This window comes from Mercurialis annua, linkage group LG4 (assembly GCF_937616625.2).
Source record: "Mercurialis annua linkage group LG4, ddMerAnnu1.2, whole genome shotgun sequence".
NCBI classification, from domain to species: Eukaryota; Viridiplantae; Streptophyta; class Magnoliopsida; order Malpighiales; family Euphorbiaceae; genus Mercurialis; species Mercurialis annua.
The window spans coordinates 34,969,225-35,076,342 of NC_065573.1; the positions used below are offsets into that span (position 1 = coordinate 34,969,225).

General features: G+C 33.6%; 12 protein-coding genes and 2 pseudogenes across 22 annotated transcripts; 6 read left to right on the top strand and 8 right to left on the bottom strand.

Annotated features, from left to right (window-relative positions):
• The first annotated feature begins 5,111 nt into the window (after positions 1-5,111).
• LOC126679513 (allene oxide cyclase, chloroplastic-like) lies at positions 5,112-7,066 on the top strand. The gene is made up of 3 exons (XM_050374560.1): positions 5,112-5,426; positions 5,522-5,646; positions 6,460-7,066. Exons 1-3 carry the CDS (start codon positions 5,189-5,191, stop codon positions 6,859-6,861), a joined length of 765 nt encoding a protein of 254 aa, XP_050230517.1. The 5' UTR covers positions 5,112-5,188; the 3' UTR covers positions 6,862-7,066.
• Positions 7,067-16,627: 9,561 nt separating this feature from the next.
• On the bottom strand, positions 16,628-20,951 carry LOC126677747 (uncharacterized). Of its 2 annotated transcripts, none has more exons than XM_050372513.1 (3): positions 20,821-20,951; positions 17,501-20,664; positions 16,628-17,419 (listed from the first exon to the last, which is right to left on the bottom strand). In XM_050372513.1, exons 2-3 carry the CDS (start codon positions 19,241-19,243, stop codon positions 16,763-16,765), a joined length of 2,400 nt encoding a protein of 799 aa, XP_050228470.1. In that variant the 5' UTR covers positions 19,244-20,664; positions 20,821-20,951; the 3' UTR covers positions 16,628-16,762. The 2 variants fall into 2 exon arrangements, with proteins under 2 accessions (XP_050228470.1, XP_050228473.1); XM_050372516.1 differs by having other exon boundaries at positions 17,501-19,134; positions 19,603-20,951.
• A 6,257-nt stretch (positions 20,952-27,208) lies between these two features.
• On the top strand, positions 27,209-33,823 carry LOC126677569 (uncharacterized). Of its 4 annotated transcripts, XM_056105435.1 has the most exons (8): positions 27,209-28,172; positions 30,658-30,936; positions 31,286-31,411; positions 31,726-31,806; positions 32,150-32,205; positions 32,288-32,359; positions 32,474-32,597; positions 33,375-33,823. In XM_056105435.1, the coding sequence occupies exons 1-5, from the start codon at positions 27,353-27,355 to the stop codon at positions 32,176-32,178; spliced, it is 1,335 nt and encodes a 444-aa protein (XP_055961410.1). In that variant the 5' UTR covers positions 27,209-27,352; the 3' UTR covers positions 32,179-32,205; positions 32,288-32,359; positions 32,474-32,597; positions 33,375-33,823. The 4 variants fall into 4 exon arrangements, with proteins under 4 accessions (XP_055961410.1, XP_050228209.1, XP_050228210.1 ...); XM_050372252.2 differs by lacking the exon at positions 33,375-33,823 and having other exon boundaries at positions 32,303-32,359; positions 32,474-33,361; XM_050372253.2 differs by lacking the exons at positions 31,726-31,806; positions 33,375-33,823 and having other exon boundaries at positions 32,474-33,362.
• Positions 33,824-38,837: 5,014 nt separating this feature from the next.
• Positions 38,838-42,902, top strand: LOC126679551 (uncharacterized). Of its 3 annotated transcripts, none has more exons than XM_050374600.2 (5): positions 38,838-39,155; positions 39,249-39,293; positions 39,451-39,747; positions 39,829-40,001; positions 42,556-42,902. In XM_050374600.2, exons 1-5 carry the CDS (start codon positions 38,855-38,857, stop codon positions 42,733-42,735), a joined length of 996 nt encoding a protein of 331 aa, XP_050230557.1. In that variant the 5' UTR covers positions 38,838-38,854; the 3' UTR covers positions 42,736-42,902. The 3 variants fall into 3 exon arrangements, with proteins under 3 accessions (XP_050230557.1, XP_050230558.1, XP_050230559.1); XM_050374601.2 differs by having other exon boundaries at positions 39,832-40,001; XM_050374602.2 differs by lacking the exon at positions 42,556-42,902 and adding an exon at positions 40,674-41,024.
• Positions 42,903-45,873: 2,971 nt separating this feature from the next.
• LOC126679552 (uncharacterized) lies at positions 45,874-49,941 on the bottom strand. The gene is made up of 9 exons (XM_050374603.2): positions 49,598-49,941; positions 49,476-49,522; positions 49,308-49,410; positions 49,064-49,150; positions 48,276-48,359; positions 47,044-47,097; positions 46,684-46,764; positions 46,288-46,333; positions 45,874-46,148 (listed from the first exon to the last, which is right to left on the bottom strand). Exons 1-9 carry the CDS (start codon positions 49,841-49,843, stop codon positions 46,078-46,080), a joined length of 819 nt encoding a protein of 272 aa, XP_050230560.1. The 5' UTR covers positions 49,844-49,941; the 3' UTR covers positions 45,874-46,077.
• A 4,230-nt stretch (positions 49,942-54,171) lies between these two features.
• On the bottom strand, positions 54,172-59,734 carry LOC126679550 (uncharacterized). The gene is made up of 12 exons (XM_050374599.1): positions 59,305-59,734; positions 58,492-58,589; positions 58,295-58,381; positions 58,047-58,212; positions 57,140-57,940; positions 56,271-56,413; positions 55,985-56,182; positions 55,788-55,878; positions 55,499-55,667; positions 54,925-55,035; positions 54,747-54,843; positions 54,172-54,457 (listed from the first exon to the last, which is right to left on the bottom strand). Exons 1-12 carry the CDS (start codon positions 59,449-59,451, stop codon positions 54,394-54,396), a joined length of 2,172 nt encoding a protein of 723 aa, XP_050230556.1. The 5' UTR covers positions 59,452-59,734; the 3' UTR covers positions 54,172-54,393.
• A 3,515-nt stretch (positions 59,735-63,249) lies between these two features.
• Positions 63,250-66,705, top strand: LOC126677983 (RHOMBOID-like protein 9, chloroplastic). 4 transcript variants are annotated; one of them, XM_050372810.2, is made up of 7 exons: positions 63,250-63,600; positions 64,344-64,779; positions 65,108-65,309; positions 65,412-65,577; positions 65,781-65,951; positions 66,048-66,202; positions 66,293-66,422. In XM_050372810.2, exons 2-7 carry the CDS (start codon positions 64,350-64,352, stop codon positions 66,300-66,302), a joined length of 1,134 nt encoding a protein of 377 aa, XP_050228767.1. In that variant the 5' UTR covers positions 63,250-63,600; positions 64,344-64,349; the 3' UTR covers positions 66,303-66,422. The 4 variants fall into 4 exon arrangements, with proteins under 4 accessions (XP_050228767.1, XP_050228765.1, XP_050228766.1 ...); XM_050372808.2 differs by having other exon boundaries at positions 63,253-63,600; positions 64,317-64,779; positions 66,320-66,705; XM_050372809.2 differs by having other exon boundaries at positions 63,253-63,600; positions 64,344-64,653; positions 66,320-66,705.
• A 639-nt stretch (positions 66,706-67,344) lies between these two features.
• Positions 67,345-71,236, bottom strand: LOC126677980 (putative disease resistance protein RGA4; annotated as a pseudogene).
• Positions 71,237-74,038: 2,802 nt separating this feature from the next.
• On the bottom strand, positions 74,039-78,030 carry LOC126677981 (putative disease resistance protein RGA1; annotated as a pseudogene).
• Positions 78,031-79,180: 1,150 nt separating this feature from the next.
• LOC126677984 (ultraviolet-B receptor UVR8-like) lies at positions 79,181-83,679 on the bottom strand. Of its 2 annotated transcripts, XM_050372811.1 has the most exons (11): positions 83,535-83,677; positions 83,303-83,447; positions 83,100-83,210; positions 82,945-83,005; positions 82,535-82,653; positions 82,174-82,259; positions 81,820-82,021; positions 81,106-81,159; positions 80,313-80,426; positions 79,728-79,784; positions 79,181-79,492 (listed from the first exon to the last, which is right to left on the bottom strand). In XM_050372811.1, exons 1-11 carry the CDS (start codon positions 83,561-83,563, stop codon positions 79,292-79,294), a joined length of 1,179 nt encoding a protein of 392 aa, XP_050228768.1. In that variant the 5' UTR covers positions 83,564-83,677; the 3' UTR covers positions 79,181-79,291. The 2 variants fall into 2 exon arrangements, with proteins under 2 accessions (XP_050228768.1, XP_050228769.1); XM_050372812.2 differs by lacking the exons at positions 79,181-79,492; positions 79,728-79,784 and adding an exon at positions 79,832-80,227 and having other exon boundaries at positions 83,535-83,679.
• Positions 83,680-88,147: 4,468 nt separating this feature from the next.
• LOC126677987 (14-3-3-like protein A) lies at positions 88,148-91,441 on the bottom strand. Its single transcript, XM_050372814.2, has 5 exons — positions 91,330-91,441; positions 89,943-90,433; positions 89,644-89,766; positions 89,036-89,152; positions 88,148-88,585 (listed from the first exon to the last, which is right to left on the bottom strand). The coding sequence occupies exons 2-5, from the start codon at positions 90,426-90,428 to the stop codon at positions 88,517-88,519; spliced, it is 795 nt and encodes a 264-aa protein (XP_050228771.1). The 5' UTR covers positions 90,429-90,433; positions 91,330-91,441; the 3' UTR covers positions 88,148-88,516.
• Positions 91,442-92,682: 1,241 nt separating this feature from the next.
• Positions 92,683-95,203, top strand: LOC126677988 (COX assembly mitochondrial protein 2). Its single transcript, XM_050372816.2, has 3 exons — positions 92,683-92,823; positions 92,906-93,053; positions 94,931-95,203. The coding sequence occupies exons 1-3, from the start codon at positions 92,769-92,771 to the stop codon at positions 94,995-94,997; spliced, it is 270 nt and encodes an 89-aa protein (XP_050228773.1). The 5' UTR covers positions 92,683-92,768; the 3' UTR covers positions 94,998-95,203.
• A 1,134-nt stretch (positions 95,204-96,337) lies between these two features.
• Positions 96,338-101,770, bottom strand: LOC126677982 (T-complex protein 1 subunit zeta 1). Its single transcript, XM_050372806.2, has 15 exons — positions 101,479-101,770; positions 101,336-101,399; positions 101,005-101,140; positions 100,600-100,751; positions 100,474-100,521; positions 100,258-100,350; positions 99,902-100,008; positions 99,649-99,763; positions 99,467-99,553; positions 98,422-98,626; positions 98,156-98,250; positions 97,304-97,372; positions 97,107-97,214; positions 96,894-97,012; positions 96,338-96,637 (listed from the first exon to the last, which is right to left on the bottom strand). The coding sequence occupies exons 1-15, from the start codon at positions 101,610-101,612 to the stop codon at positions 96,562-96,564; spliced, it is 1,608 nt and encodes a 535-aa protein (XP_050228763.1). The 5' UTR covers positions 101,613-101,770; the 3' UTR covers positions 96,338-96,561.
• Positions 101,771-103,147: 1,377 nt separating this feature from the next.
• LOC126678629 (polygalacturonase-like) lies at positions 103,148-104,601 on the top strand. Its single transcript, XM_050373523.1, has 3 exons — positions 103,148-103,606; positions 103,791-104,306; positions 104,380-104,601. Exons 1-3 carry the CDS (start codon positions 103,148-103,150, stop codon positions 104,599-104,601), a joined length of 1,197 nt encoding a protein of 398 aa, XP_050229480.1.
• The last annotated feature ends 2,517 nt before the right edge of the window (positions 104,602-107,118 follow it).

The window sequence follows — 107,118 nt, forward strand, 5'->3', positions numbered from 1 at the left end:
AAGTAAAATTAATCGAAAATGAGAAAAGTCAAGTAGTGAATTTCGTATTCATTTTTTGATTTATTTCATCTATTCCTTGATCGGAAAGCGCGCGCGGGGGGGAGGGGGAGGGGGATACACGTTACACCGCAATTTTGAACCAGAATTCCAACTTTGGTCACGAACGATGAATAAAGTCCCGTTGTTTGCGAGGTTTTGATTTTGAAACTCTTCCGATTGTACCTTCAAACCGCTGGATCCGTTGATGTTTAGTATTTCTAATCATCTTGTCAATGAAATTCTACGAAATTAGATATATAACCCTTCAAAATCTTACATCTACAAGAAATTGGCTTTAAAATCCGAACAATCGCTATAGATTCTTGATAAATTTAAGAAGACTAATTATAAATAAATATAAAACCATAAAAAATTAAATCAAGAAAATGATAATATACATGTTGAAAAACTATCTAGCGGAGAGCTTGTATTGAAATAAACAGTATATTTAAAAATTATTTATTATTTATAGGTGGGGAGGAGATAATTTCCACTGGATAATTACCTCCTCTTCCCCTTTAAAAGATAAAGATGAGAAGAAGATTTTTTAGAGAGAAGAGAGCAAAATTTTCACTTTTTAGTGATAGAATTCATTCTCTATAATCTCATGTACGTAGGAAGTTAATCCTTTGTATAGCGTAATTCACGTTATATTAAATTCCAATGAAAAATAAAAAAAGTATGCATCAATTTGTTTTTTTTTTTTGATAATTGGGGAAAAGAGAGCGCTTGTGTGAGAAAATGAATTCACAATTTTGACAATTTACTATCTAGCGCTTATGCTATTTGAGATACAGCTCGTAGGAAATGAATTCACAGTTTTTACAATTTACTATCTAGCGCTTATGCTATTTGAGATACAGCTCGTTGGTATGCCGCAGTTTGTTAGTTTTCTTTTTCACTTAAAATACACTCGTCATTAAAGGTGGACACTATTTCATCACATCCGAAATTACACATCAAATTAAATTAAATTTAAGTTTGTCAAAATTAATTTGCTTACGATTACTTTAAGAAAAAGTATGATTAATTAGGTTTCAGTTGGTTTTTAGTGTAACATTTTGAATTAATCGAATTGGCCACATTAACTGAATTTATATATCTAATTTTATTTTTATAATTTTTAGAAATATTAAGTATTCTAGCAATATTTAATAAACATAAATATCAATTTTCTCCTAAATTTATATGTAATAAGTAATAAACACCAATTAGTTTATTATTATCGGTAGGATTACAATAAATATTAGTAAAATTTATTTATTTAATTAATTAAAATAACCGATCAAACTACACAAAAGTTATAAAGAGATGGAAAACCAACTCCACCATGAAATGACAATTTTATAAAATTATGTGATAATAATTTCATAAAATATTTACTTCATATAAAATAATTATTTCAGTCCACATCTATTTTATGTACTAAACATAATTTTAATTTCGTGTTTTGCTAAATGCACAACAAATCGACAAGAATTTTAAAACTTTATAATTTAAAGTTATTGTTATTATATATCTCCATCTTTTACATCTTTTTCGATTTAAGTACAATTTGAAAAATGTAGCACCATATATTCCAACTTTTCATTGCGTGGAAATTATATTATTAATGTTTTATATGACATTATTTTGGTTATTCACATGGTAAAAAACGACATTATTTTTACAGAAAAACACATGAAATGCAAAATGGACGAAAAGTTTGAAAAGATTAAAATACGAGGGGAGATGTTTTTTAGATTGTACTTAAGTCGAATAAAATGCTAAAAAAGGGTGATATATAGTAAAATAACCCTATAATTTACTTTGATAAATTTCAATTAATTAGTCTATGTTCCATGTGATTCACAATTGGCCCACTGACTGCTAGTTTCAAAATCTTAAATAAATTTGTTTAAACTGCAAATATTTTAGAATAAGGTTTTATTGATACACTTTGTAATCACAAACAAGGTTCGCAACACTTATAATTTCTTTAAATTTGGTTAATTCATTTAATGTAGTCAATTAATTTAAATAGATATTAATTGACTAGTATTTAGTAACTCTGCTGGTTAAAGGTCAGCTGACGAAACTTGTAATAAGCATGTAAATCATTACAGAAAGAAGATAGCATATTTTTTTTTAAGGTAATCGGTTTATTTTTCCTACTTCAGTCAATGGCCGGTATCCTTATTTTTCGCATGTTATAGCATCTTTACGAAAATGGTATAGTCCAGTCAAATATTAGTCTTCAATTGTTTTGTCCACTTCCTTACCTAAAATTAGATGCAAGCTTTTGAGAACTATACTTTATCTTATTTTGTTTATAATTATCCATCGAACCAAAATTGCTAATTCTTATTATTTTTAGTTAGTCTCAATTTTTTGTTGTTTAAATTATAAATATAAAAATTAATATAACTTTATTTTCAAAAAAATAGGTTATCAATATTTTTTTAATTTATTATATGGAATATATAAACTTTGCTTTTTATAAATTGAAACACATATTTAAATTGTTAAAATTATCTAAAAACCTTAAAGATTAAAATATTTTTTTATTTAGATTAATAATTATAAAAATAGAAAGAGTAGTATTTTATTTATTTTTCTTTTATTTAAGCGGTTTAAATAGATATATTTAAAATAAATTGAGTATTAATCGAAGAGGTTTAATTGATTAGTTTATTTTATATTTTAGTATTATAGATTAGTCATTAGTGATCAATTCCATAGAAAATTACACTTCAAATTTTATGCTTAACAATTAGGAAAAACGTAAATTTTTTTTTTGGATAAATTGAAAAAAAAGAAAAAAAAAAGGAAAAACGTAAATTTACAAGACTAATTAAAATTAAAAGCAACTTTCAAATTTTTTCTCCTACTAAAAAAAATACTACTACTATTGAATTAACTTAATCAAAGCCGAATTAATAATTTATGTATGCTTTTCCGTTTACATTATGTTTGACTATTGACGGATAGATTGAGTAATGCCAAGGTTGTAAGAGCTGTTTCAAAATCAAAGACATTTTCTTCAATTTTCCGGCCATCCAAACAACAATCCACGTGTTGAAAATCAATGTTAAACAAATTTGTGCACACAAAATTACACGCGTTGACCAATCATAGACTTCGTGCTGCATCTCTCACACAGCACACGGGGTTTCACCGTCCATTAGTACACCACAAATTAGCACCATATGCTGAAATTATATATAATTGTATAATCTCTAACACGAAAATATTACACCTTCAATCTCGTTTTAAAAAGAATTATTGTTATAAAAATTAATCAATTTTATACGTTTTTTTATTTTAATTATGCAGTTTAAATTTTTTTATTTTCATGTACGAACTATCATTTTTTTCTCAAATTCATACACGGTGCTGAGATGACATTCATTTATTAGTGTAAAATGACCTCCACCTCAGCGAATTACACCAATAGAACCGTGACACCTCAGCACTGTGCATTAATTTGAGAAACAATAGTAGTTCGTGCATGAAAATGAGAAAATTTAAACTGCGTGATTAAAATAAAAAAATGTGTAAATGTCGTGATTTTTTGACGTTAACCCTTTTAAAAATCTCATTTGCTATTTTGAAATATTTTATTTTAAAAGTTCGGTATTGAACCTAAACTAAAGCCGGAAAAAATCATTCACAAAATATTTATTTTTCTAAAACGTACTTTTTTCGTTGACATGTGCATTCGTTTTGATATAGTACGGGTGGTAAGGGATTTATAAGTGTTGAAATCACCCGCAAGCAGTCAAGGCTTATCAATTTTACCTTCTGACCGTCACGTGAGAAGATCTGCAGGGATCAAGGATACGCCAGGACAAAGCTGCGGTCTAATTTAAGAATATTTTTATATTGAACTTTTTTTTAACTTTTCATTATATCATCTTAAAGAAGTGTTATAAAAAATTCCAACATCATTAATAAGAATAAAATATAAAAAATTACAAATAATAACTATTTTTTTAATTTTTATGTAAAAGTATATAGGATTTTTAAAATAAAACAAAAGAAGTATTTAAAAAAATTTATTGATTAGAAGAAAAGAAAATTACTCCTTCATCCTATAAAATTATTATCCACTTCATCATTTTCATACTGTTTAAAAAATTCATTTAATATTTTTTTTTTAAAAAAATTATTTTTATTTTTCATTACACATTAAATAATTAATCATCATTAGATATCATGAACAATTCTTTTTTTTAAATAATGGTAATAAATAGTAGACTTTAGATAGAAATAATATCTATAAAAATAGATTTGAACATTATAATTTTATTAAAAATGAGAAAATATTTGATAGAATAAAAAATGGATAGTTATTTTATTTATTTTATTTTAATTAATTTTTAGTTAATTTAAAAATATATTAAATAATACAAGATGTGTTTTTTTTATCATGTTAATACGAGGATGTGTTACATTAAAATATAACTTATAAAAAAGTATCAACTAAGCAATCTCATTACGAGTATGCTAACTAATCATTTAATATTAAACGAATAAAAGTAAAATTATAAAAAAATAACACACTCTAAAAAATATTAAAGCCGTATTAGATAACTGAATTTATAATTAAAATTAAATATTTATTTTACTAAGCAGTGTTAGATATTAAGTGATTCCCACATATCTATTTATATACATATCATATTTTAATACAAATAATATTTTAATTAATAATTCTATTTCTACTATTCATATTTCAGCGATTAAAACTAAAATGATAACTTTAAGTTTTTAAATATATTTAATAAAAAAATTAATGTTTATGTGGTTGAAATTATCTAACAGAATTTAAACTCAACATTTAAAAATGTAGTTTGTAACTTGAACTCAATTATGCTAATATTTTAATGACCATAACAAAAGTTTATCATCTTATTATTAAAAAAATTTGTCGTGAATCACATTATGGAGAAGAATTTTAAATTCAACTTTAATTAATAGTAGAAAAACTGAGCCAGAGACTAGAGACTAGCCCCACCCCACCCAGCAGTACTAGGTTCACGGCTACCCACATTGCGCCTTCTATATAAACAACTTTCTTTGGACTATCATCATCACCACTACTCACTAAATTCCCCTCACTTTCTTCCCTGCCAAACACCCCCCAACCTACCCATATCAAATTAACATGGCTTGCTCCACTTCTTCCTTGAGAACTTTCTCTTTGATGAGTCCGAGCGACTCATCTGCTAGATCATCCACTCCCACCACCAACTCACTCTTGCCTTTCAAGATTGCGAACCCATCAAATCCAAATCTCACCGCCATTTTTTCAAGAACTGCTCATTTTAACAAATTTTCTTCTCCTAACAGACCCTTCTCGTGCAAGAATCAAGCTGCTCCATCGGATGATGACTCGAGACTCAGTAAGTTGATCTTTCTCTTTGATTCTCTTTGTTGTTTTTGATTGATTTTTTTCAGTTTTCTTTAATTGGTTGAATTTGTACTTGAATTATTGCAGCAGCTAAAGTTCAAGAACTGTGTGTTTATGAGATCAATGAAAGGGATCGGGGAAGTCCAGCTTATCTCCGTTTGAGCCAGAAGCAAGTTAATTCACTTGGTGATCTTGTTCCTTTTAGCAACAAGGTATATTTCATTTCTTTTTCTTTCTTCTGTTTGTTTTCCCAGAAAATTTAGCTGTCTTGCTGTCTGTGATTCAAGATATTCCTTTTCAATGATTTTCTTGCTTTTACAAATTTTTCTTTCTTTTCTATGTAGTATTTTTTTTCCCGAAGGTCAAAACTTTCTAATTATAGAATTTGCTAGAAAACAAATGTTCATTCGCCATCTCTTATTAAAAGCAAATAAATATGAAATGTAGTAACAAAGCCTGATTTACTCTTAATTAGAAATCTCAATTTTGAGCCTTACACATAAATCAATTTAAAAAAATGGAAGAATTTTGTTGTTTTATGAAATCTTATCCGACTCAATCTCGATTAATCGGAGCATAACTCCGAAGATCATATGTTTATCAAGAAAAGTGGATAAAAATGAATGGATTATTAATTTGATAGTTCATTACTAAAATATACTCCCTCGGATCCTATTTTAAAACTCACATTTGTTTTTACATAGATTAAGAAAACATATATTATTTTTATCTTTTTTATATTTTTTTATGTTTTTTTGCTTCAATTAATGATAATAAAATTTTACATAAAGTTTATTTAAGAGACTAAAAAAAAGTAAAAAAAAAAGTGTAATGTAAAAATATTTCTAAAAAATAAAATAAAATATGAGACTTTTAAAATGTAAAACAGATAGTAGAAATTCTTATAGTGATGAAATATACAAATTGTGATGCAAGGCATGATACAGAAATATTTTAGAAAAATGTGACAATCATTTTCAATCCAACAATTAAAATAATCCTAACTTTATGTTAAATAATTACAGCTTTATTCGGCTGACCTGCAACAAAGGATAGGAATAACAGCAGGACTATGCATTTTGATCCAAAACAAACCGGGAATGAAAGGTGACCGGTACGAAGCAACCTACAGCTTCTACTTTGGAGACTACGGTCACATAGCTGTGCAGGGACCTTACTTGACTTATGAGGACACGTACCTTGCTGTGACTGGTGGGTCAGGGATTTTCGAAGGAGTGTATGGTCAAGTTAAACTCCAACAAATAATTTTTCCTTTCAAGCTTTTTTACACCTTTTATTTAAAGGGTATTAAAGATTTGCCCCAAGAGTTACTTAAAAAGCCAGTTGAGCCACACCCAGCTGTTGAGCCGCATCCTGATGCTAAGGCTTGTGAGCCTCATGCTATTGTTCCTAATTTCACCGATTAATTAGTTTTTTGGAGTCATTAGTCGGTGTTAATTATGGTTTATGAATTATGATTATGTGCGTTGTTAATGATGTTTAAAGAGTAAAGACAATGGGGTTTATTAGATCATTTTTTAGTTTAAGCCAATAATGTGGTACTTTTGGAGTACAATAATGTGGATTGCTGGCTGGCGGATTTGATAGTTTTGATTCTTTGGGTTTTGGAAATTCTTTTTTAATAATGGCATTTAGCATGTGGCACTATAATAAAAAAAAGGAAAAATTGCACTAATAGTATATGAATTTATTTTTTTCACTATGTTAAACCAGAAACTTGGACTGGAGTTTGATCTGGTCCGATTATAGGTCAAAATTTGAAAATTTTGCTAAAGAAGTTCAAATATTATTACATACAATATTTTGGGTTATTTAATATTAGATTAAAGAAGTTCAAATATTATTACATACAATTCCTTTGGTTTCTTTACTATTAGGTTAAAGAAGTTCAAATATTAATACATATTCAAAAAATAATAATAATGAAGTGGATTGTAGTTGAACCAGAATAAACTTTGAATTGTTAATAATATTTTCTTGTTCCTTAGTTTATGTTTTCTTTTTGTTGCTCTCATGTCTTTCGCTTTTTAGAGTGGGGAAGATGGTGATACTGATGCCGCACTATGAGTGGGGGATAATGCGGGTGTCATAACCAATAGTGAGTGCCGACATAATAAAAAATTAAAAATAGATTGTGTTTAGAAAGTGAAAAAAAAAGGTATTAAATCTTGTTGTTTTTCATATAAAATTATTTGATGTTGAATTATTATATTAGTTCTAGATTAGATAATGGAATATGTCGCTTTTAATTATAAAAAATGCAACCAAATATAATCTGTTCGATAATTCGGTTTCAATCATTTTGAATTAAATAAAACTAAAATATATTATTGATTCAATTTAATAAAAAAATAAATGGAATTTAGCTCGACTCAATTTTTTTATCAGAGTGGGAGAACGTTTATGAGAAAATCTGAACTTACGACATGATAGATTGTTGTCATGAGCTTATAAGTTCGACTTAATCTTTAATTTAAGTTCCATTGTATATAGTTTTATATAAATTCCAAGCCACTAAAAACGTGAGTTTTTGTAGCAATTATTTCCGTATAAATTCCAACCGTTCGTGTTTACAACAATTTAAGTACAACGTTAAAAATTTGACATGAAAATGCTCAATATTTGTCTTTTTGGCGTTTTATAGTTTAAAGTTATTATCTGATGTTGTTTTAGCTATTAAAAGGTGCCAAAACGACATTAAAAAATAAAAAATAAAAACTCAATCCCCTCAACTCAATTAAAAACCCGACAAACAACCGAGCAAATTTATAATAAAAATATCAAAATCACCTAAAATAGAGGACAGTAACTTTTAATAATTAATTGGTTTTTAATTTTTTAATTTTTAAAATTTTTTTAATTTTTTTTAATGGGTCATCGCCTTGATTTAGCGATGGACCCATAGGGCCATCGCCAAATGATGGCGATGGCCCATAGGGGCCATCTCCTTGATTTGGCGATGGCTCTTATGGGCCATCGCCATCTAAGGACGATGGCCCATTAAAAAAATTAAAAAAAATAAAAATTAAAAAATTAAATAAATAAAAATCGATTATTTACCGTAGGTTCCGTTCTCTATCTCTAGTCGATTTTGACATTTTTATTGTAAAATCGTTCGGATGTTCGTTGGGTTTTTAATTGAATTGAGAGGATTGAATTTTTTTAAAAAAAAACTGAAAATGGCTTAGAGGTATTTTGGTAAAAAGTGGGCGGTGGGTAGTAATTTATGGCGGTAAATAATAGTCCACTAATTTTATCCAATTTATCTTGAAAAACATGATTTCATTTTAATAATGTCCAACTATGTAATTTTACTCATGTCGCACCTACTTGGCGCTGATGTGGCAATACCACATATCGTTACCACATAAGCAAAATTTTTTAACTAGACATTATTAAAACGAAATCATGTATTTCAAGACAAATTGGATAAAATTGAAAGGTTTGGATTTTTTTGAAATTTTTATGAAATGATAACGTAGCACATCTAGTAGGGGCGAAGCAACCTCGCCAGGAATGAGCATCACTAAGTCAAGCATTTCACCGACCTGGTAACAATGTCCGACCTTCTTGAAATCATAGAGCACATGACTTGGGGGGTCACCGGATCGATGGGAATTCAAACATCATCCGAGACAATCACGCTTGCTAAGGTCGGACCAGGAATTCTATCCGGGCTCTGAGTCATATTCGACTCAAACCTAGGCCGAGCTCCGAGTTCATAAACCCGAAAGACCGAACCATCTGGTCCGAGCTCCGAGCCATTCTCAGATACAAGAACCATGATAACTTGACTCCCAAGTTACCCGGGCTTCAAGGCTTGACCGGGCTCCGAGGTCCTGCCCAGAAGCGCTCACTCGTGTACCAGATCCTGGGACCACAGAAGATCTTCTGACAGGTACGTGAGGAATGTTCCCTCTGACACACCTAACGAACCGCGCCACCTGCAGGGATATTCTCCCACGTGAGCATAACCGAATTCTGGGACCACTGGGCTCACAGCCTGCCAGCAAGGCAGGTTTGTCCTTAAACCCTAACTATAAATAGAGGGTTTAAGGACAAACCCTAGGTAATTCTCTTTTTCTCAACTGAAAACTCACTCTTTTCTCTTCTTCTTCTTCCTCTACTTCAATACCTTACTCGAGCGTCGGAGTGAACGTCCGGTGACCCCCACCGGAGTTCCTTCTGACCTCTGTTTGCTTGTGGTGTGCAGGTCGGAAAAGCTTGGATCCTGTTTGGTGATTTATCACTTGGCGCCGTCTGTGGGAAACGTTTTGTATTCCCTTGTTCTACTCTGGTTCTCTTGACGTTGCTGATCAGATCTTGACAAGAAACAATGGCTGATGATCCTGTTTTGGACAGGGTAGATCCTCTGGGAACTACGGTTGCCGACGCTAACTTGGTTGGTGGAGTCTCTGCTAGTGGTCGGACCTCTGTGATCACTGGCTTAACTCCTCCAGCGAATGCTCAGGTGGGAGGATCCAGGGCCTCCGGCAGTGGAGCTGGATTTGTGCCTCTATATGGGTTGGAAAACTATCCAAGGGCGAACCCTTTTGTTTCAGATCCAAGTCACACCCACTTATCAACCCCAGGAACCACCGTGCCTCAGAGTTTCCTCCACAATACCTTGTCTCCCACTCAACTCAACTTCCCGGTAGACGCTACACTGGTGGCTACGGGAACGGGAACAACTTCTGGGCAGGATATACCTCCGGCGGTCTTACAAGCTCAAGAATATTTAGAATACATGGCTCGCCAGCTACACCAGGCGCAGCAGATGCACTTTGCAGTCATGTCCCAGTATTACCCAAGTTACAATCCCTCGGCCACCCCTGTGGCCCCGCCACCCCGAGCTTCTGAGTTTCAGGATGGTCGTCTTCCGAGAGAAGAAGGTCGGAGCGATCACCCACGACCCAGACCTAGGGGTCCCACAGAGCATCAAGCACCAAGAGGCGAAGATCATCGTGACACTAATCTGCCGAGAGACGAAGGTCGGCATGATCGCCCTTTTCCGAGAGACGAAGGTCGGAATGATCCTCCTCCTCCTCGAAGGGAGGGGGTGCAAGACGAGAATCTACCACCGGGGACACAGCGCGGTGACGCTGGTTTGGGGAGGGGAGACCCAGACCCGGAGGCAGATCCTCTGCGGACCGCGAGGGCAGGAGTCCCACCGGTCAGGAGAAACGGGGCAGAGAGTGTTCACAGCTCGGGTGCAGCATCTCAGCATCAGAAAACTTTGCATGACGAGGTTACTCGTCTGGTCCAGGCCGAGCTGGATAGACACAAAGGGCACAAGGCAGAGTCTCGACCTTTTACTACCTGTGGCATTGCTAGCCCTTTATCAAAGGCTATATGGGATGACCCATTTCCAGATAAGTTTAAATATCCACCCATTGACAGATATAACGGTAAATCCGACCCGATGACTCATTTAAGTTGCTTTCAGGTTGCCATGGGAGTTCAAAGTGTCTCGGACGCCACGGTGTGCAAAGTTTTCCCTTCAACGTTGAGTGATGCGGCGCAAAAATGGTACCAGAACCTCAAGGAGGGCTCTATTACCAGTTTCAGGGAGCTCGCAATGGCTTTCAAAACTCATTTTGCCCCGAGCATCGAACGAAAGAAAAGATCCAGTGATTTGAAGAAGTGCTTTCAAAAGCCTGGAGAAAGTTTAAAAGCTTACATTGCTCGGTTCAATGCCGAGGCGATCATGATAGAAGATTTGAACGATGATACCGCCATCGATGCTATGAAAGATAACACCAGCATGCAAGTTTTCCGAGACAGCCTGATTACAAACCCGGTTGACACTTACACCGAGTTGATGGACAGGGCTTGGAATTATATCAATCTTGATGAGGAAAGGCAGAGGAAGTCTTATGGGACGGCTAGCCCGGTTCCCAGTAAAACGCAGAATACTCCGGGATCTAACCGTAACCAAGATCGGTACCGACCTCTGAACGAGACTTCGGGGTACAGAGGTAACAAGCCATTCAATGCTCAGACCAGTCCGCCAAGCACGGGGCCTGGTACTAAGCCAAGTTTCAGCATTGGAGGAGGAACGGAAGGATATGTGGATCGAGCAGGAGTACCGAGACAATACGTGCCACTTAACACACCAAGGGAGCAGATTCTATCCTGGATCAAGCACAACAACGAAGAGATTCGTTATCCACCGAGGCTAGTGAAAGATGGAGACCGATCCAAGTTCTGTGATTTTCATGATGGTTATGGCCACGAAACGGAGGAATGTGGACGTTTGCGAAGCGAGATAGACAAATTAGTCTGCCAGGGGCGTTTACAACATTTTGTTGTGGCCAAGGAGAGCCAAGACCGAGGAAATACGAGGGTCAACTCGGTCAGGTCGGAGCCCGGGGGGAGTAGGGAGGCCCAATCCCCCTCAAAGAAAACACAAGTCACGGGGGTAATTAACACAATCTCGGGAGGAACCTCAGAGTCCGAATACAGTCGCAAGCGCAGAAAGAAAAAGCAAAAGATGGTCATGTCGGTATCTACTGGGGCGCCATGGCCTAACATTATTTTCGGGCCAGAGGATGCGAAAGGAGTAGATTTTCCTCATGAAGACGCCTTGATCGTATCCGCCATCATTGGATCGAAATGGGTAAAACGATTGCTGGTAGACGATGGAAGCTCGGTTAACTTGTTGACTCTGTCAGTCTTTTTGACAATGGGAGGATCCAAGACCGACCTCAAGCCTGTGAACATTCCTCTCCTGGGGCTGGGGGGAGCTCCGGTTACCCCAGAGGGCATGGTCGAGCTGGATCTAGAGCTCGGCATCGAAATACCTCAGGAGGACGGAACAGAGGGAATCCTGGCGGAACCAACACGGAAGGTACGTTCACTGTTCATGATAGTTGACATGCCTCTTGCTTATAATGGTATTCTTGGTAGACCTATGTTGTATAGCACAGGTGCAGTGACTAGTATTCGTTACTTGATGATGAAAATCCCAGTGGAAAACGAGGTCATAACTATCAGGGGAAACCAAACCCTATCTAGGCAATGTTACATGGCCACTATGGGCAGCACGGTGGAAACGATGAACATCGATACGCCCGAGCTGCTCATCAGAGAGAAAAAAGCTCAGAAACCCCGAGAAAACTTAGAAACGATTGAACTTACAGAGGGATCCGAGATGTATGTAAAGCTGGGGGTAGATTGGCCAGACGAGCACCGGGAGGCTATCATAGCTCGGATAAAACAGTACGTGGAGGAGTTCACCAACAAGCCAGAGGATATTGGGGGGGTAGACCCTAAGATCATCTCGCATAAGTTAAATGTGGATGCGAAATGCAAACCTGTCAAGCAAAAGAAAAGAACTTTCTCTCTAGAGAAACAGATTGCCATCCGAGATGAAGTGGAGAAGCTCTTGAAAGCCGGGTTCATCAGGAAAGTGGACTACCCTGAATGGCTGGCTAACGTAGTCTTGATCAAGAAGTCCAACGGTAGATGGAGGCTTTGTATAGATTTCACTGATCTAAACAATGCCTGCCCAAAGGACAGTTTTCCTCTGCCAAACATTGACCAACTGGTGGACGCAACATGCGGGTTTGCGGTCTATGCCTTCTTAGATGCTTCGCAGGGATATCACCAGATCCCGATGAGTAAAGATGACGAAGAAAAAACAGCTTTCACAACGGATCTGGGGACCTATTGCTACAAGAAGATGCCTTTTGGTTTAAAAAATGCTGGGGCAACCTATCAAAGACTCATGAATCAGGTTTTTAAAGATCAACTGGGCAAGAATGTCGAGGTTTATGTGGATGACATAGTCGTGAAATCTAAAGGGATCGAGGAACATGCAGCGGATCTGGCAGAAACTTTTGAAAAGCTGAAGGGTTTTAACCTCAAGCTAAATCCAGAAAAATGTGTCTTCGCAGTCCGCTCTGGGAAATTTCTAGGGCACCTCATCTCGGAAAAGGGCATTGAGGCCAACCCGGAGAAAATCGAGGCAGTAATGAACATGAAAGCCCCCAGCTCGGTGAAGGAGGTACAAAAGTTGAACGGGAGAGTAACGGCATTGGGCAGATTCATGAGTTGCTCGGCCAAACGATGTTTGCCATTTTTCAAAATCCTGAAGAATACAAAGAATTTCAAGTGGACAGAGGAGTGTAACGCAGCTTTTGAAGAGCTGAAGGTTTACCTCAGCACACCCCCGGTGTTGGGTAGACCTGAGCCTGGGGAAATCTTATACTTGTATCTCTCGGTGAATGACGAGACAGCAGCGGCAGTCCTGGTGAAGGAGGATAAGGGTCTGCAAACCCCGGTTTATTATCTCAGCAGGGTCTTGAAAGGCCCGGAGGTCAGATACCCAAAAATTGAGAAATTTGCTTTGGCATTGAAGGTGGCGGCGGAAAAACTAAGGAGATATTTCGAGGCTCACATCATTGTAGTACGTACGAACCAACCTCTGAGAAAGGCGCTGCAGAGGCCAGAGATGTCGGGACGGCTAGTCAGCTGGTCGGTCCAGCTGGGAGGATATGACATCCGGTACGAACCAAGACCGGCTCTGAAAGCACAAGTACTGGCAGATTTCATAGCTGAGACCACTGCAAGCGACCAACCTGAAGAACCTGACGAACAACTCCTACGGTGGGTCTTAGAAGTCGACGGGGCATCAAATCTGGATGGATCGGGGGCAGGCGTAGTCTTGAAAGGCCCTCACGGAGTCACACTCCGAAGCTCGGTAAAATTTGATTTCCCGGCATCCAACAATGCCGCGGAATATGAGGCTCTGTTGATCGGATTGAGAATGGTAAACGTGGTCAAAGCCGAACACGTAACGATAAGGAGTGATTCTCAGTTAGTCGTTTGTCAAACTCTGGGTACTTTTGAAGCTCGGGATTCGGAAATGAGGAGATACGTGGACAGAGTCAAGTTCTTCTTGAACAAGATTCAGGAGCTCGGAGGAAAATGGGTAATAGAGCAAGTTCCTCGTTTGGAAAATCAAGAGGCCGATGTATTGGCCAAAGCAGCAACAGTGAACGAAAAGATACCAGGAGTCCATTTCTCTGTTCAAAAGCATTCCAGTATCGACAACTATGAAACCATTTTTCTAACTCAGCCTTTGGAAAACTGGATGCAAGGTATAGCCCACTACCTGATGGATGGAACTCTGCCAGAAAACAGAGATAAAGCCTACAAAATCTTGCGACAAGCTCCGTACTACGCGTTCCTCGACGGAGTCTTGTACAGAAAGTCATTCACCCACCCGTGGTCGAGATGCTTGACAGCGGAGGAAGGAGAGTATGTGTTGAGAGAGATACATGAGGGTATTTGCGGAGCACACATAGCTCCTCGCATGTTGGCCAAGAAAGCAGTGTTGCAGGGCTACTACTGGCCCCTGATGGTTAAGCAAGCAGAGGAGATAGTAAAGAAGTGTGAGAACTGCCAGAGACACCAGAATATCCGACATGCTCCTACTACAGAGCAGTGTCCTATTACAAGTCCTTGGCCATTTGCAACGTGGGGAATTGACATCCTGGGGCCTTTCACGCCAACCACGGGGCAGAAAAAGTTCTTGATAGTGGCAGTAGATCACTTTACTAAGTGGCTCGAGGTAGAGGCAGTGAGCACCATCACGGAAGCTCGGGTTCGGGATTTCTTCTGGAGACAAATTGTGTGTCGTTTCGGTATACCCAGAGCGTTGGTAACTGATAACGGAAAGCAGTTCAACTGCCGAGCCTTCAAGGAATTTTGCAACGACTTGCACATTGACCTGCGCTTCACATCAGTAGTTCACCCGCAGAGCAATGGGATGACCGAGGTGACCAACCGAACGATCCTAAAAGGGCTCAAGGCCAGGCTAGGGGAGTTCGATAGACAGTGGCTGGAAGAGCTACCAAAGGTCGTTTGGGCTTACAGAACCACGCCAAGGGCAGGCACAGGAGACACCCCGTTTTCTCTAACATATGGGTGCGAGGCCATGATACCAGTGGAAATCGGGATGCCAACTCTAAGGGTCCAGTTCTTCGATGAGGCAAAGAACGAGGAAGAACAAAAATTATGCTTAGACCTGCTGGAAGAGCGAAGAGAACAGGCAGCGCTAAGAATCGAAGCATACAAACAAAGAATGGCTAAGTATCATAACAAGAGAGTTAAACCCTTGAGTTTCCAAGTCGGCGATCTGGTCCTACGACGGGCAGACATTGCTAAGGGAAATGCTGGAGTGGGAAAGCTCGAACCTAACTGGGAAGGCCCCTATCAAGTCACGGAGGTCGGACGAGCAGGAGCTTATAAAATAGCACACATGTCGGGCAGGGTGCTCCCGAGAACTTGGAACTCCCAGGTTCTTCGGAAATACTATCAGTAGTCACTTGTTTTCATTTTCGAGGTACCTAGGGGTTTTTTCACTTATGTTTGAGTTAGGCTTTTGTAAAACTCAAACATAAGTTTTTCCCCTCAATGAATAAAAAAGATTAAAAAGAATTCATGTCTTTCTCAAAACCCGAGCACTTTACTCGGTAAAAAATCCACGGGCTATGTGCCATCCACGGGCTATGTGCCATCCACGGGCTATGTGCCATCTACGGGCTATGTGCCACCAGCGGGCTATGTGCCATCCACGGGCTATGTGCCATCTACGGGCTATGTGCCACCAGCGGGCTATGTGCCATCTACGGGCTATGTGCCACCAGCGGGCTATGTGCCATCCACGGGCTATGTGCCATCTACGGGCTATGTGCCACCAGCGGGCTATGTGCCATCCACGGGCTATGTGCCATACACGGGCTATGTGCCATCTACGGGCTTGGTGCCGCCAACGGGCTGTATGTCGCCTGCGAGCTATGACAATCCCGGGACATCCGGAGATAACAAGTTATCCACGCCGAGCAACTTGATCAAGCTCGACCTATGAACAACTAAGAACCTACCCTAGCATTTTTTAAACCAAGTCTAAGTCAAGAGCCCACGTATAAAAACAACATAGAAACTAGAAAATTTATACTACTAGAAGGAGCTCGGAAACTAAGCTAAGTTAGCCATGAAAAACTTCATTCAGAAAGATAACAGGCAAACCGGCAGGTAAAAAACAAGATATATATACTAAGGCCAAAGTGACCCAACTTTGCAAAAATATTCAAAGCATAACAAAGGAGCTCGGAGCTCAACATTACAAAAACAATGGAAAAATTCATTCAGAAAAAACAAGTATACGAAAGGAAATATTCAAACTAGCAAAAGAGCTCAAAGCTCAAACATCCCAAAAAATTTACAAAGACAAGGAAAATTGTTCAAAACTATAAAACAAAAAACTAAATTGTTCAACAATTACAAAAACAAATTGCCTCAGTTTGGGCCCTCGCCCTGATCATCGGCCAGATAATCTTCAATATCTGCCGGTATATCGTAATCTTCGGGCAGCTCTTTGGCACGGCGGTGCAAGTCAACCACGTCCAGCTTAAAATCTGAGACGTCGACATCAGCTCCAAACCGACCTCTTATGAACTCACCAACTTGGACCTCGCCCACATACAGCATCTTCCGAAAGTCCTCGTACAAATTCTCCTCCCGGGTGGCGCCCTCTGCGACTTGGACTTCGGCTTTATCAGCTCGCGCCACGGCCTCGGCCAGCTTTTTCTTCAGATCCTCCACCGAACTCCGGAGCCCCTGGGAAGCCAGCTCATTTCGACGAGTGACGTCGGCGAGTTGCTTCGAGAAATCCTCTTTCTCAGCAGCTTTCTCAGTCTCCAGACGACTGACGTCATTTCTCAGCTTTCCGAGCATCTCCAAGTCCTCCGACCTTCGATCCTCGGAATTCTTCAGTTGCAATTCCAGCTTAGCTACCAAGGCGGCCCCATCGGAGGCCTTCTTCTCGGCATCAGCAGCACGTTTCTCAGCACTTCGAACCTTCGCTTGCTCGGACAGAAGAAGGTTCTTGGCCAGCAATAGATCAACCTCGTTCTTATTGGCATTCTGGTCCGCCAAGTAAGATACTTGAGCCGCCTGAAACCAGAAATCAAACACTATAAGTACAGGGTAGAAAAAACATAAACACAAAATTTACTAAGTGGAAAATAAAAATACCTGGAGACAGAGCGAGGAGACAACTGCCAGCAAATTCTCAGGCCGGTGAGTTTTATAATGGGCTAAGTCGATGGGTAAAGTGGTTACCCGAGCAACGTCTCCGGCAATCGGAAGCTCGTTCAAGGTTGCCCGGGCACCATCATTATGGCGACTTACCCACTCGGCAAAGCTTGCCCGAGTTATTGTCTGGGGACCCGAAGCCGCCGTGCTTGAGTCCGAAGAAACAGGCGGCAGATCCGCCAAAGGTGCTCGGGGACCCTTAGAGCTCGGGCCAGCATCCTTAGGAACATCTCCTCGGGGAGCAGCTTCTTTTTGAACTGGACCATCTACAGTCCCGGTTGAGTCCAAGTTTATGAAAGGGATAGTCCCCACGGGCTCGGCGGAAACAGGGACCTCTATCCCGCCCGGCAGCTGAACCCGAAGAGGCACGGGGCTCACACCCACCGCGGGGGCAGCATTCTCAGGGACCTCGGGCCTCGGCACCCCGGAAGCCTCTGGAGTGGCTGCAGTTGCGGCAGCTCGGGCCATAGGAGCCGGCGCCGGAGCAGGAGCTCGGTTTGCTGGTCTTTTGCGTTTTTTGCCAGCAAGCCGGGATACATCAATACTGTTCACTGAAAGAAACATAGGACCAAGGTCAGTACGGATAAAACAGAAGATAAGAGCAAGTCGAGCAAGTCGTGACAAATAAAAAAAAGAGGGGACAACAACAACAAAACAATCACGAAACAAAAACACATAAATGTACAAGGATCTACCAGCAGGCATTGAAGACTTCCAAAAGTCAAAAATGACTTTTGGGCAAAGAACATCGGCGTGAGCCTTTTTCCCATCGGGCATGGCATCCCGAAGCTTAGCTATGTCAGCCGACTCGAAAGGGCTGGGGGTATGAAACCATTTATCCGGTTTATGACAATCCGAGCTCCAGGTGCTGATCATCCCCCGAAAGGCGGTCGGATGAGTAACTCGGAAATAGTCCTCTTTGAAATCCCTTAGAGAGTCGGTTATCCCAGTAAACAAACCCCCAGGCACATCTTTCCTCTCACCCCGGAACCTAATATACGCAAAATGGTTCTGGTCCTTCAAAGACAACAGATACAAACAGCAGAATAACCTCATGGAATCCACGACCCCAGTCCGCCGACAGAGCTTCAGAAAGCACGAGTAATGCCGAACTCCGTTGGGGTGGATCTGAGACAAAGGAACTTTGAAATAGGCGCTCAACCGCTGGTACTCCTCGGACAGAGGAAACCTTATCCCTGACTGCAAGTGCTCCAGAGTCAACATGATCGTATTCGCCGGAGGAGTGTTGTTCAATCTCTGACCCTCGGGAATAACGGAGAGCTCGTACTCCTCCGGGATACTGAAAGCTACGCGCACTGCGTCCAAAAAACCAACGGTACACCGAGACACTTTAATATCCCGATCATCCGGTCGACCACCGACATCCGCGGTTTTATCCTTTCCCTTTGCTTTCTTCGAAACTCGCGGTTGCGAGGTCCCCACCTCCTCCGCCTCCGAGAAGTTAGCTCGGCTAGAACGAACGACATGAAACTCAACAGAGGCCTCAGCCGTCCCTTGATCATCATCGTCGTAACCCCTCCCCTCCTCACGTTCTGATGATTCACCCGACATGCCTAAGGACAAAGAAACAAGCTCGGATGAGACAAGTTTCCAAAAAACAACAAAAAATAACGAAACACCGACAGTATGAATCAACAAGAGACTCCTAAGGGGTGAAATCATCAGAACACTAAGAACACCATGCTGAATCCCCAGTTTTCTGGAAATTCATCTCCCAGATTTTTACCAGAGCAACAACGTCACACACAAAATCGAAATTCTAGAAACCTACTCAGACATTTCAAACTCAAGCACAGTGAAATCATGAAACAGAGGCAGGCAAACATTGACTCAAATCAGAAAACACAGAATCCAGAGAACACAATATAATCTAAAAACTGAGAACAGAACATCTAAATAAAACAAGGCAAAACCTTCGTAAACAAAACAACAGTTCAGGAAATAAACATATAGCAAATGAAATTCACGTATTCGAAAACTGGAAAAACAAAGAACTAAAACGAAGATTAAGAAATACTCACTTGTAGAAAACGCAGCAAATCCTGGGAAGAAAGCAAACACGGCAACCGGAAGCACAAATCACGATCAAACAGCAAAATCTGGAAACCTCAGGAACAGTGGACAGATAATCCCCCAAAATAGCAGATAGCGAAGAAAGCTTTTGAGAAAGACGAAGAACACAGGTTTTTTCTTTTTCAAGAGCAGAGAGAAATAGAGAAACTGAGAAAGGAAACGAAAAGTTGATAAGTTTTGAAATATGAAATTTATAACGGAAGAAAAGAGAGGGAAAACGAAAAGGCACCTCTTAAATTTTCTCTTTCTTCCCACTAAGGGTAACTCCTAGAAAACCGCACCAGCAGTAACTGCTTGGCACGTGGCTCCTACTTAAGTAGAATCACAACCGTCATCAGAGACACCCACCCAAACAGCTGTCAGGCACAACAACTCGAAAGGACAGGTCCTTTCACATCACTGTATCCCTCCAGCTACTTCCTCTGGCATACGGCTCGGTGTCAGAAGTTGTTGACCATAAGATAATCACGTGACCTGCGACCTCGGTACACACCACCAGCTCGGACATAAATATCCGACATACTGAGGGGGGACTAGTGATAACGTAGCACATCTAGTAGGGGCGAAGCAACCTCGCCAGGAATGAGCATCACTAAGTCAAGCATTTCACCGACCTGGTAACAATGTCCGACCTTCTTGAAATCATAGAGCACATGACTTGGGGGGTCACCGGATCGATGGGAATTCAAACATCATCCGAGACAATCACGCTTGCTAAGGTCGGACCAGGAATTCTATCCGGGCTCTGAGTCATATTCGACTCAAACCTAGGCCGAGCTCCGAGTTCATAAACCCGAAAGACCGAACCATCTGGTCCGAGCTCCGAGCCATTCTCAGATACAAGAACCATGATAACTTGACTCCCAAGTTACCCGGGCTTCAAGGCTTGACCGGGCTCCGAGGTCCTGCCCAGAAGCGCTCACTCGTGTACCAGATCCTGGGACCACAGAAGATCTTCTGACAGGTACGTGAGGAATGTTCCCTCTGACACACCTAACGAACCGCGCCACCTGCAGGGATATTCTCCCACGTGAGCATAACCGAATTCTGGGACCACTGGGCTCACAGCCTGCCAGCAAGGCAGGTTTGTCCTTAAACCCTAACTATAAATAGAGGGTTTAAGGACAAACCCTAGGTAATTCTCTTTTTCTCAACTGAAAACTCACTCTTTTCTCTTCTTCTTCTTCCTCTACTTCAATACCTTACTCGAGCGTCGGAGTGAACGTCCGGTGACCCCCACCGGAGTTCCTTCTGACCTCTGTTTGCTTGTGGTGTGCAGGTCGGAAAAGCTTGGATCCTGTTTGGTGATTTATCATGAAAGATTTGACGTTTTTTATTCATTTGGCCTAAAGTTTAAATTTGTGTTTAAATCATTATTCATATAAAAAGGTTGAAATTTTATGTGAAAATAACACTTCTTATAATGACTTTTAAATTCACTTTCTTTTAAGTTTTATCACGTTGAGGCATGACATGTCGCTTACTATTTAGGATAATTTTCATGAACGATCTTCGAAATTTATTTCTTTCTCCGATTGTCTCTAAGATTTAATAAAATTTTCAAGTGTTTCCAATCTTTTATTTAATATTTCAGCCATCCATTAATTTTTTCTAACATTATAAATTTTTGTGATACGGTGATGTGACTTATTAGTTTACTAAGGACATAAGTAGCTGAAGTCCTATTTAAAAAAAAGTTATTTTTAATTCAATTTAAATTACCATTTAAAATATATATTGAAAAATAGGCTTAATTGTTTTAATAGTCACAAATTTTAACGTGTTTTGCAATTCCAACCGAAATTATATGTTTTGATTATTTTTTTTGCAATTGAAAACCTCGAGCAATATTTTGCCAAAAAATGTTGGCGTGGGCACCAAAACAAATATTGTTTCAGTGTTCACATCAATATTTTTTAACAGAAAATTACCCGGTGTTTGAAATTACAAAATTTTAAAAGTTAGTGCAATTACTAGTCACTATCCGAATTTTAAAAAGATATATCTGTCACACTGGGCGACGATTTCACATTCTTTGTGCTAATTAATTTCATATGATTACTATCATAATCGTTAAATTATGAAGTGCACATTTTTAATCCCGCTGCTCAACATGTGGTTTGGTTTGATTTTATTAGTTTAAATAATTAATTCTTAGTACGGTTGAACCATATTAAAATCACATAATCAAAAAACTTAACGTAACAGGTTTTTTGGGTCGTTTCCGGCACTGATAAACCCCCTATGGTATTGGAATTAGGCTTTTTTATTCAAGATAGCAAAAGAACCAACGAACTGTAATTTAAATATTATAAGCGCGAACACAAAATGTTAAGGTTGTAGATTCATTTCCTCCCACAAACGTTCCCCCTCCCTAATTGTCAAAAAAAAAGACAGCAAATGAACTTTGGTCGGTTTCCGAGATTTTTTTCACTCGTCACCCGGTTGAACACTTGATATAGTTCGATTTGATCGGTTCTGGTCAATTTTGGACAGAATCGAACCGAACCTCATAATACCAGTTGGATTGCAAATTGTTGTTTGTACAGGTTTTTACCCTCAAACTGGGGATTGAATCCCCAGATTGTTGGGCTCTATTGTTATTTTTAAGCCCACGAGGACAACATTAATAGAGTATCAGATAACATTTTTAATCGGCTTAATTATAAAAAAAACCCCACCTTTTAGCCCTTTTTCAAATACACCCTGACGTTGCAATTTTATTATTTGCACCCTAATTCGCACTTTTGGTTTTCAATTCCACTCTCAAGTACTAAATTGATCTCTTTTTCAATTGAAAAAAGTTAAAATAAGTCATCCATTTTTAACTTTTTATGTGGAAAAGAGTTCAAACGAGTATTTTATAAGGGTTTTTATGAATTTTTCCCGAATGAAAAAAGTCTAATTTGATTTTGAGGGTGGAATTGAAACCCAAAGGTGCGAATTAGAGTGTAACTGACAAAATTGCAACGTCAGAGTGCAATTGCAAAGGGCTAAAAGGTAAGGGTTTTTTTTGGTGATTAAACTTTTTAATCATAGTATTAAGTATTGGGTGATGCTATCCGGATAGAATCTATCCGGATAGAAACCCATTTTTTTAAAATTTAATTATTTAATTAAAAAACAATTACTTTTCTAACCTTACTGTCATTTTTTATTACCATTGTCAATTTTTAATTACTATTTACTTTTACATTTATTTTTAATAATTAATGTTTATCTCTAACTTATTTGAATTCAAAAAAAATCTATACTTTTTATATTTTAGTGATAAATTAATGGTAAATATAAAGATGATAAAACAAAATTATTTTTTTATTATTAATTACATTAGGGTCGTATATTTGTCCATTCTTTTAATAACTTGTTATGTGTTGCCTTTCATGGCACTTTGTTGCCACACTGATATAGTTCATATTCTAAGATTTTGTGATTACTAGATTATTCTGCTGATTTATTAAATTATAATTACTTTTTTTTGGCCTTGGACTGCCTTCAACTATCTTATAGCCATTTGATTGATTTCACTTTTCTGGGTGCTTCTAATTTAGCACTGCAGTTATTTTACTCTGTGTTGGTTAGGAAATTAGAGGTTTGGGAATGAAGAAACAATCTGAATATACTTCCAAAAAGTCCAAAGCATTGCACCTATTTACTGTGTTTTTGGAATTAATTTCATTAACAAAGCTTCAAAATACAATACCCATCGGATTAGCAGCAATATTTGAAATAAAATACAACTTTGGTTCTTATATTTTATTACAAGTGCTATTTTACTTATGTAGATAGCTTTTACTTTCTAAAAGGAAAATAAATACTTTGTTATGAAGTGAAAATTATATTGATAAAACTTAAAAAATATCAATAAAAAAATAATAATAGTTGTTAAAATTAGGGGTGGGCATGGATCGGTTAACCCGTCTATAAAAATAATATATAAACTGGTCCATAATAGTACTGTTTTTATACTTAAAAAACTAAACCTAAACTACTAGATTGAAAATCAATTGTCAACCGCAGTTATAAAAACTTCAAAACCTACATTAACCATAAAAATTAAAAATTAAAATCTAAACTTAAACTTTTGAACTGGTTCACCGTATTGTTTGATTTGGTTTTTAAACTTTTGCGATTGAGGTTAGTTATATTCAAACCTTTTAAAATCGTGTAAATTAGTCGGTTACAGCCACTTTTTTTAAAAAGGCCTAATGTCTTAAAAAAACTCTGACCTTTCCTCCCCTTTTCAATTCTACCCTGACGTTGCGAATCAGTCAATTTTACCCTATTTTTTATTTTTTTCATTTCAATTGTGCCCTAAAGCATAAAATTGACCTTTTTTATTTGGCAAAAAATTTCTAAATTGATCTTTTTTGCATTAGATTAACCTTTTATATTAAATTGATCATTTTTGAAATTTTTTTTTTGAACTTTTGTCAAATATATAAAGATCAATTTTATGCTTTAGGGTACAATTGAAATGAAAAAAATGAAAAATGGGGTGAAATTGACAAATTTTTAACGTCGGGGTAGGATTGAAAAGGGGATGAAAGGTCGGAATTTTTTTAAGGCATCAAGCCTTCTAAAAATAGCCAATTATGAGTTACTGATCCAAACTTTTAAAAATTGGATATAACCGACACATAAACACTCAAAATGAGGTAATTTAGTCGATTTCAAAAGATTTAGATATAACTGACCTCAAATATAAAGATTTTATATTTTTAAGTGATACATTTTAGTTTTAGCGAAATTTGAAGATTAAAAGGACTTTCTTAATTACTTCAAATTTTATACGCAAAATAATATATGTTTAATACAAAATATTATATATATTTTTGTGATAGCTATTTTCTAAATTCAAATATTTATGTTTTTTTATCAATTACGATTAAAAAATTACGATCAAATTTTTTAATTGCCTAAAAGATCAAAAAGATTCCTAACTTTAATTTACTAAATTAATTACCTACAAACAAATTTAAATAAAAAAACTTTTTAATTACTATATCTACATTTTAAGGTATTTTCCATAATTTATTAAAAGATTCCTTATTAATAATATACTTTAGTCTCGATATGTTATTTTATCAAATTTATATTTTCAAGTCGGTCCATAAAGTTTAACAGAAAAAATATCATATACGTGTAGAATAAAATGGGTGTTTTGATTCAACTTTTCAATGAAATCCCAACCGTTTACTTTCTAACAAACTCGATTTAATGGTTTAGTGAAATTTTTTTTCTAAAAATTGTTGGTAACTTTTTGAATTTCTAATAACTATTTTTAGAAAAGTCATATTTGAAATTTATCAATAGCTTGTAGCTATTTTAATAATGTTATTTTTTAGACAAAAATTCCATATTAATATTATATTTAACAAATCTCATCAAATTACCATTTTCTTTCAACTATCAGTTAAGATGTAGAAAAACTTCGATAAAGTTGCATGTCCCGTTTCGGACTAGTCTGATCAACCGAAAAAATAAGAATCAACCAACTATCTGACCTAACTAATATAGAGAACAACAAATCCGATCTAACCAGGTTTAATCAGATTGACTGGATAACTCAAATTGACTTGTAGTTGAACAAATGGATGAAGGCGGTTGAGCCTTCAACTTAGTCCTTATTTTTACTTTAAAATGAGTTTAGTCAATTAATTCAACCACTGGTTTAATCACTTGAGTCGAAAACTTCTGACAACAACGTTTGATTTTCATACGCCATCTTATTATTTGTAGTGTTTTAAACTATAAGCTACATTTTAATTTTAGTAAAATTTGAAGATTAAAACGACTATTTAATCTTTAATTTCTTTAAATTTTATATACAAAACAATATATGCGTAATACTAAATGCTATATATTATTTTGTAGTCTAGTATTTTGACCTAGCCATTTTTTAAATGGGCGATGTTAAATAAATTCGTAAACTATGTCTGTTTTTCAATTTAATTACAAATTTTAAAAACGTCTCAATTGTATGTAAAAGGTTTAATTTGTGCTTCCTGTGATGACGTGTCCCTCTATTCCATAAGCTGAACTGGCCTTTTATGTTATTTTAGTGTTTGGAGCGGGGACAACGCAGTGTATGTATGTTCTCTTGGAAGTTAAATTTTAAAATTGTTATTAAGAAGCTTTTTAAATACTATATCCAAATTTTAAGGTATTTTCCATAATTGTTTACAATATTCTTTAAAATTATTTTATCAAATTTATATTTTTAATTTAATTTTTCCAATACTTTACTTTTTTTTGGAGAATTTCCAAATCTCCTAGTATAATCCAACTCATGTCCTTTTTAAATCATTATCGGAATTTTAATAAAAAAAAAAATCTAGTGCGATTTAATTTCTAATTTCACTTTTCCGGTTAAAATTTAGCATACATGTAAAATAAACATTTAAAATTACAGAGTATTATAGTATATTTGATAATAATACAAAATAAATTGAACTAGACAATATATTTAACAAAAAAAGGCATCATATACATTATATGAAATAAAATCAATAATACTTTTAGAAGGGATCTCGAACCCAATTATGTAATCTGTCCAGCAAATCTGGCCCAGTACTGACGAATCCAGCTACTTCTATAAGCTATTCCAGATTCACCCAAATTTGATATTGACCCCGGTTTGAACCTGAAGAACTGTATCAATGAGACGAAGAACTAATTCCGTATTCTGCTCGAAAATTGAATCGGACATGAACCACCCGCAAATAAGTGATGAGTACAGACCATTCAAATCGACGAGTTTTAAAAGTATTCATAATCTTACATGTATATTCAATTACAAATGGTACTAGCACGACCAGGTGGCGACTCCACATATTTCAAAACCAATTCAGATCACGGGTCGACCATAAGCCTGGACGAGCGGGTCCCGTCGGAAACCGCTCCGGTCACAACTTTCATATTTGGACTCTTCCATAAAAGGATAATGCCGAGATTCTTGCTAAAAAAACTAATAAAAAAATTAATAACTATAATTTTTGAATATTTATCTTAATTTATTTTAACACATTCAAATATTTTATTTATAAATTAATATGTGAAAGACATTTAAAAAATATAGTAGCCCCCGAATAATAATTTTTTTTAAACTATAGGTTATGCCATAGTTGTCAAATGTTTGAATTGGGCTAACAAACATTGCTTATCTCTAACTAATTTTAAAAGATTGCACTTTGATGATATGAAAAAGAAACAAAAAAATTATCCTATAACTGCTATTCGAAATTGGCTAACAAAAAATATCTTTTATTGAAAAATAAAATATAACAGATGTAGAAAGATTTGAATTTTTCCTATCTATTTTTTACACGTAAATAGTTATTTATTTACTAAGGTTACAATTGTCTTTTTATTTTCAGTTTTACTTAATTAACCTTCAAATACTAAACCAAAAGACCAAAATAGGCCTTTCTATCCGGATAGATTCTATCCCGATAGCTTTTTCCTTAAGTATTAACATGAATAGTTTAATCTCTGTTAAGTTTTGATCTAGATCCTCTCTAAGAACTAGTTTAATGGTCTTATTAATCCAATTCAATCACTATTTGGATCCCCCAATACAATAGGACAGTCAAACAACTGCCAGAATCACATAAACCCCGAAACAACAAAAACCATCGTTGAATCAATGTCCTAAAACAACACCAAACAATCGAATTTTCAGGTAGTGTTCCTCTAATGGTTCTTGTCCAATCTTCAAAAATCTCCCTCCCTTCTTCTTCCACACCAACAAATTCTTTTCTCTTCGAACCCAATTCCCATTCTCTAGCTTTAATGCATTCTGATTCATCAGTTTCTGTCTTCCCCTCCCTTTCTTTTCCTTCACTTTCCTCTCTCCCAAACAAACCCCAACCAACCCTCGTCCCCTCTCCTTCATCTTCCTCATCTTTCATTCTCCTTCAGCAAGACAGCACCAACTTAAATAATCCTTCTGTTCTTTTTCTTACCGCTGGCCCTTACAAGGGTGGGTCTCAGATTCTTTTCAGGCTCTTTCTATTGCAAAAAGATCGTGTCTTTAGCAAAGTTAATGCTGTTTGCAACCAAAAAGGACTCGACTTTGATGCAAAGCTGGGTGTTTTGATGGATGTGAATCATGGGGTTTCGTTGAAGATTGTTGGGTCTGTTAATTTTTTTGTTATGTATTCTGTTTCCAGTAGGAAAGTTTGGGTTTTTTCTTTGAAGCTCATTGGTAATGGTGATGTTGTGAAATTGATGAGGTGTGCTGTTATTGAGTGTTGTGTTCCTGTTTGGTCTATTAGTGCTTCTTTTGGGTTCTTGATTTTGGGTGAGCATAATGGAGTTAGGGTTTTTAATTTGAGGCAGTTAGTGAAAGGAAATAGTAAGAAGATTAAGAGTTCGAATTCGGACTTGGTAATTGTAAAGCCGGAGAGTAAAGGTTTGAAGTTGCCTAATGGGATGATTGGGAGTGATCATCGTAGTGTTTCAGCTACTTGCAATGGTTTGTTGGATGAGAAGATTGACAAGCATTACATTTCAGGTAACCACACGGAGTTTATGGGTTCACATTTATGTTTGTTTTTTTTGCGTTGATTACTTACTGCTTATCACGCTATGCTTCTGCTAGTCATATGTGACAATGGACTTAACAGATATAATTGTTGAGCTTTATGATATGGAATATGTAGCTTAAGAACCTGCGATACAAACTCCTTTTAGTATTCTCCTGGTAATTGTATTTTGTTAATATTATTTATCTTCGTTTGCGTAGAGATGATTTAAAGTGCTTGAATGAGCTTTTCTGCAAAAGTTCATTAGATTTTATGAATGTAGATGGTATATCACCGGGATTGTTTGATATGTCTGGTCTTATATATACCTGTCCAGAGGGTATTGGATTTCCGTAGAGCTTAAATTGGATTCCTTGGTTCTAGATTTATTTTGCACGGTGTTAGGGGTATTCTTACTGATTTAAGGTGGTGTCTTGTCTAGCTGAAATGTCCCTGAATTAGCAGACAGTAATATGGTTTGAGTTATCGTGCCCTGGCTTGAACTTTAAGATTGACAGTTCATCACTGCTATAACTTTTGTCCATTTTGTCCCTGGACCCTGCAGAGCAGATTTCTCAATCTTTCTGTTTAACTTACACTTAGTTTCATAGAAATTGGTGATTTTACGTATAAGTTATTCAACAGATTTATCAGCATTACTGTGATCTTGGCTTTAAAGCATTAATAGACTTGTCAATGAATTGGTCCTTATGCGGCTAATCTTGAATGCTGAAACCCAGAGTCTCCTTGTGGCAAAGCATCATTTTGGTTTGGTAGTTTATTTTTGTAAGTATGTGATGCAACATTGCGCAAAATTGTGAATCAAATATTTAATGATTGGGAGAAAATATTACATGATCACATTATTCCCTAGAAAAAAGATGTCAAAAATGAGAGAAGGAACATCTGTATTTGGTAGCACCCCATATACTCATTTTGGCAAATTTGTTTTTCAAATTGTTACAAAGAGGTAGGAAAGAGGAAGATTTTTATCTAGGTAATCCTCGCGCATTTGATATGCATCACAAAAATCCTTTGTATGGTGCAATTTTAAAACCACAAGCTTATTGGAATGCTCAATGAATTAACAAAACCTTTAGGAGATGAAATTCTTATATGTTCCTACTTCCAATAAGTTTATTACGCTTGTGGTTGTTTGCTTCAAAAAGCAGCATCTTGTAATTCTTGTTATGTGAGGCCTTCTCGAAGAGATCTGTTTCAGCATTAGCTGCTTAAGGAAATACAATTAGTCAATAAGCAAATGTAATATAGCTGTCTCTTACTTGTCTATATTTAGTGTCATCTGGGCCAGGTCAGGCGAATAGAAGCTATCAAATTTTAGTTTCTATAAATTGAGCGCACTAACATAAGAAATTTCTAGGAAGCAGCATACTATTTTTTTTTTTGGCAAAAGAAGATGGGTTATGTGTTAGATTTGAGTGATTTGACGTGCCGGGAGAGGACCCTTTAGTTTGGCATGCTAAGAAAGAATCTCTGTTGACTCTTAAATTGTTATTTTGGATTCATAGTGAATATATGCGGACCAATCCCTTGCAATTTGCATTCCATATATTTGCGTCTCCCATATATGCTTATTATGTGATTTTGCAGAAGCGCAGTTAGTAGAAGGACTAAGAGAAATTGGATAAATCTGTCATACATTGCAGAATTCTCACTTTCCTGCAAATCAGGCTTAGTTATACTATGAACTTGTCACTTTCTGTAGTTACTTAATCTGAATTTTTCAGCTCTTATTCTTTGTAGTAGGAGAGTTTATTGCAGAATAAGGCCTAACCAGCCAATGTGCCATTAAAAATATATCTGAAGCAGTTTCATTTTGAGAGATCAAATCATTTCAAGGATCCATAAAGCTCACAAAGGAGCCAGTATTTAGTTCTTGTTTGACCTTCAGAATATAGTGACATTTCTTTACTTTCCCCTTTTTTCCCTCCATGGCTTTCGCTATTTTGCGAGTCTTTTCCAGTTTGAAATTTGTCCTCGCTGATACGGAAGTGCTTCATATATGAATGCCTTTATGGATGAGGGTGTCCTGTCTTGTAGGCATATTTGTCATATAATTCACTTTTGTGTTTTACGTATGCTCACATTACATACCAAGATTATCACTTCATTGGAGTGCATTCTGACAGATTGCTTTTAGGAATTTATTTTTGGCCAGGAAATGGTGCAAGGTGCTGTCCTTTGGCATAGTTCATATGGATGCCGCTTTACGGTAAATTGTTGATTATTGGATATATATATTGGTTTAAGTGTGTGTCGCTGCTCTTCTAGCTATTGCTGGCAGTTGAATCCCTGTTCTTTGTGCAGTAGTTATGTTTGATGATTTTGTGGTTTTTTATCAGTCTGAGTTGGCTATTTAAAAAAAGCTAGGAGCTTTGTTCCACACGTTTTAGATGCATAAAAAGATTTTGATTGTCATCGACACATGAAGCTAATTGTTATTGAAACTTGCAGTGAAAGAGAAGTATGTTAAATGCAGACAAGATTCTGATGATGGGGGTGCTTTTGTGGCATTTAAGAGCAAAGATGCTGTGGGTTTAAAATCCCCTGTGAAGGCAGTATCCATCCAGGCTCTGTTCCCCAAGAAGCTCATTATTTTGGATTCTAGTGGAGATTTGCATATCTTGTCCCTGCCTAACCCTGTTGGTGCATTAAACGTCAGGTTTCAAATGATGCATTTGCCTCACAGCATGAAAGTGCAAAAGCTGGCTATTCTTCCTGATGTTTCTTCAAGTAGGGAATTCTGATTTCCTTTCATATGCTTATTTTGCATTTACTTGCGTGTTTAAAACTGGCTGTGTGCCCAAGGGGCATATACAACCTCACAGGTGGTTGAAGAAAACTGTTTTTTTTTTTTTTTTTTTTATAATTCATGTGAAAAGATAGGGGAATGAAGCTTTATGTCAAGTTCGATGACAAAAAAATGAAAATTTTAGATAGCCGAATGGGAACGTTCAAGCTATTTATGTGAATATATAGGTCTTATTGGCTTCTATTTCATTGGAAAAACATGCGGCTGTTGTTTTTTTCCCTTTATGTATTTAATTGTACTTTACTTAGGCAACTTGCCATTATTCTGCAGAAATTCAAACTATCTGGATATCGGATAGACTTCATACAGTGCATATGATGATGGCATCTGAAATGGATGATGAAGTTAACAAAAATGATGGAGATGAAAATCAGGAAAAGCTAATGCAAATTTCAGGTTTCCATTATTCTCTTGTTTCTTTTAATTGTTTGAAGCCCTTGATCTTTGTTCATCAGCAGTAATAAATGCTTGTATATGACCATCTAATGTAAGAATTGCTTTGGATAGGAGCAACTGTGCATCACCGTCTGAATAATATTGAAATCTTGGTTGCATGAACACTTGGAAACTGTATTTACTGAATACTTTAGCCAGTGATGTGAACTGTTTTTTATTTGAGTTTTTTTGATGTGCTGGCTTGAATCATAGTTTTTATTCTTTCCTTTTTCTTAAATTTCAGACTCTTAATCTTTTTTTGTTCAATCTGCTAGTTAATCAATCAATTTTTGCTGGTGAAAAGATACAAGATCTTGTAGCCTTGGGTGCAAATGGTATTTTAATTCTTGGAGAAGGTAACATTTGTCTTTCTTCATTCTGTCACAGTACTAAAAGTCTAGAAGTAAAACGTTAGGAGAAACTGCCAGGTTTCCACTATACGAGCTTCTGAGAGTCTTGATGTATTTCTGCAAAACTAAGAATCTTTAGTTTTAAATAATATATGTAAGAGTGCTACATTTTTGTTTGTACTTCTCTGATGAATTCGTTGATGGATGCAGTGGGCATCTCTAAAATCTATATACATTTTATTTATAAATCGGCTGGAGTTAAATGAATTTGAATGGAAATTAATGTATTTCCTTATGTTGGTTTGTCAAAGTAATTTTATTTTTGACAATGTATTTTCCTGTTAATCAGGAAATATATATGCTTACGCAATGCCCTGAATTTACTTGCAGCATCTAATTTTAGAGGTGAGGATTTGACATTGTAGTTCTCCTCTCAAATATAAATCTTTCATCTTTAGTTCTGTGCTCTACTGATTTTACTTTGTAGGGGGTCATTTTCCAGGTCATATCATATTATTATCACAATGCTGAAGGATTACTAGATCAGTGCTCTCATACAGTGAGTAACTCTTCTACCTATAATTAAAGTATTCCCTCACTTTTCAATGAAAATTGACGAATTATATACATATGGGACTCTTGTATGTGACTCATCATTTATCTTGAATTTCAGTTGGCATATTCTCTCCAGTTAAAACGGTTTTGGTTGTTTTTGTGTTGCTGAACTCACGAGCTGTTACATTTTATTACTTATATTGACGGATGAGAGCTTGTGGTCATGTAGCTCGCTCTTGAAGGTATGCAATCTTTACTTTCCCTTTTGCTTCTGTAAGTGGTATTAGAATTTGAGTAATTGAATTGAAAAAGGAGAAGCGGCAGTAATAGTATGCTAGTAGATTGAGAATGGTTCGGATAAAGATGATAAGGCAGAGGGATTACTAATACTATAGGCAAGTACAGATAATAAAAGTTCCATCAGTTTCTAAATAGAAGTTGGGAATTTATAGAGTTTGGCATTCAGCATTTCTACATGATTATTCTTTTAACTTTGGAGATGAGTTAGAGATTCTTGGCTTGATTAATTGCTAAGCAACCAAGATAATCACTAAAGGGGGATTACCTAATACAGACATGAAATTATCTGTTGGTATATGAAAATAACAGCTGCTTTTAGAGGTGCCTTTCTTTTTTCTTTTTATCTAAGAAGATTGAAATGAGAAAACTAAAAACCAAGCTGTTCGAGGCACATAACATGCTATGTGGCTCGCATATGTAGTTATTGGATTTGTACCCGCTGAAGGTACCCTTATTTATTTTGGTTCCTTTCATTCTTGACTTTATAGGAGCTTTTAGTAGGTATGGCCATTGCAGGACTAATCATTACTACTGCACTTGATCTTCCTTTCCCCCTCCCCGTCTGTTCCTTCTACAACTTTCATGCTCCAGTTATGGCAGAGTAGGATTTGTGCGTGTCTCATCCTGAGTGCGGATATCAAGTTTTAATTTCCTTAGCATCTGCATGTCATAATTCGTTTTCCTTATTTTTTATTCAACTTCTCAAAACCTCTTTGAAGGTGAAACCCGCCGTTGAGTTTTTGGAGCTTTAATGGCGAGTTTATTCGACAAGTTGAAGCCGCCTTTGCTGCATGGCCAGGTTCCAGGAGCTGAATTACTTTTTTACCCTCATCGGAGTTTGTAGTCTCCTATATTCTTGATCAGAGGAACAAAACGAGTGTGGAGGTCATCAAGAAGGCAGACATTTTGGGTTGATTTTGTGTTACAAGATGCAGGATTTCAGTTCTATGACTAGCAATATCACCCAAAAAAACATGTAGCTCTATTTCTTATTTTCAATTTGAGTGTTTTTCAGCAAATTGGTCTTATCTTCTTTAAGTCAAGATGAGCGTTGATTTAGATTTGTGCAGTTGAAGCTATACAACCTATGAAACTAAACAGCTTTACGCATTCTCCATTACAGTTTACGCAGCATACTGACTGGTTATGAAATTAGCTTTTTTTTTAATTATTAAATTTTATTAATGATAAAATAAAACTTTAAAAAAAGATAATTAAAAAAAAAAAACTATAGTTCATAAATGAATTTATTTTTATTGTTTAAAATATAAAATATCTTAAATTCATCTTCATTTATGATTTGTGATTAATTGAATTTGAAATGTGCTCTGATTAATTTTAATCCATCAAAAAACAAAAGTAAAAAGGAGTTGATTATTTATTATATTTTATAAAATTAAAGCAAAATGAAAAAAGATGGCTACCGTTGATGGTAAAAATAAATCATTGGCAATATGTGTAAAAAAAAAGAGGCTTAATTCCTTAAAAAACCTTCACCTTGCATTTTTTCTTCGTTTATACCCTGACCTTGTAAAAACACCATTTGTACCCAATTTTGGGTTTTTATGTTTCATCTCTACCCAAAAGTATTAAATTGTACTTTTTTCATTTGAAAAAGAGTTTAAAACATACTTTTTTCTATTTTAAAATATACAAATAAATCCTTAAACTTAAAAAATAATTAAATACATCCAAATAATTAATTAATTTTTTTAATTTGATAAAATAATAAAAAATTAAAAAAAAATTATTATTTTTAATTTTTTTTGTCGGAAATATTTTTAAAAAAGTTGAAAAAATTAAAAAAAATCGAAATATTTTTTAAAAAAATTAAAAAAAATTATTATTATTTTTAATTTTTTGTAAAAGATGGTATTTTTGTACTATTAATAACATTAATATCTAATTCGTATATAAGCTAAAAATGAAGGATTGTTTTAAACTTTTTTTCAAATGAAAAGAGTACAATTTAATGCTTTTGGGTAGAGATGAAATATAAATACTCAAAATTGGGTACAAATGGTGTTTTTACAAGGTCAGGGTATAAACGAAAAAAAATGCAAGGTGGGGGTATTTTAAGAAATTAAGCCAAAAAAAAATTATAGAAGGCTAAGGTTTTTTATTTCATAAAGTATATTTATTTTGTAGAACATGGAATAATCTTCAATAAAACCATATATGTATATCTCTCACATAGATTTTTCTTTATCATTGGGAAGGGGAACGTTTGTGTGAAGAATTGAACCCAAAGCCTTAGCAGATTGTTGCCTGACCGTTATATCATTATTTTTTTTGATTCCTCGTATAGAATTTTATTATTCATAAATTGTGAAATTTACTGATTTATATATGGATATTCATGGAGAACCGGGTATAGACAAGAAATTAGAAAGTTATTGTGAAAGAAGGAGATTTAAATTAAACTAATTTTTTTTCATAATCGAATTAATTTTTTTATATAAAAACATACATTTTACAAATTGAACCGAGTCATTCAATTTGGTTCATTTTTTTGGTTTAGGTTTGGCTTTTCGGTTTAATTTGCATCAAATGTGAACTGAAATTTTTTCAATTTTCAAAATCAAACTAAACTAAAAAGTAAATTCAAACTCTAAATATCTAGTTGTATTCTTGCACATCTCTAAATATCTCTCTTTGGGTAAGAGTAACAACTTTAGATAATAAATGAAGCATAATAAAAAGAGAAAGACCAAAGCAAACCAAAATCAAAGAAGAAGAATCTGTTTGACATGAATCCTACATTGCATAAACACTTGAGACAAAAACAGATGGCTATGATCATTGGTGAAACCCTATCTATGGTTTTGGGGTTGGGGAATTGGACCCATATTATGACTTATGAGGAGGAAACCCTATCTCTCAATCATTTTCATGAAGATGATGAAAATGTTTATGACAATCACAACACATGCAAATTGCAAATTGCACATGCATACTACTCACCACAAACTAAGACACATATTCTTCCTTATGTATGGACCATTTTTATTATTGTCACCCTCCTATTAGATTCTTTTAAAGGAAGCACTAATAATGCATCCTTTTGCTCTCCTAAGTACAAAATAACCTAGCTACCATGTTGATAACACCCTAACCTTTTGATATCTAGCTATAATAAATTTATAAATATAGCTCTTCATTTTTGCTTCATTACAATGGAAAGAGGAGAATCGAATTGGAATTTGTTGATCCAATTATATATTGTCTTTAACACTTAGGTTATGCATGAGGGAACCATAAAATAGACTTGTTATTTAATGAAGGTATAATTGCTCAAAAATACTCCGCATTATTGACATTTTTCATTTGATTCTCAACCTTTTAAAACTTCAATTTTAACCTAACTCTAATAAGTACATAGAGGTGTTATTTTTACATTAAGGAAATCAAGAATTTTAGTTCATGTTTGATGAATTTATATAAATAGAAAAATCATATACTTATTTTCAAGATCGCTTTGTTTTTAATAAAATCCATCATATTTTAATGTTGGTTTAAGTTTATGCAGCTGAGATTCGATAGTTGAATTACAATATTGCTTACCTTGAGAAAGAAATAAGTCTAAATTTTAAAAAAAATCATCACATGTATTTCTCTACATCAAAGATAGTAAATTTGTTAGAACAGTTTGCATTCATATGCACGTAATTTAATTGTCATTACATTGTTGGTTCTCTACAATAAATTTAGTTGTCATTAATTATTATTTATATTTATATTTATTCTTTTAATTGTTTCTAGTTAATTTTTACAGATTAGATAATAAAAAATAGAGAAAATTAATGTGAGGCCTCCCATATATCATAATTCACAATTTGGTATCTATTGTTTGAAAATCAAACGATTCCGCACCTCACTTATATGATTAACAAATCGTCAATGGAATTGAAAATGAGGTATCAAATCGTTTGAAAATGAGATACTAAACTGTTAATGTAATTGAAAGTAATGTAGTAAATTGTTTGAAAGTGAATACCAATTTGTTATAACGGAACAAACATAAGTCATTATTGACAGAATTGAAAGTAAAATAGCAAATCGTTAAAATTTTAAATAAAAGATATCAAATTATATGTGGGAGGACTCACAATAATTTACGAATATCATTATATTCAGATAGCCACTGATACACCTGTCTAAATTAATATTCTTAATATAGTGTTTACGCGATGGAAAATTCTTATCTAATCCCGATCCATGAATCATATAATTGTTTAGTGAGGTGAACTATTGCAGGTTGCTAATTTGTTGGAAAATAAGAGTATAAATATAATATAATTATTTATCATTTTAGAATTTAAATTTGAGCGGAACACGCTATTTGAAATTATCAGATCTTAATGGTTTTCTATGTTTTGCCGTGAATAAATTAAAACCGTATATTTATCTCCTCAAAATGATTAAAGAGTGAATAAAAATTGATATTTAAAATTTAAAAGGAATAAGCTCATTTTTAATTGGTTCAGTTGTAAAATATAAATTCAAGTGGTTTATCCAAGAGCCGAGTTCGAACTACTGATTTTCTTTTTATGAAAATTACTGATTTTAATTGAGTGGATTTGAATTTAAAAATATGAAAACCAAATTCTTGACATGCAACACTAGAACAGGCGGCCCTAACCAAATTCATTTATGAATGGACGAACCAACTCATAAATAATTTAATTTTACAATCATTGATTCTGTGTGACACGAATAAATTTGCCATGTAAAGTGTGGCACTAGCAATCGGCCTGTGACGTGTATGTCTGACAATTACTAAGCAAGAAAATAAAGAAGAATGATTGAATTATAGTACTCAATTTCTGCAATAAATTATCCAATAGATACATCAACACACTCTTATAATCAAATGTCATCATTCTGTAACTTTGTAATCTACAAAAAAGGATGATGTCTTCTTCTTACAAAACTTAAGTTTTTAAATTCAAATTATAACAGTTTGCATGTAGATAATGATAATTTAATAAATGACATAAAATCAGATTTCAAATAAATAAAAATGTGAATGCTATATTCTTTAGTATTGAATCTTAATCCGATTTTAATATAGTGCTCTATTTAATGCTGAATTTAACATATATGTATGTGTTAAATTTAACACCAACGATAGCACATGCTAAAATTATAGCACCCAATACTAATTTATTATTAATTAAAATTATAGTATCCAATAACAATATCAATAGTAGATCATACACCAATATAATAAAAAATATGCAAAATAATTCATTTTATATCATTGATTCTTCTAATAATTTTGTTAAAAACTCTTTATTGTATCAAAAAATTAAAAAATTACAATATTAGAAAAATATATAACTAAAAGAAATTATCTGCTAAAAAGTATTAATTAAATTATTAATCATTATCATATTAAATAATTGTGTCACTTCTTTTTAATATTTTATATTTTACAAAATCAAAATAAAATGCTATAGCATTTTATTATTGTATGCTAAAATTTTCATAAATAGTAGTATTGCAATAGAAATGCTCTAAGTCTAAGTCTTAAAAAAAAGTTTTAAAAAAAAATTAAGAGTTAATTTTCATTTTAGGACTAAGTATATATGAAAAATAGCAAATTATTATGAGACTCCCATATTTGCCATAATTCACAATTTGATACCTATTATTTAAAAATCAAACCTCACTTTCAATTTCCTTATCAATTAAGTTAAAAATTTGTTCCTCATTCTGAAACGATTTGGCACCTCACTTTCAATTATGTTAACGATTTGATATTTTATTTTTAAACGATTTGATGCTCCACTTTTAATTCTGTTAATGATGTGGCACCCAAATTTATCAGAAAGTTGTAATAATTGTTTGTATAATTAAAAGTGAGGTACCAAATTGTTTACTTTTTAAATAAAATATAACAAATTGTGAATTATGATATATGCGGAGGGCTCATAGTAATTTGCTCTAAAATAAATGGTACTAAAATCGAAAAATAGAGAAAGTTTAGAATTATTTTGGCAATTAGACCTTAATTTTCCTATTAATTCAAACTTAGAACACTTGGGGAACTCTGTTCTAGAATGATGAATCAGAAACAAAATTTGGTAAAATGATGCCAAGTATCATCATACAAATGCTGACATGGCAAAAAGTAAATAAAATAATAAATTTAAAAACACATATAAAATCAGAATACAAAAGGCTAGAGCATCAAATGCAAAAGCAGAACTTGATTTCCTTCATGGCACCCACTGCTGCTACCAATATAACTGCTTCAATGGAACAATCTCAAATTTACGGTTCAAAAAGAAGAGAAAATCTTCAAGAACCAACTTCAGCAGGTGACTTCAGTCTGAGAGAATGGGGTTTAAAGGCTCAAATCAGTCGAGAAAATACAAGATCAAGAAGATTTTCAGGATCACATATCAGAAGTTTTAGAGAAGATGCTGCCAGGTCTTTTAGATCATCCATTACTATCTCCAGCACTGCTTCTTCTCCTGGTTACCCTCTTAAAGGTTAATATTCCTATTTGCTTCCTCCGTTTTTATATAGTTCAATCAAACCACAGTTTTATTTACTGTTAATTCCATGTTATTTTCATTTTTCAGATGAGATTGACCCGTCAACGTACTCCTTTACTACTGCTCTTAAAGGTATTATTCATTTAGAGTTTTAGAGTTTGAGAAGCGTTTTCGGAAATGGAAATGAAATGCAGAACGTAGGACTCGAGAAGTTTTCGTGCAACATAGTTTATGAAAGGTGGCTTTGTTTTATCATTGTTGATTTTGGTTTCATGAATGAAATGTGCAGCATTGCAGGCAAGAGCAGTAGGGTATAATAGTTGGGAATGTTCATCACCAGATGGTTTTGCATTGAATTCAAAATGGAATGAAGCAGAGAAATACATATGTAATCCTCTTTCAGGAGAAGTACCAATGGAATGTTTATCAGCTAAAACACTCAGTGGAAGATCGTTTCGTAGCTCGACGATAAACAGAATTACAATGTCTGCTCCTCTTGTTTACTCTTCTTCTAACCCATTGAGGCAAATCTATGCAAAGCAGCAGGCAGCAGATCATGAGTCTGCTCTTCATTTCCCAATTCAAGGTTCTTGAAATTCATATGTGCATTTAAAACAAAGCTTGTTAAAAGTTTGTTCATATAATTTACTGTTTGTTGTGTTGGAAGTAGAGAAGAAAATGGAGGGTATGAGTACTAGAGATGTTGGGACACAAAGCACACCTCCTGATCTTAGTTCAACTAGTTCTAGTCCTGCATCAACTCCTCCTATGACAGAAACATATTTCAAGAAATGTGAAAATTCTCCTAGTTGTAAGGGGAAATTGAAAGATGAAGAAAAGGTATGTTTTTCTTATATTTTGAGTATGATTAGAGTTTAAAACACATTTACCAAAATTTGCCTGAATTTTAGACAGACAATCTGAATCTAATAGTCCTAAGATTTTGTTGTCTAAGTAAGATTTTAGTGTATCTATCTAGTATAGGCATTTCTTTAATTAGAAGAAACTAAATGAACCCTATATTGCCTATTAAATCATAACTAAAGATTTTATATAGGACCACATGCATTAAATAGGATTAACATAATCTTATATGTACCCTTTGAACATTTCTTCTTGTTCTTTCTGCTAACTGAGGAAGAACATTGATACGAGAAGATTTTATTAGTACTTGCATAAGGCAAATTCGAGACCTGAAAAAGTTGAGTTCAAAGCTTTCTTGCCATTTTCTTGTTTCATTAAAGCTGTTCTGGACATTTGTCTTGATGCATTAATGTTTTGCATACCTCTCTCTCTTGCTGATTGGCTGGTCTCTATAGATTGGATAAAAATATAAGATTTGCCTCATTGATGTCATATTATTACACAGTATCCTAGGTGGGGGACTGGATAGTTATAGATTGGTCCCTGTAGGCCATTTAGCAATGGTTCAATGAAGTGTATATGTGTGACCCAAATGCATACAGATTTAACATACTAATATATCTAGTTATCTTTACCTTATCAATGTAGGGGACTAGCAGATGACTTGGGTCCTTTTTTTAACAACATGATGCATACATATTGGAAATATCTCATGTTCAGTGGAAGTACAATGAACTAATCTCGACTGTTAATTAGGATCGATTTTATTTGATCGAACTTGAAACTCTCCGGTCGAATTATACAGCCATTAATACATACAATGAAATGCATGGAATAATTATGTGATTTGTAGTGTCATCTAAAAGTAATTTTAATAAAAACAAAACTTCCATGCAATTATTGGCTTTCAGGCAGCCTGCTAAATAGAACAAACATTCATTTGTGTTTATCTATGTTCTTCAGTAACATTATTCTGACAACAAAAGCTTTATTTATGTATTTCTATCTCTCTTACTCCATTTCTTTTCTTTCTTTTACCTCTGAAGTAAAACTGTTAAAAGTGAAAACTCATCACGTTACTACTTTCAAACTTTCAAACCAAGTTATTACATTTCCATTCTTTTTAAAAAAATCCCACTTCCTCCAATCTTTTTCTTGATTCATTTATGGGCTGTTTTTCTGTTCTTGAAGTCACTTGTTTGTTTTATGTAATGATGTGTCAATTTCGCACCTCTTATCTTTTATATTTAGCTCGTTTGCTTCTGTGTTTTGTTTGATTCTTTTGTGGGCTGTTATTGACAACTGCAACACACTGTCCACTTTGCAGCTTCTTTCTTCTTTTTGGATAAATAGTCATGTGTTTCAGGAATATTAACAAAATTTATCATGGCATTCAAAGTTCTGCATTATCATTCACAATGAACTAGTTAAGGGTACATTTTTATACAAGTCTTGGAAATTTTGAGGTATTGCATTCAGTTCATCAAATTGGAATAGGTCAAAAAACAAAACTTCATGTACTTGAGAAATTTGAACCATATGTTTTTGACATTATTTGAACCAGAACTGCATGATCCTGAAAAAATTATAGCCCTTAATTATTGGAAGGTTGTCACTAGCCCTAGGAAACTTCATGTATATGGCAGAACACCTAACTAGTTGAAAAGGATGTTCATGCTAAAATGATGAACTAGCTTTTGAAATTTAAGTTTCATTATTTTAAGTGTTGGATTTTCCTAAGGACATGCTTAACTAAATTGCTTGAATCTCAATTATGAGTTTTTTTTGTCAATTCTACCATGTTTAAGTTTATTAATAGGGACAATTACTATAATTTTTTGACTTTAGGTAGTATCTATCAGTTTATACAATATCTTTTAGAGTGAATTACTTCTCTAGTGTTTAAGTTATTTGATTGTTTTTTCAGGTTAAATTTTAATGTCATCAAAGTGCATAATTGATAAAACGAATAAAAGTTTAATTTAACTTAACTTATTTTTAGTTTAAATTAGTTCAAGATTTAAAAAAAAATACTATATCACTATGCTAATTTTTCGATAAAAAATGATTGTTTTTTATTTATACTAGATTATTAAAAATTACTACAATTGCATAGCATAAATTTTGATTTAATTTATACTTAAAGTAAGTTGAGATGTTAAATGAAATTTTATTTTTACAAATTAAATTCTTCGATGACATCAATACTTTTATTATGTACCTTAGTTTCTAGATTCATTTTTTGTGGTGCATAATTGTCACAAATTCGAATATTAAAAAAACAAACTAACATCTACCTTCCAAAGATCAAAAGTATTTTGCATCGTACCACCAAAGGTTGACGAGTCAAAACACTTAGAAACAATAAGAAAAAGAATCTAGTTATATATTTATAGAAACAAAATTTGCAAGAATGAATAAGAATATTCCTAATGTAGCAAAACAATAAGAAGTAGAAATAAATGTAAATAGAACAATTCAAAAATGAATGGTAGCAAAAAGTAGTAGTGATGTGAATTGAATTGTGCAGGTTGAAGACAAAGAAACAAAAGAAAAAGAAGAAACTGAAAAAGTGGAAGTAAAGAAAAAAGAAATGAGAAAGTGCAGCAGCATGCAAGGTGGTTGCTTGTCATGGATGAGAAAAAGGCAAAGAGATAAACATAAATCAAGAAATAAAATTTTATTTCTTTTTAATCATCAAACATGCTAATTATCACTAAACTGTATCATAGAATAGTCAAGCATTATTAGTTTTTGAAGGCATTTCATGATAATTCTTGTTCTTTCCATGATAAAAAGGTGGGATATTTCCTCTCTACTAGTGAAATTAGGTCAAAATTGCTGTTTTTTTGTGTTATATATGTATACGTTAAAGATTATGGTTTCTCTTAGGTATTTAAGTATTAGATAATGGAAGCGATTTTATTTACTTGAGAATAAAACATTAAGGGTTTAATAATAATGTTTTAAATAAAAGAAAATACGATAATTTTGACCTAATTAACCGTGATAGTTGTTATGTGGTGTGCAAAACTCGAATCAAACCCAAATAATCGATACGAACCAGTAAATTCTATTTATTTGGTTTGATATATAAAAATTATTTGTTTGGTTTCATATTACACGAAAATTACTTATTCAATTTGGTTAGGTTGTGGATATAAAAAATTCAGTGAAAGTTTAACTGAAAAAATCAACCAAAACAATTAATTTGGTTCATTTTGGTTTGAAACACTTTTTATATTGTTAAAATTTCGGTAAAAATTATCTTAAAATTTCGGTAATGTTTAACTTTGAAAAATGAAGTAGGATTTGAACAGAAAGAAAATCCATAATAGTAGTTCTTGCTTAAAAGAAAAGGTTGCATATTATTTGGTATGCATGTATATGTGCTTATTGCATCTTAGATTGAGAAATTGAAGGACAGAGATGAAAGAAAGTGGTAATATAATGATGGGATTTAATTTAAGGATAATGCCATCAAAATTCACCAATTTTACACGTTTTTTCAATTTTGTCACATTTTTAAAAATTTCTCATAAACATACACCAACTTTCATTTTTTTCCAAATTCATAAATGGTGCTGACGTGTCACTCATTTATTGGTGCAATTTGTTGAGGTGTAAGTCATTTTTAATCAATAAATGAGTGACACATCAACACGTGTATGAATTTAAAAAAATAAAAATTAATGTATATTTATGAAAAATTTAAAAACGTAATTAAATTAAAAAAATATGTAAAGTTGGTGAATTTTTATGACATATTTAATGTTGTATTTTCTTTAATAAGTGATGATGTTAAGTTTTTGTAGGTTAGTTCACGTGCATATACTCCTTTTGTTTTTGGCTTTAGAATAGAAATCTTCTTCTATTTCTGCTTGTTTTTTTACACATAACAATTTAACAAGAAATTAAAGTTTTGTAGAAGATTATTATTAGCAATCACATGATATTCGAATATCTTGTAAAGGGAGACAATTTCAGACAATGAAAATGAAACTTTTGAGGGTCATTTATTTCATGTCTTGGTTTTTATGGAAACTGTCTACATTTTACACAACTCATGTGCTACATAAATTATGATGTATTTTAAAAAAAAATTATGATGTTAAAACCATATCCAAGGAGTGTATTTTTCACTATCCTAAAGACAATATTTATCTTATTAATCTACCTGGAAACAGCGACACGTAGGGCTGATAATTTTCAATATATATCGTTGACCCATTTAAATGATGATTAACATAATTAAAAGAAAGGAGAAGGTGCATTTCATATATTCCAAACTTCAAAAATGACCCTAATATTTTAATTAATTAAAAACACAAAAATTAGACAATGTTAAACAGTGTAAACAAAATTGAGCTTTTTAATGCGTTTTCAAGACGTTCGAATTATTTTTAAGATTTGAAATACATGAACTGTTTACAAGAGATGTGAACTATATATATTAGCGTCATTTTTTGCATCTTTCCCTTAAATGAATGCAGATCGAGTTTATGCTAATTTGAATCATAAATAGATTAATCTATTTAAAACTTTAGATAATAAACTAATCATATTTAATATGCTTAATCCGTAAATGACATGTTTAAATCTATTCAATTAATTATATTAATAGATTAACTTGTTATATTTAACTCGCATATATCATATAAACACATATGATAATATTCATAAATTTATATGTACATATTCATAAATTCATAAATATATACATCTAAATACATACATATTCGTAAATTCAAACATATTTTTATTTAATTAATCGTGTTAAAATTCAAACATGAATATGATGTGTTTATTTAACGGATTAACATGATAAAGATGAATGGATTTTTTTTCTAATAAATAGGTCAAATGATCATAGTTTATATGATAATTTATCAACCCTTTTGAAATAAATTATAATAAAGTAGTAAATTTATTAAATAATAGGTTCTACTTATTTTAATTGTAATTTATTTAATATCTAAAACTATTAAACAATTGAAACAAATTAAAAAAAAAATAAAAAAAAATAATAAATAGATAGAAGGCCTGCCTGCTTTAGGAAGGAAAATAATAAACTTTTGATGAGCAATTTTAAAACTCAATGATCTAACTTAAAAAAGTCTTTAACCTACACAGTCATATCGAACTTTTTATCGATTTTGAATTTGGAAAACATTTCGATTCATATTTGATAAAAGTTTAATTGACTCTTTATTATCTAAAATAGAAAGTGAATTTTTATCTTCATATTATATATTTTATTGATAACATTTCAAAATTTAAAATAAATTAAATATTTTTCAATACAAACATAAACAATAAGTTATTAAAAAGAAAATAAACTAATAGTTATAAAAATAAAATAATATAAGAATTATTATTAGGGAGTCAATAAAATTAAAATTAATTTTCTTTAAATATCCTTTATTTTATATAAATGAATACTCTTTAAAATAAAAAATAATATTGAAGATGTGATCTTTTGATGTTCTTGCGAAACTGTAAAAATTATATTAATTAATTAATGCAGAAAACTAAAACATATATTTATTGGGATAAAATAGTTTTCATCTACTTCTTTTGGTATGCTTGTTTGTTTATTTGACACCTCTATAAATAGAAATAGATGTCTTTCCTTTAGTTTCTAATCAAAAAACCATATCCATTTGAAACCTCTACTAATAAATATATATTTAACTTAAGAGATGTGTCTATTTAATGGCAATTTTACACCGTGGATGAATTATTATCTCCAATGGTGAAATTAATAAATAAAGTAGAGTAACCATAGGAAAAGCTTCATTGTAAATGCAGAAATTGTGAAATAGCTGTGTTAAGCAAAGTATACATATTAATTTAAATACTGTTGCTTGTTCGTTACGATTCTGTGCAGCGCTGTTCAATGTTAGCATCTCATTCATAATTATACAGCTGAGTTTGTATATGCTTTTGTTGCTTTTAACTATATTACAAGAATGCAGAACTTCCATAAACCTATATATGTTAATGAACAAAGGGCTTAAAACAGTAGAATTAGATGATACCATCATTTCCTTCATGAAGCTGATGCATTTGCATTTTTGTTTGCAATAAGTTTTACTTCATACAGGTTGTCTTCCCCCTTACCTGCAAATGAAAATGTAAATCAAAGTGCAAATTTTTCTAATTTACAAACATAAACATTTGCTAAGCTAGGACAAGATCCGATGACGGAAAAAAAATACACGTGTATGTATTGATTGCATGGTTGAAAAGTAAAGCTCACCTACTTCAGCTGTGATGTTCGGTCCAAAGAATGAAGCAAATTTTGCCTGCAAATCATTATTTCAGCATACGTATTGCATATCATTTGATTATGTAATGAATTTCACTACCAAGTTAGTTCTGTTGATTTTCAGTTCAATTGGTACCAAAATTAATTGAAGTTGTTTTTACTTTTAAAACCGGATTGAACTGAAAATTCAACCTTTTTCTATAATTTCAAACCACACTGAATCAAATTTATTGGTTTGGCTCGGTATTTTCTGTTTGGTTTAGTTTTTACACACTCCTAGCAATGCCGAGCCAAGAACAAGTGACAAGCTACGTACGCAACGTGAACCAAAGCATAAAATGTAACAAACACTTCAAAAGTGCACTGTCCAATCTCGTCATTGCTTACCTGTCTTTTCTCAAAATCTGACAACTGTAAAGCTTTTGCCATAAAGACCAGGACTAGGCAGTATCTACCATCCTCAGTGACCTGAGACAACGAAATGAGCAATATAGTAACTGAGGTTACAAATCTCAATAAGCTAAGAGGATTCCTAGAATGTCATTTTAGGAAGCAAGGTTCAGTTAAAATAATTTCCAAGTCAAGATCGCTACAATGGAGGTCTTTTGTATTGGTACCTAGAGACAAATGCAAAACAATAACAACAAGATGTTTCGCCCAACAACCAGCATTTATTCATTTCAGATAGTTCTAGGAGTTTAAGACATCAACATCTATTGTTTTTGAATGGAGATCAAGGAAATGTACCTCTTCGCGTATCGTCTGGAGAATAGGTGCATTCCTCCTTGAAACTCCTCCTCCCTGAATGTAAGATATTTATGACAGCAAATACAATTCACAAGCACGTACAATAAAAATCATCATCTAACAAATACACCAAAACACAGTCAGATAGATGCTATAATGAAGTTTACACCCTAAAGTATCAAAAGTGAAAAAAATAATCCTTGTTGCATTTTTCTGTTTAACAATTTCCATTCAATAGTGAAACAATGAGCGAGAAAAAACGTGTAATAAATGCCAAGTTGTAAATTAAATTTGCATATCGCATTCTGTTTAAGAGGTTGCAGGTAATGGTAGAACAATACATAGAAAAGCAAGTTATCCACCAGAAGCCAAATTAGTATGTGAAATTTTCTCTACCAATGGACATGAGAGCTAATTGTTTGAAGGAATCAATGAGGACACCGACATAGTATAAATTTATTGTCCTTCGCAAAATGAATTGTAAGAGAAAATTAGGCTACACTGCTTGGACCAATGCAATGGGTAGGGTTGGTCCATCATAGAACCTGAAATTTAAGGCTCTCAAGAAACTAAATTTGTTCATACCTATAGTTGTCTGGTCATCCAATTCCTAATCATTAGTAGGGATTTAGAATACATCCAATTCCTAATCATTAGTAGGGATTTAGAATAACAGCATCAGTCACGGGAAGTGTACAGTATTAGAGCCACACTGTAACATGCAATATAGAGTTCTCTAAAAATTTATCTAGATATGTAACAGACTGATCTTTGTAAGCCAAACATTACTACTCATCAGGAGATAAAATTGTAAGCAATAATATTATTACAAACAAATTATATTTAAGCACATATATGCTATGTAGCACGAAAACAGAACCGCTGATGGAATGGAGACAACGAAACAATATCTTTATACAAGATGACGGTATATATTTTCAAAAGCATTTATAGAAACGAAAACGAAATGCTGAAAAGCTCTAGAAGCTTCCATGTAGTATAGCAAGAAATGTATGATATGATGACAGCCAAAGGCAGATGCAATAGCCCACAGCTATGCATGACTCTGCTTTTAAAAGGATGGAAGCAGGACTTTAAATCTGACAATAGATGGAGGAATGCATGCATTTAAAACAAATACGGCTATCTTCATCAGATGATATAACAGATAATAGGAGGAAGAATGAAAAAAAAGGGAGAGGAGGGGAATGGAGTGGAAAAGACTAGCATACCTGACCATATTGGAAAATCCGTTGCAATGCCTCTTCCAAATGCTGCTCATCTCCATACCGGTATCTTATAACATCATTTCTGACCTAATTAAAGAATTAGGAGATATTTCACTTAGTAAACTGTCTATAGAAGATAAAAGCCAAGAATTGTGACATTCTTAAACCTAACTAGCATCACCACTATATTTCCAGATACTACCATTCCCACCCCTATAAACCAACAGAAGTACACCTTCACCACCAACCCGATGCCACCATTGCCGCCAACACCACCACAATAACAGCATTACTGATATAATAATGGACTGATGTCATTGCCACTTCTACCACAACATTCATCAACAGTAGCACTATTAACCAGCCTACCACCTCCATATTATCAGTGTAGCCATTAGACAATATTCAAATGAATATTTCTACAAACATAACTTCACATAGTAAATCTTCTTTTACTTAATTCTTATATCCTTAATTCAGTGACAGAAGGTATTGAAAATTAAACAATGAAATTAAAGGAATTTCTAAATTTCTAACAGAGGATCAAATAGTAAAGTTGAAATGAAGTAGAAATTGTACTTTTTTTCCTCTTTTTTTAAGTGAAAGATTATTTTTGAGATTTTCTATGCTTGCATAATCTCTCTTTATGTGAAGTCCAAGAATTTGTCTTGAACTGATATATGTTTGCAAGGACTTCCAAGTTGAATTACTCGCTCAGAAATATAAATCTTATGAATTAAATTACATAGCAACAACCTGCTGATAAATGAAAAGTGAGATGACAAAATGACCTGTTTAAGGATTGGAGTGGCACTTGTCTCCCTAATCATTTGAGCATCAGAATAAGTTAAGCATGGAACTGGCTTCAATTCCGCATACTGCATATCAGTCAAAAGGGATACAATACTATTTGTAGTCAGTGCTATCAAATTAAAGCAGTTGACACTTTGTATGGTTTCAAAGCACACACACAGCCCTTCAAATGTGAACTGTGTATGCTTTGAAATGGAGATGAGAAGTGAGAAAAAAGATTACCTTGAGAGCCATACCAATAATTGCAAGAGGAAAGCCATAAGTCAACATTAAAGCAGACCATTCAGAGCCTGGAAGAATATTAAAGTAAGCCCCAAAACCATACCTGCAGTTCATGCAAAAATCAGCTTCCTTTTTAACAAACAAAAAAAGTCAATTAAAAGTACTCACGACAAGAGTGAAACTCCAAGACCCAGTCCAATTACACCAAATGAGACCTGAAACACATAAGATACATAACACCATGAGACGAATTAAAAAAGAAAGCCCAGATGCAAGAAAAGGGAGAAAACCTTGGCAAGAGAGAATTCATCATCAGAAACAACAGGTTTAGCCGGAGAAGAGGCGGTAGAAGAAGGCTGAGTTGAATCGGCAGCTTTAGCAACAAACAGTAGCTTCACATGACGGTGTTGTTTAAGGGTCAAAGTTGAAGGAAGACGAGGTGGTGATGGAACTAGGAGCAGGGACGGTGACAGTGAGAATCGGTCATTGTTAAAGCTAAAGATTGTAGCTTTGGTTACTGCTGTCGCTGCCTTCATCTTCAAAGAAACTACTCAAATTTTATTCTTTTTCAGAGAGGGAAACCAACGAGAGGTTAGCAGATTACTTGCAAAACCAAATCCAACCGCCAAAACTATAATTCTACGTGGCACATTTCCACCGTTTTCTTTTTTATTTCCAAATTTGGGTTGGAAATTTAAAATATAGTATTAAAATGAACAATGTCAAATTTAAAATGGAGTATAATTTTATTTAATTAATTTATTGCTAATAATTTTAACTACATTTATCTGGTCTTAAAAAAATTCCTATATTTTTTATGTTCCATATAAAATGTTCTTATAAAAAAAATATTGAACTTTTTCTTAATTTTACCTTTCAATATTTTTTCAAAATTAATGAACACCATAATGAATAGGGGATAAGGTATAAAAATGACATTGATAGAAAAATATTGGTTCCTTTATATTTTCTGGATATCAATTAGGATTTGTATATTTTTTGTTAACTAACAAATAAACACTTTATGTTATATATAATTACCTTTTTTGGCAAAAAAAAAACACTTTATGTGATATTTTTATGGGTTTTTTACACAAATCCCTCAAAAGTGCTATAGTGTTTCACTTTTCCCTCACCATTTTGATTTTGGCAAAAATCTCCCAAAAAAAAAAAAGTTTTCAAGAATCCCTCATAACCAAAAATTAAAAAAAAAAGACAATATTGTCCTCACTATTTGGCAACATCTCATTGGTCTATATTTTAGTCAATAAAATGTTGACACGTGGCAAATATGGGTTTGGTTAGACCAACCAACCAACCACAACCGACAACCGGTCAAATTCCGGCCCGACCGACCGGTCAACAGAGGTCAACGCCCGGTCAACGCCCGGTCAACGCCCGGTCAACGGCGGTCAACGCCCGGTCAGCGGCGGTCAGCGGCGGTCAACGCCCGGTCAGCTCGGTCAGCGGCGGTCAACTCCCGGTCAGCGGCGGTCAACTGTAGTGGTGAGATTTTAAAAGAATTAATAAAATATAATTTTGCTCTTAGTGGGATTCGAACCCATGACCTCTCACTCTTTGTCCATGTGCCTAACCACCAAGGCAAGACATGCTTGTTGTCTTTATTTACTCTTTAATATTAATACATGTACTCTTTAATAATGTATAAAAAAGCATATAAACTAAATATAACCTACTAAAATGGTTGATTATAAATGATATATATTACAAAACACTAATAAAGTATTACTCTTGTCAAAATTTAAATTAAATTTACTCTAATTAAATTAATAGTAGTGTAAATTAAATATTAACTTAAAGTAAACTAAGTTAAATAGATTTTATATATTAATGTATTACAAACACAATTAATTTAATATCAACTCGACAAAAACTCAAAATAGATTATATAAGTTAATTGAGTTGATATTAAGTTAATTTTTAAAATTATAATAATTTATTAAAAATTTATCTTGCATTGACATGTAATTTACAATGAGTTGACATTGAGTTTACATTAGGTTGACATTGAGTCAGCGTTGAGTTACTAAGTTTATATTGAGTTGATATTAATTTACATTTCAAAATTAAAATAATTTTCTAAAAGATTACTTCAGATTGACAATAGGTTTACATTGAGTTAATATTATAATTATATTGAGTTGACATTAGGATTATATTGAATTGACGTTAGGTTTATATTGAGTCGTCATTAAGTAGACATTGAGTCGATCTTCAGTTGATATTAAGTTAATTTTTAAAAATATAATATTTTACTAAAAAAAATTACTTTGGATTGACATGTAGTTTATATCAAATTTACATTGAGTGAACATTGGGTTTACATTGAGTTGACATTTAGTGAACATTAGGTTCACATTGAGTTGACATTGATTCAACGTTGAGTTATTAAGTTTATATTGAGTTGGCATTGAGTGAACATTAGGTTCACATTGAGTTGAGATTGAGTTAACATTAGGTTCACATTGAGTTGACATTGATTCAACGTTGAGTTATTAAGTTTGCATTAAGTTGATATTATAATTATATTGAATTGACATTAGGATTATATTGAATTGACGTTAGGTTTACATTGAGTCGTCATTAAGTAGACATTGAGTCGACCTTCAGTTGATATTAAGTTAATTTTTAAAATTATAATATTTTACTAAAAAAATTACTTTGAATTGACACGTAGTTTATATCAAGTTTACATTGAGTTGACATTGAGTAGACATTAGGTTCACATTCAGTCAACATTGATTTATTAAGTTTACATTGAGTTAATATTAGTTTACATTTTAAAATTAAAACAATTTACTAAAAAATTACTTCATATTGATATTAATTTTACATTGAATTGACATTAGGTTTATATGGAGTTGACATTAGGTTTATATTGAGTTGACATTAGGTTTACATTGAGTTGACATTAATTAGGTTTACATTGAGATGACATTAGGTTTACATTGCGTTGACATTGAGTCGACGTTAAGTTAAAGTTAAATTTACATTGCGCTGATATTAAGTTGACATTAAATTTATATTGAGTTCAAATTAAGTTTATATTGAGTTCACATTAAGTTGATATTGAGTTGATATTCAGTTCACTTATTTTAAATTTATTTTTTGTTCATTTTAATAAAACCTTAGATAGTTTAATTCAAATTACTATTAATTTATCTCATTTCATAAATTATTTTTAGTAGTATAAATAATGAAGTTGACATTGAGTTGATATTGAGTTTACGCACACCACGACGGGTACCACTACCACGTATCCGACCATGACCACTTCGGTCCGACCACCGAACCACCATATTTATTAATTTTAACAAACAAAATATATTTTTCAATTTTAACAAGTGAAAAATCTTACTAGTTTTACTCATGTATGAATAAAAAGTGAAATATAAATATTTTTATTTTTTTATTATGTAATTTTTTAATAAATAAATTAAATCAGACTAATTTAATATTATATTTAATTTTTAATTATCTAACCAACATTGGTTCAACCATTAAAAATGGTTAGACCACAAACCATTGTTGGTCCGACCAGCAATGGTCCGACCTGATGTCAACCGGCCGTTGACCTGCGTTGACCTCCGTTGACCGGCGTTGACCGGCCGTTGACTTCCGTTGACCGGCCGTGACTCCCGTTGACCGGCCGTTGACCGGAAATGGTCCGGTCAATAATATTCCGACCAATGGTTTGATTTATAAAAAATGGGGAAATTATTGAGTGTAACAAAAACACAATAGGTAAAATACACTATAGGGATAAAATAGGAAGAGTAATTATAAAAAGGTAGGCATGGAAAGTTTTTTTAAAATTTGAGAGATTTTTGCAAAAAATGAAATCATAGGTCACTAACATAAACTTTTCAATTTTTGAGGGATTCCATGACATTTTCTCTATTTTTATTCACTTGGACATGTGGTTTAATAAAAAAGATACAAAATAACTAACACTCACTTACTCCAATTGTTGTTTAATTATTTTGTATTTTTTAAATCTCAATTATAATTTTAATATATTTGAATCGGATATCTCGGCTTAATAAATATGACGAGGTATCCACTTGAGAAATATGTGAATTTTGGTTTGATAAAAATTAGTGATATGAGATGGAAAATAAGTTAACGGGAATGAGAATTTGAAATATAAAAAGTAAAATGAAACTCGAAAAATTGATGTATTATTAACTTAATAGAATTATGAGAATGAGATTTTGAAATATGTGGGCGGCGTTACTTGAGATTTGGAAGGTTGAATGATCACGCGGTTGACTGCCATCGCCTTCTCTGTCAGCCTTCCTTCTCTGTGTCACAACCAATTTCAACTCCATCATCCAATTTGGGTATTTGCCGAATCAAATAGAAAATCTCACATCTCTTGCATTCTAGTTGGCTCTGGAAACTTCTAATCTATAATTTGTGTCAACTAATGATAACGCATATGATTTAGTTGAAGAATCTGAAGGTTAAAGTACTAAGTTAAAGACTTGATCACTAAAAAAACTCCATCTTTTAGCCCCTTTCAAATGCACCCGACGTTGCAATTTTATCAGTTCCACCTTCAAATACTAAATTGATTTCTTCTCCATTTAAAAAAAGTTAAAATAAAAGTCATTCATTTTTTACTTTTTGTGTGGAAAAGAGTTTAAACGAGTATTTTATAAGGGTGTTTATGAATTTTTCCCAAGTGAAAAGGAGTCCAATTTGATTTTGAGTAGAATTGAAACCCAAAGATGCAAATTTAGATGCAACCGATAAAATTGCAATATCATGGTGCAACTGAAAAATGGCTAAAAAGTGAGGTGTTTTTTGTGATTAAGCCTAAGTTAAAATGTTCGCAGAATGAAATAACACTGTTTCTCTTTGCAACACATTCAAACTTGACTGTAAGTAATTTGCTTTTGATATTACAGTCTTTTTTTTTTTCAAAAATAATGCACTAAATATAGTCTGTACATCCCATCAAGGAATGACAAGCTTTAGGTGCTTTACAGGATCATATAGACCCACAACGTAAACAAGTGTAACATAAACTAGCAGAAAATCCATTCAAATTGGAGTGGGATTACATGAAACAAGGTCCAAATGAAGGGATTTCACCAACTTTTTGAGCCCTAATCTTTTTAGTCCTGAAATCACAAATTCAAATGGTTAGGCATACAGGAAATTTATCTGATTTCTAGCATAACTCTTCTTCATAACAGTTCAAGAATGCACATGGTAATAGAGTATAGAGCCTGTGTGAGGCCAATAGGTGGGTATCCATATTCAATCATTTTCACAGCTTATGATAACTTGAATGATGATTGAATCTTCCTAATTAAATTCCTGACTAATGCTCATTTAGTAACTACTCTCAAGATAGTGCAAATTCAATCAATAGATTCATTCAAGTAAATGCTACAGCTTTCTGCATACCTTAAAGAGGATATGTATTTCTCAACCCCTTGCTTCTGTTCAGAATTATAAACAAACCATTTCTCCTCAGGATCAATCAAATCCCAGTTTCCTATATCTGTATACAAAATTGAACTATCAGCTCAAAACTTAAATGTTAAATCTTTTAATGAAATTCGAGTAAGCCAAGAAATCTAACCTTGGAGCAAGATATCTGGTTCGCCACTATAGCCTTTTAGTCTCCAGAAGACATGACCATTGGCATCCTGAAAAATAGGATCTGTTCTAACAGCATCGGATCTTTTTCTCTCTGACAACAGCATGCAGAGGCATATTAGTTGTGCATGCATGTCCAATTAAAAAAAGTACAAACCGCAAAGTCATACAGAATCCCACCAGCAAATGATTGAGATTTTCAGAATAAAATACTTATTCCTGGTTCATTTATTTAAGGTTTAGTTTGTATAAAACATTAAACCCCGCCAAACATGTCCCTTTTTGACTGGGCATAAAGCTGTTATGTACTGGCATTTATAATTTTCCTGTACTGTATGTGTTTTTTTTTCTTTTTAGAGAGAGAATCATGTACTGTATGTAGTGTTCAATAGAGAACACAATTTTTCTTTGCCTGTATACCCATCAGAGTTCTCAATTAGTTTAAATTCTATACAAACTGCGTAAACCCCAAAGAAATCAAACAAGTGAAGGTCAATACATTTTTGAAGATAAACACAAACATAACATAATTGATTTAAAAAATGAAAATTTCGTACTTTGGGGTACCATTCCCATGGCTGCAAGCATTTCTGCATGAGCTTGAGCAGCTTCTTTCTTTATTTGTGAAACTATAGCATCATGCTCAGAAATAGAGAAGGGAGCACCATTTTTGGCAATAATGGCTTTAGCCACCTCATCCTGCACTTTTTGTTTCAAACTTTTCTCCTGAACCAAATTCAAAAGGACGTGAGGAACATTGGGAAGAGTGGGTTCATTACAAAAAAAAATAAAAAATAACACAACGTTACTTCAGACAAAATTATGCAATGGGAATTACTTTAATACCTTATTTTTTGCAGCAAGAACCTTTTCTTTTGCTTCCTTCTCATTTTCAACAAATTTAGAATGTTGACCATCAATCCAACTCCTCAAATCACTAAAAATACCACCAAAACAAGCATAAAGATTAATTAATTTCTCATTCTACATAATCAAAGCAAAAAGAACCTCAAAATGCAAAATGAATTGTCAATCCAGCTTACTTGGTATTAAGAGCTTCATCGCATAAAAAGTTCAACAATTTAAGCTTTTGTGAGGTGCTCAACATATCATATCTTTCATTGCCCCCATCAAAGCAATCAGAAGGGAATTCCTTTGACATGAATTTACTGTTAGAGACACATCTATCAAGAGCTTTTAGCCATAAATGTTGACCATTTGATGAAGTTACTACCGGAGACCTGAACAAAAAAAAGCCATGGGTTCACTCTTTCATCTCCATAAAAGCAAATATATTTGAAAATTAAACACTCTGCAAACGTATCTTACTCTTCTCCCATATCCTCTAGTATCAGGGAGGATAATTTGATATGAAACTGTACTAGTAATGAGCTCTGTGATCGGCGCCCTCTTCGGCCAAATAGTATTTCTCGAATGACAGCTTCAACTTGCCCTTTTTTTATATCAAAAACCTAAAGGCAGGAGAAAATTTGACCAAAAATAAAGAACAGACAAACATATATAAAGATGAGAGAACATGATTAGGACTTGGGAGATGCCAATGTAATAGTGAAGATCTATGTTAGACTCGGATATGGGTGTCCAAAATGGATATGTATCCGCATACCCGACACGCTAATTTTCTTCACTTAAAATACGGGGATATGGATCCAATATAGGACTCGGGTACTTAGATACGGATATATATGTATAAACTAGACATAAAGTATTCATATGGTAGTTTTAAAAAATAAAACAAATAACTCAAATAAAAGTTTATAACAATAAATAAAGTCTTAGCTCTTAAGAACCGAAACATGACACCGAACCCCATACATGATATGGTCTTTTTACCACATGACATAAACTTCTCATGAATTCTATTTCTTGAAGTGTCCACCTGTCAATAAAAGAGTCGGACCCATGTCATGTGTCGTGTCAGTGCCATGTCATGTTCCACATGGGTATGGCAGGGCAAAATGAAGAGTCCGGGTAACATAGGTGAAGATTATATTTTTTTCTCTTTGCAACTTTGCAGCAAGTGACATAAAGTGCAAACAGACACAATTAGTCAACCAAACACATAGATAGAGATCATCATGGTATCCATAAACTTAACAAACAATATCCCAAACAACAAAAAGTAATGCATAGTACCACATTTCATCTAATATAAACTGAAACGGATTCACAAGTACCTCACCAAAAGCAGCACAAAACTCAACAAATTGTAGGGCATGGCCTGCATCTTCATGAGGTAACTCAATTCCTGCTACAGCAGTCAAGCAAGTACCTGAAGGCAATGGAACAGTCTCTTCAATGTGTTTGATCTGAAGATCTATAATCTTATTGTTAATTTTGCAATCCACATCATCCCTCGTTTCATTGACAGTCGGATCAGCAATATCCCTTGACATTTGTGTCTCCTCTTTCTTACTTTCATCCTTAACATTCTTTATTGTTTCTTTCTTAGAAACATCTTGAGACTGTTTCTTAGACTTCTTTTCCACTGCATTAACATCTACAAACTTCTCAAATTTCGTCATCTCTTTCTTTGGAATTTTTTCAGACTGTGTCTTAATCATGCTTTTGTTTACTGCATGCCTCTTTTCACTTGCAGCCAGACCAAAAATAACACCCTTTGACATTGATGTCTCAGTCTTCACCTTCTCACACTCAGCCTCTGCATTCTTTATTGCTTCTTTCTTAAGAACATCTTGTGAATGTTTCTTCTCATTTTTGCTTGCTTCTTGCTTCAACATGCTATTAGAATCTGTCTTATTTTCACTTTCATCCACCAAAGAACCTTCATTTTTTCCATTTACTTTTGCCTTTTTAGTAGAAATTTTCTCATCAACAGCAAGTCTAGACTTTTTTTTAATACTCACCCCTAAACTTACATTACTATCCTTCCTTTCACTATTGCCCTCGTCCTTACTATGTAGATCATTTGTAAAATTTTCTTTCCCTGATTTCCTTGGTGAAGCAACTAATTCCTCCTGTGGTAAACATCAAACGACATAATAATATACAGAATAAGAAATCTCATCAACCAAGTAGCCTAACCTCATTAACATCACATAGAGAATTCAAAACAATTCAAACCTCTACATGAGCCAATTTATCTGATGAAGCGTCATAAGCTTTTACAGTCCGATCATAACCAAAATTCTCAGGACCTTTAATCTGCAACATTTCTGAGACGGATGAAAACCCATTTACCTTGGCCGTGCGCACAAGTATACCTGTTGGTTTATGACCTCTTTTCTTCCTGAAAAAGAGTAAGAGCATCAGATATGCCCCTATGACAAGCTATATATATAATGCAATGATTCAGAATATCGTGCACTTACCTGCAGAAGCTGCAATTGCAAACTTCCTTACATTTAGGACATGTCCAGTTATCCAATAGAGCTACCTCTTCAGCTTTCTCTCCGTATCTAATATTGCAAATCAGCATTCATTGAAGACAGGCTTAAACTCAAAATGACAACAGTTTTGCACCATTGCTAGTCACATAATAAAGGTACCTAAAGCAACAAATACTAACCTGTTCAATAGGCATTTATGGCAATATTTAATGGTGCACCGGTTAACACCTTTCATATTCTTGCACTCGGCTGTAAAATCCCTTGTTTTTTGCCGGCACTGCAGAAATTAACTAAAAACATGAAAAAAGAAAGCAACAAAGAAGATAACGCCTAATAAGTAGACAGAGATCGTCAATTTATGGGAAAATAGCATTATTAATAGAGCCCTTGTTGTAATTAATTCCCACAAATTTATCTGAGACATACCCACTACACCGGTTAAAATTGAGATCCCAGAAATAATATCTTCTTTCAAGTAAGCCCAGCAAAAAAAGTGCATCTATAACAATGGCAAAGAAGATAAAACCTAACAAATCAACTGAGATTGTCAATTTCAGGGGATATAGAATTACTAATAGAACCCTTGTTGCAATTAATTCACATTAATTTATCTAAAACACATACACTATGCAAGTTAAAATTGAGATCCCAGCAGTAACATTTTCTTCCATGTTTCTCTCAATTATCAAAACTGAACTTGAAGAAATTTCATAGATTTCCCATTGATAGAATACAAATTCCAGGTTCTATTAAAGTCAGATTATGGGTCCATAGCAACAACAATTATCAAGAATCAAGAATCAAGAAATGGAGCTTGAATAATTAACAAGACGCTTAAGAACTTCCTAACAAATCAAGAACCAACAACACAGGAAAGAAAAGAATGTAAGGAATTGGAGCTTAAAGTTTTAAAACGACCAAAAAGATTACCAAGAAAAGGGCATTGACATTTCAATTCAAGAAAACTAAAAGAAAGAAAGAAAGTTAATTACTTGGTGACAAGTCTTGCCGTTATCAGAATCATAAATTCTGCCATGAAGAACACGAACACCAGGGCACTTTGACCGACTCTTCTTATTATCCTTCTCCACCTCAATAACTTCGCCTTCCAATTCTTGATCTGTGGAAGTAACCGCCATAACTGCTTTCTTTTTCCAGAACTGTTTCAAAACCAAAACAAAACAAAAAATTGTTCGGGATATGTCAAGCAAGAAATGAGCGAGAGATATTTGGAGAAAGAGAGTGTGGGTTTTGGGGATTCGGAGTTGAATTTTTTAAAATTTTGCTTTTCCCTCTCTCACTGTTTGGCGGGAGAGATTTGAGGAAACAAAAGTGAAAAATTTTGGGGGGAATTTAGATAAATTCGTTTGATTTTGGGGGTTTTTGGAATTTTTATGGATGAGCGCCAGTACAAATTTTAGGGTTTCCGTTCCTTTCTTTAATTTTGAATACATGACATCTTTTGAGTGGCCATATTCAATGCATTTAATATATTTGTAAAATTTCAACTTGAATTTTTATATTTTATTGAAAGTTATATTTTAATTATTTAGACTATTTTAATTTTTTATTTTTTCAACGATATTTCTTATTAACATTTTATCATGAATGAAAAATTAAATTAAGAAAACTTAATTCATATATTAATAATAATATGAATATTATAATTTATACCCATTACCTAAAATCATTTAACTATAACTTACTATAATTTTATAAAATAAAAACTAATGAAATATATGCTTAGCTAAAATAATGTATTGTTTCAAAAAAAACAATTAATAAAAAATATTAGTAGTTTAACTTATAAAAAAATTATTTGGTTAACTAATTTAATAATCTTTATTAATTTAATTTCAACAATCATTTTATTATCTACAACATTACCGTCTAAAATAACTACTAATATATAGAGAATGATTATAAATTGAAAATAAACGATTACCGGGTTGCAATTTTAGAAGCCGCAAATTGTGTGGGCATATGTAATGTGAAATATAGGAACTAAAGTTGAAATTTTGCAAATATATTAGATGTATTGAAGATAGCCACTAAAAAAATGTCATGAATGTATTGCGACGGAATTTTCCGTCGCAAAACAGCTGAAATGCAGTAGTGTCATGTCAATGGTTGTAGGAACATTTTATTCATTAATTTTTATGGATAAGGGTGAGCATGGTTCGGTTCGATTCATACATGATCAACATCAAACCAAACTATCTTTATAAATATAAAATATCAAAATCAAACTTCACTAGTTTGTTTTATGGTTATTTCAATTACGTGAATTCATAATTATTAGTGATGATTTATAGAATTTAATAAAAATATTAATGAATAATAAATTTGGTAATTTTAATTATAAATTTTTAAAAATATGTATATATTTATAAACCCAAAATAATTAGCGCCATATGAAAGTTTAATATTTTAATTTGGTTTGGTGAATCGAACTTTAAAATCAAACCATAATGGAAACTATAATTTTTGTAAATTTTAAATCAAGTCAAACAACACTAACCACTTTTGCCAATTCACTCCGAACTTTTATTCAGTTTGGCTTGATTTTCTGATTTTGTTCGGTTTTTGCTCACCTTGCTTACTTATGGGTGTTTGGTTGGATTTATGGTATTTCATGATTTTTAAAACTAAAATGTTTTCTTTTTTGGAATTATTTATATAATATCATATTTAAAAAAAATTATAGCATTTTCACCCATTTTTTTATAATTTCTGTCTGCCAATAGTATCATTTATGAATCTCCACATCGCGGCTTTTTGCCCGGTGAGAATTTCATAGCTAACTGACGGCTATATTTATTATTTACAAAGTAATTTCAAAAATGACGTTTTTTAAATTAGGTATCTCTTTTCATTTTTTCTCACTCTCTCAACATCACAGCCGTCTCTTTTAAAATTCTCTCATCCTTTCAAATTTTTCTTTCTTTTTTCATCTATTCTCAAATCTCTATTTAATAAGCCATCGCCTCTCAGATATACGAGCATAGTAGATTGGCGTTATTTCGGTGGATTTCCCGACGTCGTTTTTCTTCCAGTAGTTTTTTCGACGTCGTCTTTCTTTTTGTGGTTTTTCGACGCCGTCTCTCTTTCCGTGGTATTCTCGACGTCGTTTTTCTTCCGGAGGATTTCTCGGCATCATTTTTCTTCCAATAGTTTTTTCGACGTTGTCTTTCTTTATGTGGTTTTCTCGATGGCGTCTCTCCTCCCGTGATATTCTTAATGTCGCTTTTTTCCGGTGGTTTTCTCGATGCCGTCTCTCTTCCCGTGATATTCTCGATGTCGCTTTTTTCCGGTGTTTTCTCGATGCCGTCTTTCTTCCGGTGATATTCTTGACGTTTATTTTTTTGATGACGTTTTTCTTCCGCTGATTTTCTCGATGCCGTCTTTCCAATCCAATGATATTCGCAGCGTCGTCTTTTTTTGCCGATTTTCAGAACATCGTCTTTCTTCCACTAATATTCTCGACGTCGTCTTTTAAATTTTTCTATGATTGTTTATATTTTCAGGTTTTATGTACACGGATTAGTACAGATTTTTTGTTCTCTTGTTAATATAATTGTTCATATAATTGTTATCTAGTTTTAATGCTAATGATTTCGTACACAACAAATATAATGTATGTTTTTATGGTGTTTTGAGAAAAATCAAAAATCGAACTCCATACCTCATGCATATTGAAGGATTTGCCATTAGGCCGAGTCCTTTAAATACCCTAATGGTGTTAGAAAAGGAGATTTATTTAAGATATTCTTTTAAGAAATCAAGTTGTATTTGAAAACTTTTCGAGAAATAAAAGATCAACTTGATATTCTAACCAAATATGAAGGGTATATTTTATTTTGAGAAAATGATCGTTTATACTCCCAACGGGATCAAGTGAGCTTCTAATATCCAAAAATGTTTAAATATGCTCCTAACATCTTAAAAAGTGAACAAACAGATCTCAATTTTGACTCATAAATAAGACAGTAGGGGTTTGGTTGTCAAATTCAGGGGCCATGGTTGTTCACGTTTTAAGGGCTTACTTGATCTTCGAGTCAAACTTTAGGAATATAAATGACTCTTTTTCCTTTTATTTTTAAGGCTTAATTCCTTAAAAAACCTCCATCTTGTACTTTTTATTCGTTTATACCCTGACCTTGGAAAAACACCATTTGTACCCAATTTTGGGTTTTTATGTTTCATCCCTACCCAAAAGCATTAAATTGTACTTTTTTTATTTGGAAAAGAGTTTAAAACATACTTTTTTTATTTTAAAAAATACAAATAAATTCTTAAACTTAAAAAATAATCAAATACATCCAAATAATTAATTAATTTTTTTAATTTTATAAATAATAAAAAAATTATTATTATTTTTATTTGTTTTTGTCGGAAATATTAAAAAAATAAATAAAAAAAATTCGGAAATATTTTAAAAAAATTAAAAAAATTACGATTATTTTTAATTTTTTTTGAAGAAGATGATATTTTTGTACTATTAATAACATTAATATCTAATTAGTATATAAGTTAAAAATGAAGGATTGTTTTAAACTCTTTTTCAAATGAAAAGAGTACAATTTAATGCTTTTGGGTAGAGATGAAATATAAAAACTCAAAATTGGTTACAAATAGTGTTTTTACAAGGTCAGGGTATAAACGAAAAAAAAATGCAAGGTGTTTTTTTTTTTAAGGAATTAAGCCTATTTTTAAACTATAAACCAAAGTGTTTTTAGAAAAAATATCTTAAAACTTACGGGTTGGGATTCCCTCAACACCGTTCATTATAAAATGAACGGTGTAGATTAATTTGATTAAAATTATGCTTTTTTGATCTATACCGTTTATTTTGTAATGAACGGTGTAGATCGTGAACATGACCCCCTCAAGTTCAAAATGAACCTGAGGGAATCCCAATCCAAAACTTACAAAGTATCCGTCCCTTTCTATTTTCCGAGAAGTGTACCCGTTTGCACCAAATTTGTTGGGTCTCGAGCAAATCCAAAGTGGGGCTAACTTAATGCTAAAACAGTGGTTAACATTAGTTTTAATCATCCATAGCAACTCCTGATTGGCCCAACAAAGATAAGGTAAATATCACTAATTGCAAGATTCTTGATGTTGCTCTGCTTTCAATCCCACCCTCTATGCCGCCAGTAATTACCATAAAAATTCCTACAAAACTGAATATGTTCTTACAGTTTCCTACTTAAAAGAGTTTTTCACTTTTGCTGCAACTGAAGCCATTTGCTTACAACTTCTGCAAAATATTGTTCCCTTAATCGGTATGTATATTTATTTACGACACATGATTGTTCTTTTTCTTGTCAACTTCTTAATATCTGCTATTTTTGTGAATACCCAGATGCTAATTATTAACAACGTTAATATAAAGGCCTAAGGTCTTAAAAATCCCGGACTTTTTAGCCCTTTTTCAATACTACATTGACGTTGAAAACTTGTCAATTTTACCCTATTTTACATTTTTGTATTTTAATTGTACCCTGAGATATTAAATCAACGTCTTTTTTATTTGGAAAAAATTTAAAAACATTATCCATGTCTAGCATATATTAATTGTATGTTTTGAAAATTTATTTAAATTTAGTTAAATTAATTAAAAATTTAAACTAGTGTTAATTTAATTATGGTTTTTAGTTAGTTTGTAAGAATAAAAAAGAATTTAATTTAATCTTTAAACTTAATTAATTGAATGATTTCATCATTTAAGTAAAAAAATTAACGAAAATTAAAAAATTGGGGTACAATTTAAAACGGAAAATTCAAAAGTGGGTAAAACTGACAACATTTCGACATCGGGGTGGAATTGAAAAAAAAAATCTAAAGGTGAGGGTTTTTTGAGTGATTAGGCCTAAAATAATAGCCATAAATTGAATTGAATAATTTTATGCACAGTTGTTCATCGGTCCGATAAAGAATTGAATTTTTGTTACATTTGTATTCCTATATTATGCATTCATTTTTTTTCTTTCTTTTGCAGTTCCTGATAAAAACTTACAACTTTCAGGTGTCCATGGCTGCAGTACCGGTATGCTACAAGATTCCTATATCCAGAGACACATGGAAGAGGTGGCATGTGATGTATCCTGCCGCTGATATTTCAGTGAAGACACCGACAAGAAGAAGACTGAACGCCTCTAAAGGAGCGACTCTCAACCAAGGCGCTTTTCATTTCCAGAACATTACTGAAGTATCCGTCTTGCCTAGAGTCTACAGTGTGAAAGGTGAAAATTTCAGCATGGGATCATATGCATCAAAGACTAATACAAATGAGAAGCAGCTGAGTTTGCTAGATTCCTATTTCGGAAAACTCCAAGGTGATGCGAATCAGCCCTCATTAGAATCTTCTCCTGAAATAACCGAGTTTGTTGTTAAAAGCCGAGAAATTGACACAACAGAAGAACTGCAGTCTCTTAATTCTTATCTTGATAAACTCAGTAAAGGTTTGATATATTTTCTTAAGTACTCCCATCTTAGTCAATTCTTTTAAGTTCAAACATTGCTTGGTTCTAAATTGTATACTTTTCGGAAAGTTGATTACTCAGGAAATTTTTACTTATTTTTTTGAAAATAATTTACTTGGATAGTAGTAACTAAATTTGAGGATGTTTATATCTTTAGCTATGCATTTAACTAAAGTAGAATTTCTCTAAATTTTCTTAAGAAATTTATTTTCCAAGTCAAAGGTAAAAGCAAATGGAAAGAACATATTCTTTCAAGGAAATTCTCCTTGGAAAGATGCCTGATCAACAATTATCTTTTGGACTTCAGATGCAAACTTGAAAATTTCTGTATCATCAGCTTCTGATGATCAAACTACAGAAAAACTGTTATCAGTATATGAAGATTCTGCAAGAGGTAAAGAGGAGAAGCTGAAAGGTTTCACGCGGTCGAGAACAAAGGATCCAAATACTGGTTCGAGGAGGTATCAGGCTCTACATCAAAATAAGGAAACCTCTGACCTCTACATAATGTAAGCTAAATTCTGTCTGTCTCTGTGGATTGTTAATCTCGGTTTCTTGTTATTCTCATAGAATGCGGCTAACTCCAGTTTTTTACTCTATGTATCATGCAGAAATATATTAATTTCTATAAACATTGCCGTTGTCCTGTTCGAACTAGCCAGTCCAGTTAGAAATTCTGAATTTGAGCTCTTTACTCTCCCATTGTTGTACGGAGCAAAGATAAACGATTTGATCCTAGTGGGGGAATGGTGGAGGCTTGTGACGCCAATGTTTCTGGTACAAGATTGATGATTGGTTCGTCTTCCTATTCTGTTACTGTTTTTCCATGCGTCTTGATTGACAATAAAAGCCAAATATTGGTGATGGTGTTACGATGAAAGTAGTTTGTTTACTGACATTTGCAGATTTTTTCCACAAAATCTATTAGTTTTGTTCTGACATCTCAACCATGTTTTAAGTCAACTAAATGGAATATGCAGCACTCTGGAGTGTTTCATGTGGCTCTTGGATGCTGGTCACTTATTACCTTTGGACCTCAAGTTTGCAAAGGTTACGGTTCATTTACGTTTCTAATCATTTACATACTCGGAGGAATTTCTGGAAACTTAACGAGCTTCCTTCACACGCCAGATCCAACTGTTGGTGGAACAGTAAGCAACATGTCACCTTCTTTATTCTACATTTTATAAATTTATGTCAGAGCAGAGGGTTCGCGCATTCACACTTATAGTTGATTATGTCTGCAGGGACCTATATTTGCCATAATTGGAGCTTGGCTTGTCTATCAAATGCAAAATAAAGATGTTACTGCCAAAGATGTTTCAGAGAGTTTGTTCCACAAGGCAATAATCACAACTGGTCTCAGCTTCATATTGAGCCACTTTGGTCCGATCGATGACTGGTTAGTTTCACTTGCTGATTGAAATCTAGCTGCAAATTAACATCATCTAGATTACATAATTTGCTAATTGTATATAACTTAGTTGATTAGTATGGCGTAATTGCTAAAATTTCTCAGGGCGCACTTAGGAGCAATTCTGACAGGTATAATCTATGGTTTTTTCACATGCCCTACTCTGCAATTGGACAATGCATCTTCCAGAAGCGGTCAAGATGACGGGTTTGCGCTCGTTAAAGGATATACTAATCCTTGCAAAGCCCTGGCTTTATTTGCCATATTCATTCTGTTTTTAGCTTCTTTATTTTTCATTTTGGAACCTCCTCTAGACATGTTAGAGCCGGATGATTTAGCATGGTTTTGGAAACAGGACTCGATTATGTTTTAAACCTCATGCAGATGCCTGCCGGTCATCATTAGATTTATATAGGAAATAAAGGCAACCAGTGTATTATATACATAATAATACCTTTGCAAATACAGCATCCGTCATGCTTTTCATTTAATTTACTCTAAAAAAAGTCCTAGAAATTTCCATCCACTATCTCAATTCCATTAAAAGTGACAAAGGGGAAGGAGCAAAGTTGTTTCACTTTTAGACACACTACTATAAAATAAAGTCTGCATTTTAAACATTCAAATAAATGTAAATTACCTGCCGAAATGTAAGCTTTGGCGCACAACACCGAGGAATCACCCATATCTCTTCTAAATGGCTCACTGCTTCGTCACCACTCTGCCCATAGTCATTTAACTGAAGAAAAAACAATGGCATGGTAGCCTCCATAATACAGAGACGCACATAGCAAGTACAGAATTTATCAGCTTAACTAAAAATTTGAATTCCATTGCATTCTCCGGACAAGTATCATGAGTTGTCTCGCGTTTGCAAATGTTTTGTAGACTTTGTTCTGTTTTTATTCACTTGTCGATCTTAATCTGGGCGGTGTTTCATTAATGAATGGATTTTTCCTAACTTAGTCTTCAGATTCTTCAACTGCTAAACCAAATGCTTTACCTTTAGATGATGTAAAATAAATTACAGATTAGAACTTTGCAGAGATTTATCATTCATAAATGATATAATTACATCCATAAATTTACAATTTACTCCAAACCTAATTTTGCAGCAGGCCAAACCAATCCAAAACAAAGAATTTTTTATATACCCCCTTGCTTCTCTTCAGAATTATAGTGAGAAAACAAAGGATTTGTGTTTGAAACTAAAGGCTTTCAAACAATTAATATGCAGCAATTTTTTCAAGTCTGTTTATTTATTTCTTCTAAAAAATTTGATTTAATTTCATAGCTTAGTCTTCAGATTCTTCAACTGCTTAATCATATGCTTTATCTTTAGTTGAACTAATCACATAACATAATTGGCATATGTATTACATCAATAAATTTAGACCAATTTTTTGCAGCAGGCCAAAAAGTTGCTGATCTTTTACTCTTCTCGAATATGGCTAATGATCCACGATTCTAATATGAGGAATGTGAGCAATTTTTGGCCAATACTCTACTCTCTCTTTCTGGTATCGCTCCTTCAGTATTGGACAATCTCTAATTGACAACTCACTTAGCATCTTCAGGTTACTTATTCCATCCGGTAAACACATCACTTTACGACAACTCCGAATTTCCAAGCGTGAAAGAGATGTGAGATTTTCTATCTGCTTCGGCAGAGAACACAATTCTTCACAGTCCCAGATTCTGAGTTCTCGGAGAACAGTGAGATGTCCAATACTATCTGGCAGTGAATTCAGCTTTGGAAGTCCACAAAGCATCAAATCCTCTAATCCAGTCAGATGTCTCACTCCATCTAATAAACATGCAAATTCTCGGCAATTTATAAACGATAATCTGCGGAGAGAAGAATATTCACAGCATCCATTGATTGATGGGAATGATTTTATTCCACAGCTAGTCGCATCTAGTTCCTCCAAATAACTGAGACCTTCTGCTAAGCTTTCAAGTTCTGGACAGTCATAAATTTTTAACTTTGAAAGAGAGGTGAGATTTTCTAGCTCATTCGGCAGAGAAGACAATCCTTCACATCGTCGGATACTGAGAGTTTGGAGAGCAGTGAGATGTCCGATACTATTTGGCAGTGAATTCAGCTTTGGAAGTCTATCAAGCAACAAAACCTCTAGTCTAGTTAGATGTCTCACCCCATCTGATAAACATGAAAAATCTCCGCAATCACGAAACCATAATCTACGAAGTGAAGAATATCCAGAGCATCCATTGATTGTTGGGAAAGATTTTATCCCACAATCATCTACATCTAGTGTTTCCAAATAATTGAGACCTTCTGGTAAATAATGGATAGGACAATGACTGATGTGCAGACTTTGAAAAACTGGAGATGCTATAACTGGCAATTCCATCAATTTAGGACAGTGATAGATGTATAGACTTTCAAGGACTGGAAAAAGGTTTCTACCATCCACCATTTGCATTGACAATACCTCTAAACCACCCATATGGTTGAGACTCAAACGCTCCAATGATGGAAATGAACTGTCTCCATTTCCAATGCACTTCACACCATTTATTCCTTTTAACTGAAGAACTCTAAGAAACTGCAGATTTCCAAATTGTGGAAGACGTGTGCATCTGTCACCACCTACCAAATTGATTTCAACAAGATTTGGTAAAAGTAAGTTCATCATCCAATCTGGAAAATGGGAACCCTCATATCTGTCTATGCTTAACTTCTTTAAATTTGAATAGGGTTGAAGGCCATCGAGAACCTCTTCAAATATGTTGCTATCGTATTCTTCTTCACCTGACCAGAATAAGCTTAGTGAGCTGAGTTCTTTCTTTTGCATCAGATTAGCACTCTTAGCATCACTGCAACTTTTCACATATTCAATCTTCGTTATGCTTAAGTCTCCCCCAAGATTCAGTTCTTTCAACTCCCCAATCTGATGACCATTGTCCTTACCCACAATGAAGTCGCTGAGCTTTCTTAGACAAGTCAATTTTCCTATTTCACCAGGCAAATAGGTAAGCGAATGGCAACCGCGAATGTCAAGATGTATGAGATTTTTCATGTATTTCAAACCTCTTGGTAATTTGCAGAGCTCATTGCAATTTCTAAGATTCAGTGTCTGCAAGTTCTGGAGGGAGGTTAAAAGTTCCGACAGAGTTTTGATGCTTGAGTTTGAAAAATCTAGATACCTCAAATGTCTCAACCTGCTGATTGATATTGGCATTTTCTCCGATCCAGAACTAAATAAACCCAGGACTCTCAAATTCTTCTGTCCTGACAAGTAGAAAGACATTGCCTGATGCCAATCATCAGGATAACCAAGCGGTCCAAGCCAAAGGAATGAACGCAATGATTGACCTCTGAAGAGTTTGTTGCCTTGAGGAAAAGCTTGCTCTGAACTCAAAAAAATACTCATGTGACGAACTGTCTTTGGAACAACCAGTACTTTGTCAGACTTGATCAGTTTGCACTCATCTACCATAACAGATTGTGCAAGATCGTGGATGAGATCATGCATTTTAAAAGTTATGGTTCCTGTAAAATCTCTCTCCTTCACATCTTGAAAAAATGATCTCCACACTAATTCTTCAAAAATCTCCTGGCCTCTATCGTACAAATCCATTTGTGTGTCACAAGGAATGAATCCATTTGCCATCCATAGTTCAATCAACATGTCTTTCTCCATTTCATAATCTTTTGGAAATATTGAGCAAAGTGCAAAACATCTTTTCACATGTACTGCCAGATGATTATAACTTAACTTCAGAGCAGAGAGAATTGTGCTTCCTTCATTTAATAAATCCCAAATTTCACTATTCCTAACAGATAACCATTCATTTTCTTTTCTTTTCAAACGCATCATGCTTCCCATTGCCTTTACTGCTAAAGGTAGCCCTCCACACTTAATGACTATGTCTCTTCCTACGGTTTCCAAACGCGCAACTTCTTCTTTCCTTCCCAATCCAAATGCCCGTTGCTCAAACAAAGACCAAGATTCATCCTCCGATAATCTTTGGATGTAGCATATTGGTGATGTGGCCATCATAAGAGCAATGTTCTCATTGCGGGTGGTTACTACCACAGCACTACCTGTAGACCCGCAGCGTATTGTATGGTGCAGCCCATCCCACTTACCAGCGTCCTCATTCCACACATCATCCAAGATCAGCAAAAAATTCTTTCTACTCAGCTTTTCTCGAAGCAGCCGTTGCAAGGGATCCAACTCCTGGTAGTTAGGAGGGCAGCCTTCAATGGACTCTATAATGGCTCCTACTAATCTTCTCAAGTCAAAATCATCAGATACACATACCCAAATCCTCAAATCAAAATAACTCTGTATTGTTCGATCATTGTAGAGTAATTGAGCAAGTGTAGTTTTTCCAAGCCCCACCATTCCGCATATAGCATATATAGAAAGATGTTCTGAATTAGCCAACAGCATACTCATTAACTCTTGTTTTTCCTTTTCTCTTCCAATGATTTCTGATTCATTAACCAGTGAAGTGGTCTGTCTCCAGTCTAAGACACCAGCTTCTCTATCCCTCAAGATAATTTCCTCTCTCAGGTGGAACTTATGCTTCTCACTAGAAATAGCATCTAATTTCTCCCTAACACTCTTCAACTTATGGGACATTTTTAGTTTGAAAAGAAATGGGTTTTGATAAGAAAAGAAACATCTTACATGGGTTCTTAATGATTTTGGCAGCCTTTTCCTCTGCGCTTCGTATGCAATTTCATCAAGAAAATCATCTGCTTCGTAAGCAGCATCTTTGAGCTTTCTCAGCCAATTTTTGATAGCCTCGTTCTTCCATTGCTGTTGCTCTGCGTCATGGAGTACAGCTTGGATGGTAGTTAAAGTGCTTTCCAGATTTCGAGGTCAGATCGGAGTCCAGCAGAAATAGCAAACTCGCTATGAATCAAAGAGCTTAAATTGGTGACGATGGTACTTGCAAGTGCTGAAACAAGTGCATCCGCCATTATTTTATCACTGATTGGAGAAAATTAAAAGAATGGATGAAAGAAGAGTAAATAATTGGCTTATCCTCCCCACATTTTAACCCCAATTCATTTACACTCTCACACGTTGTAAAATCACCAAATATATCTATATTATCACCTTTCAATTTTAATTGCACCCTCAAATATTAAAATCCACACTTTTTAATTTTAATTACACCCTTAAGCATCAAATTGATCTTTTTGCCAATACTTTACATTTTAATGAATATTCTAAATAGTCCTTAATATTAAAATTAAAATAAAAAAGCTATCTTCCTAAAATTTTAAAAATTAATAGTAATTTTCATTTAATAAACATAAATATTACCACTGTCCAATTTAATCTGGACAAAAAAACGTAACTCAATCCAGCCTCAAATCACCAACATTTTCTTAACTGGGTTTCTTAATTTCGCCATTTTCTCAACCTTGGTCACTCTTTTTATTGTACTGAAAACTTCAATCTTGATTAATGAATGTCATTTGTTGTTTATTGGTGGCATTTTACAGAACATCATAATTACAATGTTTTAGGATCACTTTCTTTTCGTCCGAACTAAAACAGAAAGTTCTCTTCTTTTTCATGGAAAAAACCAACTTCCTCTTCATCGGCAGCTCGTTCGTTAGTTTATTTTCAGCAGCAGATTTATTTCCCTCTTCTTCTGGGTTGGTGGCTTCAGCTTCTCCGACAACAACACCAACAACTGGGTCTTCATCCTCTGTTGGTCAGCCTGTTCGTGCAGCTGGGTCTGTTTGTGTGGCTGGATCCGGCAACGACTTCATCTTCTCCGGCAACAAATAAGGATGGTGGTGGCTGGAGATAAAAGGCAGTGTGATTTGAACATTCATTTTTAGTCGGTAGTGAAATCTGATGATGGTGATGGATGAAGATGAGGAGACGGTGATAGCAGGTGGTTTCGAGATGGATGGCGGCTGGAGTTGCAAGGAAGAAGATGGATTTAGGGTTTTGTAAAATTATTTTTTAACTTTTTGATTTATTAATTTTTTAATTTTTTGAGTTTTTAATTTTTTTAATTTTTTTGTCATAATGTCCATTTGTCACTTATGTATTATTTTGTAATTTTTTTTTGAATTACCACATCATTAATTTATAACATGATAATTTTTATTTATATTAAATAAAAAAATTTATTAATTTTTTATTTTTTTTAAAAGGAGTTTTTTTATTAAATATAACATTAAGTAATATTTAAAATATATGTTAAAACTAAAGTATTGATTTGAACTCTTTTTAAATGAAAAGAGGTCAATTTGATATTTGAGGGTGCAACTGAAACCGAAAGGTGAAGATTTGGATAAAATTGGTAATTTTACAAGATTAGGGTGCAATTGAATTGGGGCTAAAAGGTAAGGGTTTTTCAGAGGATTAGCCATAAATAATTTGTATTAGGATTGGGATTGAACTTGAGGGATCATGTTGTCTTAAACCTCTATCTATTTTGTAATGAACAGTGTAAATTTATTGAATACTACGACCCCTCAAGTTACTGACCTAGCTGTAGTAACAAAAAACTATTAATTCGTACTAACTTGCACATAATAAGTTTAATTGTCAGAACTAAGTTTTTTCCGTAAAATTTGGAGTCGAGAAATAGGAAACGCCCCGAGCATCTCAACTAGGTTGACACCGTATACATCATTTTCCTTGCTACCAACAATAAATTAAAAATAAAAATATATGAAAAAACTAGAAACAACAAAATTAACACAAATCCTAAAAAGAAACTATGTGCTAATTAGAAACCAAACAAAGACAAGTTAATATCTATCAAACTTGAATACTAGCTGCAAACCCATGAATAACTTGTCCAATTGCCACAATCAACCAAATGACCAACTTGCAACCAAACCATCTCGCCTCAAGACCCTGATCCAAACTTCAAAAGGCTAAGAACACTTATAACTTATGCACCAACATGGATGTCCACTTTCTTGAAGACCAACAACTCCAAACTTCCACGAAGAAAATGAAGACTATCACTTGAGCAATGCAACCTCAGATTATTGCCCTCACTGCAGCTGCAAAAGCAAATACGAGCAGCCGCAAGAACACAACTTTAATGCTACCCCATCAAACAGCAAAGCGACCAGGCGAACCAGAAAATGCAGCACCCGCAAAAATAAAGATGCAGCAGAAACAGAAATGCAGCTGAAACGCAGCAGCATCAGCGACAACAACAACATATGCGAAGAAGCATAAACCAGAAAAATGTCATACAGAGAGTAAGAATCTAGCAGAATCTATAAGTATTCTGCCTACATAATTCACTTTGAATAGAAGAAATACAGAAAGTAGGAGCAGAATCCCACCAAATAACTAGAAGAGGCTCCGTGCTTCGCAATCTTATCAGCAACTTGATTACCTTCTCTGAATATGTGAGAGACTCTAAAAGACATGTTCGTAATCTAATGAAGACACTTAAGCCAACTTTGCAAGAACTCTCAAGGAACTTTCTTTGATCTTCTTCAAAAAGATTAACAACATACATCGAATCACATTCAAGCCATAAAGAGTGCCACCCTTTTGTCCAAGCAATATCGACCATTAATGAATGAAAAATAAGATCAATTCACGACACCACTCAACTTGCACATAATATAAATAAACGTCATTCTCAACAAAAAAGGTCAAAAAACCCGTACTTTTGCATTATCGGTTCAATTTCCTCACTTACCTCTGCCAATAACAAATGATGAAGTGCCACTGCAAGAAGAAAATTATTCCACTGAATTTATTTCCGTAACTTACACAGATTTATTTATTTCCGTAACTTACACAGATTTATTTATTTCCGTAACTTACACAGATTTATCGCCAATCGTAAGATAAATAGTGTAATATTGCATAATTACATACATCCATACAGTTACATTTTTATTCTAATACTAATTTTGCAGCAGGCCAAAGAATTACCCCTGGATCCAATAAATAATAGTAGAAGCAGGACCAGCAGATTTCAACAAAGCTCCTCCCTGCATCAGTTCAGCTACTGTAAATTTCTTGATGCTCCTTTATTCATATACTCACCCTATTACAAGATTATCTTTATCTTTTTGTTTGCTATAGACGGGATATATCAGCAAGTTCCTTCCAAACCAATAAAATAAACTACATTTGTTCTCACTGTTCATCAAATTAGCCTATAAATGAATCTAGGAAAATTACCTTGGCACAGTCCTAAAAGTGCTCGCATCTTTTCAACTATACTCTTCTCGTCGCTGATCCTTGATTCTAATAACAGGAATATGAGCTATCTTTGGCCAATCCTCTCCTGTCTCTCTCTGGCATCGCCTCTTCAGAACTGGGCAATTTATAATTCTCAGCACCCTTAGCATATCCAGATTACATATTCCATCCGGTAAACACATCAGTTTCGGGCAACTCTCAATTTCCAAGATTGAAAGAGATGTGAGACTTTCCATCTGATTCGGCAGAGAAGACAATCCTTCACAGTACCAGATTCTGAGTGTTCGGAGGGCAGTGAGATGTCTGATACTATCTGGCAGCGAATTCAGCTTGGGAAGTCCATTAAGCAGTAATGTCTCTAGTCTAGTCAGATGTCTCACTCTGTCTGATAGACATGCAAATTCTCCACAATTATGAAACGATAATGCACGAAGAGAAGCATAGGCACATAATTCGTAGTTTGGAGGGAAAGATTTTATTCCACAGTTAGCTGCATCTAGTACTTCTAGATAATTGAGACTTTCTGGTAAGCTTTCAAGTCCTTGGCATCCATAAAGCTGTAACGATTTTAGAGAAGCTAATTTATCCAGCTCATTCGTCAATGACTTTAAATTGCTAAGATCAGAAATCATCAGTTCCTCAAGATATGTATGGCTTTGCAGGAATCCATCAGGAAGAAGTGTCAACTCAGGATAGTCCTCAATGACTAGTTTAGTGATGAAGCTGAACTTCTCAACTGATCTTAATAACATTTCACTCCCTCCGCATATTTTTAATGTTTTGACAGATGCTATAATGGGTATTTCCACCAATTTAGGACAGTGATAGATGTATAAATTTTCAAGGACTGGAGATGGTATGATTGGCAATTCCACCAATTTAGGACACCGATAGATATTTAAACTTTCAAGGACCGGAAAAATGTTTCTACCACTCTCCGCTGGCATCTCCCATTCCTCTAACCCATCCAAATAATAGAGAGTCAAATTCTCCAATGATGGAAATGAACTTTCTCCGTTCCCGTATACCTCATTCCCAATGCACTTCACGCCATCCATTTCTCGTAAATCAAGAATCTTAAGAAACTTCAGTTTTCCAAATGGTGGAAGATGTTTGCATCTGTCACAACCTACCAAATTGATTTTAACCAGATTTGGTAAAAGTAAGTCCATCATCCAATTTGGAAATTGTGAACCTGGATATCTGTTTATGCTTAAGTTCTTCAAATTTGAATGAGGTTGGAGGCCATCAAGAACCTCCTCGGATATGTTGCTATTGTATTCTCCTCCTCCTGACCAAAATAGGCTTAGCAAGCTGAGTTCCTTCTTTTGCATTAGATTAGCACTCTTAGCAGCTCTCCTACTTTTAACATATTCAATCTTCTTTATGCTTAACTCTCCCCCAAGATTCAGATCTTTCAGCTCCCCAATGTGATGACCACTGTCCTCGCCCACAATGAAGTCGCTGAGCTTTCTTAGACAAGTCAGTTTTCCTATTTCGCCAGGCATATAGGTGAGTGAACAACAACTGAAAATGTCAAGATGTATGAGATTTTTCAGGTGCTTCAAACCTCTTGGCAATTTGTAGAGCACGTGGCAATGTCTAAGATTCAGTGTCTGCAAGTTCAGGAGGGAGGTTATATCTTCCGGCAGACTTTTTATGTTTGAGTTTGAAAAATCTAGATACCTCAAATGTTTCAACCTACTAATGGATATTGGCAATTTCCCCAATCCAGAACCGGATAAATCCAAGACTCTCAAATTCTTCTGTCCTGACAAGCTAAAAGACATTGGCTGTTGTGAATCATGATGGGCAAGCCAGAGGAATGAACGCAGTGATTGTCCACTGAAGAGGTTGTTGCCTTGATAAAAAGCTGCCAGTGAATTCAAATAAATACTCATGTGACGGACTGTCTTTGGAACAACAAATGCCTTATCAAACTTGACCAGTTTGCACTCATCTACCGTAATAGATTGTGCAACATCATGGATAAGATCATGCATATCACAAGTTATGGTTCCATCAAATTTTTTCTCTTTCACCTCTTGTAAAAATGATCTCCAAACCAATTCTTCAAAAATTTCCTGGCCGTTATCATACAAATCCATTTGTGTTTCACAAGGAATGAATCCATTTTCCATCCACAGTCCAATCAACTCGTCTTTCTTCATCAAGTAATCTTTTGGAAATATTGAGCAAAATGCAAAACATTGTTTCACATGTACTGCTAGATAATTATAACTTAACCTCAGAGCAGATAGAATCGCGGTTCCTTCATTTGATAAATCCCAAATTTCACTATCCTTGACTGATAACCACTCATTCTCTTTTCTTTTGAGATGCAGCAAGCTTCCCATTGCCTTTATTGCGAGAGGTACCCCTCCACATTTCTTGACTATGTGTCTTCCTATAGTCTCCAGATGTGAAAACTCTTCCTCCCTTTCCAATCCAAATGCCCGTTGTCGAAATAAAGACCAAGAATCACTATCCGACAGTCTCTCCATGGAATATATAGGTCCTGTGGCCATCATTTGAGCAATGTTCCCAATGCGTGTAGTTACTATGACAACGCTACCTGTACTGCCGCTCTGAATAGTATTTCGAAGACCATCCCACTTATCACGGTTCTCATTCCACACATCATCCAATACAAGCAAAAATTTCTTTCCACTCAGTTTTTCTCGAAGCTGTCTTTGCAAGGGATCTAACTCCTGAAAGGTAGGAAGACGACCTTCAATGGACTCTAGGACGGCTCTTGTCAGCCTTTTTAAGTCAAAATCATCGGATACACATACCCAAATACTCAAATCAAAATCACTCTTAATTCGTTCATCATTGAAGACTAATTGAGCAAGTGTAGTTTTTCCAAGTCCCCCCATTCCGCATATAGCATAAACAGACAGTTGTTCTGAATTAGCCAACAACTTATTCATTAACTCCTCTTTTTCCTTTTCTCTTCCAATGATTTCTGACTCATTAACCAGTGAAGTGGTCTGTCTCCAATCTAAGACACCGGCTTCTCTATCCCCTACTACAATAACTTCCTCTCTCAGGTGGAACTTATGCTTCTCACTGGCAATACCATCTAATTTCTCCCTAACACTCCTCAACTTATGGGACATCTTTAATTTGAAAACAAATTGGTTTTGATGAGAAAAGAAACATCTTACATGGGTTGTTGGCAGCCTTTTCCTTTGCGCTTCGAATGAAATTTCATCAAGAAGATCATCAGCTTCATAAGCAGCATCTTTGAGCTTTCTCAGCCAATTCTTGACAGCCTCATTCTTCGACTGCTTTTGCTCCGCATCAAGGAGCACAGCTTGGATGGTAGTTAAAAGTGCTTTCAAGATTTCGGAGCTGAGATCGGAATCCAGCAGTAATTGCAAGCTCCCCATGAATCAGAGATTCTAGGTTTGTCAAGATTGTAGTTGCAAGTGCTGAAAGAAGTGCATCGGCCATAATTGTATCACTGATCGGAGAGAGAATTTCTTGACTCAGTGCATGACATTTATTTGCTTCGGTTGTTGGCTTCACTCAATAAGTGAATTTCCTGATCAAAAGCGACAGAGAACGAAGAGCGGGAGAGTGAGGGGAGAAGCAATATGAGCCACATGATCGTATAATAGCATTCCAAATATAACCGTCTTATTTAATAATGTCTCCGTCACATTTTTAAAAGTCTCATTTTCATTTTAAATTTCAAAAATTTATTTCTAGTTCTAAAATAATTTTACATTAAACTTCTCTATGTTATTCTTCATTTAATCATCCAAAAATAATAATCTATACAAAATTTCACTATTATTAATGAAGGTAAAATAAAATAAAAAATTACAAAAAATTTAATGTATTTAATGAGGTTTTTAATGTACTATTTAATGAGATTTATAATTTTAGTTCTTAGAAAATGATTACTATGTTTCAATTTAAATCCGGTTTTACATAGTAGAGAGGGTAAAATAGAAAACTCTAGCCGTCAAGTGTTTCTCCTTTTGTTTTTCGCTTCGGCTGCCGTCAATGGTTTATTTTTGCCGTTGGCGGTAGCCATTTTTTTTTTATTGCTTTAGAATAAAATAAATGGCCGACTCCTTTTCATCTTTTTCATTTTGGTTGGTAAATCTATCGACGAGACGCATCAATTTCAATATATATGCAAACAAAAAATCAGAGATGGATCAAGACCTTTCAAGATTGAAGATGAAATCGTTATAGGTTATATTAGTTTTTTTGATAACTATTTTACAGCGATTGTCTTTCTTTTTTGAAAGTTTTGCTGTTCTTTCTATATGAAAGATCTGTTTTTTTTATGAAGAGTTTGTGAGTCTTCTGTTAGACAAAGGATTGGATCTTATTGTGTTAGTGCAGTTATGTAATTTTGATTTTATTTTGTAAGGTGATCTGCGAATCAAGGTTTATATCTTGTTCCATGTCAGGTCATTAGAAACGGTTATACCTTTTTTGAATTCTTATTAATGAAAGATTATTCGATTGTCAAAAAAAAACATAGTAGGGAGGGCGATATCCCACTCGGTTTGGATAGTTTTAATCCATTTTGTCAAGTTGTAGTTTTTTTTTACTCCGTTTCACCAACTTGGGCCATTTTGATCTTTTATGGCAAGTTGAAGGGGAGAATTGATCATTTGTTCCAACTTTTTTTCTCTTAAAATTAGTGTGATGTAACGGCTAGGGTAGGCATAGTTCCATTAATGGAGCAATAAAATAAATTTTAAGACCAATGATGATGGATTCAGGAACATAAACAGCGGGCAATAGTTCATAACAAAAGATAACCATCTAATTAATTTGCTGTATACTAACGTTCTGAAGAGTTTATCTTAGAATTGTCTAGTTATTATACTTATCACATTCAACATCTCCATCAGCATAATTATTCTGCTTCGTTAATCTTCCATTCTACTAATGCTAGAGTGTGTCGTCCTCCGCAAGCAACAAGTTTCGCGGTCCAATGTCCATCAGCTTCCGTTCCGCTAAAACCCTTAGGAGGAGGGTTGTCAATCGGAACTTCCATTGGTTGACCTGTTGTCACTTTCCTCCCATATCCAAGTCGACCATGGTCGCCCCGACCAAACTGCCAGAAAACAATTTTCAGCAGCAAAAATTAATTAATCAAGCAAAATTTTACAAAAGCAAGAATCCATATATGCAGCACGGAAACAACTGAGACGAAAAAGACAAAACGTGAAACGGCGAAATAAGTTTTTTTTTTAATAAAAATAGGTTGTACATATATAGAATTTTAGAGTTTTTGAAGCGTTTTTTGCAGGAATGTAGGACTCGTGAAGTTTTCGTGCAAAAGGTCTTACCGAAAACATTCTTCCATCGCGGGTCAATGCAACTGAATGCGTCCCACCACAAGATATCTGAATCATCAACAAATCAATCTACTCATAAACATGTTCATAAAAATGACGATATTAGGACACAGGAGCATATCTTGACATCAAATAACTTATTTTTATCTTTAGAAGGAATAGTCAGTAGCATGCAAAAAATTATTGCAGACACGTTTATAGCTCCAAAACATCAGGATCCTACACAAATAGATGTAGCTCCATGTGTTGTTGGATCCATGCACTGCATGCAAATGGCTATAACCTTCGTCCTCGACATGTAGGAGCGATCATATGCAATGTAAAACAGAATGGCTAAATTATTGCAAAACCGCAGCAAATGTCATGACTTATCTTCTATCTTAAAACAGTGACAACAGTATTTTGAACATATAACGTTTGGATCTTATCTTAAAATCATCTGAGAAGTACAGGTCAGACCAATGGAGCTGATAAGCTTAGATTAATGAAGCCTACAGCCAAACAAATTCCGTATTTGAAGAGTAAATAGAAATTTCGAAGAGACTCAAGTTGCAATTTAATAGCTGAAAAAAGTACCTGAATAATGTCTTCTCCTGCTAAAAGATTAACCCTTTGCGGCATCATTTTACTGCTCTTGTCATTATCTCCAAATCCAAGTCTCCCGTGTTCTCCTCTACCCCACCCATAAACCTGCCATAAATTCATATTATGGTAATATAAGGACTTGTTCTCAATCCTGTCAGAACTCAACACTCGATGATTTCTAAGACAATTCAAATTTAAGGATGCAAAGAAAGGCACATATCGCTAAATGCACAGCATAAGCCACAACAGAACGTCTGGCAATGCAATGGAAAACAATAATTGAAATAAAGAAATGAAAATACGCAAACAATAATATAGATAGTTGGATACTTGATCAAGTAAAAAGATAGATATGATTTTCATTTGCAAATCAATGTAATTCATGATTGTTGAATAAGCTGAAAACATTATTAATTCTGATAAGAGTTTTTCACCACACATGAGAAGCCATCAATTAGAACAATTATTAAGCTGAATGGAACAGAAGAAAATGTGGCAGGGAAACATGGTAGTCTACAACATAAGCCCTAATAAAATGAACAGAATTTCAAGACAATGAACATGTGAAAATGAGGCCTTAGAACTTCAGGAAAAAAAAGGTTTTATTTAAACTAAACTGCTTGTCTATAGTATGATTACTATAGAAGAAAAGTTATGGTATTTAGAAATGAAACAGGAAAAACTTGTCACATTCTTAGCAATTGTTTAAAACTGAATCTACTGAGTTACAAACTCAAGTAACTAAACCTAAAAGAGCCTCAAAAATACAAAAGATCATCAATACCTCTCCAGCGTCAGTTAACACAGTAGAATGCCATCCACCAGCAGCAATATCAACCTAGACAAGCACCCCAATATAAAATCTGTCAGGAAACTGAAAGATCAAGCAAACAATCTGAGAAATGCTAAAATAAATCACTTCGTTCTGATAACAAAATCAGTGATTTTGATTCCCAGTAACATATTTAAAGAAAATATTATCTGCAATTAAGGTATTAAGTATTAAAAATACTGGCTGCTTTACATTTCGATAACGAAATTCAGGAATTTTAACCCCTGTAATATTTCTGTATCCCTTTACCTTCAACTTTCTCACAGTTAAAACCACAAGTTATCTGAATTATGCAAAGAAGGGAATGATAACAGTAACATATGGAAACTCAGGACCGCGTTTCAAATTTGAAAGTATTTAACACGGCCAGGCAACATAGATGGACCAGACTCGTCCTTAATGCTTGACATAATTTTTACAACTTTCTAAAAACCCTATAGCAACAAAAAGAAATAGCATATTTAAAAGGTGACTTGTTAAGGATATAATCCAGAGCATAAGATCTCCAAAAAATGAAAAAGCAACTTAATCAGAAATTCAAAGTTTGCAAAGAATATTAATTTTTCAAAATTAAACATGCAGATCATGCTGCATTATGCCAACTAAGAATGTGTAGCAGATTGAAAGATAAAAGCACAACAGGGCACTAGACAATGTAATACATACCAAGGTGAGACCAGAAAGCCCTCGGACAGGAATAGGTTGTGATCTGGGTTGAGTATCCCCAGTTCCAAGTTGTCCATATTCATTGTTACCCCATGCCCACAAGTTTCCATCTTCTTGAAGAGCTAAGTTGTGAAATGCCCCAACTGCAATGAGCTTCACTTTTTCAAGGCCTTGGACCCGCACAGGAACAGATATCTGTTTTCTGTAAATAGAGGCGATCAAGTATTTACAATTACGATGGAACAGGAAAGTATCAAAACAAGTTTACACTCCTAAATATGTTAAAATAGATATATATAAGGCAGGCAACATTAATATGCGAAAAAAGTTGTACGACAGATTAAGGAACTTTACATGTCACCAGGAGGCCATGGTTGACCCCAAGTCCACACTTGTCCTTCACGTGTAAGCACTACAGAGTGAGTTCCCCCTGCAGCTACCTAATGTATTGGCAGTACTAAAACAGTTAAAACCAATTTAGAGCAAGATATTTCATTTAGCATGCAAATACCATGAACAATTATGCATGAGATCAGGGCGAGTCATGCTTGCTAGGACTACCAGTCTCATTGATGACCAAAAGTGACCAAAAACAAACATTTTATTTGAAATAACCAAGGTTTTGCTTTTAAAGGCACACTGCAGAAGGCTTAAGAATTGCTTTGGGAGGCTAATGTCATCATACCTACAAAATTCCATCAACTATTTCAATTACCTGCCGAACAGTAAGCTTTGTTGCACAGCGCTGAGGAATCACTATATCTCGTCTCAATGGCCTCCCAGTGTCATCCTTCCTCTCAGGTTCTTCACCACACTGCCCATACTCATTTCCACCTAGAAAATATCATGCACCGGAGCTTCAAATTAATCCCCCAGCATTAGTTCTTCCATAAACAAAAATACAACAAGAAAATCTGACTTCATGAATCATTATTAAAGGAAAAGAAAAAAACACAAATTTTTAAGTCACTATAAATCATGCACATCTTTCAATTTTCTGGCCACTGATAACTAATCATCCAAACTCATACAATTGAAGTAAACTATGTCATTGTCATCTCGGATTGATTGGCATGAATAACTGAGCTTGAACATAAAACAAAGAAAAAAACAGTAATAACACACCCCAAGCATAAGCACGGCCTTGATCATCAACAGCCAAGCAATGCCACCCACCAATAGCAGCCTAACAAAAAAAAACAATTTTCAACCAAAATTCATTCACATCCACAGAAATTTCACTAATACTTAAAAACCCAATTATAAAAACCATGAAGTACCTGAACAATGTTAACATTATTAAGAGCCTTAACTTGGCTAGGAACATTCTCAGTCTTGGTTTCAGGTGGGTGTCCAAGTGTACCTCTTTGGTTCCAGCCCCAAGTAAACAACTTTCAACACAAAAAACAAAAACCCACTTCAAAAACATACCCAAAAAACAATATTTTTCACTGTAACAGAGTAACAGTAACAGAAAAAAAACCTTGCCGTCATGGCAAATAGCAAGAGAGTTACGGCTACCAGCAACAACAGAGCGAACTTGACAAGGCTCTAAAGCTGTAACAGCACAAACCCGGTCTTTATCTTCATTGGTTCCAATTCCCAGTTGCCCATCTTCACCTGATCCCCTGTTACACCACATACAAAAGAAAAATTAAAAGTAAAACTCAGTACGAAGTTCGTTAAATGCAAAACTATGAGAAAATGATAGTAACCAAGAAATAAGAGAGGTGTGAGTGGCCATGGAGGTGAAGAGAAACAGAGGAGTGTTTAAGAAATGGGGATTGAATTGTATTTTATAGAGTTTTTTTAGTTCTTGTTTTGCTTTTGGGTTAAAGGTAAAGAGTGTTTATTTTATTTTATTTGGGGGGTTTAGTGATAAAAGCGGGGTTTTTGAGTCTTGGAGTTTTTGTGGCTTTTTAGTGGTTATGGGTAGGGAGTGTGCAACCGAACCGGACCGAATAAACAAACCGAATCGGATTAAAATTGTCAAAACTCCACTCTCGTCCATTTGGTTAACTAAAAATAATATTTTTATTTTTAAAGCAATTAAAAATAAAATAATATGATATGAACAAATTTAAAAATTAAAATGACTCAATTTTTAATCGTTCTAAAAGTAAAAAGAAAAATCATTTTTAATTGGCATAATGTCTTAAAAATATTCGACCATTTAGCCCCTTTTTAATTCTATAACTCGTCAATTTTAATCTATTTCGCATTTTCTCGTTTTAATTGTACCCTAAATATTAGATTAAACTTTTTTTATTTGACAAAAGTTCAATAAAATTCTTCAAGTTGACCCTTTTATATTAAATTGACATCTTTTCATCAAATTGACCTTTTTGAAGAATTTTATTGAATTTTTGCCAAATAAAAAAACTCGATTTGATGTTTAAGGATACAGTTGAAAAGAAAAAATGTGAAACACAATAAAATTGATAAATTTTTAACATTATAATAGGATTAAAAAAAGACTAAAAAGTCAAATGCTTTTAAATTATTAGCCTTTTTAATTTGATGACAAATTATTTGATTAGGAGTCACAAATTCACTAACCGAGTGGACCATTTACTCTTAAAACTACCAAGAATATTTATGAAAATCAGATCGAAAAAAAAATTGAAAAAATAGCAACATAGATGGTGGATTTTTCTGTTTGAGTTATTGTCACATCACATGCACTTCTCAAAGATTTATAATGAAGTTGCCAAGGTTTGGTGTCGGTGAATATAACTTTATGGTTTGAGCTAATAAACCGTAAACGACTTAAAGTACGTTAAGTTGAATAAATTGGTTTAACTGATTTATTTTAATTAAATTTGATATTAACAAATTCCAGTTAATTTGGTTAGTTTAATTTAGTTTATAATTTATTAAAAATTACAATAGTTAAGAATTCAAAATTTTAATTGATTTCATTATTATTTTATCGGTTCTTGAGAACAGAATTTTCTGGGAAGACGATCCAGCCGGTCGTCTTCTCACCTGAAAAGACGACCGGAGGGGACGGGTGGGTTTGGATCGGGTGGGTTAGGTCGGGTGGTGGTTTGGGTTCGAATAGATAGTTTAGATTTTGGTTAGATTTTTTTTTTCAAATATTAATTTGGGGTATTTTGGGTTTTCCAATTTTTTAGGGTGTTTTGGTGACGTGTCAGCTGACATGGCGCCGCCAATTTTTATTTTTTTTAAATGACAGCCGCCAAAAAATGACGGCGTTGAGGGGTATTTTCGTCTATAAGGACCATGAATGAGCGCCGTCATAAAAATTAGGTAGGGAAACTTTTGAAAGTATAGGAGGTTTAGGGAAGTTTAGGGTAAAAGTCGAGGATCGTCGGTGATTATTAGCCGCGTATTTGGGATAAAGTGTTAAATTATTTGGCAATCATCGAACTAATCATGTAACACTTTTTATAGTGCTAATTTCCTTAAATACATGTTCCGCCAAAACAATTACAACTTTACATTGCAAGTTTTGAGATTTGTTTTTTGACTTTTTGCCCTAATTTTATTTACCTGTTTTGTTTTTTTATTAACCAAAATACCTTTTTCGGTTTTTCAATTTCGGTTTTCGGTTTTTTCGGTTCGGTCAACTAAACCGACCGAACCGACCGACAGTTTTTTTATAGTGTAAGATTAGTGTATATATAGTGTTAATTTTTATTTTTTATAGATTTTTTCCTGGAATTTTTTATTTTTTTTGTTATAGTGTAATATTAGTGTATATATAGTGTAAAATTAGTGTATATATAGTGTATAAGTAGTGTATAAGTGGTGTATAAGTAGTGTATTTATAGCATTTTGTAGTGTTTTTATGGTTTAACCATGAAACACTGCAAATACACCATAAACACTGCAAATGCACCATAAACACTGTAAATACACCATAAATATACTAAAAACGGCAGAAATACACCATTAATACACCAAAAATACACTAAAACGTAAAGATATTATAAAATTATTACAAATGCACCATAAATCAATATTTTTTTGCAAAATCAGTAGCAATAAACAAATCTATAAATAAGAGAAGACGAAATAAATAATTATATGAACAATAGAACAATTTTATAAACAAAAAATTATAGATCTATAACAATTTGTTTACAAAATATTTAAATCATTAAAAAAAAACCTAAAAAATTACACAAATCTAAAAACAAGTAGAGAAATACATAGCGCGAACGGAAAAGACGAACGGACTAACGCGAACGGAAAAGACGAACGAAAAAACGACCGGAAACGACGAGAAATCTATCGGAAGTAGACGAACAGAAGCGCGACCGGAAAAACGAACGGAAAAGACGAACAGAAAAGTAATCGGAGGAGATAAACTGAAAATCAAACGAAAAAGAAGAAGAAAAGAAGAGAGAAGAAGAGAGAGAAGAGAGAGATAAAAAAGGTGGTTATGTAAAAGTTTAATCTAAAATGAGATAAGACTTCTTTATATAGTGGGTATTTTTGGTAAATAAGTTAGCTTATTAGTTAATGTAGGATAAGAGGAAAAGATGGGGCAAAATGGTGTAAATATTTTACCCAAAACAGGTAAAATAATCCCTTTTTTATAGGTATGCTTTTCAAATTTTATTTTAATAACTATTTTTTTTTTGTTGACAAAAGAACTCCAACTGAATCCGACCATCCTTTAAGGACGGAGTCCGACAACCTAGATAAACTCTCAGGAAGGCTAGTCTCGACATCTCATTTCTCGGACCTCCCACTTAATATGAGTTTAACAACTCATCCACAAATACTTCCAACAAGTCTCATCTTGTGGAGAAATATGTGATATTTTTTTAATCTCATTCTTATTATGCACACTTGAAACCAACTGAGGCAACCCGTGATGGGTAAATTTATATGAAAACTATTTTTTAGAAATAATTTTATATTATATAGTAGTGTAATTACATCTAATTTTAATTAATAAACTAAAACTTATGAAAATAAAAGTTAAAGGAGTCCATTGAATAAAATTAAAGTTGAGAAATCAACTTACAAATATTCTAGTCCATCTTTATTACATAATGGAGTTTTTTTTTTTTACCAGAGATAGAGAGATAATGGAGTTAAATGACTGGAATGCATGTCCTTGACTTTCTTTAGTCAGGATTCATGAATGATAAAATTTATAGTTTAGGGATTCTATTAAATAAAAGTGAAGTTGAATGACTGAATTATAAAAACAGTAAAAGTTTAGGAACCCCATAATGAGTTTTGCTTTTCTGTTTTAATTATTCTTTACAATGGTTTTGCCTATTTTCAACTCCTTTCACATGTAACGAATAAATCATATGAAATCATCCAATTCAATTTGACATAAAAAAAGCAAATTTCATCTCCCGATCCACTACTTTTTGTCAATCATATAGTTCTATTGTAAAACATGTTTATTTTTTAGCATCATAATAAAAAAAACGTTTGTATCATTAAATAAATGTTAAAAACTTAAAATCCACTAGAAAGAATAAAGAATTTCATATGTCAGCTAGACTTGGCCAATTGTCATGCACCATCAATTTCAGAAATTACATATTGAACAGAGTATATGCTTAGACAAAATAAAATAAAATTAGAGAATATGCCACATTCCCAGTTCCCACTCTCCACTCGAACTCAACAGCAAAAGTTAGGTCTATCGTGAATTCAAACCGACCAAAAGGAATCAAAACAATCAATACCCACAGGCCTTAGGATTCGGTCGGCTCAGACTTACAAAGGAAAAGAAATAACGAGAATGTAAGAAAATTTTAATTATTATAAAATCTGGTTATAGTTATATATTTATCTTTTATTCAATAAATTGATTAGAGTCTAATTTTAATTTCATAAAAAATGAAAAAAAAATGTTCTCAAGAGGAGATAAGTGGAGCAATTTTTTTTTCATTAATGTGATAATCCAATTTTTATTGTTAAGTAGTAATTGTCAATAAAACAATTATTAGTAAAAGCAATTATTCATTCTAGTTTTCATTCTCTTCTTACTCCAATTGAATCAAATGGCAGTTTTTTGAGAGAATAAATTCATTCAAACATGCATTCGAACATGACTGCTCTCGGCCATAAGTATCAACTAGCACTGCCAGAACCAGGGGAATTCCTTGGTTATTTTGTTTCATGTGTAATTTATTCATCTAAATATTAGACGAAAACGATAATTGTTCGTTCAAAGTAATGTTTACTTTGTAAAAAGTAAAAACATATGGATTATTACATATAACTAATTCTATTTTCCGAATGCATAAATTGTTAATTCTATTTTCCGAATGCACAAATTGTTAATTCTAATTTCCAACCAAACAAAGAAAATGCACAACACGAGACCTTTCCTGATTTTCTCATCAAGCACTTATTATCACTCAATATCTTAACATACAATATTTAAAAAAATAGATGACAATAAGACCCAACAATTTCTTGTACTTCTTTTAAGTAAACTGGAAAAATGGAATGCCCAGTTTCCACACAATCAGATGGTAAATGCAAATTAATATTAAGAATACCAACTTCCATTCTAAACATCAATAATAGAAGCACCGATGATCTGTTGCAGCATTTCAATCCCGAATGCTCTTTCAACACACTGAATTTACCAAATTCATTAAGCAACCAACCTACAACCACCACAATGGCATCTACGCAGACGTCACAAGATAAAAGTACAAAGTAGACATATCCTAAGGAAATAAATTCATTACTGTTGTTGTTGCCCCTCGCCTGATTCACGTTTTGATGCCTCCTTGATCTCATCCCCAGCGTCATCCTAAAATTAAAGTTGCAATAACATAGGTTAATCATAAGCCCCCGTAAGAAGGAAGCCCATTGGAAAGACAGGACCAGTGGCGGTAGGTACCACATAGATGAACTTGAGAATATACATACATATTAACCTAATTAGATGCCAAAATCTCATAACCACTATTAGTTTTAAATGGGACTTTAGGTCTCAAACCCAACTTTAAGGCATCGGTTTTGCATATATTTAGCAAAGTGGTAGTCAGATAGCAGGACAAAGTTGGTGTAGTGACCGTCTATGATCTATCGTCATTAAGTAATTGAATAACAAGAATAAGACATGATTCATCTAAGGAATGCACAGTCAAATGAGCAACCTCATTACTGAACAAAGCCCACAAATCTACTTAAGTACTTATGTGAACATCTTTAACAAAGGAAAGAAAAGGTTTGCTAATAAAGAAACGTGCCAACTCACCGTGATATCAGAGGTCCAAAGTGTCAGATTATCTCGGAGAAGTTGCATAATCAATGTACTGTCCTTGTAAGATTCCTCACCCAACGTATCCAATTCAGAAATGGCCTCATCAAATGCCTGTGCAGATGAAAGTATGATGAAGGGAGTAAAAACAAGATACTAAGGATTTGCAAGCATTCCAAAATGTCGAAAAACATGGAAGGATTTAATACTTGAAAAATTATCTCAAGTATCCAAACAATAAACAAAAACGGTTTGAAAAAGAAAAAAATCGTAGTATTATGAGTATAATGAATTTTATATGAAAAATAATTGCTAGGCACAACCAAAAGTAATGTGAGCTGTGAGAAAGCAGCTGACACAGCTTCATCCTAAAATGCATCATGGCAATAAAAACATTTTCAGATTTAAGACTATTAACCAAATTCAATAAAAGCTAAAGAAGAGCCAGAGGAACAAAACCGCAAGCACAAAAACAAAAACATTAAGCATTTAAGTATGATTAATATAGTGAAGAAAGAATATGGAGCATAGAATTTTCACTTTAGTAATATAAACACAGATTAAGCCAATTGGTACCGTATGAAGTGAAGGTAAAGCATTCATACCTGCTTTGCAAGATTGCAAGCACGGTCAGGAGAGTTAAGGATCTCATAATAGAACACTGAGAAGTTAAGGGCAAGTCCGAGTCTTATTGGGTGAGTAGGAGCAAGATCAGCAAGAGCAATATCCTAAAATCAAAGACATAAAAATAAGATGAGATAACATAATGCGACACACATAAATCAGAAAGGAAAACAGCATCAGCAATAAGATAAGCCATAATGCAAATTTTAAAGAAAAGAAGACCGGGGATAAGAAGGGAAATGATAAATCAGAAGCGAGATTTAACACATCGATCACACACCTGAGCAGACTTGTAGGCCAGCAAAGTACTCTCAGCTGCTTCCTTCCTCTCAGCGCCAGTCTTAAACTCTGCAAGATACCTGTGGTAATCACCCTTCATCTTGAGGTAAAATACCTTAGACTCGGCAGTAGAGGCCGAGGGAATGAGGTGTGACTCAAGGAGGTTCAAGATCCCATCACAGATCTTGCTCAGCTCAGTTTCAATCTTGCCCCTGTAATCCTTAATGATTGTAACATGATCCTCATTTCCCCTGCTCTCTTCCTTCTGCTCAATGGAAGAAATTATTCTCCATGAGGCCCTTCTAGCACCGATGACATTTTTGTAAGCCACAGAGAGAAGATTCCTTTCCTCTACTGTTAGCTCCTCAACATCAACCGTCTTTGCGACCTTTTCCATGAACTCCACCATCTCCTCGTAGCGTTCTGCCTGCTCGGCCAACTTGGCCATGTAGACATTTTCCTCACGTGTAGCTTCAGTGGGAGACATCCTTGCTGAATCAACACAGCAATTCCAAAAACAAGAATGATTAACATGATCCAAATATCAGTAATTGTAACCAGATCTCAAACACTGATTCAAGATATAAACAAACATTAATCAATTAACTCGGGAATCGTCCATGTAACTCTTTGAATTTTGAATCTAAAGCTACAAATTAGTAGTAATTATTTTTTGAGTCAAACAAATTTATCACTGTTTAAATCCTTTAACTCCATCAATCATATCACGAATACAAAAAAATCAAGTCGTAAAAAAGTAATCATTCAAAATTTAAACCACATTCTTCATCAATCTGTTGATATATAAACAGAACTGAAGAATCAAAACAGGTCATCAATGTACGGAAAGTTAAGCTTGTTTGGACAGAAAATCTAGGGAATCACATCTCAACAAAGCACAAAACTTTCAAAATTAAAACCTTAATTTTTATATAGGTATCAAGGATCTTCAAGAGAGCCAAAAAGAGCCGTAAACAAAGCTCTTTTACAAAAATTTAAAGTACTTTATAAAGTCAACTATCAATACTTTTACTGAGTCAAACAATTTTTACCAGATCAAAATAAAACATGAATTGTTTATCTCAAGAAAAACAATCGCATAAGCTATCTCGAAATTTAGATCATAAATGTCCAAATTTTATTTTGTTTTTCTAAAAAAACAAACAGATCACTAAATCAAACTACTAAATCCTGGATTCAAATCTCCACAGACCGAATTTAAAAAAATCAAGGACAATAAAAACAAATCAAACCATAAAAACAGCATCAGATCTCAAGCGAGCAATCAATTACCAAAAAAAAAAAGCAATCAGAATTAACAAAAAATAACTAAGAAACGATCTAAAACGATGATAAAATTAGCAATTAAATTTTTTTAAAAAAATTACCTTTTGTAGGTTAAAAAAAGAGAAGAAAACGATGAGCGCTTGAAAATGATAACGACGAGAAGAGCGAAGAGAAGAAGAAGGGGAAAGGGGAGAGTTTAAAAAGGACTGAAAGAGGGAGAGGTCCAATAGGAGAGTGACAAGTGTTAGGGCGACGGAGATTCCGTGGGATTTAATTATGAGGGACAAGCAGGGTTGACTGTCAACGCACCCTAACCACATGCCTACATTTCAATGGTGTCTATGTATCAATTAACCACCCAATTTACAACGACCTAGGCGCTATTTGGATCCCAACCAACTGAGCCGAAATTTAAACCGCATCTCGTATTAAAACAGAAATTATAATTTTTACATAAATTATGACTTGTCATTGAAGTTTTCTTAATATTTATGTCGTTTAAAATTATTTTATGTCATTTTTAATTTAAAATTCTATCAACACAAATGTAGTATCTTTTTATTTTAATTGTTTCATTTTTAAAAATAAAAATATTTTATATATTTCCCATTTCAGTATGAAAATAAAACAAATCTCATGTATGAATTAATGGCCATCCACCTCTTTTAAATGTATTGAATTTGAAACATTCAGAAACATCCTTTTCCTCAAGAAAATTAATCCTCCTTCATTATCAGTACTTTTACCCTCACCAACTCATCAATTCAAACAAATACTAATAAATTTCTCCCAACTTGCACTCAAAACGACGCTGTTTAGTTGTATTTCAAATTGCGGTCAAGATGAGAAAACCTCACCACTTTCTCTTTCTTTACTCTTTGTTGTTGACAGACTATTTATTTCACACTTAAAAAATAGGATAAAAGAATCAATTTGGTCATCGAACTTATGTTTTGAAATTATAAAAGTCGCTTTTAATTTTTTGTTGTCAATTAGATATCAAATTTTATATTTCAAATTTAAAATTTGGGTTTTCTTGTGATAATCGGAAACGGAAACTTTTTGTGGAAGAAATTGAATTCACGATCTTGACAGAATGATATACAACACTTTTAAAAGGAAAATGCTTTATAACCCAACACTTTGTACCAACTCTTTTAATCAACCTTACGTGGCAAAGTTTCATTCGTCTAATCCCCACCCAAAAGTGTATATCTCAAAAAACAGAATTTAATCAATCCACTCTTTGATTGCCACGTCAGACGGTACAAAAAGATGGGTTAAAAATGTTGGGTTATATAGCATTACTCCTTTTAAAATTAATTAAAATAGTTAAAGTCAGTTATTTAAAATTATTTTTTCTTATTTTATATCAATGACTGGTTAGTGGGCCTGAGTTAAAATTGGTAGCCCGAAATCTAAAGCTCTGAACTACTACATTTCTGTATCTCTGCAACTTCAACATTGAAAAGCAAAGAATCCCATAGCTGAAGACTACCCTTCTTGAGCAAGAGAAGACGAGAAAAATCAGAAGAAAAAAATGGGATACATACAGGAAGCACGTGAGAATCACGTTAAGAAGAAAGTTGAAGAAGGTAATTTCATTAAAACCCTAACAAAACCCTTTTTTTTTGCATTGTTATTTCTATAATTGATGTGATGCAATTTGAATTGTAGCATTAAGAAGTAAAATGAAACAAAAGGCATTAAAAGGATGTGAAGAATTGACTTCAAAGTATGCACAATGTGCCTCTGGAAGAACTCTGTCTGTTGTTTGGCAATGTCGTCAACAAGCTAAAGAATTGAACCTTTGCCTTCATCAATTGTGAGTTCTTTTTGCTGTTTTTATGCGGTCATTTTATCATTTACAGATACCCAATTCTCCCATTTTATTAAAGTTTTACCCTTTTCGTGTATATTTGCATACATGCTCGGCGTGTTTTTGTAGAAAATGGTATTGTTTTGGTGTTATAGTGTAATATGTTATGGTTGTTGTGCTATTAAGATTTTGTTTTATGCTCAAGGCTTATCGTATTTGAGGTCTTATCTTGTCTTTTAGATGTTTACTTGAGATTGCAGTTGTATCATTGTGCTTATGAGATGAGTTTTTCTTTCATTGGACTTAAGAACATTCCAGACTGTTTGAATAACATTTTTGCTGATCGTTTTTGTGGTTGCAGGATCAAAATGTATTGTTGTTAACATCTTCATTTGTTTGCTGTTCCAAATTATTGTTTACTTATTGCATCATGATTCAAAGTGCTACAAAATATATATATATATATATATTAGGATATGTGGGAATTCTCATTGTAGTTAACAAGTTAATGAAGATTTTATTCTGCTTATTTTATGCTTATATTTCTAGGCAGTGCATGCTTTTTTCCTTGGTTCAGCTTGGTGTTCTTTTAGTATATAAAAATCTAGTTGAGAATTTTTCTAGGTGGTTGTTTGTTTAAATACTGAGATATTGTTTAAAAAAGTTAGTTATTGGCTTATAATTGGATTGAATTTTATGCTTTATTATTCTGTTCTGGCTGGTTGAAGTTGTTATAAGAAAAGATTAAATGAGATTGTTGAGTTCGTGATCCGTCACTTGAACTATATGGGTAATGAGATTTATTTCTGTAGGAAAACAAGCATGTTTTAACCTTCTGCTTTTTGAGTTAATGATACCTTGTCTACTCTTCAGTTTTCATGCTTAAAAAAAATACAAGGAATGTGATTAGGTCCTGTTAGGTTGATGCAAAAATGTTTACTTAAATAAATGCTTCAACAATACTTCCTTTCTTTTTGTTTCTGAACTTCAGATCCGTTGAATAAAAGAATTTGGATTTGTTTAATTATAGTAAAACTTGGATAAAGAAAAGAAAATTATGTTATGCTTTCAAAATTAATATTGTTGGTAACGTGGTACTTTATTATCTTTTCCCTGACAATCTAAATTTTTTTATGTTGATATTTTGATCTTGGACTTTAATTTTGTTCAAAAAATTAAAAGGTTGATGAGATTGTGGTCTCTAATCATTTATATATATTTATACTGAGTTGCTCTTTTCATATGTATTCAACTTTTTTTTTCAATAAAGTTTAGTTAATCCTCCTCGTAGTTGGAACTTGGAACTCCAGCTTTAGTTTCCTAATGATTTTACAAAATTAAACAAATTCAATGAGTGGTTGCTGAGTGACTAAGTTTACAACATATATGTAAATGTTTATACTCACACACTTGTATACACGCACATGGCTCTATGTTTCAGTTTTTGACTGAATAGTACTTGCTAATTTACTGATTTTACACTAATGGCAAACTATCTTACTGACTGGTGACTGCAGCATAAAATTGTTGCTTTTTAGTCATAGTGCTGTCTGTCAACCTAAATTATACCCAGCAATGAACACTGTGTCTTCCCTAAAAATTATGTATTGCAACCTGTCCTTGATATTTTTTTCCTACGTTCGTCAATGTTCTCTAGAAAATGAATTTGACCGGAAACAATATGAATGCCAACTAACATTAATGAGGAATGAGAAGGATTCATGTATTAGTGAAGATCAAAGTAATGAGATTAATGGTTGCAAGATATGATTTGTTATTGCTTCTTACCATTTCCATAGTTTACAGCTCTGATTAGAATAATATCAGAAATGGTCGAACACTTAGTTTCCATCTCATGATTTTTATTGCGTGTTTATTCACAGCACGAATGATGCCGTCTTGGAAGAGATGAAGAAAGACTACATGCTTCAACAAAATCAAAAAGGGTAAGCGAGAAGCCGAACTTCACTAAAGTGATGGTATTCAAAACAAGGGAGCATTTGAATTTTGAAGTACAGTTATGCATTAACATTGATGGTATCATAGACAGACAGGTTCAGGTTATGGTTTATGAATGTTAGGATTATAGTTGCTCGTAAGAGTGCCTTGAAATTAATATGAATAATGGAAAAAGTTATTTGGATTTTAGTTTTTAATTTTGTCTATGAATGAGTGGTTTATAGTTTTGATCTACTTGAGTAAGTTCAAAACCATGAAGGGGTAGTGATTTTGTAAAACATAGAACTTGCAACATTTTTTATTTTCATGACATTGAAAACCTCGAACAGGTTTTTGTTTACACAGATTTTATAAATACGAACAGAATTGTTATACTATTACTAAAATAAAAAATGAAAAAGTATTATTTTTTTATCCAAAATAATCCACTTAAAGCTGTAGATCCATACGAGTCTTTTTCAGTGCAATGAAGTTACATAAATTGCTAGTGAGGCCTAGTTCAAGTGGCTAGGTCCTCCAAGTGCATTCCTGCAACATGCTTCCATAATCACTAAGTTTCAAAGCAAGTAATATTTGTTTGATTTGATTTCGAAACCTTAAATGGAATTTTCTCAAATTGGATGTCACAACATCATAGTGGTGTATATGAAACATGGAAAATTTATATAGTTATATAATTTCAATTTCATTTTCAAAAATGCTTCAAAAAAACTTTAACTTTTTACAAATTAAACATTAGTTTATTCAGACAAAATCCACAACTTTAATTCATTTGCCAAATATACCATATTTTTAAAATCGTTTCATATTTAACATCATTTTTTCAATATTTGTTAAATGAGTCTTTATCCCACACAACGGATGTGCCACGTCATTTTTACAACAAGCCAATAATCATTTGCGATAAAGAATCTTTATTTATTGCTTATTTTTTTATCATTAAACATTTGCACATGGCTAACGCCTCATTGGTTTGTTGCACGAATGACGTGGCGCAACCGTTGCGTTGTATAATTATTCTTGTTAAATACACCCACAATTCCTTTGGATCTAATTGGTGCAATGTCATCAAAATCATTTGTATATATATTTAACAACGATTAAAAAATGAACACATTTGCCTTTAATTTTTTTTATCACCATTACTGAATTATAATCACTTTTTTAATCAATAATGACATAGATTTAAATAAACTATCAGTAGAAAAAGGATCATATTAATAAATTATAGTAATAACTAAAACTTTATCAGTTTTTGTTTCAGCTTTTCATACAGATGCTAAAGATTTTCAGTGTTCATGACAAAAAAATCGCCCTAAGAGATGGTGAGGTTCAAAAGCAAAAACAGTGGGTACGAGTACATAACATATAAATAACTTAATCTCGACCAAAATTCCAACAACAAAACAAATGGAGACTTCCAATTCTACCTAAAACAATCCCTGGACCACAACCATTCTCCATTACATCAATGCACTCAGGACTCTGTTACGTAACAAAGACAGCATTCAGAAATATCCATGAGTCTAAAAATACACACTGTGCCATACTAAGTTTAACTTGGTTTCCTCATGTTACGCCCAGCTCGGATCACTTCATCCACCAATAGCAACTGCGACGCAATTACAGGCCTGCAATATATTTGTTGCCGGATTATAAGAAACTGCAGTGTAATGTTTGCTTATCTAACAAATTTTGGGAAACAGTAATTCAATTGTAATTGTAAATATTAATATGCCATTATATCAGGAATAGAGTCAATATAGCATTTTAGACAATTGAAAAAACAATGTCCAATCAGAAAAAACAGAGACAAAAGTGCACTTTGAGACAAAAGTTACTACGGATATATTAATTACTAAAAAGGTGTTTCACTTTAACACTTACCCGGAGTTAATGAGTTGGCGTTTGACAGAGTAGTTGTCAAAGATGCCCTCCATCTGAGGGTCAAGGGTCCCTCCTGTCTGGAGGTTTATTCCCACAATGTTATCCCTGTCATGCTCTCCCTAAATAAGCAGAGAAATAAATCTCTGGTTAGTTTTTTTTGCTTTCTTCACAGATTTACTTTTTATAAAAGGAGGATTGTTTGCAAGAAACTACCGTAAGATTAACAATCTCGTCTTGAGTGTCAAGCCCGGAATTCTCAGCCAGCGTTTTAGGCACCGCAAGAAGTGCATCAGCAAACGCTTCGACACCTAACTGAGCACGCTGCTCAAGTTTGCAAACACCATATTTGTTTAAAAGATAAGGCACGCCAATAAGGACTGATAAAAATAAAGTTTGAAGAGAGTTCATACCCCTTTAACTGTTTTCTTTACTTCACTGATTAGGTGCTTTCTGGCTGCCAATTCAAAAGCTGCTGCTCCCTAAATGATGGACAAAACATCACATATCAAGCAAACACTTTTCTGCCACAATGTGTAACAAGACAATGAAATAAACCAGAATTACATTTTCCAAAAACCCTTGATACAAAAATAAACAGATGAAAAAACTACAAATAAAATAAAATGAACGCTGCTGAAAAAATTAAGAACATGTTGGGAGTATTAACATTCTTTTCAATATAGTGCTTCCACTTGAATCCTTATGTGCAACATCATATGTGTTCAACATCTACTCGACCAACTATAAAGTAAAATTATTATCAACACATGAGACCAAGTGAGCCTCAAAAAAATGAACTAACTATTCCTCTGCACTTCTATTTCTAAAGTAAGTTCTGCACCTCTAATGCAAGAAATGCAAACGAAATATCATGTACTTGTAGTTAGAGACATAAAAAAGAGACTACATGCCTACGTATAGATCATGTATTAATGAAAAGCGCAATCTTTGCAAGTGCATGAAAGGCCAGACAGGAAGCCTCATTGCCAGATGCAGCCCTAGATCTTTTAGTTAAAGATTGCATGTTTCCATGTGGAGTGCAATTGGCACATGATAAAAACTAATACTCAGCCATCAGACATGGATAATCTATTCATTTAGTCATTCATTTATTAGTTGTAAGTTGATGGAAATATACACATATTCAATTCCTTCAGCAACTAGTGATTGTAAAAGAACTGTAAATAAGGAAGTAGTGGAAAAATCACTTTCATCATACAGCAAAACAAACACAAATTTCCAGATAGTTTCACAAAACTTACAAGCACAACAGCTTCATCCTCAATGGTATTTTTGACAGCTCTTAGGCCATCACGAACAGCATCCTTAATTTGGGCAATAGTATGGTCATTAGGCCCTGCAACAGTAAAGAACTGAATGAGTGATCCTCCTACAGTAGCGTGCGTGTGTGCAAGTGCACAGACATTGGTTCAACAACAATTTCAAAACAAAAAATAAAACAGTGCTACCAAAAAAAACCTGCCAAAAATTTACACAAGTATGCAGTAAAAAGTAAGCGAGTCAGTACCTTTTATCAAGATTGTACAAGAAGAGGGATTTTTTACATTTTCAACAAATGTATATTTCTCTTCGCCTAGGATGTGCTCATAAACCAATCCAGCCCAACCAAGGCAGTCAGGGGTTAAGTCATCCACAGAATTTAATGCCTCTCCTCCACAAGCCAAAACCAAGCGTTCCATATTTCTTCTCTTTGCTCTTCTAAGAGCAATTATCTAAAATATATAAAAGTTAACACATTATGTTGCAAGCAATGCAAAGAAAATGGAAAGAAATTCATAATATGTGGAAACTGAATTATGAGGTTCCAACAATAGTCTAAGCAACAAACATTCATCAGCAGGTTTGACTTACCAAGTAGAGGATTTAATCCCGCACACAAGTTCCATTACAATAACATGAATCATCTTGACTCCTACTACATATTCTAACAATTATTTTAATGCTGTTAAACAAATATAATATTGTTTATGTCAAATTACATTATTTCATAGAGATCAAAGTTCTTGAAAAGTTGCATGCAACAATATGAGCTCTACACAGTTTGCTTTCTATATCAAATAACTAGCATGTGTCAATTTCTAATCGTTGTAAACATAAGAGAACACAGGGAAAAGCTCAAATTATATGACTAGAGAATATCACCAAACTAAGAAACAATACCCAGAATTTTCAATTACAAAAAACTAAACTATTGAAGCAAAGGACTGGCTAGATAAAACAAGAGCAAGCTACAAAAGACAAAAACCTTGTAATGGAAAAGGCATCGCCAAGAAAAACCACCACAATCACCAGCACAACAGCAAGGGAATAAAATGAACAATCCTGAGAATTTAGGATCCCATTGAAAAGTTTGCTGGGAAAAATCTAACATTAAGGTTGCTTATCAGAGTTCCTCTCTAATGTAGATTAAACAATTTTGTATCTTTTTATCCAAAAGAGTCGATATATATTACCAATGCATAAATTAAATAAAATAACACATAAATGATATCAACTTCGTTTGCATTAAATGCATATGAACTAAAGAAATAATGACATTGCTCCTGACTTACCCCTGCATGAGATAGAAGGTCCAGTGATGGGGGATCGATGCCCTTTTGATTAATAACAACAAAATTGTTGTCATTACCAGCACAAACCTGCAAACAGAAGTATGAGCATTTCCCCAAAAACCACTACATAAGTATTCAGCATTACTCGCTATGTATTCAACAAGTTATTTGTGTAAATCCACCTGGTTCTTTAGTTCAATGATCTTTTTCACTCTTTCATCCACCTGTTGCCTTTCAGCAGCAACCATTTTTTCCCGCTGCTCTGCGTTTGAGTAGAAAAATCCTGCATTTATTTCACTTAAGATGGAGAGGGGTAAAACATTAGTTTAATGTTTTAAAAGAGGAACATCCATAGGGCCTAATATTTGGAACCACAGAATATAAATCAGTTTAGATATTTCAAATTTTTTATTGATTTTGACATGGATAAAATACCTTTTATCATATTCCAAAGATACATTGCAAGTTAAGATATAACAGTTCTCTGCTCGTCGCTTCATGTCTGGATGTCTAGAACCATGATCTAGGACAAGGCCTTCAACCTAGTACAGGAACAGGAATACAAAACACTGACAGTTATTCAATGTATTGACAGTAAGAAGTACCATTTTGACATAACATAGACTCAATATTTAATAAATATCATTTTAAGCTCGATCCATGGACTTGTAGTAAAAACAAGAAGAAAATGGGAAAAAGGAAAACAATCAAAGAAATTACACTATAAAAGACTTAGGAGTGTAAAAGAAAGGAATTCAGACAAGCTATATTTTAGAGAAAGAAAAACTTACCAGCCTAGTGTCCACATCAAATTTATGGCGCATGTGCATAATCTCCACCATGAACAAATCTATGGCTTCCTCAGGCTTTCTAATGCAGAGCACCTGTCATGGGTTAAAAACTATTACTACAAAATGCATTGGAGCTGCAGAACAAAAAATAGGTAAAGAGTAACAATGTTGATATTTTCTTTGGGCCTTGAAAGTTCAACAATAGTGCATTCTCACCGCATTGACAATTATATCAGTTAGCTGATCCGCCAAAGATTCATACAACTGTACAAGGAAACAGCGTGTCAAATTCAGACAAGAAATTGTTTTGCAAGACATATAGTAAAAAAAAAAACAGCTTACCTTAGTTCTCAGTGTTGTTCTTGCTACCATTCTCAGAATCTCTCTATCAGGTTCATCACCCATAACCACAGGAGTCTTAAATTTTTCAAGAAACTGGAGAGTAGCTTTTTTAGCAATTTCAAACCCATCTACCAGAACACGTGGATGCATACCTAGAGAGAGAGAGACAAATTGAAATTTTAATTTGACACGAAATCTCAGGATTGCATAACCATCTTTAATTCGATTTAAGAAAAGAAGGTAAGACAAAACTGAAAAGACAGACCTAGTTGATCACAAACAAGTCTAACATTCCATCTCCAATTATTATTTCTTCATTAGATTTAACGTTTTTGTGGCAGACAGAGCAAGAACAAACAAACAATTGTTTATAATAAAGTTAAGTAAAACTATGAGGAACCAAACCTTCATCAATGTAGCGTTCAGATTGTTTCATAAGCTCTCCAATAAAAATAACAGTAGAAGTAGTACCATCTCCACTTATATCATCTTGAGCAACAGCTGTCCTTGCAATCATAATTGCAGTAGGGTTTTGAATTTGCTACAAAACCATCCATCACAATTCACAAAAAGTCATCAATATTTCACTCATTCATACATCAAATTCACAATCTAGCATTAAAACAATAATAAAACTTTCAATTTTTTTGAGTAAACGCAATTTTAGTAAAAAAAAACGAAAGCAGATCGAAAGATCAACACTCAAACAACCAAACAAAATTAGAATAAAACTCACCATTTCTTTCAAGAGAGTGTTGCCGTCTTTGGTAAGCTTGATATCACCGGCTCCACCAACAAGCCTAAAATTAAAATTAAATAAATAAATAAGTTCAAGCATAATAAGTAGACAAAATATAACAAAAATGAGAGGAGTAATACATCTTAATGGTTCCCTTAGGGCCGAGGTTAGATTTGAGGACATCTTGTAAGCCTTTAGCGGCATTGATGTTCATATGAAGCGCCGCCGATTTGTTTAAAACTTCGGCATTAGGGTTTAACACTCTCAGTGACATTTTTTTTAGATTCTCTGTATCTCAGCTTTTTAGTGACGAACGCGAACAGATTAAATAAACTGAGTTTTTTTGTTTAAAGCGCGACAAGTGAACGAGGAAACGAGAAGAAGAAAGCTTCAGTGCGGGTTTATATTAGGGCTTTCTGTAACTTATTTCTACTTTTTTTTCAGTAATTACTATCGTCTTGCATTCCTCAAAACGCACCGTTTTTGCTTGTCAAATGGACTGATGAGTGTATGCCATTACTAGACAGATCATGTTGTGGGCCGGGCTTGGGTTGCAATTTGTTTCAAGGAAATTAGGGATTTTTACAAAAATACCAGAAAAAGTGAAAAATTTACTTTTCTTTACCATGTAAATTTTTTTTTTTCAAATATGCCATATTTATCCGTCATATTTATTTTATGTTTATCTTTAGTTTATTTTTTATTTATTTTTTGTTTATTTTTAATTTATTTTTTTCTAAAAAATTAATCTGGTATAAAAGTAAATAAAAATAAAAAAAATCTGATATAAAAGTAAATAAAAATAAAAAAATCTGGTATAAAAGAAAGTCTTTAGAAATACATGGAAAAAAAGAAAGTTTTTTTCAAAAAAGTGGTATTTTTAGTAAATTTCCCAGGAAAATTACTCCAATTTCTAAACCTTTTTTTTTTAATTTTTCACAAAAATATGTTTCTTTAATCTTATTTTAATTTACATAAATATGTTTATTCATCTACCAACAGAGTAGTTAAATAAAAAAACTAAAATAAACATATATTTTTATAAATAATCTTGCAAAAAAGGATAATTTATAAAAGAATCTATATATTTATTTTATTGTTTTTTAAAATATATGTAGATAAATAGAGTGGATATGAATAATGTTTAAAATGACATATATGATATATAATAAAAAATTCTATATTAAATTCATAAATAAATGATCCTGAAGACTACTAAATAAATAATATGTTTGAAGAGTGCATAAATTTTTGGAATTTATTTAATTTAGCAAAAAAAAAAATTAAATAGTTAAAATTATAATTAGCAACAACATTTAACATTATATAAGAATGTAGTATTAATATTAACCCACGCAATAATAAAAGAAGTTACTCTAGCTAGTTGCCCAGTAGCTTCACCGTCGATCTTTTGTGTATTTCTATGAAAATGAATGATAAAGAATAATTTATGAAAAGAAATTGTTAAACTTTCTTTCTAAAAACTGAGCACACCACAAGCAATTGCGTGATGTAAGTTTCATTAATTACTTTCTGTTACATGCAGCTATACTGCTTGATAATTAATGAGTGACAATTATATTATAGGAAAGCTGTACAAATCAATTAAGAAAGATTCTAAATTTAGAAAATTAAAATGAAATTAATTGGATGTAAAAAAAAAGATTATCTAAGTTAGTTATCTTGCTAAAATTAGTTAACTGAGTGCATTATAAATTAAGAACTAAGAAAATAAAGAGTAACTCATTCATATCAGCAACTCATAATTATAAATTAAGAGAAATCAATTTAAATAATTTGATTAGGAAGATGATGATGATAAGGACCAATGGCTTAACAATATCAATAGTGTTGCTTTTATTTATCTCAACCCTTCAAGTACTGCAGGCTGCCGGTACATTCGACGTTACAAAATACGGTGCGAAAGCTAACGGGGAAGCCGATATTAGTAAGGCTTTATTAAGTGCATGGGATGCAGCATGTGATTCAGTTGGTGTAAGCATTGTTTTGATTCCAAAAGGCAGATACGCATTACGTCAGGTCGATATTTCCGGTCCTTGTAAGGGTTCGATGGTGCTTCGAGTCGAAGGAACAGTCGAAGCGCCGGTTGACCCTAATGAGCTCAAACTCAAAGGTGATTTTTGGGTTGCTTTCAGTCACATTGATCATTTTAAAGTTACTGGGGGTGGAACCTTTGACGGGCAAGGTGAAATGACATGGAAGAAGTATAATTGCATGGAGAAAAAAGGTTGCAAGGCCCTTCCTATTGTAAGTGTAGTTAAATTCTCCACTATAACTCATTTTCTGTACAAGAAATACTATATTAGTTATATCAATTTAGCATTTTTAGTATCAAAACATCTATATGGTCTAGTTTAGTTTCTTTTTGTAGTGATATATTCATTATATATGATTGCTTGTGATAGAATTAATTCATTTGTATGTTTATTAGAGTTTGAGGTTCAATTTCATCGATAACGCCGTAATCGAAGACATAACATCCCTCGATAGCAAGAATTTTCACGTCAACGTCATGGGCTGCAAAAACATTACCTTCCGAAGATTTAACGTAGTGGCACCAGGGCACAGTCTGAATACAGATGGAATTCATATCGGACGTTGTAATGGAGTCAAGATTCTCGACAGTTCATTTGCTACCGGTGACGACTGTATCTCCATCGGCGATGCTAGCCAGCAAATAACAATCAAAGGAGTAAGATGCGGACCTGGACATGGCATCAGTATCGGAAGTCTAGGAAAATATCCAAATGAAGGACCTGTTTCCGGCGTTGTTATTACAAATAGCACCATTTTTAACACTGATAATGGTCTCAGAATCAAATCTTGGCCGGCTTTGGAACATGGCATGGCTTCTAATTTGCGGTTTGAAGACATTATCATGAAGAATGTGTCAAATCCTATCCTCATTGATCAAATGTACTGTCCATGGAATCGGTGCAACAAAAATGTAAGTTACTAATTAAATTAAGTTATTATGCTTTAATTTGTGCTGATTTTTGTTCTTATCTTATATTTTTCAGGGCCAATCAAAAGTTAAGATAAGTGATGTGAGCTTTAAGAATATAAGAGGCACTTCTACAACACCACTTGCAGTTCAACTAATTTGTAGTAAAGGAATTCCTTGTGAGAATGTGAAACTCAGTAACATCGATCTTAAATTGATTGGCGGAGGTGCCACAAAATCTCAGTGTACTAATGTTAAGCCTGTAATTACTGGAGTAATTCCTGCTGGATGTAAATGAGGAAGAATTTAACTTAATCTTGTAACATTAATGCGGAAGAGTTTAAAGTTAATCTTTTTACGCTAGTGCGGAAGAGTTTAATTTTTATCTTGTTTTTGTTCTCCATAATTTTACATCATTATAATGCTTCAAATTCTCAATCTTATATGCTTGTTTTTCTCTCTTGTAATTATAAATATATTATATTAGTAATAGAATGTTATCAAATAGCTATTCTCAAATATTAGTTTCTTGATTTCTATGCACTCTCAAACTTCATAAAGTTGAGTGAGTATAATAGCATGATATATGCATATTTGATATTTAGTTCTTAAATGAGTTCACATGTTCATCATTTATTAATTTGAAATATTAGATATAATATTTCTAAAATATCATATAATATATACTTAAAATAAATAAATTTTGTAATTAATTTAAGAATAGCTAATTAGAAATCTGATTTTATTAATAGACTAAATCTTTAATAGCTAAAATGATATAAACGTTGGATAGTTATGTTGCACAAAAACTTTGAGAAAGGTGTGGTTTTCTGTTTTCGAAACTCTACGAAAATATTTTGGGACTGTTTTTGTAAATAATAAAATTTAGATATCCGTTTTTTTAATAAGATACTCGTTTCCTGAAAAATAAATCTTGAAAATTACCTACAAATATATTTTTCTAAAGAGTTACTTATAGATTAAAATATATATTTATATGACTTATCACTAGCTAATTTTATTATTCACATTAATCACAATTGACAAACAAAAATTCTTCTTCTTTCCAAACACAAAGAAATTTAATTCCACTTATATTTAAATGACTTATTTTACATGATATAATAGCAATTTATTTATATAAAAATAAATTGTTTATTATAGTAAAAAATTTATATATATATGTATGTATAATTTTATAATTATTAATATTTATAAATATATTTCTATATTTTTATTATTTACATGTTTTTTCCACGTTTTTTGTTTTCCGTATTTTGAGGAAAGCCATTTTCTGATGTCTGTTAGTATCCATTTTGGTTCCGGTTCCGTGCAACTTAGTTGGGCAACATTATGCTAAGGTCATAGGTTCAATTTTTTCCACAGGCATAAACGAATTAAATTATGAAAATGTTTTAAAACCAAAAATAAGACTCTTGCTTAACTAAATATATTTATTCATTAGGCCTAATCACTCAAAAATCCCTCACCTTTAATTTTTTTTTCAATTCCACCCCGACGTTGAAAATTTGTCAATTTTACCCACTTTTGAATTTTCCGTTTTCAATTGTACCCCAATATTTTAATTTTTGTTAATTTTTTTACTTAAATGATGAAATCATTCAATTAATTAAGTCTAAACATGAAATTAAATTCTTTTTTATTCAAAAAAGTATAAATAAGTCCTTTAGTTTTAAAAACTAACTAAAAACCATGATCAAATTAACACTAATTTAAATTGTTAATTAATTTAATTAAATTTAAATAAATTTTAAAAATATACAATTAATATATGCGAGACATGGAAAATGTTTTAAACAAATTTCCAAACGCAAAAGACGTTAATTTAATTTTTTAGGGTACAATTGAAACACAAAAATGCAAAATAGGGTAAAATTGACAAATTTTCAACGTCAGGGTATGATTGAAAAGGGGCTAAAAGGTCGGGGTTTTTTAAAACATTAGGCCTATTCATTATGGGTTGCCTATCTCGGATATTGTCTGCATATGCATATGTTTGCAATTTAAATTAATTTTTTTAATTTTAATAATGTTGTCTCAATTTTATCATTATACTACAATTCTAACCATTAATACCACCCAAAAGAAAACATTACGTTACAATAAGAAACTCTGATAAAAAAAATACTATTACATAGTGTCGGCGTATCACACAGTAGGTAAAAAGAACGAACAAATCGGCCACATCATCTCAAATTCCTACCAACCATGCCACATCACCAAAAATACAACCAACATTGCCATGTCATCACAACTTATAACCCCAACATATGTAAAGTTAAGGTGAATACTTTTTTGAGCAAAGGGTCAACGCGCCCCCTAAACTTGTGACACGGGGTCATCTAACCCAATTTATATTTTTTTGAGCAACTAACTCCAAAACTCTTTATTTTTAGTTCAAATAATCCCATAATTTATATTTTTATTTTAAAAAATAGATTTAGAATAATTATATCGCAACAATTAGGGAAATATCTAATTACCTTTTTGCATCCATCACCTCCGATTTATATTTTACACATTTTAAAAATAAAATTATGGGTTATTTGACCCAAAATTGAAGAGTTTTGGGATTAGTTGCTCAAAAAAGTATAAATTGAGTTAGATGACCCCGTGTTACAAGTTTAGAAGGCGCGTTGACCCTTTGTTCATACTTTTTTCACACTTTTTATTGTACATTCTTCACTTTTTTTTTCACTTAAACTTAGCTGTAGGCGTTGCGTTTTGGCGTCCTTCTAAAATTTGTTCTTTCTATTGCAGGTGAGTTTTGAGGATTTTTTAGGACCAAGATCTC

Excerpts from the sequence above, each read along its gene's own strand:
- LOC126679513 (XM_050374560.1), top strand. The coding sequence starts at position 5,189 with ATGGCTTGCTCCACTTCTTCCTTGAGAACTTTCTCTTTGATGAGTCCG. Across the intron at positions 5,427-5,521 it reads GGATGATGACTCGAGACTCA|CAGCTAAAGTTCAAGAACTG; the intron begins GTAAGTTGATCT and ends GAATTATTGCAG. Across the intron at positions 5,647-6,459 it reads TTGTTCCTTTTAGCAACAAG|CTTTATTCGGCTGACCTGCA; the intron begins GTATATTTCATT and ends AAATAATTACAG.
- LOC126677747 (XM_050372513.1), bottom strand. The coding sequence starts at position 19,243 with ATGATTTCACCCCTTAGGAGTCTCTTGTTGATTCATACTGTCGGTGTT. Across the intron at positions 17,420-17,500 it reads TCTCCTCGCTCTGTCTCCAG|GCGGCTCAAGTATCTTACTT; the intron begins GTATTTTTATTT and ends TTCTGGTTTCAG.
- LOC126677569 (XM_056105435.1), top strand. The coding sequence starts at position 27,353 with ATGGTTCTTGTCCAATCTTCAAAAATCTCCCTCCCTTCTTCTTCCACA. Across the intron at positions 28,173-30,657 it reads TGACAAGCATTACATTTCAG|TGAAAGAGAAGTATGTTAAA; the intron begins GTAACCACACGG and ends TGAAACTTGCAG. Across the intron at positions 30,937-31,285 it reads TCTTCCTGATGTTTCTTCAA|AAATTCAAACTATCTGGATA; the intron begins GTAGGGAATTCT and ends ATTATTCTGCAG.
- LOC126679551 (XM_050374600.2), top strand. The coding sequence starts at position 38,855 with ATGCAAAAGCAGAACTTGATTTCCTTCATGGCACCCACTGCTGCTACC. Across the intron at positions 39,294-39,450 it reads CTTTACTACTGCTCTTAAAG|CATTGCAGGCAAGAGCAGTA; the intron begins GTATTATTCATT and ends TGAAATGTGCAG. Across the intron at positions 40,002-42,555 it reads AATTGAAAGATGAAGAAAAG|GTTGAAGACAAAGAAACAAA; the intron begins GTATGTTTTTCT and ends TGAATTGTGCAG.
- LOC126679552 (XM_050374603.2), bottom strand. The coding sequence starts at position 49,843 with ATGAAGGCAGCGACAGCAGTAACCAAAGCTACAATCTTTAGCTTTAAC. Across the intron at positions 49,411-49,475 it reads CTTGGAGTTTCACTCTTGTC|GTATGGTTTTGGGGCTTACT; the intron begins GTGAGTACTTTT and ends CATGAACTGCAG. Across the intron at positions 46,334-46,683 it reads CAGATTTTGAGAAAAGACAG|GCAAAATTTGCTTCATTCTT; the intron begins GTAAGCAATGAC and ends AATGATTTGCAG.
- LOC126679550 (XM_050374599.1), bottom strand. The coding sequence starts at position 59,451 with ATGGCGGTTACTTCCACAGATCAAGAATTGGAAGGCGAAGTTATTGAG. Across the intron at positions 57,941-58,046 it reads ATAAATTGGCTCATGTAGAG|GAGGAATTAGTTGCTTCACC; the intron begins GTTTGAATTGTT and ends TGTTTACCACAG. Across the intron at positions 54,458-54,746 it reads AAATACATATCCTCTTTAAG|GACTAAAAAGATTAGGGCTC; the intron begins GTATGCAGAAAG and ends TTGTGATTTCAG.
- LOC126677983 (XM_050372808.2), top strand. The coding sequence starts at position 64,350 with ATGGCTGCAGTACCGGTATGCTACAAGATTCCTATATCCAGAGACACA. Across the intron at positions 65,310-65,411 it reads ACCTCTGACCTCTACATAAT|AAATATATTAATTTCTATAA; the intron begins GTAAGCTAAATT and ends TGTATCATGCAG. Across the intron at positions 66,203-66,319 it reads TTTGGTCCGATCGATGACTG|GGCGCACTTAGGAGCAATTC; the intron begins GTTAGTTTCACT and ends AAAATTTCTCAG.
- LOC126677984 (XM_050372811.1), bottom strand. The coding sequence starts at position 83,563 with ATGGCCACTCACACCTCTCTTATTTCTTG. Across the intron at positions 81,160-81,819 it reads GGCTTTCTGGTCTCACCTTG|GTTGATATTGCTGCTGGTGG; the intron begins GTATGTATTACA and ends GTGCTTGTCTAG. Across the intron at positions 80,427-81,105 it reads TGTTAACTGACGCTGGAGAG|GTTTATGGGTGGGGTAGAGG; the intron begins GTATTGATGATC and ends AATTTATGGCAG.
- LOC126677987 (XM_050372814.2), bottom strand. The coding sequence starts at position 90,428 with ATGTCTCCCACTGAAGCTACACGTGAGGAAAATGTCTACATGGCCAAG. Across the intron at positions 89,767-89,942 it reads TGGCCTACAAGTCTGCTCAG|GATATTGCTCTTGCTGATCT; the intron begins GTGTGTGATCGA and ends CTTTGATTTTAG. Across the intron at positions 89,153-89,643 it reads CTTGCAATCTTGCAAAGCAG|GCATTTGATGAGGCCATTTC; the intron begins GTATGAATGCTT and ends TCATCTGCACAG.
- LOC126677988 (XM_050372816.2), top strand. The coding sequence starts at position 92,769 with ATGGGATACATACAGGAAGCACGTGAGAATCACGTTAAGAAGAAAGTT. Across the intron at positions 92,824-92,905 it reads TAAGAAGAAAGTTGAAGAAG|CATTAAGAAGTAAAATGAAA; the intron begins GTAATTTCATTA and ends TTTGAATTGTAG. Across the intron at positions 93,054-94,930 it reads AACCTTTGCCTTCATCAATT|CACGAATGATGCCGTCTTGG; the intron begins GTGAGTTCTTTT and ends GTTTATTCACAG.
- LOC126677982 (XM_050372806.2), bottom strand. The coding sequence starts at position 101,612 with ATGTCACTGAGAGTGTTAAACCCTAATGCCGAAGTTTTAAACAAATCG. Across the intron at positions 101,400-101,478 it reads CCTAAGGGAACCATTAAGAT|GCTTGTTGGTGGAGCCGGTG; the intron begins GTATTACTCCTC and ends TTTTAATTTTAG. Across the intron at positions 100,009-100,257 it reads TTGATGTGGACACTAGGCTG|GTTGAAGGCCTTGTCCTAGA; the intron begins GTAAGTTTTTCT and ends TTCCTGTACTAG.
- LOC126678629 (XM_050373523.1), top strand. The coding sequence starts at position 103,148 with ATGATGATGATAAGGACCAATGGCTTAACAATATCAATAGTGTTGCTT. Across the intron at positions 103,607-103,790 it reads GTTGCAAGGCCCTTCCTATT|AGTTTGAGGTTCAATTTCAT; the intron begins GTAAGTGTAGTT and ends TATGTTTATTAG. Across the intron at positions 104,307-104,379 it reads GGAATCGGTGCAACAAAAAT|GGCCAATCAAAAGTTAAGAT; the intron begins GTAAGTTACTAA and ends TATATTTTTCAG.